At 42.0% G+C, this 144,179-nt stretch overlaps 1 protein-coding gene across 1 annotated transcript; it reads left to right on the top strand.

Annotated features, from left to right (window-relative positions):
* The first annotated feature begins 92,635 nt into the window (after positions 1–92,635).
* COL1A2 (collagen type I alpha 2 chain) lies at positions 92,636–142,067 on the top strand. Its single transcript, XM_006114489.5, has 50 exons — positions 92,636–92,747; positions 93,440–93,475; positions 95,251–95,334; positions 96,723–96,779; positions 100,160–100,204; positions 100,311–100,364; positions 100,686–100,739; positions 101,110–101,163; positions 101,756–101,809; positions 102,111–102,164; positions 103,947–103,991; positions 104,284–104,337; positions 104,456–104,500; positions 106,941–106,994; positions 109,153–109,251; positions 109,354–109,398; positions 109,505–109,603; positions 110,201–110,254; positions 110,353–110,460; positions 111,387–111,440; positions 111,573–111,671; positions 113,189–113,242; positions 114,654–114,752; positions 115,847–115,900; positions 116,620–116,673; positions 116,810–116,863; positions 117,381–117,434; positions 118,161–118,205; positions 120,311–120,409; positions 121,418–121,525; positions 123,636–123,689; positions 125,001–125,054; positions 125,723–125,776; positions 125,887–125,940; positions 126,044–126,151; positions 127,919–127,972; positions 128,067–128,120; positions 129,479–129,640; positions 132,021–132,128; positions 133,217–133,324; positions 135,951–136,004; positions 136,118–136,225; positions 136,405–136,458; positions 136,829–136,936; positions 137,601–137,654; positions 137,801–137,908; positions 138,864–139,110; positions 139,718–139,908; positions 140,671–140,913; positions 141,654–142,067. Exons 4-50 carry the CDS (start codon positions 96,777–96,779, stop codon positions 141,798–141,800), a joined length of 3,819 nt encoding a protein of 1,272 aa, XP_006114551.2. The 5' UTR covers positions 92,636–92,747; positions 93,440–93,475; positions 95,251–95,334; positions 96,723–96,776; the 3' UTR covers positions 141,801–142,067.
* Positions 142,068–144,179: the final 2,112 nt, after the last annotated feature.

Below are 144,179 nucleotides of genomic sequence, written 5' to 3'. Positions count from 1 at the left end.
TATTTTATTTAAAAATGAAGCCAGGCCAACAAGCCCCCAGTTGGGACCAAACCCCCATTTCACTGCAACATCATAACACTCCTGCACCACCTGACCCCAAATCTGAGCCTATCGTACACTGGAATCCCCTGTCCTGAGCCTCTTACATCCCCACACTCTTGCATCCCCACATCCTCAGTCTTCTGCCACAACATTCCTCCACCATCCACACATCACAAATCTGTGTCCTGAGCCCATCATACTCACAACCTTATTGCCCTGAGTCCCTCACATATCCATCCCAAACTCCTGCACCCTCACATCCACAAGCCCTGGCTTGCTCAGCACCCCAACCTTCCACCTGAACCCAACACTCCCCAGCCTAGAGCCCCCTCCCTGAGTCAAAAGCCCTTTCTCCTGCATCCAAATTCCCTCCCAGAGCTTGTACTTCTCACCCCTTTCCACACCCAAATCCCTCATTCCCACCCCACATCTCACTCACTAGGTTGAGACAAGTATAAGGGCTGGGTATAGCAAGTGATGGAGAGGAGGGAAACAGAGTGGATGAGGCCTCACAGAAAGGAGATGGGGGGGGGGGGGTCTTGGGTCATGAATTGGTGGGTCCCTCTCTCTTCCCCCCCCCCTTTTTTTGCTTGACAAACCTACAGGTTCCTTGAAATTTTGAAAAGCTGAAAAGGGTTCCTCAGCCAAATAAAATTGGGAAACACTGCTCTAATAAACAGTGTTGATGAATAAGGTGTCATTCCAAGTTACTCCCATAGGCGGTGCTGTGCTGTCAGGGGTGCCCTCCTCTGGCTGGCAGGGGTGACTGAACCCCATATCTAGCATTACCAGATGTCCCATTTTAAAAGGGACAGTCCTGGATTTAAGTCCTTTAGCCTGTGTCCCATTAAAAAAAGGCAATTTGGCCCATATTTTCTGTCTCTTTTTTTTCACCAGTACTGCTGGGTCCTATTACTGGTGAGGAGGGTCCAGTGGCTGAAGATGGAGGTTAGAGTACAAGGCTGGTGGTTGGAGAACGCTGAAAAGCGCAGGGACGGCTGCTCCCCCTGCTGATCCATCAGTGCAGTCCCTGTTGTGTGCCCTCTTTTAGGGTATGTCTACACTACAGAGTTAGTTCGAACTAAAGGACGTTAGTTCGAACTAACATTAATAGGTGCTACACTAGCGCTCCGCTAGTTCGAATTTAATTCGAATTTAATTCGAACTAGCGGAGCGCTTCGTTCGAACTAGGTAAACCTCATTTTACGAGGATTAAGCCTCGTTCGAACTAGCTAGTTCGAATTAAGGGCTTTGTAGACCCTTAATTTGAACTAGTGGGAGGCTAAGGCTTCCCAGGTTTCCCTGGTGGCCACTCTGGCCAACACCAGGGAAACTCTATGCCCCCCTCCCGGCCCCGGACCCCTTAAAGGGGCACGGGCTGGCTACAGTGCCCGTGCCAGGTGCAAGCCTGCCAGCACCCAGCCAGCAGACCCTGTACCTGGCACGGCTCGAGCCAGCCACCCGATGCCCCCCAGCCCTCCCCCTCTTCCCGGGACCAGGCTGGCGGCTCCCGGGAGCTTGCCCGGGACCGCAAGAGGTGGGCACCCGCCTGGGCTACTGAGGACATCATGGACCTCGTCCACGATCTCCGCACTAGGCACAAGAAGGGAGCCGTCTAGGGCAGGAGAGCTGCCAGCCTGGCCACCCAGGAGCAGGAGTGCATGAAAATCAAGGTGGTCCACTGAGACCCCCGACCCTGAGCCCTGAGCTTACAATGGCCGTCCTGGGTCAGACCAAAGGTCCATCTAGCCCAGTAGCCTGTCTGCCGACAGCGGCCAATCCTAGGGACCCTGGAGGGGATGGACCGGAGACAGTGACCAAGCCATTTGTCTCGTGCCATCCCTCTCCAGCCTTCCCCAAACTTTGGCCAGGGACACCACTCCTACCCCCTGGCTAATACCACTCCATGGACCCAACCTCCATCACTTGATCTCACTTCCCTTTCAACTCTGTTCTAGTTGTAGCCTTCACAGCCTCCTGCAGCAAGGAGTTCCACAGGTTGACTCTTTGCTTTGTGAAGAACAACTTTCTGTTACTAGTTTGAAGCCTGCTACCCATTCCTTTCCTTTGGTGTCCTCTAGCCCTTCTTTGTGGGAACTAATGAAGAACTTTTCTGTATGCACCCTCTCCGCCCAACTCCTGCTTTTAGAGACCTCTATCTTGTCCCCCCTCCGTCTCCTCTTTTCTAAGCTGAAAAGTCCCAGTCTCTTTAGCCTCTCTTCATATGGGACCTGTTCCCAACCCCTGATCATTGTAGTTGCCCTCCCCTCTCCCAGCCTCTCTCTTCCCCTCTCCCACCTCCTTTTCCCAGTCTCCCCCAGTTTTGTTCAATAAAGACAGATTCCATTTTTGAACACAATTGTCCTTTATTTTGTACATCAAGAAAAGGGGCTAGGGAAGGGTAAGTGGAAGGAGGTGAGGAAGGAATGGGGCACGAGCCCCCGATGGGGAGGACTGGGCTGGCTCTGCAGGCTTCTGGGGGTGGAAGCTCTCCTGCAGCCCCCCAATTGCCCCCTCTCCCCAGATGGCAGCCTGCGGCAAGTGAAGCCGGGCTGATGGCCGAGTGGTGTGATGTGCCCAGTGTGGGCACTCTGGGCACTCCAAGCCAGGACTGGTTTTCAAGCGGGGCACCCCTGAGAACTGTCTGTCCGGGGTGGGGGTCGGGACCCTTTAAGCACAGCCCTCGGCTAACCTGAGACAGCATCTCCACGCTCTAAGTCCTCCTCTGATGCCCTGCCGGCACTGCTTCCGGCCATCCTTAAGCCCTGTTCAGGGTCCACTTAATGTGGACATGCTAGTTCGAATTAGCAAAACGCTAATTCGAACTAGTTTTTAGTTCTAGACGCGTTAGTTCGAATTAGCTTAGTTAGAATTAACTAATTCGAACTAAGTTAGTTCAAATTAGTGCTGTAGTGTAGACATACCCTTAGCTAGCAGGCTCTCCCCTCCCCACCTGCCCTGTTTCCAGCCAGGATTGGCTGATAGCTGTGGTGGCTGGTAACTGTGGGCAAGTGATGGCTGTTTACATGTCACCTCTGCTATTCATGGCTCTTTATGTGCTCTTTACATGCTCTCTCTGCTTTGCCTATTCACTCTTCTCCCAACCCCACTGCTCTTCCATACCCTCCATCTCCCCACCGCCTCGGGACTAGGTGTGTCCCACTCCCAGCCTTGTGCAGAGAACCAGCCCCTGGTGAGATCTTTCAGCTCACTAACATCCTGGATGGCAGGCTCCTTCCTTCCCCCACTGCCTCTGGATGGATTGGCACCCAGGAAAAACTCAAGCCCTCTGGCCCAGGAACAGGGGCTCAGTCATCTTGAGGATAATTTGAACATTTAAATTGCATAGTTCTGATTGATTGCCGTTGAACTCACTTGAATACAAGTAATTTTACCAGTTGTTCTGTATGCAGCATAGGGAAATATGGTCACCCTATTTATTTTATAAAAATAAGTAAATGGGTAGCAATGGATTCCTTGCAAATACATTGAAATCCCAGTCTTAATTTTGGGGAATTTTTGAGCACCTACCAAATCCCACTTCATATATTTTTGTTTCCCCCCTATATAGACTAACATCCTTGAAACCTTATCCCAGAGATCTATGGTATTCATATTTAGCAGTATTTAATATTTTTATTTTAAAAGTTGTATTTCCCTTGTTTACTTAAAAATAGAAATGATTTAACCAGCAGGCTACTGTGCGTTTGCAACTTTATTACCCGGATAATAGTAATTGTGAAGAATGCACCACTGAGAACACTAGATGGTCCCTGTGATTCAGTTTTGCATTTTAGAAAGATTTATTGTAGATTTAGCCAAGCACAATTTTGGATGTCTTTACAGCGGAGGGGAAAAAAACCTATACTGGCAATTGGAAGTTACCGCCCAGAACCACATCAAGAACTGCAAAAGCAACCAGAATGTCTTTCTCAGCCTTTAAAACTGAAGATCGACGTGGCATTCTCAGTCTCTGAGGCTGAACAGTGCAGCCACTTGGAAAGTTGCTTAAAAACAATTGGCTAGAGATTCTTCTGTATTTGGAAACACCCTGTAATACAGAGTGGTTGATTTACGAAAAGAGCTTAGAAAAAAAAGAGTTAAAAATAAAATACTCAAGTTTTGAACATAATGGGGGAGTCTTATTTCCAAATTAATAAGTCTGAGCGAGTGTTTCACAAACTGTTTATTTTAAGAGGCCAGCAATAGAAAGTTCAACTCATTTTTAAGGTGAATTATGGAATTCATAAAACAATTCCCTGAGATCAATTTACTATGTAAATAAAGGTCAGTCCCACTTTTGAGGTCAAGCTCAAGCTTCAATCAAGCAGTTTGTAGGTCTCCTCAGGTTCTTACCATAAGGAGAATAAAATGTTTTTTCTTCAAAATAATAGTCCTCATAGCCTTTCAGATGCCTTTCTACATCATTTCAAAGTCACCAGTTAACTGAAAAATTTCATGCTCATGTCACTGTCACTTTAAATATCAACAAAGGGTAACCTAATTAGACCCATATTGCAGTTTTTTGTCAAAAGGAGCTTGACTGGCAAGGCCAGAACTATGGCCTCTCAAAGCTAAGTGGGTCACCATCAAAATAAGTGAGATAGAAGGCGCTAAACTAAAGGCTGATGGCTGTCTAGTGAGGAATCAAAAGTGTTCTTTCAGTGGTGAACCTAAGGCCCACATAACACACAGTGGGGAACCTAAGGCCCAGGGCCCAATGTGGCCCCTGAGTTGCCTGGATCCGACCTCTGAGGCTTAGGGCCTCCCCAGCATTGGGAAACCCACAGTGGCACTTCAGCACCCTCACCAACTCCTCCCAATCCCCAACTGATTTTTCTGTGGGTCAGCAGCCCCCGACCCAAACAAAGGTTCTCCACTCCTGACATAAAGAATCAATTGACAGTGGCCCTAAGATAATCCACCTACCAACCCATACCTTGCATGAAGTAGAGTGTGATCTGAAATAGTTCTCTTCACAGAACGATGCTAATATCTTTGCCTTTTAGCTGAGTGATTCATTCCCCACAGTCTGTCCCTCCCTTCCTTCTTCCCTGCCTGCACCTCCCTCCCCATGCAAAAATAGAAAAATGAAACCAGCTTCCACGCACCATGAAACTTGCCAGAATTCCCGTTCCTTAAAAGGGCTGTGAATTGTACACTAGCCAAAGGATCTGGCTCCAGATGTGTTCATGCGCATGTGTGGCTCTTTTTTTTTTTTTTCATTTTAGTCAACGTGGATGAGTGCTGTGCAACTCCTAGGGTTCAAAGGAAACTATGCTGGATAAATCTAGGAAAATTCTGCAGGATATTAACTCCCTAATTTTTTTTAAATGATAAATTCAAAGAATCCAATCTTGAAATATGGGCCAACCACTACTTGCAAATGTACTTTGGATTTAATGCCAGCTAACTATGTTTGGCACCTGACATGGCAGGATTGGGTCCAAAGGAGATAATTGCAAAGGCAACTTCGTTTTTTCCACATCAAACTTATGCATGCTAGTGGGACTTATGGCCAGTTTTGTGCTGTCTGTGAGTGACATTTCTCACAAAATGCCACAAGGGCAGTGAGTAAAGTTTCTAGGGAGTGCACAAGCATTTTTCATAATACAATGTTGAGACTTGCATTTTCTTTTTTAATGTGTGCCCAGACACCCTTTCCATCCCATATTTCCCCAGATCTCCCTTCCAGTCGAAGCAATGTCTTTCCAAAGCACCTCTCCTGGATTCCTCTACCATCATCTTGTCCCAGTCACTCATCATTCCACTTCCACCACATTCTTTCTTAGTGCTGTATCTCCCTCACTCCACGTGGCTGGGTCTGTGCCTTTCCTGGCACTCTTTCTTTCCTTGCCTCAATTTCTTTTCCAGGATCTGCCTTCCCTGGTCCTGATTTCTTACTGCTTTAGTTCTTCTGTTCGGCTCAGGAAGTACATGGCACATTGGAAACTAAGGCACCCTGCACAGCTGTTTCTTTTCCTCTCTGTAGGTATGTTTTCCTCTAGGTTCTCTGACGTGCGATTCATCCGAGGGCACCAGAAGAAGGTAGTAGGAATCTGAGGAGAGACTTGATAAATTGCCTATTTAATACCTACTTTTGTAGCTGCAAGTAGAGGCCAGGAGGATGAACTACAAGGGAAACGCCACATCATCCATGCAGCCTTGCTGGTACACGAGTCCAGGAGACCCAGCATCCTCATTTCCCCAACACCTTTACCCAAACCTCCTTGGTTGCCCCCTCGCCTTCCTCACCTTCCTCCCTCCACTGTCTCCAGTTACTCCAGGACACTCTCAGTGCTCTAGGACTCCCCTTACCTACCACTACACATAGTCTGAGGGAGCTGCTATTCTATCCCATGCACCTTCCACTCCATCACCACCCTCTACCCCTTCAGCAAGGGTTGCCAATGCCAACAGTTCCATCTTACAAAGGACATCCCTTATTTAAGCAGAAAAGTGCCTGTCCTGTACTAAATCAGTGCTCGATGCCTTTTATCCAGTGATTCAACAGCAGGGACCCCCATACTCATGGGTGTATCTTTTCACTCCCCTCTCACCCCTGGCCTTTCAGTGCTGCAGTGGTCACACTCAGGGAATAGGTTCAGGTGTGAGTTGAAAAAAGATGCACCACCAATGGACAGGAACCACTGCTTTTGGCCCAGCACCTGAGGCCTTGGGTTCTCTCAGCATCCAGAGCTGGAGAAAGAGAAACCCGAAGATACAAAAGACTTGCCCCCCAGAAATTCAAGTCAAGACAGAGGCATAAGATATGAGGTCTGTCCTATATTTTTTAAATTCAAATCCCGGGCTTCATTTGCAACTGCGGATGACTACATTACCCCCGCTAGTTCGAACTAGAGGGGTAGTGTAGACATACCCTCTCTCTCTTTCTCTCCTTAGTAACTTCCATTATATTTGCAATAAAGGAAGCTCAATCCTTGCCATCTAATTCAACTGCAGAAAGCAAAATGTTATCACACTATTGATAAGTCTGGTCCATTAACTAAATGCTGTGTGAGCCCCCAGAAGTGTTCTATAGTCGGACAAGGAAGCAACGAATCACAGCGAGATATACTGACTCATCATGAACTACGATGTAGTGTAGCTGATCTCTCCCAATACTGGCCTCAGCATTCTTCCAATGTTTTCCCTTCTTTTCTCTCCCTCCCCCACTCCCTCACAATTTTCCCATCTGTTATCTCTCTTACTTGCTTTTCCCCTGCATTTCCCTCAGTTATTGCTAGTGTATACCAATTGCCCAGTGACTCTTTCCATGGGCCCTATTAATGACATGGGGCTAGGTTGCCATGTGAAGAAATATGCAATAGACCCAGCTTTTGTGCATCTGACTCCCTTCTATGTGGAAAGGCGATCAGTCCAATATATAGCACTATTCCCACCAGACCTTGTGGAGAGCTCTCTGCGATGTCCAGGAGTTGCTACTGTGGAAAATAATGTGCTGGGACCCCATGCAGGGCAGGAAAGACCCATAACACACTCCAGCCCAATAGGGAATCTTCTGAGAAAGTAATACAGCCTGGGCAAGCATGCATTTTCAAGGCAAGCCCACTCCATGCCTTTAAAGACTGGCTCAAGGGATGGCAGCCAGTGGGGAAGCCATGTCAGTATGGCTGCATTTTGCTGACAAAGTGAAAAAGAGCCTGGAGATACAGGCCTGACCCTCCAGTGATTCCCAGTAGCTCTACTGGCTTTGGGGTCTGACCTTGATTCCATTCCAGTGGGTCCCCAGCAGAACAACCTGGAAAGAACTCCATTAAGAGACTGTCAGTGTGGTCCTCCCCCTTGTCTTTCTGTCTCCCAGGCCCACTGATGGGAGGGTCAAATAGGCAACTGCCCTGGGCCCCAGCAATTCAAAGGGGCCCAGAGCTCTCAGCTGCTGCTGCAGCTACTGCAGCAATGGTGGCAGCCCGAATTCCAGACCCTTTAAATTGCTACTAGGGCCCAGGTGGTGCACTCCCAGTGGTGCTAAATGGCTGGCAGGGGGTGGCTAGCCCCAGCCTCACCCCTTCGCCCAAGGCCTGCCCCTTCCTGAACCTCAGAGCATGGCCTCCCCCTACCTTGCCCAGGGCCTGGAATCATAATGACACCTCTGCTGCCGCCACAAATTTTTTACTAGAACTCGAATAATCTGAGCTCAGGGTTTCTGTGGGATTTTATTAAAGAGAGCCTAGCTTGAGTGCATCTGCTGCTCACAACTCTGGGATAATTGCATGAGGACAGAGCAAATTCATCATAACTTATGTGAACTAATCAGAGCCTTCTGAAGTATCTTTCCCTGCCTTCTGCATGATTGTGCCCCTTCTCACATGTTCCTAAAACCAGCCACAGTTGCCCTGTAGTCCTCCTTGGCTGCAAAAGGACGAAACGGAGCCAATTGGAGCCATGAGGCTCTGTGGCCACGGTGCCAGTAAATAAATAAACTGGGGTGGCCAGTTAATGTGTTTCTCAAAGTGATTTCACGGCACACTTTCAGAAATACTGCCGTAAGACATCCATTATCTCCAAATACAAACTACATGGAATCGGAGCTTCCTGCATCCCATCCTGCTTGCATTGCTCACTAGGGCATGCAACATGCACATTTTTTTGACAATAACCATCACTTGAGAGCACCAGCCTCATTAACTGCTAAAATGCTGTACAGCAACCTCCTACCACACACACACACACACACAAACACACTTAACACCTACACTCAAGTTCAACAACTCTTAAATGGTTCTGATTGGGCTGACATTCAGGCTATTTCTTATGCTAGATGAATTGATTTACTCCTTACTAGCCTGTAACCTCTAACTAATGGGCCCCATCTGCACTGCGACATGATGATCTGTGTTTCCTGAAGAGGGTAGTTTGTGGGGATGGAGACAAACCACATTTGAAACAGCTTTGAGACTAGCCAGTCAAATCAAGTCTAAACCATTTGAGTCCAAACGGGGAGGGGAGAATGCTACAGCACTCCTGTGATAAAGTTTTTATTGGGAACTTGTTTTTTGTATTTAACATCACTCTCCCTCCTCCACTCTCAGCTGCATGATGGACAGGGTGCAAAATCACAGAAGCAGTGAAAAGGGATTTATAAAGAGACACAAAAGGAATTATATGGGATGGGCTTTCCCCTACCCACTGCATGTCTCCCCAGTTCTCCTCCACACAAAATCCACGCTATCAGTGGGCCGTACAGAACAGAGGGGCCTGGTCAGGGGAAGGAGCTGCATTAAGCAGTACAGTATGTGTCTCCACCCCCTTCCCTTGGACTGTGGGAAAAAAAAGCCATGAATGCTAATACAGGGTGAAGCAGCATTCATTTGGTTGCCTGGTATGTGTTCCTCACAGAAAGATATCAAAGAACCCTAAGGTGGGCCAGCAGCCAGTGGCAGCATGGCTACTGGCCCATTTGGGCCACCTTGGCTGCTGGTGACAAGACACACTAAGAGGAAGTGCAGAGGAAGAGTCTTCCTAGCTGGCAGAGGAGTTGCAAAAGTAGGGTCCTTTCCTATCTGCAGGTCTGTGGGTTCTGCTGTCCTTGAGGCATAAGCCCAGCGACTTGCCTTTTTATTTTCCACCTCAGACTAGGAGGAAACCCACCGCTCAGGATTTGGGTTTGTTTTCCCTTCACACATTTTTGCCTAATGGGACATATTCAGCACAATAATTATTTTAATAGAAAGAGTAAACTCATGTCTCTACTGCCAGTAAATACTAAGCAAGCCCCTCTGTTGTAGGTAACAGAAATATTTGTGGAAGCAGAGTGCACACAGGTGTAAAGGCTGATTCAGTGGGATCTTGTGCTTTAACTGAGTGCCAAGTCTTGCTGTCTGAGAAGGCCAAAAAAAGTCTTTCCTAGTTCAGGCCTATAATAACAAAATCTTTAAAAGAAATCATAAGAGACAGTTTGACTGAGTTCAGCAATGGAAGGAAATTGTACTTAAGGTCTTCTCTCCTTTTCCACATCCTCGCTTCTCTCTTGACAGCTTTGTTCCAAGAAAAGTAGAATCTGTTTTTACAGGGATCTGTGCAGGGCTGTTCTCTATCTATAACAAGGTAGTCCCTGGGGAAACACTTTAACTGCTTCGAAATGAGAGTCTACTGTGACTCAAGATGGCTACGTCTCGGCTGCATCCCTGTCGACAGAGGGATGCAAATTAAGCATGTTGAAATTGCTAATGAAACAGGGATTTAAATATCCCATGCCTCATTAGCATAAACATGTCCACTGCTTCTTTTTTAAACGGAGTTTTTTTTTTTAAAAAGACAGTTTAGACGCAGATTAGAAAAAACTAATGCCTTTTTCGACAGATCCTGTCTTCCTCAAAAAATGAGGTTTACAGGATCTGTAGAAAAAGGCTTTAGTTTCGACTAGACTGCCATTTTTTTCCGAAAAAACTCTGTTTCGAAAAAAAGCGGTGGCCATGTTTATGCTAATGAGGCATGGGATATTTAAATTCCAGCTTCATTAGCAATTTTGATGTCCCTAATCTACATCTTTCTGTCGACAGAGAGGTGTAGTTTAGACACACCCTGGGAGAAGCACTTTAACTGCTTCAAAATGAGTCCACCGTGACTCAAGATGGATGAGTACATGTGGCACACTACCCTCTACAATTTGCCACAAAAGCAACCCTCATTTGCTTTGGTCTCAGGATCTTGCTAAGGAAATGGTGAAAGTGAACTAGGGATGACTATTCAAGTAAAGAGCAGCAGGAGCAACTCAGAAGGAAGACAAACCACAGATACAAAATGTAGTAAATTGTAGTAATTAGTTACAATGTGACTTGTAATTTAAAGCTTCATGTTCTAATCTGGTATGAAACATTCCCTCAGCACGAAGATGTACGGCCTATCTAATAATCTCAATTCAGCCAGTCCTGTTGTTTCAGCCTATAACACTTTATTTAGTGTCAGCTTTCTGATTTTTAAATAATCAATTCATGATTTAGTTGATAAACCTGTTCACTAGTCTTCCTATGAAAGCGTGGTGGTGATTGCTATGTAACTGTTATGTTATTTATTGCCTACATAATGCACCTTTAAGGCTCTGAGGCTACCTATACCTGGAGAGAGGCAGCCATTTTGTGTTCAGTTCAATAAAGACCCACACAAAGGACATGCATACAGACAGAGGATGCACTGTCAAAGAATAGTAGTTCATTGTGGCAGAAAGTATGTTTGTTGTTTAAGTACGAGAAAATATAAAAAAGGAAAATAATTGGACTATGTAATGAGTAGGTGAAAGTTAGTGGGTCCATGTAAGGTTCTACGTGATTATAAGGTTGATTTCTCATTCGCTTACATCTAGAGTAGGTACTTAGACCCATTTTGCACCAGTTTGAGTGTCTGCCTAACATGCAGGGCAATGGTGAGACACACTTTACAGAAGAATAAAGAAAAAGTTGAAACCCAAGCCACTCTTGGTTAGTTTATAGCTCGGCTTCAAGGTATATACCTAAGGAACGACCAACATCAGCTTGGCAGAAGCAAGAGCATGTCACAGATCCACTGTTCTTTTCTGCACCTTTTAGCGTCCTTCTGCAAGCAAAACTGAGGAGAGCATTCAGACCTTAACACTCAGCTTCTCTTACATTCAAATACTTTCTTTTTCCTCCATTGTCTTCTATCAGTTTTTTAAAATGTGTGTTGTTTTAAGTCTAGATGAAACCCTCCAACTGTTAACATTGCATGTTTAAAAGGTTATAATTTCTGTACTGAGTATGGAGAGCAATGCAGACCTGAACAGAAAACCTATTTTCTGATCTCTGATAATGAAGGGGTTAGGTTTATGTCTTCTTCCTCTATCTTCTTGAAGCAATATTTAGTAAGTTCCTGAGTCTACATCTACACTTTGGAGCTATTTCCGGATACTAGAAGTATCCGGAAATAGCTAGTCCACGTCTTTAAAGCAACCCATTATTTCTAAATAGATTTTGAAATAACAGGCATGCTATTCCAGCATCCCTGTAACCCTCCTTCCACAAGGGTTAAGGGATGTTTCAGAATAGCACTTTATTTTGAAATTACCTTGAAACAAGCTACGCAATTTGCGTAGTTTATTTCGAGGTAAGGATGCAGTGTAGATGCACCTATCAAGTTGCTCCACTGATCTTTTTGCAAATATCAAACCATAAGAACTAGTAAAAGCATTAGGCCCATGGATCGACCCTGGCACAATATAGTCTACATTCTTCTCAGGCTTAAAAAATATGAACTGACTGAGAATTTTGGGGGATAAGAGTATGACAGACTGAGACTTAGTGTTAAAATGCATGCGTTCTGTGCATATGACTTGTTCCACCTTCTGTTATGCATGCAATTACATGCATATGAACAGTTAATTGAGTAAAACAACAGCCCCTTTACTCACATATGTAACAAACTCTACAGCCAAAGGGGTTTGAACAAAAGGAAACTGACCCCTCCCATATTTTTGACCAGCCTAATTACTATGCATAGTATTGTGGTTCTAGTGAAATCAAATCTGACATGCCAGGTCTCATTTGGAACTCTAGCTATATCATTTAGAAGAACTTTATTTGGCATGCAGAATTTGAGGCATGTGCTCTTCCAGTTGATTCTAAATAACTGGTGCTACTGACAGCCACGTCACCTCCTCCACCTCACTTGGTTGGATTTTTTGATTTCAGACAATTCCCTCTCTTCTTCATCCTACAGATCATTACTGTGCTTCAGCATTATTCACATGAAATATTTTCTGTATAAATTAAACACAACTCTTGGTTTTTTAAACAGTTTTTAGTTTCATTTTGCATTTGATCTTTGTTTCCATTGAGCAGCACTAACATTAAAGAAGATCAGTTGCTCTTGAATAAACACTGTAGAAAACAATCATGTATATTTCTGATATAAAGGTACAAAGAATAGGGTAAAGCATGATAATCTAGATGAATAAAACCAAACTGATTCTTAGACGTCTGTAAAATGTGAATCAGTTGCATAGCGTTTTGTATGCTGCTCTTGCACATTCCTTTTTGTGGAAGGCTGAACGTTCCAACATAATAAAAAAAAAGTCAAATCTTGGCAGCACTCTGGTTTCTACATTTCTGCCAATGGCTGTATTCAATTACCATTGCATCTATGGAAATGCTTGTCTATCTAGAGGGGCTATGTATTCACTTGGTGAGTTTCATGTAAAATGCAAAGAGCACAGTCAAAGAATCTGGGCTGTGTAGAGAATGCTGGGAAGTTTTAAATGTAAAGACGCATGAATCAGCCTCTAGGTTTTATTTTTCCCTCTTGAGTTTGCATGAATTTCAGTATACAAAAAAAGCACAAGACTGGTAGTTGTGGAAACCAAAACTCCTCTCTCGATCTGCAACATGGGAAACAGAATTCTCCACCCCATCAATATGCTGCAACCCTTCTTCAAGATGAACTGTTTCCAAGGTTGAGAAGTCATTGAAATTTCCAGAAGTCTACATACCCTAAGCAGACCATTCCCTCAGGAGTGTGTGCTTATTTGCAAAAACTGAAACAGAGCTAATTCCAGGTTATTCAGTCAGAAAACAATTTTCCAGGTTTAAATATGGAGGCTTGAATGTCACGTCAGCTTTCTCTGAAGATTACATGCACACACACAATCACACACATAGACTTAAAAAATTGAGCTGAGGGTAAGATAGAACTGAGACAACTGTTGGACTCATTTCCTTTTGGCAGAAGTATAACTAAAAACAGAAGTCACAGTATCTGGACAAGAAAAACGTTTTAAAAATGAAGAATTAAGATGCATAAAAAATTACCTGAATTAGATTGATCTGAAGAGCCTAAATTTATTTTCAATTTGTAACTTTATTATACATATATCAATAATACTGGAATTCATCCTCAAATGTATGAAAAACAGTTGATTCTTTTTCCTCTTCGGAGTCTGATGTGTGTGACGCTCCCTAATATAAGGTTTGTATTCTCAAAAGTTTATAAACATTAACCCAATATCATTGGTTACGGCTCCCAAAATTAGTGATGAATTGAACATCGAAATGTAAAAGGCCTTTACTGTTAATAGCCATTCTACAGTTTTACTGCGAGCAAAAGTTTGACTACACCTATAGAAAAATGAAATGAAACCTGTGCATTGCATACCCTTGCCGGAGGAAGTAAGGTGGGAAAGAATAAAAACATTCACATGGGAATGGAAAAATGTACACAGTTAACTTCACAAAAACCTTTATTGTAGTTAACAGTTGGATTTAACGCAAGGCCATAAGGCAGCCTTTACTCCCATTAACTTTTGTGGAACTACACGTTTGAGTATGGATTGAAGGAATGGACTTCATCCCTGATGGTAGCATTTTGTTGTTCAGTATGTTCCCATTCTCGGAGCAAAACCGAAATGGTGGCATAGACAAGTGTTTGCTTCCCTTTTCACCATCTGTAAAACCTTGTTTTCATTTTTAAACCCAAACGTAGAGAATGAAAAACTGTTACAATTCAAATGCCCTTCATTTGAGTGTATTATTTCCTATTTAGTTGGTTTGATAGTGTGTTTTATGTCTGTTCATTCATATTTGAAATATTAATAGCCACTATCTTGGGCAGGATTCCCTAACGCAGATGTGCTACCTCAAATTAGAGCCCTTTAAGGCACTGGGGAGTAATTACTTTGAATGGTCCTGGGGAGGAGCTATTTCAAAATAGTAGCAGTGGAGCATGCACACAATTGCTATTCTGAAATAGCTAGTTCAGAATAAGCATTATTCCTCTTGGAATGAGTTTTACAGATTTCTAAATAAACCGTACATTATTTCAAAATTATTTTGAAATAACAGAATGGATGTGTAGACACTCGCATTGTTATTTTGAAATAACATCAGTTATTTCAAAATAACTGCTGTGCAGATACACCCGTACAGACTAATTTGGCCACCGCTCTCTAGCCTCCCCAAGACAGGGGTTCACCAGCAGCCCATGGCTGAAGCTATTATAGATTCATAGGGTAAAAAGGGACCACAAGGATCATCTAGTACTCTAACACCTTGCTGAGATGAAGAATTTGTTATGTCTAAGCCATCCAAGACAGATGGCTAGCCAGTCTCTTTTTGAAAACCTCAGTGAAGAAGCTTCCACAGCCTGTCTAGGCTGTCTGTTCCATTGTCCTACTGTTCTTACAGTAAGGAAATGTTTCCCAAGATTTAATCTACATCTGCTGTGCTGTTGTTTGAACCCATTGCCTCTTGTCCTGCCCTCTGTGGCAAGATAGAAAAGTTTTTCCCCATATTGTTTATGGCAGCTTTTCAAGTATTTGCAGGCTACTATCATATCCCCCCCCCCCCCTTAATCTCTTTTCCAAACTAAACATGCCTAGTTTCTTCAGCCTTTGCTCACAGGGCTTGTGTTCCATTCCTTTGATCATCTTTATCTCTCACCTCTGGATCCTGCCCAGTTTCTCTACATCCTTTCTGTACATTGGTGACCAAAACTTGGCACAGCACTCCAGCTAAACAGTACTGAGTAGAGAATACTATCATCTTCTATGCTTCTACTAATGCAACCTAAAACCGCATTTGCATTTTCTGCAACATTGCATTTCTGACTCATATTGAGGTTGTGATCCACCACAACTCACAGATCCTTCTCAGCAGTGTTGCTGCAAAATCATTTTGTATTTGTGCACTTGATTTTTCTTTCCTAAGGATATATCTGCATAGCAGTGTAATTCCGGAATAACTGATGTTATTTCGAAATAACATAGGGTATGTCTACGCTACAGTGTTATTTTGAAATATCTTATTTTGAAATAATTATTTCAAAATAGCTTATTTCCAAATAACGCATTTACACACAAAATGCATTTCGAAATAGCATTTTGCTATTTCGAAATAGTGCGTCCACACTGAGTGGACTCTGAATTGCATTGAAGGCTGGCTGGAACCAGTTCTAGCAGGGCACCAGGTCAGGACTTACTGTGTGGGGCTGCTGCCTGAGGCTATCTGAGGTCTGTGCTTAAAGGGACCCCCCTGGACAGCCAGTTCTCAGGTTTCCCTGCTTGCTTGTCTACCTCGATGAGGGACAGCAAAGCATTTTGTCTCTGCATGCTCTGGTTGCCCTCACTCGGGACACCACAGCACTCTGCAACATAGAGCCAGAGCTGCCCCTGGGCACTCTGGTGCTTCTCTTGGACGCACTGCTGCAAGCCTGGCTGCACTTTCTGCAGGCTGCCATCCAGGAGGTCCATCAGGGGGCTATCAGTATCCAGGAGGCACTATGGGAGAGCTTCCACCCTGAGGAGCACTAAGAGCCTCCCTGGTCTGCCCCACTGTGGTCTTGTGCCTCATTCCTCCCTCACATCCTTCCACTTACCTCTCCCTAGCGCCTGTTCCTGATGTCAAATAAAATACACGTATCTTCATGAACACAACCTCTCTTTATTTAACAAAACTATGGGGGTGGGGAATGAAGCTCTGGTGAGACTGGGGAAAGGAGGTGGGAGAAGAGGGAGTGGGAGAGGGGAGGGGGAAACCTGGGAGGAGGGAGCTGGAAGGGGGAAGCAAGAGGAAGAAGGGGGAGGGGAAGGTCAGGGTTGGGGGTCTCGCCGGACCAACTTGATTGTCATGCAAACCTGCTCCTGGGTTTGCATATGGCCTTTGATGGCCAGGCTGCCACATTCCTCCATCTAGTACAGAGATCATGGACATTGGGGGCATCCTCCCCAAACCTGAATAAGGTCCATGATCTCCACCCTGGACTAGGAAGGTGCCCGCCTTCTCTGGGGCCTGGCAGGCTCCTGGGAGCTGGGAGATTGCACCTGGGGAGCGGTGGAAGGCTGGCTTCCAGTGGCTTGTTGGCTCATGTTTTGGGGCCACTGGGTTAGGGGCAGTGACTGCTGGCTCTGGACTGGCAGGCTTGGAGCTGGCACAGGCACTGTGGCCAGAGTCTACCCCTTTAAGGGTTCCGGGGAGGGGGAGAGGGAGAGGAATGCTCTTGGTTGAGACTGGAGTGGCCACCAGGGCACCCTGGGAAGGCTGGAGGCCCCCTATTTTGAAATAAGTGTCTACACAGCACGTTTTTTGAAATAGCTATTTCGAATTTGGTGTTATTCCTCGTGGAATGAGGTTTACCACATTCTAAATAAGCGCTCCGCTATTTCAAATTTATTTCGAAATAGCAATTTGGCTAGGAAAGTTATTTTGAAATAAGGACTGTTATTTCGAAAAAAACTTTGCTGTGTAGACATACCCATAGTGCACATCTACACAACAAGAGAAGTCAAAAGAAGAGTATTCTTCCTTAGACTGCCTGCTGTGTAGACAGTGCCAAAAGCCAAATTAAGCTATTTTGACTTCAGCTATGCAATTGACATAGCTGAAGTTACGTATCTTAATTCGACTTTTGCCCTGCAGTGTAGATGTGTCCTAAGGGACATCTTACATTTGTTTTTGTTAATTTTCATGTTAATGTCTATAGCCCAATTCTCAGATTTATCACTCTAAATTTTAGCTCTATCCTCCAAAGTGTTGAACCCCATCCCACACCCCAGCTCTGTGCCACCTGCAAATTTGATCAGTATGCTCTCTATTCCTACAGGCTATTAATACAGATGCTAAACAACACTGAATCCATAACAAATCCATCTGGAACCCCACCTGAGACCTCCCTCCAGTCTGAAATCATTCCATTAATAGTTACTCTGTTTGCGGTTGTTTAACCAATTATGTATCCACTCAATGGTTATTCTGCCAACCCCACTTATTCCCTGAAGTGTACTCTCTCTGTTGGGTCAATCATATACTGGCAATATGGTCTACTCCAGGCATTTGGGGAAGTGTTATGTTTTACTTGGTGCTGATTGGTTGCCTACACCCAGAGCCTGAGTATTGCACTAATACATTCAAATTATTACGGACCATTCAAATTAATACGGCCCATTGTTTCTTCTGGCATTTTAGATTTGTAATAGTACATTTTCAAGTATTTTAAAAGCTGTAGCAAGTTCTGATCTCACATGTGCAACACCTGAGTTCATAAGCTATAAAAGCCCATATATGAATTTTCAGGTTGGCATCTCTTTGGTGGCCTAGTGACCATTTTCTAGTAAATTTTCACGTTTCTATTAATGATATCTGTTCCTGTCTCACTTTCTCTGTTATTGTGTGAATTATTATCATGTTAGCACTTTTCATGCTGTCTGGAGTGTCGCACAACTGACAATGTATACCTCAGGGCAAATTGTCAAAAAGCAGAGCTGACACCACAAACTGGTGGTATGTTCTATAATTAAATTTTACTAACCTAGTAAGAAGTGTGAACTCCTAAAGCACTGAAGCATTCTCATTATGGAGTCACAGACACTTCCCTTGTGTTGACTGGTCTTGCACCCATAGACAGTGACTTTACACCAAAAATCACAACAATATTCAGGTTACTCCCAGTCCCAAAGGACCATTCACTTATCCCAGGTCATTTATATCCTGATCTCATATCAAAAGCAACACATATAGCCAGTCTTGTACTAAACTAACTAAAGATGTATTAACAAAGAAAAGAAATGAAGTATTTACCAAGGTTAAAACAGGAAGCATACACACACAAATGAGTTACAGCCTTTGATTTTAAAAAGGTAATGTAAGTGTCTAGGCAAAGATTCCAAATTTCTCCTTGTCAGTGAGGTTTAACGGCTGCTTGAAGAAAGTGACTAAAGCAATTAACAAGGTCGTTGTCCTTTGATGCTACACAATGCCATATTTCCCATCAATGGGCCATGTATTGCACTTTGCCTTCATTATGCTTCTCATCCTGTTTGGTAAGTTGCAGTTACACAGATTTGCAAGACAAACACTCAATATAACTTTATACCATGGATAGGTAGTAGTGGGTTTAGAACTTTTGCAAGAAGAAAACTACAGTTCTAGAACTTTGGGAGCAGCTTGTCCTGACTCTCTAGCATAAAGACATAAACACGAAGACACCCCTGACCATCCAAAACCAGGTTGCTATAGCCATCTGAAAGCTGGCTATCCTAGACTGCTATAGCTCTGCTGCAAATCACTTTGGAATTGGCAAGTCAAGTGGTTGTGAAGGTTTCTGCAGCAATCAGTTGTGTGTTTTACCCCAAAGTGACAGGGTCCATTGATGCAGCAGAAACTGCAGTGAGCACTAGTCTATTATTATACAGGCCCTCATGGACCATGGAGAGTGATTTATGAACATCGATGTGGATTATACAGGAAAGCTTCATGATTCCAGGGTTTTCTGCTGATAAGGAGCCTACTTTCAAGGGCAGACTGCAGCACTATTCCCATCAAATAGCATTGTCATAAACGGAGTTACTATACCCACTGTTATTTTGAAGGACGCAGCTTGTGACTTGGCTTATGAAATCATACCCCGATTTCAGAGCTCTGGCAAGTGACAACTTAATTACACACTCAGGAGGTGCAAATTGGTTGTTTAAAGTGCATTTGGCATACTGAAATCCTGCTTGAGCTGTTTACAGACCCATTTGGATTCCAGTGTTACCAGTGCTCTGCGCATCACTGGGGCTTTCTGTGCTCTTCCCAATGCTTGTAAAGCCCTAGGAGAGCCATTTTCCTCTGAATGAGCCTGTGACAGGAAGAGGACCTTGAATCAGTACATGCAGCCAGAAAGGCTGACCCCAGCTGGGTCTGGATGTATCTGGGCAACAGTAATCAGGGATGCTTTGTGCTCCCACGTTATGGACTTACATGACCCAGTAAAAGGGGAAATAGCATCTTTATGAATGTGCTTGTGGGGTGCTTGGAAGGGTATGGCATTTTAGAGCCTTGCAATGTACTTACAAATGACATGACCACTTATGAAATGCGGGATGGAGTTATTCATAATATGGATTGATGTAAGGAAGCAGTTGAAGTATGAATTGCTATAGAGAACTGGAGTGAGGAATAGTCTTTGCATACTAATTCCCAATTGTCCCTGATCACATGTTTATCTTTATTATTTTGAATAACCATTCTATGGAATGAAGCAGTGATAGCAATAAACTTTCTTGATGAAATAAAAACATTCTTTATAAATAGTAATAGAAAATTATAACATTGACCCATGCCAGCTGCCATTACAATGCCAAAACACCAGTAACAACAGAACTCTATCTCTATTATCAGGACTGTGTCTGAATGCTGGACACTGGAAAGCACTGAAACTTGCTTCTGAAGTCCATGGGGCCAGAAAGAAAGACCCTTGTGCACCTTCTCAAATAGAGCTAAGGTGAAATCATCTCATACATTATTTCTCTCAAGAATGAACAAATATAAAGTTTTATGTGACTAGAGGTGGGAAAATATAGAAATGTAATAAAGCAAGGCAACATCAAATGGGGGATTATCATTACTGGTAAGCAAAAACCTAAAATAAAGACCTAAAATGGTATGGTTACCGACTGAAATAAAAGTCTGCTTTTTTGGGTCCAGACCTGTCTCTGCTCTAGTGGCATAAACCAGATGGGAACCCAGCTCAGATGGTCCACTGTGCATACACTCCAGATGGCATATAGAGCATCTATAGTGGCTCTCTACTGACACATCCACACAAATACCACAATTCCAAGCACTGGGGTATAGCTGGGAAAAAGAAAGCCTGGCCAAAGTGGCTGTGCTCTGGTGATCACTGGCTGCTGAAATGGTCCTTAGGATGCAATTTGGCCATAATTTAGCAAAGCCTTGAGGTGGCTCTGAACTATGATAAAAGCTGAGTCAGCCCACAGCCAAACTCAGGATCAGGGAACCACAAGATGATATTATGCCACATTTGCTCCTCCAAAACTCACTCTCACCTGCACTATGTTATCTCATGCAACATGAGGCTAGCCATATTTTGATAATAGTACTACCAGAGTTTTCTATAATAGAGATGGAAGAACACTACAAAAAGGTTTAGATAGTATCATTTTCTCATAAAAGTAATTCAGCTGGATGTGCACTCTTTTCTTGCTCATTTGTAGGAAATATTTGAGCAAAACAGCTTTGGTGATGGAGCATAATTTACATGAATTATTGAGGAAATTTCCTGGAAAGAGTGGTCAAATTTGTGAATCCATATTCCAAAGTAAATTCATTTCAAAACCTGATTCTAAGAGTTACAGTTATAAACTCAGGGATATGAAACATACTCTGTGATCTGTATGCCCAATAAAATTTCATCAGAGCATCGCAGAATCTAAGTTCAGTTGTCACTAGATAGATCTTGCTGCAGAATTTAGAGCCATTTTGCCATTAAATATGAAAGTTCTTCTGTTCTAAACTATTGCTAGGTTTAATCCATCTCCATCACACTATCCACTGCCATTGTCAGAGAACTATATATGCAAAGATGTAACTACAGGGTTCTGAATATGTGCACAAGTTAAGGAAAGCAAACTGACAAGCATATGCTCTACTGAATTTACAAATAGCTGTAACTGCATTGTTTCTAAGCCAAGTCTCTTTAAACAAAGAAATGAGGATAAAATATGCGCCAATTATGCCATCTTAAAATGAGCCGCATCTCAAACACAGTATTCACTTGATTGATGAAAACCTATTTTAATGCATTTCCAGGTAAATCAATGGTAAGCTGATGATCATCTCAAATTTTAGTTTATCACATCACCCTTGCATTGCAATATGACTCCTCCAAAATGTTTTAAACTGCATTACTGCTCTATCTTCTGCACTCTCTGCTTCACTTACTTTCCATGATGTTTCACCAGAGATTCAGTAGGCCTCAGTAATTCTCTCTCTAATGACACGTTCCAGGTAATTGTTGGTATCTTGAAATGCCTGTCCCTATACTTCAAGCCATAATTAAAGGAATCACATAAACCATGGAACAGTATTTGGACTCTGAAAATGGAAGTTTAATTTACCAATGCTAGGGAGGAATAGGAAGCCAAGCTAAAATCAGCAGTCTGTGGTGTTCAGTTTGAATAGTCTGAGGAAGACACCTTTCTGTGTTAGCCATCAGGACTAGACACACTTTCATGGGGCCATTTAAGTACATAGGGAAAGAGGTTAAAGAAAGTGACAGAAGGTCCTCACAGGGGAAAGCAGAGAGCACTTAGTGGCAGAGGAGGAAGACAGTGCTTAAAACTAAACAAATTATTGAGTTTTAAAGTTCAAGAATCAATGTTAGAAACACGTTGCCATAGGGAAAACCATGGTGCAAAAGAGAAAAAGACCTCTTCCCTCAGCAGCTCATCAACAGTAATCATGGGGTAGGTTCTGAAGTCTGCATTTAAGGCTTAAAACGGTCTCTGCTTTTACAAGCAAAGGCATTCTGAAGGAGGTCCAGAGGGCTATGCTGCTGCTGGAATCCAAAGCAGAAACTTTGGGTGACTCAGTCAAAATTCTGCATGGGGGCTACCAGGGAGTTGAATGGTAACTGCACCCTCCCTTATCCATTGTGCTAAGTAGCTGTCTCATGATAAGGGAAGGCTCAGAACTATGTTCTTGCCTGAATGCCAACTAGCTTTTTTTCCAAAATCTTCATTTTTGTCTCATGTTTCCGTGGCTATGCCTATGACGTAGGCCAGAAATGTTAAGTTAGCCACCAGCCAGCTTCTCTTGGAGGTGTGGTTTGCCTTCCAAAAAACCGTGTGCCTATCCCACTAACAATCCACTCTGTCCTAGAGAGCAACACCCAGGTGGCCTTTCTGGGACCTTTCTGTATCATTTTTTAGTGACTGTGACACTAATCAGTCAGTTTTCCCTTAGCTGCAAGACCTTCCATTAAGGACAATAGTCAGGTGACCCCCCCCCCCTTCCCAACCTTCAAGTGCAGTATGCAGCACACATTGTGCCTATCCTAAGTTCTAGTGGCTCAACTCATAGGCTAATTGCTCTCTTGTTCATGGCACTCCTTCCTTCAAACAAGGACTTTTTTGTCCTGTCTAGTTCCTGCTTCTTTATGAAAGGAAGAACCCCCTGCTATGGGGTTCAAAATATAGGCTGTCTGGTCTGGCTGCTCAAAGAATGCAGCAGCACTTGTGGGTGATGGTCCTGTGAAAGCACTGGGGCCTCCTACTGCAGTTCTTTGACTATATTGTGGCCATAGTTTCTCCTCTCTTTAGTGTGATACCAGCTTCAGTCCTGCTCCAGTCTCTGTATTCTCCCAGCTCTTTCCCAATCCTCTGCCCATCTCATCACTTTTCACCTGTTAATCCTTGCATCACTTCATCCACCCCCATCCCCACTTTATCACTTTGTTCCTTCATGTAGGCTATGTCTACCCAACAGAATTTTTTTCCCGGAAAAACTCTGCTGCATCCAGGGAACGCGTCTGCTCTTCTGATATTTTTTGCAGAAGAGCAGATGTGCTTCTTTGGAAGTCCTGTAAACCTCGTTTCACAAGGAAGAAGGGGTCTTCCAAAAGAGAAGGTTTTTCCAAAATTTAGCCTAGTGTACATGGGTCAAATTTCGGAAAAGCCTCTTCCGAAAAAACAATCGGAAAAAGGTACGCAAATTGCGGAGTACAATTTGCGTACCTTTTTCTGAAAAAGCAGTGTCATGTAGACATAGCCGTAGCTCCTGTTGTGCCTTCCCCTTCTCCCTACAACTGGAATGACTTCTCTCTTCCTATGTGTCAGGCAACCTTGCTCTCTAAACGTTTCCTGTCAAAACATTTACTTGGCAGAGAATTGACATTTCAGTTCAAAGACAATTTTACAAAAAACATCTACTCTTTTTTTTTTAAGAATTTTGCCAGAAAACTGACAACCCCATAGCAGAAAATGTTCCATTTTCATCAAGAGATGTTTCAGTTTTTAACCAAAAAATTTGATTTTTCAGGTCCTTGGTTTTTTGATGAAAAATTGAAACTTCTGTAGGAGAGAGAGGGAAGGGCATATTTTTTTACCCAGCTCCATATTCTCCCTCTTCAGCCCCTTCTTAAAACCCTCCTTTGCCTTGTCTCATTCCCCTTTACTGCATATGAGCATATGATTAACTTGCTAGATAATGACATGTGCTAGTAAAAATAAGTATCTTGTGCATCTTACGGCATGTCTACACTAGGAAATTATTTTGAAATAACTTATTTTGAAATAATAACTCCAGAAATAACTATTTCAAAATAGCGTGTCCATACTACAGGGACACTGGGTAGTAATTACTTTAAATGACTCTGGCGGGAGTAGTTATTTTGAAATAGCAGAACTGGAGAGTCCCTACTACTGTAATTTCAAAATAACTATTTCAAAATAAGTGTTAATCCTCGTGGAAAGCAGGAACTATTATTCCAAAATAACCAGCTACTTATTTTGAAATAACAGGCTTGGTAGTGTGGATGCTCTGCTTGTTATTTCAAAATAAGGGGAATTATTTTGAAATAACTCCCTAGTGTAGACCGGGGCTTAGAGCCAAAAGAAAATAATATATAGGGCCAGTTGTAGGACCTATGATGACAGGTATTTCTTTTTGCTGTTATACATAACTTGTATTCTGTTAGTTCCACTCCAACTCATCTGATGAAGTGGGTCTTACCCACAAAAGTTCATGATCCTATATATAATAGTTGGTCTCTAAGGTTCCACTCATTTTTGAAGTTACAGACTAACATGACTACCTTACTAAGATTTTTTTGACACTTGGTATTGTTTTTATTAACCTTTTATTAACTTTATTCTCTTTCTTTGTTTAGACTCTGGTGATATTGTTTTGCTCATTTTTTTGTATTTATAGTTGACTATATCTTTGTGATGCCCGTAAAAATGTGTGCTGTATCAATGTTGGCCACACATGTCATCTCACCTGGCTCCCAGACCTTACTCTTAATCCTCTGACCTCACATGGGGCCCCATTGATTCTCCCCAACTGCCACGCTGCCTCTCTTTGGGAATGTTACACTCAGATGCCACGGCTTAGTCTCCCTGGATCTGGAAAAAGAAAGGAAGGTCACTAGCCTGGCAACTGGACAGTTCCCAAACTCGTTCCTTTCTTCTCAGGGAAGATGGTTTAATAGACTCCCAAATGGCAACAACCACCAGGCTTTGTTAATCATATGTAATGTCTGCTTTCCTCTCTCTCTCTCTCTCTCTCAATCTCTCTCTCTTTCTCTCTCTCTCCCCCCTCATGACTAGCCAATACTGTACAGAGTTATTAAAGGGTGACCTCCAAGTTTGTTTGTTGTGAGGTAAGGAGAGAAATAGTAACCCAACAAATTTACAACATGTGGGAAACATGCCAGCTTGATGAACCCTCTACTTCTGGGTTCATCAAGTAGAGGCTGAATCCTCTACTTCTTCAAAAAAGTGGAATTGTACAAACAGTGAGAGGAAAAACTTCCCCTCGCTCTCTTGGTGTACCTCAGGAAGGCCTGACATGGAAGGATCACTTCTAGGGGACAGTGCATAGCCCAGGAGCCAATCCTACTTTCAGATTGCCAGCAAAAGTGCTTTTTGTTTGTTTTTGCATATGATGTAGATATCTGCCCACTCAAAACTGGGCTGAGACCACCAAATAGAAATCCATCTCAGATGTTGTACAATGCTTGTCTGCAAAGGTTGGAAGGAGAACACAATAATGGAGAACACACCAAGGCTGTTGCAGCAAATACAGTATTTATTCATTTTTCTTTGTGTCTTTCTGAAAGATCAGCGCACAAAGCTTAGGAGCACACATTAGCATTACATTACTGATCACTCAGTCTTCCCAGCTGTCATTCTATAGCTGTTTTCCATTTGTGTTCGCATGTCTGTTTGCCCTGCCTCCTTTGGGTCTGTTCACTGAAATATATGAGAGGCAGGAGCTCCTTTGCAGGCAGAATGCAGTGAAAGTTACAGCTCAGGGAAAGAAATGAAAAAGCGAGTTGGAAAAACAAAACACCTACAGCATATGAACCAACTGCAGTGAGCTAGGAAGGGTTTATGGCTTTCCCTTTGAGTTTTGAACAGCCCCACACCCACTTAAATCTGGAAACTCTCTTATTTCACTGTCTGGAAAACTTGGCAGTTTCATCCTCCGCATTCCAGTGGTGATGCCTGCTGCTGTTCTTGGATATTATACCACATTACTGCAAGCCCAGTATATCTAATGGTTGTTTGGAGAACTCTTTAAGACCTGTTTGACTGTCATTATGTCTGTTTACCTGTGGTAGTCAGGTTCCTTAGAAGGAACCTTCATCATTTTCTAACTTCAGCCTTAAGGTAGTTGCTTGGGTGATCAGCGATGTCAGTGACTACAAGCAGAAATCCAAAACGACAGAATGTATGTTCACAGTGGTCGTGGGGATCATTTTTTCAGCATCCATGGTGATCTCATGATCATACTACCCCAATGTACTCTTCCACAAATTAATTCCTCCTGTAGAAGGTGTGGTCCTGGTTACTGTAAGTTAATGCAGCATTGCCTGCAAAATTTCATCCTACCTTGCACCTTTCACAAAGCTCACAAAATCACAACTGCATATTATGATGGGTTGGATCACAGAGAGCCCCTTGAGACTGTCACCTGATAGGCTGATCATACCACTGTGCCCGCCTATTTTCCCTCTTGGGTGTCCCCCTCCTCTTTTCCCCTCCACCCTGCTGAGCCAGAATCTTTGGTTTCCCCAGAAAAGGCCCAGAGTTGGGCTAACCCCTTGCAGAGTAACACAGACACAGAACAGCTCAAGCTCTGGGGCTTGACATAGCATTCTGATGTACAGCCCCAATGGGATCAGAACCCCAGATGCATTTGTCTTACTCCGTATAAAAGTTTTACACAGAGAATGTGCATAAAGTTTGTTTCCTTTATCAATGTCAGAGAGATATTTGTGGATTTTGTTCCAGTGCAATTAACAAGTATTTACACTGGGTTTGATAATAAACAAAAGTGATTTTATTAAGTATAAAAGTGACATTTAAGTGATTGCTCAAATAAAGCGTATTTAAGTTATGCATATTCATATTCAAAAACACATTTCCATAAAAATATAGGAGCATAGTACCACACATATAATCCTTTTTTTTAATACAGTAGTCACATAATGAAGCTTTCTAAGTTGCCTGAAAGTTACATATAAGTTGCCTGAAAGTCTGGCCCATGTTTATTCATATTAAACCAAGAATAATCCACAAGCTCCATTGTATTATTTTTATAGCCAAAGTGTTCTCCTTGTTGGTAGATTAACCTGAGTAAGGACCAATTGCTGGCAATTAATGGCAGGATTCCCTCTGAGATCTTTTTCACTTGGCTTATCTGGAACACTTGTCCAGTTCTGGGGAAACACTTAATCCAGTTATCTGGGTTCCAAAAGAACTCAGTGTGACTCTACACTTTGCCATAGAGGTGCCTTTATTTGTCATAAAGCAAAATTACTGAGCAGATCAGGCTCAAGCATTGGGGATGGATATAGGTTGTACCACACAGATAAACCTCTTCCTTTGCATACATTTACACATTACTGTATATTGCATTTATTAGAGGTTGCATCACACAGCATAGGATTAGCTTGATTAATTTGCAGGAACAAATCCTTGAGCAACATGTCCCTGTATATGCTTGACCTATTCTTGACATATTCTTTACCTCATCTCTATATTCCTAATTTATCTTCTCCATTGCTAAAAAGAAGACTGTTCTCCCTCTTATTTCAGCTGGCTCAGACATTGTGGCTTCTTAGCCTTCTGCCCTTTGCACTTACCTTCCATAGCACAAGGGTTCTGTTTTCTTCCTAATGATTTGTTTACTTCCTTAGTGCTGTCACCCAAGAAATGGGACCTCCCTCCAGGTGTTAATTAATCATGTTAGGCCAGGACACAGCAACATTTAATAGCTCCACTGATTTCAATAAAACTATGTTTAGAACCCTAGAAGTATAAAACTGGAAGGGAACTTGAGAGGTCATCTACTCCAGTCTCCTGTATTTTATACTCTGGCCATGTATAATGACCCCAGGATCTGGCCCAACATTATCTGTGTTAGTATTCTTATGTATGCTTCCAATATTTTGTATCATATTTTTCTTGTATTACTTATATTTTAGCACTTTGACCTCACTTTGCATTCTACATCAGGAGGTTCTGAGCAACATAGCAGAGACAGAATCTTGTACACTCCTTTCATATTGTTGTTATAGATTTTTTTTGTCCTCTCTTTGCACCTGGCCTCAGACAAACTCTGTCCAGTCCCAAATGGCCAGAGTTTAATGGTGTGCAGGAAGGAAATAATGGCTTGACTGTTGCTCTAACAACTCTGTCATCACTATTGAGTAAAGCTGAGAAACGCCAAACACAAAGCTGAGAAAACATCAGGAGAGAAAAATGAGACTAAGCAACTCAGTCAGGGTATGTCTACACTGTCACCCTAGTTCGAACTAGGGTGGCTAATGTAGGCATTTGAAGTTGCAAATGAAGCCCGGGATTTAAATATCCCGGGCTTCATTTGCATCTTGCCGGGCGCCGCCATTTTTAAATCTCCGTTAGTGCGGACTCCGTGCCCGCGGCTACACGCGGCACGGAGTAGGTAGTTCGAATTAGGCTCTCTAATTCGAACTACCGTTACTCATCGTGGAACGGTGCCGCGGGCACGGAGTCCGCACTAACGGGGATTTAAAAATGGCGGCGCCCAGCAAGATGCAAATGAAGCCCGGGATATTTAAATCCCGGGCTTCATTTGCAACTTCAAATGCCTACATTAGCCACCCTAGTTTGAACTAGGGTGGCAGTGTACACATACCCTCAAAGACTAGAGAGTGGCTGTCTAGATGACAGGTGCAAAGACATTGTAGATCATCATAGGTTTTAAAAAAGTAATCTCTGAAACAGCCCTTGTGGGGGACCCAAAAGCCAAAATAACACGGGGGTCTAAATTCTGATTAGTGTTACTGGAGTGGCCTGGGCTGGGGAAGAAGTATTGGGATTACTTAGACTGTGAGCTGTTTGGGTATGGACCTTTGGTTCTATTTGTGCAGGACCTACCACAATGGGATGCTGGCTGAAGCTCCTGGCCACTATGACAATCAATAATAAGAATCAGACAGACTCTATATACAGTAGACTTCCGATAATCAGGCACCTTTTGGACCTAGGTGATGCCAGATTATCAGATTTGCCGGAGAATCAGGAGGTCCGGTACAGATGCACACTTAACAGCTGGCCAGGACACAATCTCCCTCCCTCTCTCCTCCCCTTTCCTCTTCACATCTCCTCCATGCTGTAACCTGATCCTCCTCCTCCTTGCCTCCCCTTTCCCCTTTGCTGAAGCAAAACACTCTTCTCCCTACTGTAACACGATCCCACTCCCTCCCCTCCTCCCCCAACCTTATGCTCCTTCTGGTTACAGCCAGCACCTGTGCTGAGCGGCAAGCTTTTTAATCAGCTGGTCAGGAGTGTTTGGCATTTTGATGCCGGAGTATCGGGAGTGCCGAACAGTTGGATGCCGGACCTTCGGAGTTTTACTGTATATTACTATCTGATGAGCCCATTACTATTGTACTGAGGCTGCCACTAATGCTCTTTGAGGGGGATCAGAAGAAAGCAGGTGCAACCAGTAGGATTCCAGAGCCTCAGATGACTTCATGCATTCCTAGCAATTCACCTTCTTACACACCTGCTGGCATCCTACTGCTGCCACTGGGCAGAGTACATGCTGATCATTTTGAAACAGTAAGGACTACTGAGCACACTCCCCACTGCTTGGCTGCTTCCCTCTCTAGGGCTTTCTCCTAGGACTGTGAAATGTCAGAATTTAGATTTTAGTACAAGCAGTTCCCGGGTTACGTACAAGATAGGGACTGTAGGTTTGTTCTTAAGTTGAATCTGTATGTAAGTCGGAACTGGCATCTCCAGCAGACCAGGGAGACGGGGAGCAAAGCCGCGGAGCACGCGGGCAGCGGACAGCCCAGACGCGTCACGGCTGTCCCGCTGCCGGCGTCCTCAGAGGCTTTGCTCCCCATCTCCCTGGTCTGCTGGTCTCCAGCAGACCAGGGAGACACAGAGCAAACCCCGTTCGTAACTGCAGATCCGACATAAGTCGGATCCGCGTAACTCGGGGACTGCCTGTATATGAAATACTCAACCTTACATTCAGGTATGTCATTCGATATTGTTACAAAAGTCACAGAAAAGGAATTTCAAGAGACAAGTTTCATTTGCAGAACACATAAGTTTATACCCTCTTTTAAGTGTCATAACTTTCTCCAGCCAGTTATGTTGTAGATATGTGTGATGGTCATTGTCATACTATTTTATATCTGGAAACACCATACAAACACTAACTCAATTTCACAACACCCTTGGGAGTAATGATCTTCATCCTACACAGAGGTATAGTGGGATGGGATATGGGCATATGTCACATTTTTACGCATCAACAAAACTCCCACTTGGCTGCCATCTAACCCTATAGGCTCCTAACATTGCTCTGCACCTAAGCTTTTGCAATAAACATTTTCTAGGCAGCTGTATGTCTACTTCTAAGCATGTGTCTCACTTTAGGCACCAAGGCACCTATTTCCCATTTAAGGCCCTGGGTGGTTTATGAACCAAAGGGAAGAGAGATGTTTGCTGGCTGACTGAGTCATGTGCAAGGCCCAGTCCAGTAATCACAGATCACTAAAACTGGAAGGGACCTCGAGAGGTCATGGAGTCCAGTCCCCTGCCCTCACGGCAGGACCAAGCACCGTCTAGACCATCCCCGAAGGTGTTCGTCCAACCTGCTCTCAAATATCTCCAGTGATGGAGATCCCACAACCCCCCTAGGCAATTCACTCCAGTGCTTGACCACCCTGCCAGGAAATCTTCCCCAATGACCAACCCAAACCTCCCTCGCCACAAGTTAAGCCCATTGCTTCTTGTCCTATCCACACTGGCCAAGGAGAACAATTCTTCTCCCTCCTTCTCGTGACACCCTTTTAGGAAGCATGTTCCGAGGCGACCTAATCCCACACAAAATAGCCTGAGGTGAGGCAGCCCTAATTTCTAACCTTTAGTCAACTGATTAGCATCCTCACCTGGATGTGGGAGACCCTGGATCAATTCTCCCCTATTGTCTGTTGAGGAGAAGGGGTATAACCAGGACTCTCTCATGGCTAAGGAGAAGGTGCTGGCCATCAGAGCCAACCCGTCCATAAGCTGGTTTGGGGCGGCCACCTCAGCCCCCTTTTTTGGGGAGCCCTGTGGTATTCACCTGAACCATCCTATGTATGGGGCCCAAGGTAGCTTGGGAGATCACCTGGAGTCCTAGCATGGGGAGGCAGCAAGGGTCGCCTCTTCCTGCACTCACCATGGTGGCGGGAGTCAGAGCCACTCAGCAGCCTGCTCCACCCCAACCTGTCCCACCACTTTCTCTCAGACTGCTTCACTACAGCAGCAGGAAGCCGAGCACCCTTGCCTCAGGGCACTCCAGTTCCCACCACTGCAGTGAAGTGGAGCAAAGTGGGCTGGTGCTGCACATTTGCACATGCTCTGGTGCAGATGAAATATTATTCGGTACCTGGAAGGAAAAATCCACACATGGATGGAAAATAATAGAGAGAACTTTGGTCTAGATAACTAATTTTTGTGCATCACAGAGTTGTTTCTGTGATTTTCTAGACACCTAACGTAGGCATTGTGATGGTCAGCAATGCACTGCCTAAATCCCTGTCATTGATAAGGGCCCAAGTGACTTGCAGAAATCAACACCATCAGTCAGTGATAGTAGCAGGAATAGAACTCAGTTGTTCCTTGCACCATTCTACTAACATGTCATAACAATTGCATTTACTTGGAGTTATCGTGGATAGTTCTCTGAAAACTTCCACACTGTGCAGTGGTGGTCAAAAACGCAAATAGGATGTTAGGAATTATTAAGAAAGGGATAGAAAATAAGACACAGAATATCTTATTGCCCCTGCATAAAACTATGGTACGCCCACATCTTGAATACTGTGTGCAGATGTGGTCTCCTTACCTCAAAAAAGATATTTTGGCCTTAGAAAGGGTTCAGAAAAGGGCACCTAAATTATTAAGGGTTTGGAACGGGTCCCATATGAAGAGAGGCTAAAGCAACTGGGACTTTTCAGTTTAGAAAAGAAGAGACTGAGGGGATATAATAGAGGTATATAAAATCATGAGTGGTGTGGAGAGGGTGAATAAAGAAAAGTTATTTATTAGTTCCCATAATAGAACTAGAGGACACCAAATTAAATTAATGGGTACCAGGTTTAAAACTAATAAAAGAAAGTTCTTCTTCACACAGCGAGTAGTCAACCTGTGGAACTCCTTGCCAGAGGAGGCTCTGAAGGCTACGACTATAACAAAGTTTAAAGAGAAGCTAGATAATTTCATGGAGGTTAGGTCCATAAAAGGCTATTAGCCCGGGGATAGAAATGGTGTCCCTGGCCTCTGTTTGTCAGAGGCTGGAGAAGGATGGCAGGAGACAAATCGCTTGATCATTGTCTTCGGTCCACCCCCTTTGGGGCACCTGGCACTGGCCACTGTCAGTAAACAGGCTACTGGGCTAGATGGACCATTGGTCTGACCCAGTACGGCTGTTCTTATGTTCTTATGTAGTCATTTTCCTCTACAGATCTCAAGGACCTTTAGGTAAATAACATTATCCCTACTGTAGAGATGGAGAAACTGAAGCACAAAGGTGTAGGACTGATGGTGTTTTTGAATAGTGGAACTGGATATAAGCATAGGAGTCCAGAGGAGCCATTACTGCTGTCTTCCTTCAAACCTGGTGTGTTTTGCAGGCACGGAAAATGGTTGGTGAGTTAGTTAGTCATCAGCCTTTCTGTTTAGAAGGTCTTGTGTGATGGGGATAAGGGATGAAGTGTTGGTGTCTGTGGGTAACTACATATTTATTAATAATTTCAGTTTGGAAGACTTGTAATTGTAGTCTGGACTATATCTGAATCTGACTGTGCCGCCCAGCAGACTTTCCTTTGTAGGTAGTTTGAAAAGATTTAAATAAGTTTGGGCCTCAGCAGCATAATAAAGAATCAAGCTTCCAGGTCTCAGCAGCATCAGACATGCTCTGCAGAAGGAGGACATAAGAGAGGGCTGGAGTTAGAAAAACAGAGGAAAGTGGGAGTAACCCTGCATTAATTAGCTGGCTATTACCACTGCATATATTGGCAGGTGCTATTGGAAGGTCACCGCAGCATTCTACCCCTCTTGCTGTTAGCTGCAATGGGAAAGTGATGTATCCACAGGGAATTCATCTGAAGATTGAATAGGATCCAAGAGATCAGCATTCATTTGTAAGGCAGTTCTTGCAGTTACTGTCTCTTTTTAATGCTAAGTTATAGTGCTGCATCTTACTATATCAATGTAATCACTAGCAAATGTTCTAGCTGTTGCTCTTTGAAGTGAGAGAGAAGCTAATTTTCCAGCTGTTACTGTGGAAAAATAACAGTGCAAAATAAAATAAATTTGAACTCACAAAATATGGAGGCAGGGATCTGGGGCTTCTTTTGCCATGTGGGAGAATGGAGCATTTCAGAAGAGATAATTGGAATTGCCCTTGGGAAGTAAAGGGGTGGATTATTTTCTTGCTTGCATATTCATAAGACCAACTCCAGTTTCGAAAAGCAGCACTTGATTGGCTTAGATATTGTTAAAAAAAAGCAGAAATTCCATCCTGCTTTAATCATTGTCCACTGCAAGTTTCCTTAATGGCTTCCAGATGTATTCTTTTTAGGCTATTGTTTCAGCACAGCTTCCAGACAAAATTTGGATCTGTTAACATACAAAAAAAATCCTTACTCTGCCCTCCACTCTTTTCTAACAGAAAACAGATTTCACTTTGGTTATATAAATATGTGATGAGCTGGAGAAATAAAATGTCTGCTGCTGACTTTCTCCAGTCTCCATGAACCCTTTCATTAGGGAGCAAAGGAAAACAAGGAAAGGAAAGATATGTACATGAATCCCTTTGCCAGAATAATGAAGTTTATTTTCTCTATTTAAATGGAAAGGTATTTCTAGGTATCATGATACAGTACATTTGACTTTAAAATAAACCCCTTTTGCTCTATAATTGCCACGTGCCTTTGGAAATGAAACACATTGTTTTATGATGGGAAGCACTGAATTAGAGCTCAGGCCTTGGTTCTTTTCCTGGCTCTGACAATGAATTCCTGAGTGGCCTTGGGCAAGTCACTTATTTGTGCCTCAGTTTCCCCATCTGCTATTTGTTACAATATTTTTAAAAACACTTTTTACCACTTAAAAGTCAGTGGGGCAGCAAGTTATATAGCAGTAGTATATAAATATCCATTTAAGACTGCTACATATTCCAAACCCATTGTTTGTGTAAGGTTCCACTTAAGTATTAAATCTTGAAGTAAAAATGAAGTTTGTCTTGGGGGGGAGGGGGCGAGATCTGACTCTGATGCACAATTCCATATGGGGCTGGTCTTTTCATGATGCAATTTATGCATTGCCCCTTTGGAATGCTATTCCTGTGTAAATGTCTTTGTAGTTTACTTAAAATCTGTTCTGTCATTTATCACTGAACAAAAATATAAGTAATGTTATTTAGCTGACATGGCCTCGAACATGCACCCATTCAGAGTTTTACCATTAATGTCAATGGTGCACATAAACCTCAATGTAAATTCTAACTGGCAAAGAGAAAAATTCTAATTCTGCCTACTGAAGTGATTTGAAGGGCCTAGTTGCTAAAAAGTGAGGCCTATTTCAACGTATGTAAAGCAAAACTGGTTTCAAAAGGCAGGATCCACACCTCTGAGCGATGCAGGCACACAAACCTAACAGTGCTATGCTGATGGAACTGCTCCTTTGAAAATCTCAAACTAATAAATGGAGTGTTTATAATTACATGCATTGATTAACTTTTTGCATACCTGTGACCATCAAAACATGACAGTCTATGCTTAAATAAGCATACAAACATTTCAGTATTCAAAGCAGACTCCTCTCTTTAAACATTTCATTCCTTGTCAAAAGATAATTATGAGTGCTGTGTTCATACGGTTCAGTCATGTCCACTAGCGATTGTCCAAGTAAATTACAGGTCAGTGCTCTCTGATTATATTCTATATTAGAGATTAACATTTTTTTTTCTATAGAGGCCCCAGATTTCTAGTTTTAAATCCTGGTACTAATTGTATATAAAACCCAAAGTCAGATTATATAGTGGGGCAAGGGTTACTCAAGTCAACCCTTTCTTATTATCCCACCACCACCATTATAACCTGTTGCCCTAACCACTGTATTTACTATAGAAGACCCATATTCAAATATCTGCACTGCCTGATTTGGATGAGAAATTTGAACCAGGTTGTCCAGGAACCAAGTTCCTAACCATTAAGTTACTGTGCATTCTGGTGTGGGTCTGGCTCATTCTCTTCTGTGGAACAGGTCCACTGTGATCCAGTTAATATTTAAGTTATAACTGAGGGTTTTGAGCCTGCATCACCCTCCTCCCTGCTGAGTGCTCTAACCACTGGCCCATTCAGCATTTTGGAGATATATATGCACTTTTGTCTGAAAAAAGGCCAACTTGCTCACTCCCAGCTGCCTTTTGTGTGAGCCCCAATTTGGCAGGTGGGCTTTGAGGACACCTGCTAGATTAGGTCTCACTGGGTTGATAAATGAGGAATACGGAATCTAAGAATGTCACTAGGTTTTAGTAATGAGCTAGACCTCTGAGCTGCTTGCTAGTTATGAGGTAGCATCAGGATTTAAGTGGCTTTGTGCATGCCTACAAGGAGAAATGTAGGGGGTCTACAAGATTAGGCAACTGCTGAGTAAGAAATGCTGAGTAAGGTTTTAAGAATGTCAGTAGCACTTAAATTTTGGACTTAGGAGCCTAAGGATCTTCGTTGCTCCAGCTCCTTTTGCCTCACTGGTCCTTTTCTCCTGTGGCCTCTCTACACATTGTTGGGCCCAAAAGGGCCCACAGAATCTACCCCAGTCACTGTTTTTTAATACATTCTCCAGAGCTGCTCTCCAGCCTCATTATGGACCAGATAGCGGATTCTTCTGCACATCCTGGCTCCCTGCTCATTTGCTCAGCTCCCCAGTATGGTTACTTGGGAGGGGCTTGTGCAATTGGAAACCTTAACAGAAAAGGCCAATAAAGTAAAAGGCATGGAGACTGAACTACCCCCAGGACACATCGGCAGAGCAGTGTGAGGAAACTTAACTTTAGCTGCCTGTGCCATGTGTTTCATTTACCACAAACACATTTTCTAACTAGAAAACACACTTTTGATAAATGTTCAAAACCATTTTTGGTTTTAAAAAATCAAGGCATATTTAGAAAAAAAAAGGGGGGGAGCATGGATCCGACCCAAACCTTGCAAACAGAAATAAATTTGAAATTTTGATTTTTTTGTGATATAATTTTCCTGTGTTTTGACCAGCTCTAGTCATATATCAAATCCATTTTTAAAGTCCTCTTTTACTTTAAAGTATTTAAAGACTTCTAATTATTCAAACTGGTATGTAACTGTAGCATATCAGAATAGCTCAAGTATGAAGGGTTTTTTAACAAAAGCTATTTCTGGATTTCATCCACCTTGAGCCATAGCAAGACCCCTACATACTGTATGATATGTATCTCCTTGACATGTCACAAAATGAAACAAGCAGTTTTCTCTTGGCCCAGTTCCTACATAAGATTTCTTTTATCTTAGTCTGAATAGTGCAGCCAAGTCCCTGACTCTATCATGGCTAAATCTGCATGTGTTTTCCAGATGAAAATTTTAACTGCACAGCACCAAGCTCAGATTTTAAGTTAAAAAAAAAAACCTGCCACATATAGTGTTTGTATTATGGCAAGGAGCAGGGAAACTCCCTCCCACTCCCACCCCACCCCCACCACTGCTTTTAAAAAGCCAAACATTTGCTGTTCATTAAAATTGTTCTTCCCAACCCTACTTTGGAGACAATTGCTCATGCTCTATTGCAGTTTTTCTTCTTGGAGCAAAATGCACAATTTTTCTCTAGCTGCATAGCAGTAGTGCTAAGTAGAAGTTTCTTTTTTCAGCCCAAACCCTGCAGTTGAGCAAATCTTCTTTCCTCTAGTTTAGTGTTATTTCCTTGTGAATGTTAGCAGCAACACTCCATGCAGGATAGTTGTAACCATATAGGTCCCACGATATCAGAGAGAGAGCACGATGGGGGTAACAGAAAGAACACTCAGGAGTCCTGTGGCACCTTAAAAACTAAGATTATGTCTATACTGCATGATTATTTTGAAACAACAGAGTGTGTGTCTACACAGCAAGCCCTTTATTTCAAAATAATTTAAAAACAATGTGTTTCTTACTCCAACTTATGTAACCCTCATTTCATGAGGAGTAAGGGACTTTCTTCCCTGACCACCACATGAGGGTCTGGGACGTGGACATGACTGTGTGCCTGGTGGGGGATGCAGCCTACCCACTACAGCCCTGGCTCATGAAGCCCTACATGGGACACCTCAACCCCTCCCAGCAGGCCTTTAATGTCAGGCTCAGCAGGGCCCGCATCATGGCGGAGGGGGCCTTTGGCCAGCTGATGGCCCAATTTAGAAGCCTCCTCACCTGCCTGGACCTCTCCGAGAGGAATATTCCGAACGTGGTGGCGGCGTGCTGTGTGCTGCACAATTTGTGTGAGCAGAAGGAGGAGGCTTTCCTGCCAGCCTGGATGGCAGAGGCCGACCACTTGGCTGGCCTGTACACACAGCCCCGCATGGCTGCCAGCCAGAAGGCCCATTGGGGGGCTCTCGGTATCCAAGAGGCCCTGTGGGAGAGCTTCCAGACGGAGGAGGAGTGAAGTATCCCGGGCGTGCGCCACTGGGGCCTTGTGCTTTATTCCACCTTCACATCCTTCCACTTTCCCTCCCCTAACCCCCCTTCCTGATGTAAAATAAAAACACGTGTGTTGCCAAAACCAAACTCTCTTTATTGAACATAACTGGGATGGGGGGGGGGGAAGAGGGCAGGAGAGAGGAGGCAAGAGATTGGGAGAGGGGAGGGGTAAACTTGGGAGGAGGGACCTGGAAGGGGGAGGCAAGGAGAGGAAAGGGGAGGAGAAGCTCAGGGCTCAGGGTCTTGCTAGTCCACCTGTCTCCCAGCACTGCGCATGCGGGGGCCTCGGCGTCCCCGGCGGGGAGCAGGTATGGAGGGTGGGGCGAGTGGGGGCAGGAGGAAGAGGCAGGAGGGGGAGCAGGAGTAGGAGGAGGAGTGATAGCTGGGGCAGCAGCAGGGGCTGGAGCAGCAGGAGGCACCAATCTCTGCACCAGGATCTGCAGGTGGTCGCAGATGGCACGGCCCTGGGCAAGCAGCTCCCGCCAGCTCTCCCACTGCAGCTGCAGGTCTTCATACACCCCATGCTTCAGGATGTGGACATGCCTTTGCAGGATCCCCAGGTGCTGCCACTGGTACTCCTTCTGGTTCCAGGTCAGCCCGGGTGCGGGAGGCTGTCCTGGCAGGGTGGTGCGTCCTGCACTTGCTGCGGCTGTGGAGAAACTGCTGCGGCTGTGGAGAAACAAGAGAAGTGGTCAGTTATCCCTGAGTACACAGTGGGTGAAGCCCAGCCCGCCCCTGCAAGGCGAGGACGGCAGGTCTCTGCACCATCAGAGTCGATGTGCTTGCACACAGGCCATGTATGGCATGTCCTGCCATCCCCAGGAATGTGAGCTGGCCCGGGACTGCACCCATGCCCCTGTGCTGTATATAGTGTGGGGAGGGGGGGAGATGCTCCCTGCCTCTGTGTAGAGGGGGCTTGTGGAGGGAGGGCATCATGCAGTGTCCCTCCCCAGGGTCAGGAGCATGTCAGGTGCCTTCATACATACACACGTGTGGGTAACAGGCCAGGGCCCCTGTGTGGCAGCCAGCCAGGGTCATATGCCCAGGGTGGCACAGCACATGCACAGGTTGCTGTGTGCTCCGTGGTGAACAAGGCCCACACGTGCAGTCCCTGGTCTCCCCCTCCTCCCCTCCCCGCATAAGGGGACAGTGATGGCACTCACATGTTGAGGCCTCCCCGGCCTCGGACAACACTGGTGACATGGCTGCTGTGACGCCTCAGGGGTCCTGGGTGAGTGCCATGCTCTCTCCAGGCTCTTGCGACTCCTGGCCATCGTCCTCCTCCTCTACATGCCCTGGTCAGGGCCCTTTGCCCTAGGGTTGATGACCACCTGAGGAGCACAGACCATCTGGCCCCCCAGGCTGTGGTCCAGGGCATCATAATTGGGGCAGGGGTCTGGGTTAGCCCCTGTTTGGGAGCTGCCCCCTGTGGCCCTGGCATAGGCCTGTCGCAGTTCCTATATCTTCATACGCACCTGCTCCTGGGTGTGCATGTGGCTTTTGGTGGCCAGGCTGTCAGCCAGCCGTCTGTAAGGCAGCCACATTCCTGCATCTACTGCAGAGATTGTGGACATTGGACGCCTCCCCCCAAACCTCAATCAGGTCCCTGATCTCCACACTGGAACAGGAAGGTGCCCACCTTTTGTGGCCCCTTGCAGGCTCCTGGGAGCTGCCAGCCTGCTCCTGGGGAGCGGTGGAGGTCTGGGTGTCAGTGGGTTTCTGGCTTATGCTGGGCCGGGGCAGCGACTGCTGGTTCTGTGCTGGCAGGCTTGCAATTGGCACAGGCACTGTGGCCAGAGTCTACCCCTTTAAGGGCTCCGGGGCTGGAGGGAGCAGAAGAGTTTTCCTGGTTTGGCCCAGAGTGGCTGGAGGCCCCATATTTCAAAATAAGCGTCTACACAGCGCTTATTTCGATTTAGCTATTTCGAATTTGGCATTATTCCTCATGGAATGAGGTTTACCAAATTTGAAATAAGCGCTCCATTATTTTGAATTAATTTCAAAATAGTGGTTTGGCTGTGTAGATGCTCGTAAAGTTATTTTGAAATAACAGCTGTTATTTCAAAATCACTTTGCTGTGTAGACATACCCTAAGTCTTTAAGGTTCCACAGGACTCCTTGTTGTTTTTGCAGATACAGATTAACACAGCTACCGCTCTGAGAAAGAGGCAATTATTTTTTCATAAGGTCTAAATTATTGGTCAAGGTATATTCAAGATCCAGAGAAAATAATAAAAAATTATAAGTAAATAAAAATATTTTGGAACCTATTCAGAAGTATTTCATGATCCAGATTTGGCCCACAATCTGCCTATTGATTTCCCCTGCACATCCCAGGTTACATGTTTTAACTAACGTTGACACCTGCATATCAATATGTTTTCATTTGTAAAAAGCTGAGCATTTTGGAAATATTATAACTGATCAAGAATGAAAATCCTTTTGCAACTTGAACTAAATTGGACAAAGGCATGAAAAGAAATGTAAAAATCTTCTGTTCTATTGTGAAAAAGAAAGAGAACTACCTTTCCTTGGGCTCCAGAGCAAATATTAGGAAGGAGAAATGCACTTGGAAAGAATGTTGGCAAAACATGTGCCTATGTGCTAAAGGCACATATGTTTTAACAGAGTGCAAGAAAACCTGCAAATTGAAAGCCCGAGGATTTTTCCCCCCTTCCTGAAACTCCATAACACCATTCCAGGGATTTGAGAGCTGCAGGATGACGTGGAGCAGGGGTCATAAAACCCTGTTTGAAGAAGGGTGTTCCATAGCCTGGATTTACTCGTAGCAGGACGAGACACTTAAAATTAAAAGTCCAGGGGAATGAGTCATTTTATCTTGTAGACTTCCAGTGCTCTCCCTGAAAAAAGGAGCAAGCAGACACTATGAAAGACAAGTCAAAGATTTCTCTCCTTTACACATTTTAGACCTGATCTTGCAGTCTTCATTCAGGAACAGCAACAGTTTATGCATTTGAGGGGATGAGGCAATAAATAACCTAGGGCATCAATCCTGAAATCTAGCAATTCTAAGCATTCACAGGACAGACAATATAATTCAGAAAGCTCTGAAGAAATTTTGGCAATATATATTCGGTGTCTCTTTTTACAGTGCTTTTAACTTGGAATTGCTGAATCCCTTGGCGTTGTGTTCGTCATAAGGTTTACAGCATTAATACTGTATAACTGGGATGTGACTCAGTCAGTTGCCACGTCTGTAGAGATCCAGTGCACAAAAGGGGAGGCGGAGGTAATAGAAATACCTTCTATTTGACAAACGAAAAAGAACTAACTAGGGTGGCTTGGAATAACCAGTGCCACATCAGCAAGGGTGGAATCCTTGTGCTCCAGAGTTCTTAAAACAATGCAGAATATGGAATATGAGGAATAAAGATTAGTCACAGAATAAACCAGCATTTTTGTCTCCAAAGTTCTGTGCATCGTACTCCTCTGCCTGCACTTTTCAACACAAAATGTATATATAAAAATTGAAACATCAAGCCTGATGGTAGATGTTATAATACTATATTACTTATAAAATTTTACTATAGTTTAACTTTTTTATACTTTAGAGTGTTTTGATTTTTTAAAAAAATATTATTTAGTACTTGTACTGCAGTAGCATCCAAAACATGGACGCCGTTTTCCAAATAATCCCTGTCCTACAGAGTATACAGTCCATGTATACAGTTAGCCTAATTAGGTCTTGTCTACACACAGCTTTTGCACCAGTTTAACAATAGAGGTTTAGAAACGGTTAATAAATCAATGCAACTCCCTAGTGTTGATGCAATTATCTATCTATACATTTTATAAAGTCTGTCTGTTGGTCCATCTGTGAGTCTGTTCAAGAACTCCTAAATGGAGGTAGGACCACCAAATTTGCTATATAGCTTCCTCGTGGCCTAACTTAAAAGCAAGGCCAAGGCCAAGGTACTTCAGAGTGACCACTGGGGGCAGCTGCAGAGAGTGGCCAGCAGAGCTAGGGCTCTGTCATCTTACCTGCCACCAGACCAGGTAAGTAGCCCCCTACTGCAAACTCTTCCTCCACTGTCCTCTGGCCACAGCACCAGAGGGCGGCAAAGGCCATTGCTGGCTGGGAGGGCTCAGGGGAGACAGAATACTCCTGAAGACGAGGGAGCTGGGGCGGGAGGTGGAGGAAGACAGAATGCCCCTGGTGGGAGAATCAGGCAATGCCACGTAAGTCTTTAAGTGCCTTCATAAAGGTGTTTGTTATTAGGAGCAAAGTTAGCACTGCCTAGTGTTAAGGCTGTCCAACACTTTCCAATATAAGGCCCCGTTTCAGTTAAAGTTTTGTTTCTGAAAGAAAAGATTAGGGGAAAATAATATAGTTTTGCCTCTGTTGACAAGCTGGTTGTAAGACTTTTTTAAAATAAAATATCTTTCTAGATATATATATATATATATATAAAAAGATTTTTCCTGTGGGATGACATGTCACTCTCTGTCCTGCAGCACTTCCCCCCTCACCGACCCAGCCTCCTCCTCCCTCCCTTACCGGTGTTGAAGGCCCCGGCCTCCCTGGTCCTGGGGCAGGCTGTAGTCATGTGGCCTCCTTGGAGCTCTGGGAGGTGAGACAGCAGCCATGCAGCTTCCCCAGTCTCTCTACAGCACCAAGGGGTAGGGCAGCAGCCACACAGCTTATCCAGTCTCCCGGGAGCTCCAGGGGATAGGGTGGTAGCCTCATGGCCTTCCTACTCTCCCCGGAGCTCTGGGGGGACAGGGAGGCAGCCACATGGCTTCCCCAGTGTTCTGGGGAGGGGCCAAAAGCTGCGCACCCTCCCGCCTCGTGGCAGGGGTAGAAGCCGCCCACCTTCCACCCTCGCCCGGGGGAGAGGGGTCAGGAGCCATAAGGCCTCCACCCTAGCGGGGGTGGCTGGGAGCGACACTCCCTTCACTCTCAGAGGGGGAGCCAGGAGGTGTGAGGCCTCCACCCTCATGGCTGGAGGTGTGGCCAGGCCTTGACCCCCCTCCCTGGGTGGGCATGTGCAGGTACAAAGAACCAGGAGAAGGTGGGAGCAAGGACCTGAGTGGCTTCAGCCTTGAGCAGGTGGGGATGAACTGAGACCAGTGTGGCCTCAACCACAGACCCACTCTGGTGGCCGGGGGGAGAGCTAAGACCTGCACAGTGGTGGCCCAACCCCCAGCGGCCAGAGGGAGAGAGCCAGGGCAGGCCAGGGCTGTCACGCCTTGGTCTGGCCCTCCCCAGTGGCTGGAGCAGGAGAACTGGGGCTGCCTGCCCCTAGAGAAGGGGACTGGTGAGAATACTGAGCACGGGGGCACCACCCCCTAGTGATCATGTAATTAAATACTAAATCATACTGAATATGCATGAAGGGTGGGGGGCTCATAAGCAACCTTAAGTCTAGCATTTCCTAACTTTTGAGTGCTTGACTTAGCAACCTTAACATTCCTTTAACATTATTTTTGGATGTAATAACAGTATTACTTGTGTCAGTACATTTTCTAAACGAATGCAATTAAATCAATGCAAAAACCATACGTAGACAAGAGCAATGGTTTGAGGAAATTATACAGAACTCATGCATAAAGTGATGAGGGCAATGAAGAACACTCATCTTGTTAGTTATGTACAGTTGTGTTTAGACATGCTAAATTCCCACCCTTGTATCATTCAAACCCTCCTCTTCCTCCTGCCCTAGCGATCTCCAGCCACAACTATATTGTTTCTTTTCTCTCCCTCCCAACGTTCATCTCTTTTTCTCTGCAGTACACTCAAGATAATTAACTAATTAGATGAATTAGGCAGCTGATTTCTTATAGCTATTATGGAATCAGGGGGTCACCTAGACTGACAATAACAAGGGAGAGGGTTTGAGGATCCTCTTGTGAAGGACCGTGTGGGAGAATACACTCAGAACGTTGTTGAGAAAGCCGATGTCATACATAGAACAGAGGAAAAGAAGAGCGATTTAATATGAAACAAAGTCAGATAAATAGGGAGGAACGGAGGGCAGGGTGCTGGGTGCCTTCCACCCAGGGAAGGAAGCTCCCTGCCTCAGCCACCCCAGAGGAACCACCCATCTGCCACTGCAAGCCCCAGGGAGTAGCTCTCTGCTTAGTGCAACCTCCGCCATGCCTATCCCAGGAAGGCACTGCCCAGGCAGCATGGCCCTCACTGTACCAACCCACAGGGAGCTGCCATGTGGGCAGCATTGCTGCTATCAGCTCTTTCACCCCTCACACACCTACTCCCTTGCTCGGAGCCCCTCGATTCCAAACCTCACTCCAGCCCCCACACCTCACCAACCCCGACCCACTCCTCACCCCCAAGCCCTGATTTCAGCCCCTCCACCTACCAACCCCCTGTGCCCTGAGCCCCTCCTCACCTCTCAGCCCGGATTCCTGCACCTCCCACACACACTCCCAGGTCCTGCCCTGAGCCTCTCCTCACTCCCAACCCATAACTACAGCACTCCCTCACACACACACAAATCTCATGCCCTGAGCCCCTCCTCATCTCCCAACCCTGCTTCCCACAACCCTCCCTCCCCCTTCTCCTGCCCTGAAGGACCTAAGTTATGCCAGATAAATCTAGTTTCCCTTACATTTTTATTTTATTTTATTGTAAAACAAAGCTTGTGTTAATGCCACTCCTCATTTCGGATGGGAACTGCAGGATTTAGATGCAGTGTTAAAGGAAATATTTTTCCCTCTTGCATCAACAGTTGGCTCCTTGCTGAGCTCCACAGGAGTTTGTTTCAGTGGTTTCTTGAACTCTTCTGTGGTTACAGTTTTGTGTAGCTAGTTTAAAAGGTCTAGCATGTAAACTGATTCAGGCAGCCTGGCACTGTTTTCTTTGGTTTTATTGATGCCCTGGGATTTGTGTACCTTCATGATTTTAAGGTTTAACTGAAACCTCTCCTGAAGTGTGTACTTAAAGCCGTCTGCCATTAAAGAGAAAAATGAGTTGATTTATTTTCTTAAGTTCCATACTTTTTAACATGAGGAAGCCACCATTTGATTAGTCTCTCTCATACAGTTGATGATTTTTATAGGCATTTTTGTACTTAATCATCTATATTGCATATCAAAATATGCTAAAACAGAATTAAGGGCATAAAGTCCAGCACTCAAAAGTTAACAAAGGACAGAATTAAGCTTACCTGTGCAACCTCAGCCTGCTTGTGTATATGCATTATAGTATGATCCTTAATTACATGATCACATATCACATGCCACAGGACTATGCGTTGTTTAACCACATATATTTTTCCATAGCTCTCCCCAAGTCAGGGCACAAAATGGACCTTCTCTGAGGACAAAACATGGTTATATACTGAAGCAGGCTTTTGTCGGTAGGATCCCTGCCTATTTTGCAGAAGTCAGAGAGAGTGCAGTGAATGAGGCAAGGGACTGCAGGAAAAGAAAGGGCAGTTTCTTAGTTAATGCATATGAATGCTGCTCTGGAGAACTCTCTCTTCCTATGGCATAGAGTTCTAGTATGATGCTAGACAAGTCACTCAAGCCACATTTTTCATGGGTGGTCAATGAGGGTACATCTCTGCCACAGGGGGGTGTGCCTCCCAGCCCAGGTAAACAGACACATGCTAACTGCTCAAGCTATCCTATGTAGACACTGTGGCAGGGTTGGCTAATCACCAGAGTAGAAGCCCATCCAAGCCTTTGGGTTTGTCCTTGAGTGGCTAACCCATGCCACAATGTCCACATTGCTATAATTAGCACATTGGCTCAAGTAGAGCTAGTACATGTCTGTCTACATGGGCTGGAAGGCGTCCTCCCAGCTGCTAAGGACTCTAAAAAATCAGGCCTTAGATGCCTCTAAGGGTACATCTGTACTGCACCCTTCTTCTGCAAAAACTTATGCAAATGAGGCACAGAGTAGAATATCGCTGTGCTTCATTTACATAATTAATTAGGGGCCATTTTTGGGCAAAAGCTTCATGTGTAAAAAAAGGAGCTGTGTAGACGGCTCCTTTTTGCGCAAAAAGACCCTTCCTGTGCAAGAGCCGTTCTTCCTCATTTTTTCAGGAAGAACGGCTCTTGTGCAAGAGGCGGTTTTTGCACAAAAAGAGTAGGGGATAGACTAGGACAGGCTGTGGTAGGAGACTGGAAACCAGTGAAGCAGAGGAAGTGAGGGGAAAAGGATGATAAGATACAATGATGAGCAAGAGTTGAAGAGAGCTGGGACAGGCTGGACACAGAATCTACTATAAGGAACCAGACAGGGGCAAAGTGACATTTGATGAAGAGCCCAGGCAAGAAAACTGACCATGATGAGGAACTAGGGATGGGGAAGAGGATAAAGATGAAGAGAGCAGGAGGGATGGAAGACCTCCCATATTGTGAATCTAATCCTTGACCTATGGGAAAATGCCTGAAATTGAAATGAAATTTGTTGAGTTGAGTAAAAATGAAACATTTTGTTCCAGACTCTACTGAAAAGATTAATATTTTTGTTTCAGTCTAAACTATTCAGTAAATTGACACAAATTCACAAATAGATTAGGGTGAATTTCCCAAGCTATTCCCACTTCTACTCCTATGAGTCTGGCTTTTTGCCCTTTATATTTGAATCAGGAAGCTTTCTACTACACACTGCTTGGACCAGTAGAGAGTGACTGAAAACACAGGAGGAATAATCTCCCTGCTCTCAGTTTAAGTTCCTGGATCTATTATGCCCTGCAGTAGCCAAATGCTTCTATTTTAATGAAAATCTGGCTCAGACCTTGATTGGGACACACTCAGTGCAAACTGAATCTCTGGGGAATTTAGCAGCTAAAATCAAAGTTCTACTGAACATGTGGAAGCTGTGTCTTTTCTAAGCCTGGTCTACACTAGGACTGTAGACTTTTTCTCAGGGATGGCTCAACCATTTTGTCTGAAATTAAAAAAAACACACACACATCAGACAGATACCTGCCATGGAAAATACAAACAGTTGAAGTTGAAACAGTTGAAATTCAAACAGTTGAAGTCGGGCAAAGCTATAAGTACTGATGAACACAGCATTTTAAATTGAAAAAGTTGGGCAATCTTAATAGGAGGTACTGCCAGGCCTACCTATTATTTATATATTTAACTTCTCTTTTTCAGCTATAGTATTTTGTGCACGAGCTGTCCATTACTCATGCACTCTGCAGCTATGTCTACACTGGCAGGGTCTTGCACAAGAACAGCTGTTCTTGAGCAAGAATCCACAGAGTGTCCACACTGCCCGCCCGCTCTTGCGCAAGAAGATTTACAGTACGGCGTGGTAAGAGAGGGCTTCTTGCGCAAGAGCTATTCTCTTTTCTTACAAGTGTAAGCTCTCTTGCGCAAGAGCTTACACTTGTAAGAAAAGAGCATAGCTCTTGTGCAAGGAGTGCAACTGTGGACGCTCTTTTGAGCAAGAAAGCCCTATGGCTATTTTAGTCATAGGGCCTTCTTGCGCAAGAATCTCTGCCGCATGTCCACGCTGCCATGGGCGCATTGCGCAAAAGCACATCTTGTGCAAGAAGCCGCCAGTGGAGACATAGCCCTCAAGTGCTTTAAGGTTGTCGCACTCCAGTGCAAGTTTGAGTAGTACTTCGGAGCAGGGTTGAAAGATATCAGTAGGCAATGCAGGGAAATTCAGATTCTGGCTTCGCATGCTATGCCCATTCTGAAAGCAGCAAGAACTCTTCAGCATCCTGGTCTCTAACTTGTAGCATGTAAATAATTCTTTTAAAAATACTTCTATCTCTTGTAATCAATGCTTGCTGTCAAGTCTGCCACCAAGCAACTTTAAATTTGGTTTAAACTTTAAGCTATATATATACACATGCTAGAGCATTAGCAGTTATCAGGGGCGTACTCAGATGGGGCAGCTGGAGAACTTCTTTTGCACCATGCTATGAAGCCAGACTGTCTGTTATGACATGATGGAAGCTGCTTCTCAGTTCACACTCACAATGTAACGTACACCTAACAGGCTGGAACATGCACTGCTAACTTCTGTGATCAAAAGCAGGTGTTTCTGTAAAGTCTTATCTGAAATAAACTCTCAAGTATGTATTTGGTCAAATTCTTATTGAACCTACACAGCTATTCATCTGTATATATTTTATTGGTGAGAATCAAGTTCACACAATATATTATAAATGCTCACATGGTAAAATATATATAACTAAAATATGCATTTTATACACACTACTGAAAGTATCCTTGGGTTATCAAGATTTTGATATTTTCTGTAACTTTGGACAAAATTCTCTCTTCTGCTTTGCACTGTACTGCACTATAGGGGTTCTTTTACTACCTTCAACATTATGGTATTCAAGCATTTTCTAATAGCACATTCAATTATTATGACAAAGCTACTCCTTAAACTTAGTGGATGCGTCTAGACTGGCAAGTTTTTCCTCAAAAGCGCCTGCTTTTGCGCAAAAACTTGCCAGCTGTCTACACTGGCCGCTTGATTTTGTGCAAGAGCACTGACGTTCTACTGTCTGAAATCAGTGTTTCTTGTGCAAATGCTTTGACGTTCCCATTTGGGCAAAAGCCCTTTTCCAGAAATGTTTTTGCACAAGAGGGCCACTGTAGACAACTAAAAACTGTTTTGCGCAAATGGCGATGGCGAAAATGGCGATCGGGGCTTTCTTGTGAAAAACCGCGTCTAGATTGGTACGGACGCTTTTCCGCAAAAAGTGCTTTTAACGGAAAAACTTTTCCATTAAAAGCATTTGCGGAAAATCATGCCAGTCTAGACGTAGCCAATGGGTCCTTAGTGGGAGTTAAGGGACTATGCCCACTGTTCCCCTGGATTTCAATCATTACTGGGATGGTGGAGGTAATAACAAACTTTCCCATGGACGTATGTTACCCCTGCATGTTTCACCTGGAGTAACTGACTATGCTTCACCAGTTTCCCTGAGATGAGTGTGATGGCACTACTTGAATCTATTGGTGCTGTGGTTTCTACCCCATTTACTCTTACTGGCTTAGTGTATTTGTGTGGGGTTAGTGCGACCCCCACAAGGGCTATGTCTATACTTGTGGCTTCTTGCACAAGAACATCTTGCGTAAGGGTTCTTGTGCAAGGCCTCTTGCACAAGAAAACGTCCACACTGCCATGTGCGAGCTGTGCTTTTGCGGAAGAGCATCCTTGGCAGTGTGGATGTTCTCTTGCACAAGAAAACTCTGATGGCCATTTTAGCCATGGGGCTTTCTTGCGCAAGAAATCCCTGCCAAGCGTCCACACTGCCCTTTTGTGCAAGAGCTCCTGCGCAGGAGGGCTTACATCTGTTAAAAAGAGTATAGCACCTGCTCAAGAAGCCCTCTCTTACCACACCGTACTGTAAATCTTCTTGCGCAAGAGCAGGCAGGCAGTGTGTACGCTTTCCAGATGAATGGCCATTCTTGCGCAATAACCCGCCAATGTAGACATAGCCAAGGTGGATCAGGGAGCATGAGTTTTCCCAGTCTCCTAAACTGCACTGCCTTGTCTCTTCAGTATTGGGATACTGTCCAGCTATATATCCCCATTCTCCACAAACGTAGCATCTATGCAAAGTTCTAGGCATCCCTTGGTCTCTCAGCTTGGAGAGTCTAGTGTCCAGAACTCCTTCACTCTTGGTGCTCTGAGTTTCTGTGGCCTCCAGTGGGTCCTGAACTCTCTCCTTCTTCCACCTGGACCTCACTGGAGGTTCATTTACCCATACTCTGGAGATTGGTGCTATTAGTGTAACCCATGGGTCTTCCTCCTTAACTGGATGGGTCAGTTCCCTTGTGGCCCTTCACTTTTCCACTAGTATGACTGCCTCATCATAAGGGGCTGGGATGTTCTGGCTTACCAAGATACATAAGTATCAGTACGGATATATGACCCTCATGTATCAGTCAGTGACCAGAACCTCTAGCATCTCTTCAGAACTACGAACTTCAGGTCATAACCACTTGTGTGTGAAGGGTATAAGGTCATATAATTGAGAACATGGAGGTTTGTTCTCCTTGTATTTCCACTTGTAATACAGCCGGGCCACACCATGATTGTTATTCCTTTCTGGCCAAGATTTTTGCCTTCAACTGAGGATGGTCTGCTGCTGTATCAGTTGGCAGACCATAGAAAACTTTCTGGGCTTCTCTACACAGAAAGGGGATGAGGATACTGACCTATGGTCTTTCAGCTAATCATCACGTTCTGCATCCCTTTAAAAGGTAAGCAGGTTGGCTTCTACATCATCCTCCATATTCATCTTGGGTAAAAAAAACCTCTTGGCTTTTCATCCTTTTTTCCACTCCTTCAAGGGATGAGGGACTTCAGCTGGGCCACTAGGAGAGCTGAATCCTGGGCTGCCTGATTCAGCATCATTTGATTGGTCTGCTGCAGCCTCACTGCCTCCTGTTGGGCATTCATCTGGGCTCAGGTAGCTTCTTGCTGAACTATTGTAGCTTGTACTAGTAACTAGAGCCTGTACTACTGCATCCATCGTGATGGAAAAAAAATTAATTTTCTTCCACAGCGCTGTGCATCAGTCCCACTTCTAACACCAATAGTGATAAAACTCTTCCTTAAACTTAGTGTATCTTGAATTTTAAGGTGGATTTACTTGCCTCAGAGGCTCACAGCAGACCTCAATTTAAACACCAGCTTGCTCTTTGTTGAGCTATCATCATCATGGGCTAGCAGAAGGAAAAGAGGAGAAACCAAACTACATAATATTTGCAGCCTTTCCCAGTGCTTCAGGGTAGGACAAATCCTTGTACTCGTCTCTTTCTAGTCCTAAAGTTCGGAGTTGCTGATACAGGGAACCTGGCCCCGCTATCTACTCCAGGATCCATCCCAAGGACCCTATAATAGCAGCTGTCTGTAACATTTCTAACAGCTCAAAATCATAAGGACATAATAATGGCCGTACTGGGTCAGATCAAAGGTCCAACTAGCCCAGTAGCCTGTCTCCCGACAGTGGACAGTGCCAGGTGCCCCGGAGGGGGTGGACCGAAGACAATGATCAAGCAATTTGTCTCATGCCATCTGTCTCCAGCCTCTGACAAACAGAGGCCAGGGACACCATTTCTACTCCCTGGCTAATAGCCTTTTATGGACCTAACCTCATTGAATTTATCTACCTTCTCTTTAAACTCTGTTATAGTTTTAGCCTTCACAGCCTCTTCTGGCAAGGAGTTCCACAGGTTGACTGTGCACTGTGTGAAGAAGAACTTTCTTTTATTAGTTTTAAACCTGCTACCCATTAATTTAATTTGATGTCCTCTAGTCCTTATATTATGGGAACTAATGAAGAACTTTTCTTTATTCACCTACTCCACACCACTCATGATTGTATAGACCTCTATCATATCCCCCCTCAGTCTCCTCTTTTCTAAACTGAAAACTCCCAGTTGCTTTAGCCTCTCTTCTCTAATCATTTTAGTTGCCCTTTTCTGAACCCTTTCCAAGGCCAAAATATCTTTTTTGAGGTGAGGAGACCACATCTGTACAAACTATTCAAGATATGGGCATACCATAGTTTTATATAGGGGCAGTAAGGTATTCTGGCTACGTCTACACTGGCACCCTTTTCCAGAAATGCTTAAAACGGAACAGTTTTCTGTTATAAGTATTTCCGGAAAAAGCGCATCTACATTGGCAGGATGCTTTTCTGGAAAAGCGTCTGTGCCAATGTAGACGCGCTTTCCCGCAAAAAAGCCCCGATCGTCATTTTCACGATCGGGGCTTTTTTGCGGAAAACACTACTGTGCTGTCTACACTGGCCCTTTTCCAGAACAGTTTTCCAGAAAAGGACTTTTGCCCAAATGGGAGCAGCATATTTTACATTAGATCATCAGTGCTTTTCCGGAAATTCAAGGGGCCAGTGTAGACAGCTGGCAAGTTATTCCAGAAAAACGGCTGATTTTCCAGAGTAAGTGGCCAGTGTAGACACAGCCTCTGTGTCTTATTTTATATCCCTTCTTAATAATGCCTAACATCCTATTTGCCTTTTTGACCACCACAGCACCAGCCACTTTCCCAGCATCTTCCTTACTAGAGGTTCTTCCTCTTGGCATCCATTTGCACTTTCTTCACCCAGACGCTCTACCACATTTACTCTCATCACTCCTTCCTCACACACTAAGCAAACAGACAAGAAGCCTTTTTAAACCAGTCTCAACTGGTTTTTAATTGGTCCCCAGGAGTTCTAATTAATCTGGCTCCCTTGAGTCTGGAAGCCTCCTAACTGGTGTTTTAATTGGCCTGATTGCTCTTACTGATTCTGGAAGGTTCCTGCTGGCTCAGGATCAGCCCTTGTTAGTCTATCCTAGTATCAGAGACCTATTTAATCTGGGGCTAATATATTGCTCCTCCACTACTCTCTTGTAATCTCCTAGCCTGACTGTCACACTATGTAACTAGCATTTGCTACATGTTCATACAAAAGACAGGACTATGCAGCACTTTAAAGACTAACAAGATGGTTTATTAGGTGATGAACTTTCATGGGCCAGACCCACTTCACCTAATAAACCATCTTGTTAGTCTTTAAAGTGCTGCATAGTCCTGTCTTTTGTTTCAGCAAGACCAGACTAACACAGCTACATCTCTATTAATGTTCATACATAGGTATTGATAAATAAAATATTCTCCTGCTGAATTTCTATCTTCAAATGTCTATTACTGCAACTTCTCGTAGCATTCAAAGCTCACTTGCTGCTTTGTATCTTGAAAGAAAAGAGTGAAGAACCTATTCCCACCTCACTTCTTTGGTCACACAGTCCTAGCTCTTGCACTTAGAAAGCATGCATGCTGCTCCTGACTCAGGGACTGTTGCACCAGCATTTCCAAAAGGAGCAAGGAGGAATCAAGAGAGAGCAAAGCCATGGCTACGCATAAGATGGTGAGTATCTTGTGCCCTTTCAAAGGGTACAGCTGCAGCTGTCCTCCCCAACACTCCACAATGCCTCCACAAGTCTCTTCTGGCATGGTACACTTCCATCTCATTCCTTAAAATCACAGTTTAGTTGTATAGACCAGCATGTCAGGAAATCACCCAGAGGAATTTTTAAGAAACCAGTCCCCAACATGCATAGTGCTGCTCATGGATTACTTCTGCAATCCCAAGAGACAAAGTATAAACACCTCTCCTTGTCTGTTTTAATTGTGACTCTAAATAGTTGTATCTTTGTCCTAGCAAAGTTTATAATCTCCCTGCAGACACTAAGGTGTAATGCCGACAACTGAGTCTCAACTGGGATAAAAAATTCAGAACACTAATACTAGAAGAAATGGAATCCTACTCTTTAGCTGTAGTGGACAAATGCTAGTATATAACATATGTGGACATTTCTATGCAATTTTACTTTAGATTATGGGAAACACTCCATCAAAAAATAACAAAACCCCAAAGGAATCCATAAATATATATTTCCCTTCCATCCAACACACTTGTGCTGCAATTTGCCTTCATGGAAAGAAGGCAGCACATTCCAAAAAATGACTGGGATTGGTTTAAAAAGTTCCCTATGCTCAGTCTATTCTTTTTAGAAAGGAAAAAAAAACCCAGTGTACAGCTCAAAGCTGCCTGGAGGTTTTTCTAGCCAGTGTGCTTGCTGTTTTAGTTTAAATGTGTATGTTTGCCATGGAAACTGCTGTATTACTTCCCACCCATGTAAAGACATTCAGAAAAATCTTAAGACCTTCATGCAGCAGCACTCAGACAAATCCTGAGACCCCTTACTTTGCTTTTACTCAGTTCTTACTCAGGCCAAGCTCTCTTCTTTGCCTGAGTAAAATTTGGCTATTTTTTCATGTCAGATCTGCTTCTGTTGCTGTTATTGGTTGGCTTCTTACCTGCCCCAGTTCCAGTGCACAGAGTTGGGAGAACAATCTTCCCCACCATGTGCCCTATGGAGAGGCCAGGTCATCACCTAGCCTTTATGGGCTCTGAAGAGGAGGACTACTGGAGTCCAGCACCACTGGTGGTTCCAGACTCCCTAAAGGGACTAAAAAAGGGTCATGCGTGATCCTGTGCCTTTTGTATCAGCTGCCGGAGCTGGCTCCACACTGGGAAGAGCACACACTCCACTGACTGGGTGGCTGTCATACTTTTACAGCTATCCTGGAAGCACTGTGCCTGCCTGAAGCATTGTGCAGGATCAGGTATTTGTGCCCTCCTAAGGCACCACGCCTCCAGGAGCTGCTGCCAGATGGTGGGCCTTATCCCTGTCCTTTACCACAAACTGTGGATTACTGTCACAATTCATCCTAAAACATCACTGACATTCCAAGTTAAAATAGTCTCTTTATTGAGCCTCTTAGTGTTTTTCCTTTACTGAAAAAAGAAAGGGAAAAAAAAGCACTAACTTGGGCAATTTTTTTTTTAACAGGGAGAAAATGTCTGGGTGAAGACTTTCAAAAGGAGAAAATGAAGCAGACCTTTTAGTTGCAAGGGGGAAATTAGCCTGAGACTGACTGTGATGTGGTCATTGTTTCCATATCATTTTGTTTATACATTCAAATATTTCTCTCGGACCACAGCATGTAACTGGCAGCTATTTCTATTTAATGAGAAAAATCTTACACAAATTCCAATGCTGCCATGTGACCAGCACTTACATGCATTAGAAATGGAGAGGAGGGGGATACTCATGTTGGTATTTACATTTCTCAGCCAGAGACTGTACAAGACGATTAATTATACCACTGAGCTACAGGTCATTGGAGAACCAAGCACACCATTGTATATCTTTTTCTTTCCTCATGAAGGGAAATTCACCCAGAGTTTGCTTAGAGAGGCAGATAATTTCATCACTAGAGATTCCTACTCTTTTAATTCCAAAGCTGGGGGCTCCTTGAGGTTGTCGGGGGTGAAGGAGTCCTCATTTTGGGCCAGATACTTAACAGCTGTAGATCAGTGTTGCTATAATGGCTTACATTCTTTAGGGTTTGACCCTTAATACTAATGTTGCATAATAGCTTTGCCCATTTCCTCCTGTCAGCGTGCAGCATTGCTCAGCAGTGCTGTAGCCTGGCAAGGAAATGGACCTACCCAATTTCCATTTTCTCACATTTATTTTTTTATGTCAGGTTTAGGACACGCTTTAGGCCAGCAAGACTCTTTGTTATCACCTCCCCTGCCACAAAAGGAAACTATCTCAACAATAATAAAAAAAAAACATTCTCTTCATTTGTATGCCTTTTTTCCTCCAAGCCTCTCAAAACAGTTTAGTAATTAGCAAGTTACTAATTAAGCCTAGAAACACTGCTGTGGGTAGTTAAATACACAGGACTTTCTGCATATATAACTAAAAGAGAATGCAGAAACAGTAAGTTACATGACACTTTAGGTAGAGCATATTCAACAGTGACTGACAGCAGCTGGCATGGAAATTGATTCTACAACCAGCTGAAACTACAGGGACATTCAAGTAGATGGAATTCAATTAGGTAATTGTTGGATTTCCCCAGAAGGTGGAGGGTAAAATCCCCTTCTCCCTCCCCCACTGCACAAAGTGGTATGGGACCTTTAAAGAGCACAAGTGGTCAAAAGTTCAGTTTTATATCACATCCAAAGGGTGGTACTTCAGTAATGCAGGGTTCTCCTCCCTTCTAGCTCTGCTGGGCATTGGTTATTAGGTCTCAATCTTATTCTGGAATTGCCCATTAAATCCAATTGAGAGATGCGATCCTCCATAGTAACCAATTTAAAAAAGTAAAATATTTTGAGATGATGCTTCCCAAAAGGATGAAAACCATCTGGGCTGAATGGCTTCTTTTAATAGTGTAATTGTTCTTAAAAGTAAAGAAAAAGAACTTTTGCATTTCATACATTCTTGCTGCTCTAGGGTTTGCAGTCTTCTCCCTACAATATATATTATCAATTCAAAATTTGTCTACTTTATGTTTCCTAAAAATCTCTTTGGGTGAATGGAGAACTCTCTTGAGTGGATGACATCAGATACCATTAAAACTGACTAAATGGGAAATAAAGTGATGATTTTTAAATACATATTAAGATCAAAAGACTCACTGGGGTACACTTGGGACAAAAGGTACCTTTGTTTAAAAATTCATTTAGACCCTTATTCTGTCTTGATTTAAAGGCTGGAGGAAAGCTATGACCTCAATTGATTTCTGCCAATAAAATTAGAGCACACCCTATTGATTTTTCTAAGGTAAAAGAGAAACTGGACTCTTATTAAATCCTGCCAGACTACTTAGATGAATCATAAAGCAGCAAAGCGGGGGGGGAGACAACCCCAACATTTTCCTTAGGTCACCTTACATGCTCTTCATAAAATATATGATATTTTTAAAAGTTTTATATGAATAGGATCAATGGTTACAGATAATCAAATAATTGTAATGTATTGGAAGGTTTTATGATTGGAGTAAAATAGGGCCTTTACTGATGTAGCTGATTACCAAGATGAGGTATTGACAAGTAAATAAGCAGCACTGGCTCTCCTACTTTGCTGGCTTTAATAATGGTGGCTTTGTGTGGTCCAACAAGAATCTGAAGGACAGAAGTAGCTCTGCCTTCCCACAACAAGTATCTTCATCCCATCTCTGCAACCTGGTTCAGCCTTCAGCTTATTTTCCTTTTCTCACAGCAAATACAGAGACATTTTCTTTTCATTGGCAATAAAACTTTAGAGATGAGCTGTCCTTTCTGATACAAAACCAATCTCCAGGGATTCAACAATTCTGTTAGGGTGAAATTCACCCCTGTGCAGTGAGCCAACATGAGTCTTTGGACTACATGTGTCCCATTTTGAAAGCACAAATCGGACTTAAGCTGCATGTAGGCATAAGTTTTAGGAACTAGGAATGCTGCTATACCTCCTCACTTGAAGTAGTAATAACAACCCAGATACGTGGTTTTGGCTTTTACCAACCCAACTATAAAAATAATGTCATCACTACTGCATACAGTACTTGTGCTGATCCTCTGCACCAGGTTGAATTTCAAATGTAAAAATCCACTATACAACTCTAGCCGAAGAAGATCCAAAACCAGAGCTTAGACAGCTTGGTCCCCTGAGGATTTATTTAGAAACAGTGAAGAGCAATCCTCCCTAATGTGACTAATGAACAGGTTAATAAAATGTCCCCTGAAATTCTGATAAGTAGACTGTGAAGACTTCATCAAGCTGAGAAACAATGATGAAAACATTTGCAGTGCCAAAGCTGGGCTCTGTTTCTCCACCTTCCTCTCAGCTCATGCAAATATATCACAGTAAACTCAGATTCTCCCAAGTACTTTTCTTCTTCCTGTAACTTGAAGGGGAAATGTTCATGCAAAGACAAGGTTCATGCTTTTGAAAATACATAAAGAATCTGATGTAACCTTGAGATATAGGCTGACTACCCAAAAATACAATAGCTGAGATAACCAAAAGCACAGAGTATACAGTGATTTAGCTTTCATTTTTAAATTTAAAGGATTAAGTCCCACACAAAGGCATACAATTACATCTGCTTTGGAATATCCTGTTTTCTGCACAAGCAATGAAACCCCAGCAATCCATTATTCCTGTTTTTTCCCTTAATCTCAAAACGAAGTTCTCTCTGTTGGAGGTTAGAAAAGAAAATATGGACTCTTGCTACAAACTGTTAACAGACTCTTGGTTTGCTTTGCTCACTTTAAGTATTTTGCTTAGTTTGGCCCGTTACTCTGTTTTTTCTGGAAATCTCATTTTTCTTTTGGTCTGCTTTCCAAAACCGCAGTGCACTGACAATGAATTCTTTCTTGAGAATATTGCTGCTTTAAGGACTCCTTGCTTTATACATTCATTTTATCATTTACCTGCACGTTAGAATTTAACAACTATAGTTGTACCAATGCAGGGTATTAGTACCATTTTGTTCTTAACGTTTTAAACGCGCACTGTGAAAGTATTAGCTAGTTACAAAGGAGGATCCAGCTGGCGTCTTTAATGGAAATGATTACAGCAGAAACATTTGCAATCACTTAAGAGTGGGCTCCCATAATGCTTAGCAGAAAAAGCTGAAAACAATTCAGAGTCAATGTACTGTCATTTAAACAGGGACGACAAAAATGAAAGACATTTTGGGGCAAGCAACATTCAGGGCCTTCTAGGTGCAAGATTCTTAAATATTTCTTCTTCCCTACTACATAGGTATGAGGCATAAACATATATGAAACATAAATATTTTGCAGCTTGATTATTGTCACTGACATCTGTTTCTGCTTTGAGTTTTACCTCACTTTGGCATTCATTCAAAGATCAGCAATACTCTGCAACGCAGTAGAAGTTTAAAAGTGAGTATAGGCCATATACTCCAATGGTGTAAATTTGTATTACTCCCTTGAAGACAGTGCAGTCTTTCCACATGCTCTCTGTCTATTTTTGCTTTTATAGAAAGGAATAATGAAGTCCACAATAGAGCTCCAGTCTTAAGAACATAACATAAAAATAGTTGTTCTGGGTCTGAGCAAAGGTCCATCCTGTCCAGTATCCTGTCTTCTGACAGTGGCCAATGGCAGTGTTTCAGAGGGTATGAACAGAACAGGTAATCACCAAATGACCCATCTCCTGTTGCCCATTCCCAGATTCTGACAGAGACTAGGACACTTCAGAACTTAGTTTCACATCCCTGCCCATCCAGCCATCGAAAGACCTATCCTCTGCTGACTTATCTAGGTTTTGGAGAGTTTTTTGTTTGTTTTGTTGTTTTGTTTTAATGCTGTTATAGTTTTGGCCTCCAATACATCCTCTGGCAAAGAGTTCCATAGGTTGACTGTGCACTGTGTGAAGAAATACTCCCTTTTGTTTGTTTAAACTTGCTGCCTATTATTTTCATTTGGTGACCCCTAGTATTATGAAGAGTAAATAATACTTCCTTATTTACTTTCTCCACACCAGTCATGGTTCTATAGAACTCTGTTATACTATGCCCCTTAGACATCTCTTTTTCAAGTGGAAAAGTCCCAGTCTGAATAATCTCTTCTCATATGGAAGCTGTTCCATACTCCTAATCATTTGGGTTGCCTTTTTCTGGAAAATTTCTAATGGTAAGATATCTTTTTTGATATGGGCAACCAGATCTGCACATATTATACAAGATTTAGATGTACTATGGATTTATAGAAAGACAATGTGATATTTTCTGCGTTATTATCTATCTCGTTCCTAATGATTCCTATGACTGTGGGTGCATATTGACTGGATGAATGTGCAGAGAATTATACACAATGATTCTGAGAGCTCTTTTTTCATTGGTAACAGCCAATTTAGACCCCATCATTTTATATGTTTCATTAGGGTTATGTTTTCCAATGTGCGTTACTTTGCATTTATCAACATTGAATTTCATTTGACATTTTGTTACCCAGTCACCCAGTTTTGTGAGATCCCTTTGTAACTCTTCACAGTCTGCTCTGTACTTAACTATATTGAGTAGTTTTGTATCATCTGCATATTTTGCCATCTCACCGTTTACTTAGGAATATGTTGAACACCATTGTCCCCCAGTACAGATCCCTGAGGGATACCACTATTTACCTCTCTGCAGCCTAAAAACTGACCATTTATTCCTACTCTTTGTTTCCAATCTTTTAACTGTTATCAATCCATGAGAGGACTTTCCCTCTTATCCCACACTGCTTACTCTGCTTACAAGCCTTTTGTGAGGGACCTTGTCAAAAGCTTTCAGAAAATCTAAATATACTAAGTCCACTGTATCATTCTGGTCTGTATGTTTGCTGACCCGCTCAAAGAATTCTAGTCATGGTACAGTTGCAAATAAGCTACTGTGTAATGTTTCATGGGGAATTAGTGGAGTGTTGTACCCAGAAAAAACACTGCATATTCCTAGTCATCCAAATCATTCTTGTGTTGGCCTTTAGAATGATATTATATATTATTTTAGCATTGATATTTTTCAGCCATATCCTGTAGCTCAGTGCACTTTCTTTAGCAGTGGGAGATTCATGTTCAAATACTTTTTCCTTTGGGGGTGGGAGGGAATTGAATCTATGCCACCACCTCTTGTGCACATGCCCTAACCTGTGGGATATAACTTGGTTGTTCTTGCTGATGGTGCTTCCATCTACATATATTTAAATATCCCTTTCAAAAACATATGGAAGATTTTAGTCCAAATGTATGTGTAATGAGAGTGTAGTAACTGCCCAATTGGTTCACCTTTTCTGGTTTCCTGTCTCCCACAGTCATCAACACCAGCTGCTTCAAAGAAGGGTGAAAAAAAAAACCAGCATCAGAATGGTAAACTCTCAGGCACTACATATGGATGAATCCTGATGAGATGTGCTTGAAACCTGCATAAAGATGAGAGTAATTATTGCTGATTCCTAGTGGTTCATCCTGTTATCTCCAATCTAGACATTAGGGAAAGGAGTGTGTCTCTTGGCAACAGTAGGCTGTTGGAACTGCAGACTGGGCCCGAAGAGGCCTTGCACAGAAATCCTAGGAATGGCTAGTCTTGAGAAGAAAGTGCTTATGCTAAGGTTTGTCTATATCTCTATATTCTATATTCACATTACTACAGTACCTGGCCATCGGGAATGTACTTATCCTCACAACATGCCTTCAGTGTAGATAAATATTTTAACCCCATTTTACAGATGGAGACTTGAGAGACTAGTGACTTGTCTTAGGACACAGTCTATAATAAAACAGGGAATCGACTCCAGGTCTCCCAAGTCCCAGAGTAATGCAGGGCTTCCATGCTGCTCTTTGTTCCTTGGACATTCACAAAGCCAAACAGAGGAAGGGGGGTTGTTTGGATAACATATATTCGGAATATTTCCTGTTAAGAACAGAGCCAGATCTCTGCTTGCTTACATTGCTGTAATAATCAACTATGCAACAAAAAGTTTCTGAAGAGACTTTCTTAAACCCAGTCAGTTAGGCTATGTCTAAACCCTCTTGCGCAATGCTGCTACGCTGATTATTTTCGGGAATAATGGCATTGCGCAAGAGGGTTTTTCTAGCGCAAGAAGGGGCAGTGTAGACAGCTCCTTCTTGCGCAAGAGCCTCTTCCGCAAAAATGGTGACTCGTTATATATGCAAATGAGGCTCGGCAATATTCCACACTTAGCCTCATTTGCATAGCTCTGGCGCAAGATCGCGCCAGTGTAGACATATCCTTAGTGTGTGTCATATATCCTGAAGCAAAAAACTGATATCCTGTATATATTTTTACAAATCCAATAAGATCATACGAACAGTCATATTGGGACAGGCCAAAGGTCCAACTAGCCCAGTATCCTGTCTTCCAACAGTGGCCAATCCAGATGCCCCAGAGGGAATGAACAAAACAGGTAATCATAAAATGATCTAGTGTAATGTTGGATAAATGATAAATGCTTTCCTACTAAACACTTTCCTAACACCTTGTGAAAATAAATTTGACAGTTAAATACCATGTTTAAAGGGAAAAAATCTTTCAGTTTTAAAATCCTTAGATGAATTACTAATTTTTGAATTATGAGGGATGGTAAACAAAAGTGTCTGATTTTTCTTTGTACTCTTTATTACAGTATATACCCTTCTTGTGTCACCTCCTTCTTGCTCCTTCTTGTTTCTCTACTAACCATTTCAATTTCTTACCAAACTGGAGTTGTTCCATGCTTCTAGTAGCTTGCATTGCTCCCATTTTATTTCTGCTATCTTGTTTTTGAAATTGGGTGACCAAAACTGAATACACAGTTAAAGGTGATGATTTATAATTTGGGAAAAAATGCTCATAGTAGAAGGAAATTAAAATTCCTCACTACTGTAACAAGCAGAAAAGAACAGGAAGTGAATTCCTGAAATGGGATATTTTGTTCAGAATGTGTATGGTTTTAAAATGTTTAATGAAATAACTCACTAGTATGTTAAAGAGTAATGAAAATATAGAGAGCTTTAGTTTATCTGCTTAGTCTGGGGTCTTTCTGTAATTGTCTCATAGAATTCCTAGTCACAATGGCATTGTATGTGGTGTCAATATGGTGTTTGGACTGTACACTATCTCTCGGAGAATGAAACATGGGAAAGAATGTATATATTACAGAAGAGATGGGTACGGATTATGTTCCACACTTGTAATATGGGTGCAGTTCAATATTCATACTCCATTATTTTACTGTCCCATAACAATGTTCCAATGAACCTAACAGTGGTTGAACAACTGCTGTAAACAACTGCTGAGGCACAATGGGAAAGCAATGTCAAGTCCCTAAGCATTGTGGGCCAAATCATTCTAGGGACCTCAATTTAACCCAAATGCTGTGCTTGTAATTTTATATTGCCAGCCAACAATGACAGAGCAAATGATGGAATTTAATCCAGGAAACACATGATTTGGCACCACTTGGCATCTCTCATTTTGAGCCTAAATGAGCTGACCATTTTTTTGCTGCTTGATTTTTTGAGGGAAGAGGTGGAAGAAACATTCCCAATAACAAGAATTTTAGATAGACCATAAAATAGATTGGGAGATGTTAAAAATGGGAAACTAACAGGAAAGGAAAATGTGTTAGTAATACTGGATTTCTGCACGGAGAGATGGCTTATGGGAATTCAATTATGTTTAACATGCTGAAAAAGTGGGGAGAGCCAGTGAAGAGATTAAAGCAGTTAAGGTGAGAAATCAGCAGAACATGATCTAGCCTTTGGGCAGAACAATTTTTTCAAGCACAAATTAGGCAGCCTATTAAGTATGCAGTATCTGGTCCTGAAAATATTAATCTCACATTAATATTAACCAAATTTCACCTCCTGCTCCCTCCTAAAATGTGCACTATGGGATATCATTGGTCTGAAACACGACTGAGCTCACATAAAAAGTAATTAGCTAGACCAGGATGTGCAGAAGTATAAAGGGTATGGCAAGGTGGTAGGGTTCTTGTTTTATCTCAGAGGTTTTTGACTTATCAGAGCTGGTTCACCCATCACCAGATCAGTGATATCCAAGAGAAACCTGGATGTTTCAATAAGAGTAATAAATTACTTATTGACATTTAACCACATTATAGTCATTCAGAGGTGAAAGCATTTACCTACTGTGCTAAATAATACTATTGCTCATTTGTAGACCAAAATCAGCATTGTGGAATGACCACAAGACTTAGTAGCTGAACTGAACAAGCTACAGTACTTAGCTAGCTCTAAAACTTTCTTTGGACCTCTGCTTAAACAACTGGGGCACCACTGTGTGTCAAGAGTGGGTTTTTTATTACTTGAGAAAGGTTACTGGCATGTAAGAGTGGATAAGTACAAGCCATCTGTCACTCCACTTAAAAGCTATCTGGTTATTAATTTGTTAACTCTGAAGTATGCATTGACAGGGACAAGCAGGTTTTCTTTTTAAGACAGCCTTACTAATAGCAGGGATGCCAGAAAATACATTTTTTTCTTTTGCTGTTCTTTATTAAACACAACTATTATCAGTGGACAATTAGGAATCGGAACAGGTCACTGCTATATGACAAAAAAGCTCCTACTCAATATTAGTCTCTTTTTTTTTCAAAATGTGGTAACTCTTAGGTTAGTTATTTAAATGTTTGAATTTTTTAAGTAAATCTTGGTGTTTCTTTTTTTTAATAATATTTCTGATGTTAATTTTGCCTCACATTTTACAAACTTTCAAAATATGGCCTGTTTGTGTTCATGAAATTCTGCAGGCTATTGGATACATTGAGCTAGGTCTCTCTCAATATCTCTTGTTGAAGCTATTCTACTTTATATGAATAATTAAATATTCATTGGGCTAGACAGTAAAACTGATTGTATAGGCTGGTAGTTATAGCATTTACCACTGCTATGGGAGACATCCTACAGGAATGCCATTTTGGGTGGAGGGTTTTGTGTCCACCATTTTGTTTATCTCTCTCTCTGAGATGTTGGTTAGCCTTCCTGTCATCGTCCCCTGCCTGAAAAAGGGCAGGAAAAAGCAAAAGGCAAGAAAAGTGAGATTACCTGATCCTAATCTGCCCAATTACAAGAGGGCTTATAAACGGTGTTCACCCAACCCTCAGGGCTCTCTGCATGTACTCTCTGCATAACTGTGGTGCTGGAGTGACAGCTTATTTATAAACTCCTTCAGGCAGCTGGGGCAGGCTGTTGGCTTGATAGGCCATGAGAGGCAGAAGTCTACCACCATGAAGACTGGGAATCTCCCACCAGAGAGTGTGTCTGGGACAGTCTTCTGTGATGGGGCAGCCCTGTGTCCGACATTTTTAGTGGTTGCTGGCACAGAGTATATTTGGTTTAAGTTAAGGTGATTGTGGTAAGACCAGGCAGACATCTCTCTCTCTCTCACTCTCACACACACACACACTTCCATCATTTGGCTTTGCATATGCATACCACACACAGGAAAATAAGTCAAAAAAAGAAGAAAGAAAACAGAGAAGACCCTCCCCCTGCCTAATCCTTTGCATCCCTTTCTCTATCCTGAGACATTTACCTATATTTGTCACTGACCATCATGATGGTGGTATGATTCCTTATAATTTGAATTGCCTCCCACCCCCATTTTGTTTCCTTACATTGTGGGTTCTGGCTTCATACCATTATTTTGTGTTTTGTTCTTTAAATTTTGTGTTGTGTTAAATAAAGTAGCTTTTGTTTCAGCCACCTTGTGTTTCAGCCACCTGGTGACTGATATATGTCAAGAGTGGAGAGCCTGTGCTTATACTGACAAAATTAAGTCCTTGTCTAACACCATAATCATTGGGCTATTGTTTATCAAGAGGAGGGACTCTCTTCCTTGCACTGACCAGAAATTCCATCCTAGATCCAAGAAACTTGTCAAAGCTTTGATGTGTTATTGATATTTTCCATAAAAAGTATATTGGTTTCAACTAATGGTATTTCCCATTAAAAACAATTTCATCACAAAATTCCTGACTGATTCTACTACATCATTTATATACAGTCCCATATAGGGGAAGGTATGGAGCAGAATGAATCTTAGGGGTGCAGCCTGTCCTAGAGTTTCCAGGGAATGAATTGTTTTCTCTCTCCCACCCCTCACTCTCTCTCTCTCTCTTTAGAGCTGATCCTGACAAATCATAGACAATTAGGATTGGAAGACACCTCAGGAAGTCAGCTAGTCCAACTTCCTGATCAAAGCAGGACCAACCGCAACTAAATCATCAAGATAAACTTAAAATACAACAAATGGTCTGGTAGCACTTTATAGACCAACAAAACATATAGGTGGTATCATGAGCTTTTGTGGGCACAGCCCCCTTCTTCAGATGACCGGAGTTTTGTGTTTAGAATGTGCAGACCCAAAAGCCTGGCCTTCAAAACCTTTTAGGATGTAGATTCCACCACCTTCTTAGGTATCCCATTCCAGTGCTTCACTACCCTTCCCCTAAAGTAATCTTTCCTAATTTCCAACCTAGACCTCCCATTCTGCAACTTGAGACCACTGCTCCAAATTCAGTCACCTACCAGACTGAGAACAGTCTAACTCCATCCTCTTTGGAAAACCCCCTTGTCAAGTACTTGAAGGCTTATATCAGATCCACCTTCACTCTGCTCTTCTTCAGACTAAATAAGCCCAGGTCCCTCCGCCTATCCTCATAAGTCATGTGTCCCATTCCCCTAATCATTTTTGTTGCCCTCTGCTGAACTCTCTCCAATTTGTCCACATTCTTTTTGTAGTGACACAATACTCTAGACATGGCCTCACCAGTGCTGAATAGAGGAGAATAGATGATCACGTCCTTCAATCTGCTATAAAAATCATTCTAACACTAGTGGACTTTGTTGGCTTCAGTGGGAGTGGAGTCATTCAAAACATCTCAAGGGAATCAAAAGGGCAGATGGGAAGGAAGGAATTTTACATTGCTGTATTGAATCTTACATTTTAAAATCACAGATATGAAAGTTAACTGATTCTTAATTCCAGCAGAACAGGTAGATAAACTCTTGCTGTATTTGAAATGACCAAACTTGTCTCCACTGGAAGATTGGACCAAAGCTATTTGGTTGGGTTTTTTTCTTTCATAATCATAATCTTCATAAATTAATTGATTTGTTACATTCCTCCTGCTTAGGAAATCCACTCCGTATGTGTGAGAGAAATGTAATTCTAAGAAGGCATTTAGATTGCTCTTTGTTTAATTAATTTGCCAGTCTCTCACCTGCTTTGTTGGGATCATGTGCATGCTGCAAATATTCAGACCCTGAGGGGGAGAAAATGCTTTTCTTTTTCTTTTCCTTTTTTTTTGAGCTCATAAATATGAATAGCAGATTCTAGAGCTGAACAATCCATGGAACTCAAGGGGATGGGCGTAATAATAGGAAAATCCTATTGCAGTGATTGCTGCAGTGCCACATAGCTGACTCGCTGGCACAAAGCCAGACTGTAGTTCTTCATAAAAGATACATGCAAACGTGGCTCAGCAGTAAATTCTCCAAACCAGAGCGCATGCTCCCAAACAAAGGAATTTCAAGGCGACCTCGCCACGCTCTCCTCATAGGTCTGGCATACTTTCTCTTTAACGCATTTCCTATCCTCCATTTCTCCTGCTTCTGTATATTTCCAAAGCCACTTTCTAGCAGTTCTTGCCAAAACAGATGGATTGGGTTGAGAGGCAGCCCAGTCTTTTCTGAACTTGTATCTATTAAACCCCACACAATGAGGTGCAGTCTCTAAACAGGTATTTTTGAGCATTAGCAAGCACTCTGCTGCGTATAGTCATTAGAAAGAGAAGAAAGAGAAAAGCATGTTATTCAGTGTGTCCAATTGCAATTACAGCTTAACGTTTTTCTGCATAACCTTCTCCACACAGCAACTGCCAGCAGACACTTCAGTATGAACCATATGCAGCAACAATAGTTATAGAGAGTAATGAAGAATAAGACAGTAATTCCACGTTTGACACAAACTACAACAAAGGGATTAACCAGAGGTCTTCCTGAGACAGGTGATTACATGAGCATCTCTGCTTTCCTTTAAGAAAACTAGTCTCACCTTCATGGTTGAAAAGAAAATTTTGAAAATATGACCCAAATGTGCCCTTAAACACTGAGGATAAATGAAAACCACAAATACATTTATTTTGTAAAACGTCATGATTTTGGGGGGGAGGGGTCTGACTCACAGTTTTTGCACATTTGGAGTTGACAATACTGAACATCTAGATGATCAGTCCCCTATCACATCATCAGGTCCTAGTCCACCACTTCAGGGAGAATCCTGTAATCAGAGGGGTCTGTGTAGAGCCTTTTTAATGTATTTTAAGGAAGCAGGAATTGTTAGCCCCAAGCTCCCTCTCTGACTGTGGAGTTTCTGGCATGTGACTGTACCTACATGGCACTGTGACTTTTGGCCTTCAATGGGGTTTCTTCACTTAGCTTAGAAATGGATAGATAATGTAGTCCAAAACATACAATGTATACAATGCAATTACAGTGAATGAATCACTATTAAACTCTAAAATGGGAGCTTTGTTGATCATTTTTCTTTAAATAAAAGAGTACTGCTAGATGTACTTGCCAGAGAGAGACCATAGTTCCAACCTATCCTTCCCAACTGTCTTTCATATCTTAAAGTAATGTATAAATTTAGTTCTTTAATGTGTCTGCTTGAAAAAAAACATGAGTCATGTGGATTTGGTTCCTAGCTAAATAGCTATTATACTGACCAAAGGGTGTGCCCTTCCATGGGCTTTTCATTTTGGGGCTCATGTTTATATGCAGCAAACTCACTGCTTGCGAAATGCTGCATAGCACTGATTAGGGGCCAATAAGAACAGAAAATGTTATTATCTAAAATGGGTTCTAACAAAGCAGCTCAATAGTGGTTGTATATTTGAACACCTATTATTTCAGGATATACCACAGTTTTTGTATTCATATAAAACAACAACCCACCATTCCCATCCTCCCCTTCCCCCCCCCCCCCCCAAAAAAACATAACTTAAACTTTACCCAGGTCTAACACTCCTTTCCCCATGAATTTCTGTATTAAATAAATGACTTTAATTTAGAGAATTTGCAGCCATCCAGCTTTCTCTTTAAATGTTGCTGTAACTGCCAGGGTTTTTTTTACTGTACTTTATAGTCAGAAGCGTAATCTAAATGATCTGTCTTTGTCTAGTGAAATGAAGGAGTTGCAAACAGTTTGTAATAACTGGAAGAAGGAAAAAATGGCTGCAGCTCTAAAGTGTATTTGGAGCTGAGATACTGTATTTCCCAGACAGCTGTAATGCATCAAGGCAGACCTCAAAATGGCTTTGTAGCAGTTCCTCAGAGCACACTGGAAAGACAAACCAGCTGAAACTTTTGACTTTTTTGTTCACTGCAAGGGGGGTCAGAGAAAAACAATTGTGCTCCAATAGGGTATTATAAACATATATATTTAATAACAAATCATATAGAAAACATTATATCTTTGGTTTGACTTATATATTGATATACAATTAGGCCACTATACTGTTAATAAAAATGAATGCCTAAAATATGGCTAGTTTTGATCAGATTCTGTGCTTATATATACTGGTGTAAGTCTGGAATCATTTCATTAAGTTAATGGAGTTACTTCATCTTTACATAGTGTAACCAGTAGCCACTATTTTTTTTCCTCAGGAAACAAATGCCAGTCCTCTGATGTTGAGTAGGCTACATTTTTACTTTCTTCCTCTTACATGTAGAAAAAATATAGCCCTCGTTGCTGTAAAGGGGGAGTGAATTGTCTGGCTGCAGTACTGTCTGCGTCTATCTGACATAAAAGTTGCAATGATCACAGGGCTAAGGAAAGATAGTTACCTCCCCTCGCCTTTGGAGAAGTTAAGCTGAAATTGCAAGAATGTCTGAGCTGAGTCCTGTCTACTCCCCACCCCCATACTGCATTTAACTTCAATAAACTATTTGGGACGGAAACCACTGGAGAGGTCTAGTCTGAGTCATGTAACCCTCTCTGCTCTGCTCTACAATCTCTTTGAAACATAGGCCAGGCTTCTTTAAAAGTTCTATTTTATTTGGTGGAAAAAAATATATGCAAGCAAATTTTCAGTCCCTTAAGTATATTGAGCTCAATCTGGCCAGCCTTTACCTCAGTGGCACATAGCACAGATTACAGTTTTCTGCCTCTTTTTCCTAAAAGAAAATAGCAGAATTTCTGAGAGTCTTCCTTGCACAAAATGATGATGTGGATATTTTTTATTCCACACTCCCAGGCCACACATTATCCCCTGGTCCCTCTGAATACAAAGGAAAAACTCCCTAATGTCAGGGGAGCCAGGATTTCTCATTATAACTTATTCATTCCAAACTTTTACTAATTTAGGGACCAGTCTAACAAAACAAGAAACTTTATACCAGAGACAGAATAGCCCAGAACTAATAGCTATATTAATTATACTCAGTAAGGCCCCACTCCTACTAATACTGACTGGTCCTGAACCAGGGAATTTGCCAGACCAGAGGAGGTCAATCTTGGTGGCAGCAGAGAGGCCAAGATTGACAGAGCAGGGACTGGGGTTGCTCAGGGGAAGATGTGGAGCAGCTGCAGAGTCAGTGTAGTCCTGAGTCCAGGGCAGCTAGTGGTATAGTCCTGCCTCCAGCAGTAGGACTGCAGTTTCATCTCTGGTCAGTAGGCTCTGCAGCTGACCTGCCTCTTCCCCTGAGTGCCCCCCATTCTTGTTCCTCCTGCTCCATCACTGAGCTTGAACACTGCAGATCAGCTATTTGTGGCACTTTGGAAGCTCTGAGAGGGCAGGGGAGGAGTTGCTGAGTGCAGGGGCCCCAGCTTTTCCCGGTGAGTGCTCCAATCCCAGAACACCCATGAATGCCAGACCATAGATGTTGCCAGATGAGGGACATCTGGATTATAGAGCTTCGATTTGTACTTGCTTAATTTTATACATGGGAGTAGTCTCTCTTAAGTTATTAGATTCTCGCCCTCATTTGCATAAAGAAACACAATGCATCTCTCCAGTCATGCCATTCTATACAAAACTGTGATGAAAACCTTGTGTATAACTGTAGCTGGTGACCAGTTTATATTATGAAATGTGATGACAGATAGCCCTTTGTGATCTTAGTTAGCATAACTGTAGCTGCTATTCAAAGTAATATTTTTGAAACTTGCTAAGAATAATATAGAGCATTTCATCCTGAAGCATTCCACAGACAACAAACCTATACACATTTAGAGCTTCTGCAGTTTGGGGTTTTAATCATCTCTTTTTTTCAGGCTTTATATTTAGCAATGTTTGAATTTTATATAGATGTCCAAAACTGGGCTTTTCTCTCTGGGTGCATCTAGACTGGCAAGATTTTGTGCAAAAGCGGTTGCTTTAAAAGTATTTAACGTTTCCATTAAAAGTATTTTCGCAAAATCATGCCAGTCCAGACGCAGCCTCTGTGTGTATTGTAATGCAGTGGTCACCAACCAGTAGATCGTGATCTACTTGTAGATCTTGGAGCCTCTGACAGGTGATCCTGACTGGTTTGACCAGGAGGCTATCAAGCGCTGACACTTTAGCTGCCCCCTCCTCACTGCTGTGCTACTCCTGCCCTCTGCCTTGGAACTTCTCCCAGAAGCCTCCTGCTTGCTATGCAGGGTGGGGGAGGCAGAAGTGGAGGGGCACTGATGTAAGAGTGTCCCCATCCCCCACTGCTGTACTCCATCTCCACAGAGCGAGCAGGGTGTGGCCTTGGAGAAGAGGCGGGGCAGGACAGAGCCTCAGAGAAGGGGCAGGGAAGGAGCTAGGCCAGTGTATTTGGGTTGAGGTAAATCCTGGATTGACTTAAATTCAAAAGGTGATCTTGTGCTTAAAAAGTTGGAGGCTGCTACTGGAATGAGTAATGCTATGTATTATATATTATGAGTAATCTCTTTGTAATTTACCTAGTGAACTTTAACATACTACTGTTTCAAACAGCACTATGCTAGAGCTTACTAATAAGGAATCTTGGTGCTAACAGTAGGGCCTATGTGAACCTATTAATGCAGAACACATTAATGCACTTTTATCAATCACATCCCTCTGCGTGCATATTACCACTCCAGGTATACAAGCATTAGATATAAGTAATCATTTCTGATAGTTTTCTTGTGTTTATCAAATAAACACTGGCTTCTTTCTTTTGTTTGTGTGTGCATTGTGCATGTTTATCAGTGTTTATCAGTTAAAATCTAAAATCAGAAGCCCTGTAACCCATTTCATGCTGTACACAGCTCATTTCCTGCATGACTGAAATGCAATCACCTCTGGGCTGAAACAAAGCTACAGTATACAGTAACAGAAGGCTTTTTAGGAAAGAAAGTGAAAACTATGGACATGACCAGATTACTCCAATGAACACCCATAAACCCTAAACTATTGTGTGGCATAGTCAGAAATCAAAGTACTTCCCTGCAGTGTTAAGGCAACTTATCTTCTCTGATTTTGCAGTAAGTTAGGGTACGTCTACAGCGTTAATTTGAATTAACTTAATTTAAAAATAGTTAATTCTCATTAAGCTAATTCGAATTAATGCATCTGCACACAAAAGGCGCCGAGACAGGGAGACCCGCAGCCCCAAGGGAGACTGCAGGGCTTGCGATTCGAGATACAGAATGACCTCCTATATCAACTGGCCCAGGACCCTCAAACCCGGGTTGAGATCTGCCAGCTGCACGTACCCCAGCGCTTCCGGCTGGCAATGTTGCAGCTGGCCCACGCCATGCCCTGGACTGGGCATCTGGGCTGTGAAAAGACATTATATAGACTAGCCCAATGGTTCTTTTGGCCGGGGATACACTACGCCCTGAAAGAGTATTGTGAGTTGTGTCCCAAATGCCAATGTACTAACCCAGGCGGGGTGCCCTGAGCTCTGTTGTTCCCCCTACCAGTTGAGGGGACACCATTTGAACGACTAGGGCTAGACCTGGTGGGACCCTTGGTCCTGAAATGGATTGCCAGCGGGAATAAATATATTTTAGTCATTGTGGACTATGCCAACTAGTATCCAGAGGTGATTCCCCTACGGGTCACAACTACCCAAGACATCGCAGATGAACTCTTAAAGGTATTCACCAGGGTGGGCATCCCTAAGGCAATCCTAACGAACCAGGTGACTAATGTAACATCTAAACTGATAATTGAGTCAGCTATTGAATATTCATTCCCTGAGAACATCTGTGTACCATTCCCAGACAGATGGACTGGTGGAGCAATTCAACAGAATGCTGAAGTCTATGCTGCGCAAATTCATCGAGGATAACCCCTGGCAGTGGGATAAGTGGCTACCAGCTCTTCTCTTCGCGGTACGGGAGGTCCCCCAGGCCTCCACTGGTTTCTCCCCTTTTGAATTATTACACGGGTGCCGGCCGCGGGGAATTTTGGACCTAGTGAGAGAGACTTGGGAGGGGCAAGAAAGACGCATCCAGGGGTCCATCCACTACTTCCTACAACTGAGAGAGCGACTGGAGGAATTAGGCTGGCTAGCTTGGGAGAACTTATAGAAGGCGCAGGAAGCCCAGGCACGACACTATAACCAGAAGGAGAAGGTGTGGACCTTTCAACCCGGGGACCGGGTGTTGCTCTTGTTGCCCTCCACCAAGTCCAAGCTACTGGCGAAATGGCAAGGGCTGTTTGAGATCATTCGGAAGGTGGGTTTGTTGGACCATGAGGTGCGGTTGCCGGGGTGGCAGAAAGAATCATGGGTATACCATATAAACCTCTTAAAGTCCTGGAAGGACTGGGAAGCAATGATGATCACACCATTCCCACCTGGGGAAGAGTTGGGGCCACAAGTCGGCGTCTCACCAGAACGCCCGCAGGTGGATCTTGGGCAAGACCTAGAAGGGGGACAACAGCAGCAGCTTCAGGATCTCATCGCACGATTCCCACATGTATTGACAGATAAACCAGGGAAAACCTTGTTAACCAGTCATCACATCGCCACATTGCCAGGTAAGAAAGTATGGGATAACTACCAACCCCTGTCCCGGAAAATGTGGGACACTGTGTGCAAGGAACTGAAAGAAATGCTGGCCCTAGGGGTAGTGGAGGAGTCCAGGAGTGAACGGTGAAGCCCCATCATGCTGGTCCCCAAACCTAATGGCTCAGTGAGGTTTTGCGTTGACTTCCACAAAGTGAACACCATCTCCCGGTTTGATGCGTACCCCATGCTAGAAGTGCTACTTGAACTCCTAGGGAGGGCCAAGTATGTTTTGACACTGGATCTCACAAAGGGATACTGGCAGATCCCATTGACCCCGGCAGCCAAGGCAAAAACAGCATTCCCAACCCCTTTTGGGATATACCAATTCACAATGATGCCTTTCAGACTACATGGGGCCGCCACCACATTCCAGCATCTTATGAATCAGGTCTTGGCGCCTCATGAAGAGTACGCCGCGGCATACATCGACATTATCGTGTATAGTTAGGGTTGGGAGGATCACCTAAACCACTTGAAGGTATTAAGGGCCTTGGGAGAGGCCCCATTAACAGCAAATCCAGCCAAGTGTCACTTAGAGAAAAAAGAGGTGACGTACTTGGGGAATGTGATAGGGAATGGACAGGTGAAACCCTTGATTGACAAGGTGCAGGCCCTCCGGGAATACCCCATCCCCACTACAAAATGGCAGATGAGACAATTCTTAGGGTTGGCGGGGTATTATCGGCGATTTATTCCCAATTTTTCAGCCATAGCAGCCCCCCGATGGACCTTACCTAAAAGCAACATCCCCAGCGGATGGAATAGTCACTAGAATGCAAGAATGTGTTTCGGGCCTTACGAGACCAGCTTACCTGGGGACCGGTACTGGCCCAGAAGGATTTTTCCAAGCCATTTGTCCTACAAATGGATGCGTCCGAGGTAGGCCTCGGTGCCGTGTTAGCTCAGGAGGTTAAGGGAGCAGAACACCCTATATCTTAGCCGAAAGCTGTACCCCCAAGAGACCAAGTACTCCACCATAGAAAGAGAGGGGCTGGCAGTGAAATGGGCCATTGGGGCCCTTAGGTATTATTTGCTGGGCAGCCCCTTCTCGTTAGTGACGGACCATGCCCCACTGAGGTGGCTGCACTCTATGAAAGACACCAGCACCCAAATTATGCACTGGTATTTGTCCCTACAGCCATATTCGTGTCAGGTAGTGCATAGGCCAGGGAAAGCCCATGCAAATGCGGATTTCTTTTCCTGCATAGATCTCAAAAAGGAAGATGAGAAGCTCACCCAAGGGACCCTCTTCAGGGTGAGGGGGTGAGATGGGGCAGGCCAGCCCCCCCCACTGAACAAGGGGAAGTAGAGCACGCGTATAGGGGGGAATACGACCCTCCCACGCGACCCTGCTGGGCATGCTCCCAGTTCAGCCCAGGTATAAAAGCCTGCAGCGCAGCTCAGTTGGGGCTGACCTCAGGAAGGGAAGGAGCTCCTGCCAGAGCACCAGAGCCACAGCTACTGCCGCCAGCGCTGCTGACACCGCCGACACCGCCCTCGAGACGATCTCTACCACCTCGCCAGCCACGCCTTGCAGCTAATCTCGCTGCCCTCACTGCATGCGCAATGGCCATAGGACCAACCAACCCAGCCACTGATGTGGGATCTGGACATGATGGTAGAGTCCACAGTAGCCAGGGGGAAGGGGTAAGAAGCAGCCCAGGGCAGAGCACAGGAAGTGACCTGGCGGGCTCGGTGCATTTCGGGGAGAGCTCACCGCCGAGCCAGTGGTGGGAACTGCCCACCACTGATAGGGCCCTGGTCTGGGGCCCAGAGGAGAGGGAGGGCCCGTGTCCCGCTACCCAACCCCTTACTACAGAACTGTGATTCATCCTCAGGGCCTGCGGAACAGTGATTAAGCCACTGGGCCTGCGGAATGGTGATTAGGCCGCTGGGCCTGCAGAGTCGGGTCAGGGAGAGACCCGGGGTAAGGCAACCTGGTACATTCTCTCATACATACATGTCTATACCATGCTCAAACTACCTGACAGGCCTGCACGAATCCCTGATTTGCAGTGGCATATAGCTAAAGAGTTGTCTGCTGAGCCCTTTGTGAGGGCATAGCAGAGATTTACATGTGTATAGCTTGTGCAAATTAGGCTTAGAGAACCAGATACCCTAGTGTCTTCTGGCCCCTTCATGTCACTCTAGCTCAAAGGGCCAGCATAGTAGCTCACCAGTGTTTAGAGCCAACCTAGCTGTAGGCCACTTTCCTAAACAACCCACTCCCATTCCCAGTGTAGCAAGTAGAGGTGATTGGGATTTGTTTGACACAACTTATTTTCGTGGCTCTCTTCCAAGGTTCAAGTGCCTGACCCCAATCAGTCTCTCTAGTCCAAGGATTACTTATTATACAGAGTTGAACAGCTCCCACAGGAGAGTGAGGTAGAAGGAAAGACTGCTCTGTGTCCTAGTGGTTAGAGCTCTCACCTGCTTCCAAAGAGACACAAGTGTAAGTTATCAGAAGACCCAGGCACTAGAAAGTGGGTTCCCACAGCTTATGTAAACGCTCTGGGCTATTTCCTGCTCTGGCGAGGCATGCATGTGTTCTCTCTTTCTCTCTCCCTCCTCTTTTCCTTTTGTGACAAATCTCCAGAGACCTTGCTTTCATTCTAATGCAGAATGAAAACAAATTCTGATGTGTGGCTGTTGGGCCACTTCAAATTCCACCCTACCTTCCCCCGTCACGTGTCCGTTAAGAAGGCAGTGCAAGAAAGGTGTGGGGGTAGTCAAAGCTGGGTAGGGATCAATGAGAGAGATCTCCACTCACTCACACAGTCACAGCAATGCTGTTAGCTTTCTGCCAAGCTGCTGTTGGCTGGCAAATAACGCCCACGCTGCAGGCACTCAGGGAAATCCTAGAGTGCATAAAAATGGGTTAGTGCTGATTTAGGAAGCACCAGCTGAACTTAAGTGTAATATGAAAGGGAACTTGCAGTTTGAAGGGCTGGCTCCTCAGCCAACATGTCTGCCTGCGGGCTGCTCTGAAAGGATATCAGGGCTATGTGCTGGAAGGGAAACATTCTTCCTAACCCTCATTCCCATCCATGTGAATTGTCTATAGCTAAACTTCTCTCATATCATGCTGATAAGCAGAAAATGAAGGTCTATGATCCTATATCTTATGATGTGAGTTCTTTCTTAGCAATTGTACGATGAAAGGGTCAATTTAACCTACTTCTATAGTGTGGTTCTGCGATAAGGTAGTGTTTATAGATTACACACTGCTAATCTCTTTGCAGATGTGCCTCACTTAAATTTTTGCTCAGGTTCATGTTGTTACAGATCCAGTATGTCTCAGTGACTACATGCCTGCTTTCCTTTCTACAGACAGGCCTAGAAAACATTTGACTCAGTGTTTATTCTGTTCTTCTGAAAAAATTGATGTGTGCTTTCAGCTATTTAGAAGATAGCATCAAAGGCACAATAGTTAGAAATATTCAGGATAAATATTCTGTTTTATTTTAAAATTACATGGGGTATAGCACTGGTGCTTAAAATCATTTCAACCAGAGGTAGAAGAAACCTAACTAATTAGGTTTAATAAGAAACCTTAATTTCGTCCAACCTGACTTCCATGCGGGACTATTCTCTATAACAGGGCTACTCAACTTTGGAAGCCCCATCTATTTACATGGACCAATATTGTTTAATTTTACTCCCTGATTTGTCTGTATCATAATCACATATTGTCTTGTTTTATATCAGGGATTCTCAACTTTGGAAGCCCAGGGGCCAAAATGATACTCACACCACATGCTGAGGGCCGCAAATTAAGTGTAGTTGAATACATATGCAAATATATATGCAAATAGCTTCTTTCACACTGACTGGCATGAATATAAAGATTAAGGCAAGACTACACAACATGCAGGCTCCATTTAAGTCAGTTCTGCTAATATTAATAAAATGCAATATTTACCCAATTTTCACCCATATGACAGTACTTTCAATGAGCAATAACAGTCCAGGAAATAACCCTTATTCCTCATAAAATGAGGTTTAACAGTTATTTAGGAAGAAGGGTGTTCTCCTGAAATAACCGCATCTACACCGCATTTTGTATTTTGAAATAGCGCTATTTCGAAATAGCGCAATAACTTGATTATGCAAATGAGGTGCGGGTTATTTAAATTCCTGCTTCATTTGCAATTTCCAATGTCTTTATTGCATCCCTCTATTGAAAAAGGGTGTAAGTGTAGACATACCCGATGAAACTAAGCATTGTAGAAAATTTCACAGTCTAGTCCTATGATTCCAGCCACCTCACTGGTAACCCATGACATGAAAAGTACAATAGAATATTTATTCTAAATGTCTTTTACTTCTGTGCCTTTGACAGTGTTTTGTAAACAACTGAAAACTTATTGTGCATATTACAAAAGAGCAGAGCAAACAGTGGCTCGAACCTTTACTAGAAATCCTACAGCCTTCAGATACTTATGGGTTTTAATAATCTCGATCTACTATATGTTCTCTGTAGTGGTGGAAGGCAGAATATACTCCTAAAAGAGAAAACAACCAAATAACTCCTACAGTAGATGGACAGATTGATGTTTTAGATATCAGAGAATAAATTTTAAAAATCTATTTCCCAGTACAAACCTTACATACATAATTCTTTACATAAAGAAACAGCCTAAAAGTTGTGGGGATTTTTTAAAAGGCAAGTTATTCCTTTTTCAGTTCAGCTGCTGATTTCTACATTCCTTTACACATTTACTAGCTGATTCACAATATGAATCATAAGAACCTCACTAAGTGCAAATTAGCCTTTGTTACCAGCCAATATCTAAGTTAAAATTTGCCTAGTCAAGAGTTCCTGTATCCAGTTATGTCTGAGTAGTGGGATAGGGCAGTACTGATTTTCTATGTCTGTTTAATTCATTATTCCTTATCAACAAATAAATATTAGCTTCCATATTAGCCAGTCAGAAAATGTCTTTAATATTACAGGCAAGGATTACATGTACAATCTTGCATCTTCCAGAGGGAGACTACAGCTAGCAGCTACTACTGCTAGTCAGTCAATCAGGCATTGATCCTGTCTCCACTGAATACAATAAAAAAACTCTCATTGATTTTAATGGGATCAAGTTCAGGTCTTCACTGTTACCATTCAACAAAATACCACATTGCTAGATATATCATAACAAAACACAGAGTTCATCTGAACTCAATATAATCTCAACAGCTGGAGATGCATAAGTATCAAGAGGTGTAATTCCTTTAATCTCTAAATCATTTTACTGCATGCATAACCTGTATGGTAGTATGTTTTATTACATCTAGCATTTTGGGTAGCAGTCTGATTTTTGCTTCTAGCAAAAAGAAGGAACCGAGAAACCTGAGAGTCTGGAAACTTTGCCAATAAAAGTACAGCTGAGCTAATGCAGTCTAAAAATCATCTGGAATGTGACACCCTCAAGTGCTTTCCAATATAAGTTATGGATTTGGAAGCAGCTGTGGAAAATGTAATTTACCCTTACTCAGAGCAAAGGAAAAAAGTGAACTTCCTTGCAAGCTAAGACATGCATGCCCTCCTCTAGCTCACTTTTCTCTTCACTATATCCCAGACTCTTCTGGCATCCTGCATATCAAGTCTTTGTGCACTGTAGCAGGAGTTTCGGAAATTCTGTGTGATTAATCTAGCCCTACATTTCTCAAGTTTAAACAAACAGTAAAGCCCAAATTTTAGATGCAAGTTTGTCTAAAGAGATAATGCAAAATGCACACATGCAAATTGAGGCTTCATGTGTTCTTGCACAAATCCTTAAGTTACACAAGCACATCAGGTATTTCAGGTGCACTAGGGTGTGTGCAAAAACTATGGACACATTTCTGTGTAGTCACTTTTCAAAAAAGTAGACCTGTTTGTTATAAAAACATTAATTAAGGAATATAACTGTCTCATATTCTCCTCCAAGTGTGAAATAATAACTTGAAGCAATATTTCACAAGAGATCTAAATCCTGAGTTGAATTTTATAAATGGGTGTTTAAAGGAGCATTCACAAAAATTAAAATGGGACCAGGTATCCCCTAAACTATAGAGTAATGCGTAACAGAACTGAAAGCCTTGCATATTTGGCTTTTCTCCAGTTTCATGGAGAGGCTAAAAGGAGAGAGCCAGCTTTCATTTGCAGCTAGTGTGTTTATTTATTTTTTAGATATAAGCAGTGCATCATCATGATGAATTCGTAAGGGAGTTCAACTCCAGTTGGCTGCATCACTCAACATGCATTTCGAATTTACTTAGAGGGCAGGAAATAGAGGAAGTTACACTCTCCTTCATGAATGGTGAGCTTTTCACAAGAGAGTGGCAGAGAGAAACTGAAAAAAACAAAATCGCTAAAACTCATCACAGGGATATTGCTTTAACCCATAGTCATGATTCCTGAAACATTGATTCTGATAAATATGAATTACAGAATCCGATCATTTAGTTATGCCTAGTTTAATACTTCATTGAAGTTCACTTTACTTTCTGTAATGACTACAAGAAGCACAAATAAAATAAATAAAAGCTTGATTTTTGTAAGAAATCTCGTAACTGCTATTTCACCACACCTAAAGTGACAGCTACCAACAATAGTCCCTGTTGTGCTACCACAGCAAAACAAAACCTAAATGTGCCCCACATAGGCACCAAAAGAGTCTCTTGGCTTGGGAGAATGGGCAGCCAGCAATTCCGCTTGCATAACGGTTCCTAAGAGGCCATAACATGTTGGCACAATTTAGGACAGTCTCCCAGTTATGCCCTCTGGATCTGGGAGTTGAAAGTTGTCGTTGCTGCCTGGTCCTGCTCAGATGTTCCAAGCACTGGCTCAAGACACATGTATAGAGCTGACTGGAATGTTTTGAATTCTGAAAATTCCAATTTAAAAAAACAGGGGAAATGCGAATAATTTTCCCTTTTCTGAGAGCTCATAAGAACTTAGTCCATGGTTGACAGTTGCACGTTCGTTTCTTGTTAGATATGTTCTAAAACAAGAATCTTACCCTAAACGACTCTTTTTAAAAGTAGTTTAGATCTAATAATACATAATTGTAAATAGAAAAGATTCTGCTCAAACAACAATATGATTAAAAACATTTTCACAGAATTCTTTTCTATTTCAATAATCCCCAAAAGGATGGGAACCCAAACCCAAATATTATGACAATATATGAGAACCAAAAAGTGAAACAGATTATTATACAATGTGCAGATAGACACATCAAGAGTTTATGTTGCAATATATTTGCATTTTTACTCTGAATGTGTGCTTTGTGAATGACAATGATGGCTCAGTGTTGAATTTTGGGGCATAACTACCCTCTTACTTGCCTAATTCCTATTGTGAATCTAGTCTGAAGTGCATAAAAAACAGCAGCTAGATAATCATAGTTGAGCACCTGGGGCCTTCTGAGTGAGTCAGATATTCTAACACTAAAGCCAAATGACTTAATAGCCTCATCTCTGTGTTTCTCCTCCACTTTACAGCGTGAAAATGTTTCAGATTACAATAATGCAACAAACCTCAGTTTCACATTACAACTAATGGGGGGCACAACAAATTCCATGAATGGCAAAAGGAGAGACAACCCGAAAAGTTTGCATTCCACTGGTCTAATAGAAACTGCTTATTATTTCATATACTTGCCTGCTTTCTAGAGGATAATTTGGACCAGCAATTTATGTGGGTTTTCAGTGGAGAGGACCAGGAAGACTGTGGAGAGCTTTCACTTTCATGGTGTCTAGACTGGCCACTTTTTCCAGAAAATCAGCTGCTTTTCCGGAAAAACTTGCCAGCTGTCTACACTGGCCGCTTGAATTTCCACAAAAGCATTGACTTCCTACTGTAAGAAATCAGTGCTTTTTGTGGAAATACTATGCTGCTCCCATTCGGGCAAAAGTCCCTTTTGCACAAAACTTTTGCGCAAAAGGGCCAGTGTAGACAGCTCAGATTTGTTTTGCGCAAAAAAGCCCCGATCGCGAAAACGACGATCGGCGCTTTTTTGCACAAAAGTGCTTTTGCGGAAAAGTGTCTGTGCCAATCTAGACATTCTTTTCCGAAAATGCTTTTAACGGAAAACTTTTCCGTTAAAAGCATTTCCGGAAAATCATGCCAGTGTAGACGTAGTCACTCTGTGTGAAAAGGCCAGGCACAGTTACATTTCGGCTACGTCTAGACTGGCCCCTATTCCGAAATAGCCATGCTAATTTCAGACTTTGGAATAGGGAAATCCACGGTGAATTTAAATATCCCCCACGGGATTTAAATAAACATGTCCGCCGCTTTTTTTCCAGCTTGGGGAAAAGCCGGAAAAAAGCATCTAGACTGGCACGATCCTCCGGAATAAAGCCCTTTTCCTGAAGGTAGGAATAAGAGATCCTCCGGAAAAGGGCTTTATTCCGGAGGATCGCGCCAGTCTAGACGCTTTTTTCCGGCTTTTCCCCAAGCCGGAAAAAAAGCGACAGACATGTTTATTTAAATCCCGCGGGGGATATTTAAATCCCCCGCGGATTTCCCTATTCCAAAGTCTGAAATTAGCATGGCTATTTCGGAATAGCGGCCAGTCTAGACGTAGCCTTCCTGTCTCCAAGACAGCACACAGGCACTAGCCCTACCAGAGTCCCAAAGGGGTGGAGAGGAGATGTGGTCATGGCCCACACACACCAGTGCACAGAGCATAACCAGTGCACATGGAGAGAGTCTGCTGCAAAAGGACACTCCTGCTCACTGCTGTAGTCTACATCCTGCTGTTGAGATGGGTGTTCCTCTGGGGCTAAAGTAGCTCTGCACCAACCACATCACAAAAGGCATAGCTGAGCCTTAAACAAGGGTGGTCTTCATTTCAGTAACCTGCCTATTAAAATGTGCACCAAGCAGACTTCACCAAAACATCCTGTAATATTAGAGACTTGTCAGTGTCATTAAAGTTCACATGCAGTCTTCATCACTGCGTTGTCCTGCTATTTCATAAGTATGTAGGCGAGGAATCACCTGTCAGGATTGCTTGTGAGGTGTAACACATAACCACTTTTCTTTCATAAAAGGACCTGTATAAAACTACAGTAGTAAAGGTGCAAAGTATTTTAATAGAGCCACTACCAAACTACTAAATGAAATCTGAAGAAGCATATTCTTCTCTAGTGTAACTCTATTGGCTTCTGACTTATTATTTAACCTGTTGGGTTATTTTCATCCAATTTTTATTATTGTGGTTGTTTTCTTTTGTTTTTCTTGAGGTTGAGTACCAGTTTATGTCCTTTTTGCTACTACTATAGAACATAATCCTGTCAACACATCCTGGTAAATAGAATGAGCCAACAAAATCTAATTTTATGTGGTGCTTAAAGTAGACATAGAAGTAACTATAAATTCTGTCATGTGGCTTTTTCAAAAGAACTCTACATCAGCCTGTTTCTGCAGATGGGATGGGAGCAGACTCAGACCAATGGTGAGAACTCTTTTTTAATTCTAGTTAATAGTTTATAACACTAAAATAGGCTAGAGGTGAGGAGCATGGGGTGCCAAGAATAACTTATTTTACTAATTTGTTGTTACAAAAGTGGACCTTCAAAAACTGCCATCTAAAAATTGTCTGTCTCTGTATTAAAGTATGACCATTGCCCTAGACGATAAACCTTGGTTGATAGGGATCTTAAAAGTACATGTTGGAACTGGTGCATCTAGCAAAGGAATGGCAAATTGGTTTGGCTAAAATAAGAACCAGTCTAAGACATTAATCAGGATTGAACCAAACCTTGATTTATTGGAATCCTAGGAAGCTTCTCGGCCCCCACACAATGTATAGCGTGTGAAGTGTTAAGAGAAGATTGGAAATACTGAACAGTACATATAACTAACTAACAGCTGCTACCATCCAGAAACCTGTTGATTGGATATCATGTTAGAATTTGTGTCATTTCAGTAGGATGCCAGTTTAGCGGGCAGTCCTCAATGAATTCACGGAAACTAAGATTTTGTCCTCACTTCAGTATAATAATGGGAAGTTCTCTTTTTGTCTGTTCCTCTTGTCCATGCAATGCTATTTCTTCCTGGACTACAAGGCCTCAGCTATCCCCAGCTTCCATACTTTGTCATTAACCTCCTTTCAGATCTTCTCACAGGAATCAGCAGGCATAGTTGCTCCCACTGAAAAAAATGAATTAAGCATATTTATTTATTTATGTATTGTTAAGTGCTAACAGCACATGATACTAGAGAAATGGGAGCTTATGACAGCAATATTGTAGCTCTGTTGTTTGTGTTTGGGGAGACCTGTTGGGCTTATTCTCATTTGCCACGTCTACACTACTGGACAAAGTCAAATTAAGATATGCAACTTCAGCTACATTAATTGCGTAGTTGAAGTCAAAGAAGCTTATCTAGACTTCAGGTGCTGTCCACACTGCAAGAAGTCAAAGGGAAAACACTCTTCCTTCAACTTCCCTTACTTCTCATGAAATGATGGTTACAGGGAGTCGAAGTAAGAAGTCCTCCATCTCAACATTATTTCAAAAGAACAACTTGATGTGTAGATGCGCACTATATTATTTCAAAATAATGTCAGTTATTCTGAAATAATGCTGCTATGTAGATGTAGCCTTCATGTTAAGAAGAACCTCAGTGGATAACTTCTTCAAAGAAATTTGGGAGAGAGATGCACTCACTAAAAAAGGATCATAAATATCCATTGTTGTTTCTAATCTAGTGAGAACATCAGACTAATTGGTCTTTTGTCCTCTTTTACTACTACCGGTTTTGTTAAAGTTCTTCTCAGATTATCTTCCAGGAAATGAAATAAGATCCAGCAATAAGAAGTGCAAGAAACAATACACAAGGTTGAGTGGGAAAAAGAAACAGACAGCACTGAATTCTTTCATTTTAAAAAAAGTCCTGAGCCACACCTTGGTTTCACTGGCATGTGTTTTAGTTGCGAAAGGTATAAACATAGGATAATGTAGGCATTTCCATCCCAATTGTACAAGACACAATAAATGCAGCAACCAAATTTATACAGACAACGTTCTAAGGATTGATCAAACTGTTTGTGCTTTTCCTTAAAATTAATTATAAAAAAATTGACTGCCTGGTTTAAAATCAGTTCTGATTATTAGTAAAGGGCCAACCAACAATTTCTGTGCTAAAATTCATACCGCCATCTCAATCCTAAATTATTAATCTATTAACAATTGCAGTTTTCCATATATCTGTACAAAATCCTCTTTGCAAACACACAACAATTTCTAGTCAGAATAAAGAGAAAAGAACCGTCTCTTTAGAAAAAAAAATCTTCCCTATGTAATGTTATATAGTGAACACCTTCCCTTCAATCTGAATTATTCATATTTGAGTCCTATTTAGTTTGTGCATCTACAGACTAACATAGTCATCTGTACAGATAAATATATGTTGCATACTATACAGTACATGTCATATACAAACTAAAATGAATTTAGCTTTTGAAGTGACTAAATTCCTGCAGGCAATAGGAAAAATCTTCAAAAGTGCTTAAGTTTCATATTTGAAAGAGACTTAGGATCCTACATTACTTTGATAATACTGAAAATTTTATCCAATGAGAAAGTTCTTTTCTTCTGGGGCTGCTTTAATAACAAGTCCATGGCAACTCAATGAATAAGGCATTTCTTCACCGAGACACTATTAGATGGAGATGTCTGTTATTAATATTTTCACTTTTGCAAACCCTGAATAATAGAAAAAATTGAGAAAATTGAATTACAAAGTAAACAGAAAATTATGTAAGAAAGCTGAAATATAGCACTTAGATGACTTGTCAGTAACAATCCCATCATGTAGTGGGCCAAGTTGCTCTCTGATGTAACATCACTGAAGTTATACCAAACATGAATTGGACCTGATCTCCCTGGAGAAACATGAAGTGTTTATAAAGGATGAAGGTATCTGAAGAGGTATCTGAGCTTTTAGCTATTATCTTTGAAAAGGCAAGGAAGTCAGGAGAGATTCCAGAAGACTGGGAAGGGAAAATACGGTGCCCATCTATACAAACGGAAATAAGAACAACCCAAGAAACTACACACCAGTCAGTTTAACTTCTGTGGAGGGAAGATAATGGAGCAAGTAATTAAGAAATTCATCTGCAAACAACTGGGAGATAATTAGGTGATAGGTGACAGCCAGCATGGATTTGTAAAGAACAAAATCATGTCAAACCAAACTGATCGCTTTCTTTGATAGGATAATAAGTCTTTGGGGAGGGGGGAATCAGATTTTCTGTTAGGGAGAATAAGTTATTATTCTTTGGAATACACCCCAAAATGAATGAATTTTGCTTAACTTATAATGTGTGTATGGTTGAACAGAAGAAGGGGTCTCTTTAACTCTTCTTCCCTATTGCCAGACCAGGAAGGACAGATGCACAAGAAAGGAAGGATACCAGAAGTCTTAGCCCTGTCCCCTACTCTGTCTGTGCAGGTCAGTCTCTGTCCAAAAAGAAGCAGAAGGACTAATTCCACCTAATCACAGAGGAGGGCTGCAAGTCACACTAACTGGGGTAGAAAAGAAGCAAGTTCTTTGTCCTGCATTCACAAATTAGCCAGCAGAATAGGCTAGGTACAAAAGGCCCAATTGTGAGTAGCCACAGCATGGCTGCAGTGAGAGGAGAATAAAATGTTTTCTCTCCTTCGCACACACAGGCGAATTTTTTACCTTACACTGGGCTTCAATGGAATCACTTCAGATTTACTTTGGTGTAATAAAGAGCTTCCTTATAGATAGTGGTCTTTCCCAATATGCTATGAATCTGCAGGAGAAACCCACCAATCAGTAGGAAAAGCTTATGTTGATTAGTTGCCCCCCTCTTAGAGAAGGACAGCCATTCAGGCTATTACACTTGCTGAAGGACCACTTACTTCCTCAGCACATGTAAGATGTCTCTTCATTTCTCTCTCTTTGAATCATGCAAAGAGCTGGAGCACACCTGTCTCAGAGCCTGGAAGTTGTCACTCCCTGCTGACTTCACAGCTCCAATATAGTAATTTAGTCCTGGTAATGGTGTCATTTTCCTCTTAGACCTCCTATTTCCACCCCGGTTTGAAAGGGTGGGTGGGGAAAAATCCTTTTCACTGAAGTGGGGGCAGGCTGATGTGCACATTTGTTGCATTGCTGTGGGGATGGGCAGTGAACCTTCTCCCACACCAAGGAAGGGACCTGCAAATCAGCCAATAATTTATGCAAATATAGATTGTGCTTTTTTTTAATCCAAAAGAGGCTGGGCTGTTCCATGTGACTGGATTTCTGCCCTAGCACAGAACCCTGTGATCTCGTTTCCTATACCTTTAATAAACTAGACATCCCAACTTTTATCTGAAATAATTCAGAAGGATTATACATATCCAGCTCCCCTATTTGGTGTGTGGCAATTTATGTTCCTCAGGTCATTTAGAGTCAAAATTATGTATTTAACACAGCAAAGAGATACTGCCAGGTCACATTGCCAGATGACTGATTTCAGTGGGACTATCCCATTCATAAAGTTCTGTTTATTGTGACTAATAGTGTCAGGAATACCCTATTATTTTCTTTCTAGCCATAAGCCTAACTGAATGAGTCTGACACCCCTAAAGAAAAATGTTTCTTTCACACCTTCCCTTGCAATTTCTTTGGAGCCAGCAGAGTCACTTTGGATTTAGTCTGGTGGTATGTGAGAGTAACATTTAAATCTAATGGAATGAAATGTTTGCTACGTTCTCTTTTATATCATACTGTATGTATTTCAAATACTGTCTCATCCATGGAATATGTAAGATAATCATGGTGCAGATAGCATTTAAGGTTTTATGTTGTGTTATTATTGTATTCTATGTGTCTGTTGTGTTTTGTCAAACCAACACATGATTTACAAAGCTTTCTTTTAGCCAGAATAGGCATGGTGTTGATGTGTAAGCTAAGAGTAAGAAGATGGGCTCCTGCTGCATGCTTTTAGTGGCAGTGGTCTTGTTCATGATTGATTAACAGACTAAGAAGCAGTATTGGTCTGGGTATAAACAGACTTCCATTGCAAATGGTCGAGAGGGGTCATTCATTTCTTCTTTGGTCGGTTCTAGCAGTGGTACTGGCATGAATCATGTAAAATAAAACAACGTGGCACTCGCTGCTGAGTCAGTGTGGTGTGCCTGTTATACTTCAGAAGCAGATGTCTCCACTGCAGTTGGGTGCTTTCTGCCAAGGTGCAGTGCCTGCAGCAGCTCCCACCTTCCCACTCCGCAGCCTCTGGCCGTGCTCAGGGGCACTTGAACAGACCCCTACAATCTGACGGAAACATTTTGGCAAAGGAAGAAAAACAAGCGCTCAAAGCGCATCTCCAGGGCGCAGAGGAGCCTTTCCAAAGAGACGGGCGCTTTCCTTTGCCCCTGGCTCCTTGGAGCTGCCTACAGCGGCCGCCCTACCCCGTGCACTTCGGAAAAGCGGGGACCTGTTGCTGCTAGTCCGGGTGTCTGAGCAGGAATGTCTCTGCCTTGCAACAGCAAGAAAGTCTCTGTGTGTGAGAGGAGAGGGGGGAGTTGTGCGGAGCAACTGCAGCCTCAGGCCCCTTGCTCGCCCCTTCCGCTTCTGAGAGCTGGGACTGGCTGGGCTCCCAGCCCCCCGAGCCTGTTTGCATTTAACCGCGGCTCTTTTGCTCTTGGCTCTTTTTAATGCAGCGCCAGGTTTGGGGGAAGGGAAGCTGCTGGAGGGGTGGGGGCTGGGAACTGCTCCGCGGGAGGCGGACCGGGCTGCACCTGGGATACCCGCCACTGTCTAGCGCGGGCGGGCAGCCCTGACTGAGCGGCTGGAAACTCAGTCTTGGCCCTTGGGGATGCCCACGTCAGCTTCCCTTTCAGCGGGCCGGGCCGGGGGGGGGGGAGAGCCAAGTGAGCGGTGGGCTGCTGCTGCTGCTGCTGCTGGAGGCGGCTTTCACCCCGAGTGCCTCTGGCTCAGCCCGCGGCGTAGGAAATCTGGCCCTGAGAGCTCGGGCAAAGCGTTGCGGAAACTCTCCCCCTCACGTCCCGCACCCTGCTTGCGTGTCGCACGGGGAGCCCGAGCCCATAGACCGCGGGCGTGGAAAGGAATTGCGGGTGGGGGGGGGGGGGGGAGGGAGGCGAGCCCGGACAGAGACTCAGGGCGTCAGTACAGGGCACCTTTGACCAGTGGGATCTCTGTTCCGCGGGTGCGCGCGGGGTGGGCAGGAAGGGGAGTCCAGGCAGCACAGACAGGCGCGGTGGAGCAGTATGCGTGTGTGGTCTGGTAATGGCATTAACGTCTATACAGCCCGCAGCAGACCACGGCCAAAGAGCTGCATTTTGCGAGGCCGTTGCTCTGTGTGTGTGTTTCTGTGGTGACCGCTCAGACTGAGCATCCCCCCACACTTCCCAGGTGGGGCTCCGCCTCATCTCTGGGCGCTCCGTGGGGCACCCACCTTGTCCGAGGGGTGGGAATTCAGCAGGGCCCGATACTGCCCCCCAGCACCCCCGCCTGTCCCGCGGCCAAAGCAGCCGCAAAACCCAAGAGAGAAGAACCCACTGCACGCTGGCACCAACGCGGGCGCATCTGGAAATGGGTTCTGCTTGGACCCGCTGCGGGGCTGAGGCGCAGCCTGCGCCAAGCCGTCAGGAAGCAGGGTGGGCACCTAGACCCCTGGGTAATTTAGGAAGGGTAGGGCCCACCGTTTCCCGGCTGCAGATCAGGGGGTTGCGGTGCAGCAGTGCGGGGATCCTGGGGTTCCGGCTGGAGGGGGTCGGTGGAAGCGGCTGGCTGTGGGAGCTTGCGGACCCCTGCAGGCCGATGCCGCTTTCCTCTCTTGCCCTGGCGGCTGCCCCCTCCCCACACACCTTGAGCCGGGCAGGGCGGGAGGTAGGGCAGGACCTGGACAGCTCCTGCTTTGAACGAGCCCGGAGCAGCGTCCCGGCAGCCGCCACAAAGCCCCGGAGCCGGCTGGCAGCGCAGCCCCCATCCCTCCACCCCGCACTTCACCCCAGCGGGGAAGCCAAACCAGAGCACGAGTCAGATTTTCCTTTTTAAAGCCTCGAAGTGGCCACGTCCTCAGGAAGAATGGAACCAATTTGCCCTCCCCCCCCCCTCCGCCTCTGCGCGCCCTGCCCCGCCCTCGCGCCAGCCCCCAGCTGCTGCCCAAGCGGCCGGGGCAAGTCGGCAAGAAGGAGCACGTGACCGCCTGGGAGCCTCGCGGGGCCCCCGGGGCTGCCGCGCTGCCATTGGCTGCGAGGCGTTCGGGGACCCGCCAGCCCAGGGAACCTCCTGCCGTATAAATACGGCCGAGCGGGGCTTTATTATTTTAGCATCCCGGGCAGCAGGTTTCTGCTAAGTTTGGAGTTACTCGCCACGACTGTATGCCTGCGTCCCATAGGTAATACCTAACCACCGACCAGGGGCTCTGCAACACAAGGAGTCTGCATGTCTAGCGACTAGACATGCTCAGCTTTGTGGATACACGGATTTTGTTGCTGCTCGCAGTAACTTCATACCTAGCAACATGTCAATGTAAGTGCTTTCGGCTTGTTTGAGGGGTGGGGAGGTCTCTTTTGGGGGTGCCCTGCACTCCCCGCTCTCCCACAGTCTTCGTGTCCTTTGAGGGGCAGCAGAAGTGGGGGGGGGGGCTGTCAGTGGGGAGCGATACAGCCAGCATCTCATGAGGACTGGCCTCCCAGCTCGGATTTGCTTAAGTTCCCCCTTCAAAAGCTCCTCTCTTTCTGGCTGTGGGTGGCAGGAGGCCAAGGAGTCCCCAGGTGCCCCTTTTTCTTTAAAGATGGGCTGTTTTCCAAAGGAGAATAGAAAGTCTTAAATTTGTAAGCAGCTGCGTTAGATCCTAGCAGGGGGCAGAGCAATGCCCCTAACTGCTCTAAAACTACCCTTGTGGGGCACTTCAAACTACCCATGGTGGGGCTTGGAAAGCAACAGCTTACCCCCTCCTTGCCAGAACAGGGAGGTTAGGGCGTTGTACAGCTTTGTCTGGGCTGCTGCTGGCTTCGGCCCAATGGGCGCCCTCTGGAGGAAAGAAACGAGTAGTGCAGGGGTCCCCGTTCAGCCTGTGGAGTCCGGATGGATTTACTCCCTGGAAAAGGACGGGGTGTGTCTTCGTGTGTTAGGAGACGTTCTTAAGGTTCAAAACGCTTGGAGGCTGATTGGTTGTTTTCTAGAAAAGTTAAAATCAGAAACGTTTTTTTAAAAATTGAAAAAAAGCCTCTAGTTAGAAAAAAAATCTGACACTAAGGGAAAAAAAATTTTTCTTGAGCCATTGCCTAAAAAGTGAACTAATATCCCTAGCATTGCCTTAGGGAGACGCTGAGCTCTTCTCACACTTAATTCATAACTAGTGTCACTTTCTGGGAAACTTTCAGATCAGACAATAGAGGTCTTAATAAGTCTTCTTGCCACTTAACTGCATGAGAACTTCAAGAGTCCCTTTGCTTTAAAGCAACATTTGAATTTCAAAGGAACACCTAACACTTGTTCCTTTAAATGGCTATCTATACAAATGAGATTTGGATAGAGCCCATGTGGAAGCATCTCTAGACAACTGATCTAACTGGCTAAATACATCTGTGCCAGCTGTATTCCTCCAAATGGCCCAAAGATGCTGTATGTAAGCTTCAGAACATAATATCCCTATAAATTTTTCCTAAAATGTCCAGTATGTTACACACAAGCAAACTCTGTTCTACAGAAGTCGCTTTCACTCAATGACATCCTCTCTGACAGATGGTTGGTCTGTCAAAAAGCATTAAAAGCTTCAGAGGGGTAGCCAAGTTAGTCTGTAACAGAAAAAAACTTGAAAAACAACAAATAGTCTGGTAGCACTTTAAAGACAAGCAAATCATGAAGATGGTATCATGAGCTTTCATGGGCACAGCCCACTTCTTCTGAAGAAGTGCGTCATCTGAAGAAGTGGGCTATGCCCACGAAAGCTCATGATACCATCTACATGTTTTGTTAATAGTTAAAAAGCATTAAATCAGCATTGACTTTGCAATGGTTATAGTGTTGAATAACTGATTGGCCAGAGTACAGAGAAGGTCATGGAGATGTAAAAGGCTATCATTGTAGTGTCTTTATGATCATACTGGCTTCCTCTCTTCCACTATACACTTTTTAAATCATTTTGGCCATTGCAACTTCCGGGCTGAAGCTAAACATAGACATTTTTCTCCCTCTGGTGGCAAGAAGAAATAGTAACACATTTTGCAAATCCAATAACATTCTGAAAGAGAAAAAGACCTTCCAAAACTGAAGGGGATTCATAAGGGAATCCATATGTCAGTCAATCTTAGTTGACTGATTTGTTGGGATTGGCCCTACTTTGAGCAGGGGGTTGGACTAGATGACGTCCTGAGGTTTCTTCCAACCCCAATCTTCTATGATTCTATGAACCCTAAACTTAAGAACACATGACCTTTTCCAAAAAGGTAATATGGAGATAATTTAGCATGAAATAACAATCATTTAACACCCCAAATTTTACATTTTTAAATGATTAAATTCAGTTTAGTATTTAGAAACACAACCAACAGATGTTTTATTAATACATTTTACATCTAAATATTCTGTATACTGGATCACACCAGTCATCTTGTTGCTATACTATATCAACCACTGGCATTGGTATTCATCAGAATAAATTCCCAAACTAAAAATGTAAAATATGCAAACTCAGTTTTTAAATATATTAATGCAGTATGGTCAAAATATAGTGCAAAGTATAGTTTAACATAGTGAATAGACACTTTTGGGCTAAATTGCTTGCAGTTTGCAGAAATTAAATCAAATGATAACATAATTTAATAGATTTTTCATTTGGAGAATTTAAAGCATTAAAAAGCAGTGAGAACCCCTTGAACAATTTGCGATATAGTACTACATTTTCAAAAGTGTCCATAAAGTTATTTGTCATTTAATGGCTAATCTAATGACTGTCCTAAAAAATGTATCTGTAGTCATTGTGCTGAGAATTCTCATATCAGAAATAGTTATGAGTTAAAATAAACCATTCCTTGCACTTCATAAAAATGAGCTTGGAAGCATCTACAAGAAAATGGAAATTATTTCTTTCAATCAAGATGTCAGTATTCCTGGATTTGTCCCTCTGTATGTCTCAATGTCTCTCTCTCACACACACTCTCTCTACCCAGTAGGCCCAGTTATTTTGATGGGAGATTTTCCTGAGAAAGGTTTGCAAGATCAGGTCCACATAGTACATCCAATTATTATAATGTAAATCTATATCTCTGGAATTAATTTCCTGAGTCAATCTGTTTCTCCACATAAAATCTCAGTAAACACTACTGTAAACTAACATTTTAATAATATTTATTAAATGTTGGGGTATTACAAGCATTGAAATGTCAGCTTTTTAAAATTGTTGTAACTTATCTTTTTTTTCTTCTTTTCCCTTCTTTTTCCAGCAAATGAGGTCAGTATAATTTCATTCAATATACAATATTCACCTTAACTAACAAGCTAGGCATCTTTTTCCTTCAGAATTAACATTCACTCACCTTAATTCCCAAGATGATCATGGAAAAGCTAGTGGTTATTAAGTGCTAGAGGAACTGTCTACAAATGTGCCCACCCCAATTTCCAAATGGGCAGGGCTTTTTTGAAGAGACTGCCTTCATAGGTGAAAATAATATAAAGAGGAAATAACACAGCAGTGACATTTGGATATTATACATCACCCCTTGGGTTGGAGATTATCATACTTTAAAGCTTAAATATCTCCATACATGTCATTTTTCCCAAGGATTATGAATGAATTCAGGTGTGTTTTATCTATACCTAGTTTGCATGCTGTGATAAATATAAACTAGTCAATTTTATACATACAACAGATAGTTGTGTGAATTAATAATCTAAAATATTGTATACTATACATAATTCCTCCTAGATTTTAGAGTAATTTAAAAATATAGTCAATATTTTAAAATATGTATTTCTTTATAAAATATGGACTGATTCTAGGGGCTGAATCTCTGTGTTTGTACATTATAGTAATTTAATAGGGTTTGAGATGCAACTGTTATTAATTTCAGTTTTGTTATAATTCATTCTTTTTTAGGCAACTGCAGGAAGGAGGGTAAGCATCATTGTTATTTATTATTGTTTGTTTAAGAATTTTGATTACATGAAATTTTCACTTGGCAACCTATCATTTTGGTGGATATAGATTGAAAAGAAAAGTATTTAACCTATTTTTCAGACAGTTGACCAATTTAGAACTTGCATTATTATAAAATAAAAAGAAGAAAACAGCTGTTGGGCCATGTTTATATCAGTATAAACATAGATTCTGGGTTTACATTGGTTTACTTGAGAGTAAAATTGTATACCCAGAGAACTAAGTTATACTGAGAAAGCATTCTTGAGAACATATCAAAAAGCAGTTGATGAGAATTACCCATTTTACCCAACAGTGACAGTTTTTCAGATCTATAATGACAGAGAAAATACATGTTGTTTTTAGAAAAATATTAGTGCTAATTATTCAGTGTGGAGTGAAACAAAAATCAACTTTATATAAATGTGTTTCCACAGACTATTCTGTGCTTATCCAGCTAAAATATTGTTACAGTCTACTCCTCCTCCTCAGTAAGTTATAGGAAAAAGATCAATTACAGCTATCAAAATAACTATGTGACATATATAATATAGTAGTTCTATCACACTTTCATAAATTGATTATTCTAAACAATACAATTTGTTTACGTGTCTTCATATTTTTCTGGAAGACTACATAGCAGTTTACATTGTTTTCTTTTTTTACGGCAGGGTCCCAGAGGAGACAAAGGGCCACCAGGAGAAAGGGTAAGGGAACCACTATTATTGTTCAGCTGTTTATATTAGAACAATTGTCTTTGGAGGAACAATGGGAAAGAGCTAACCACATTTAAGCACATGTAATAAAATTCACTTATGAGAGTTTGGTGTACATACTTTTAGAAAAGGGAAATTATTCTTTAGACTACTACATCGCAGACCTAATTCTGCCCTGAGTGACACATGTGCAGCCTGATTAAGAACTTGGCCTAATACCTTGGGTCAATAGTCTAAAGAATAATTTTCATCTGTGCACAGTGTAGACAGGTAACACGAAGTGATGAAAGTGGAGAAGAGAAACTGATATGGAAAGGTGCAGGCTCAGAGCTAGTTCAAAGCACTGGGTAAAGATAAAACTATGTAAAACATGAAGCTGCACAGACAAAGGGAGTTTTCGTTGATTTGAAAAAGCTTTTGTTGGCAGATGTGTGCGGTATATTCTGTTCTTCAATGAGAGAGGTGTTCATTAATGGATTTTGCTTAGGTAACTGTAAATGAAGATAGTTACATATCTAATTCCTTCACATACTCATATTATTTACATCCATTTTCTTTTTCTGGTTTGCTTTGGTAACACAGCATACTTTTTTGTGACGTGTATTTTTTATCATCACAAGGTGCAATAATGGTGCTTGTGGTTTTGCATCACTTTTTTATAATGGAAGTGCTATAGTGTGATGGATATTTTGGGTAATAATCACTTACAGTCTTTCAAATACACACTGCAAACCATCAAGAAGAATGCATATACCTGGGGCTGTACATTTGCTAAACTCTACTTACTTTTACCTAAATTCATTTAAGAATTATTATTACTATTGTATCATCATATAGATTGTGTGTGGTGGTGGTAGGGGGGTGGACTTTTACCACTGTTTTTGTTTGGAGAAAGGTTTGAGTCCAAAATACAGAATAAGCTAAATGCTGTGCTCAATGATTCCTGTAACGGAGGGTTGCACAGTTGTAAACGAGGACAAATTTGACACACAATTTGGTTTGTATATCTAGTTTAAAGCTATTATTGAAAATGAAAAGTATCTTCAGTTCTGGTAGGGCGACAGAATAGAAAATCTTTAGAATATTCTCTTTTGTTTCTTGTATCAGATCTGTAACTATGTTGGTCCAGATCCAGCGCCCAGTAAATTGGTCTTTTTGCATTGAGTGTAATGGAACTCTGCTGATTTATACCAGTGGATGGTTCTGCGCACTGCAACTCAGCTGACTCCCTCCCCTCCCCCGCCCTTTGAGTTTGCAGGGGCAGTTATGTACACCCAGTTGTTTGTGCCCAATGTTCTTAAATGCACAATTATTTGTGCCCGCATAAGACTTAATTTGTGACAGACTCTGCTGCTTGTGGGCATGAATCACTAGGCTAGTATCTGCTACCCATACTCACTTTGAAAATGCTCTTATTGCTTAGTATGAATAAGGATGGCAGAATCTGGCCTAGTGTGTGCAAATTGTGAATACCAAATTTGATGGTGCTTCAAAATTATACTCCCCAATGTAGCAGCCATTTTTGAAAGGATGAGAGCCTCTAATGCACTAAAATGTAGTAAATATATAGTAATGGTGAAGCAGCATGGCCGTGGAAGTTTAGACTTGTGCTAACATTTTCAAAGTCAACAGTCAGTGTTTGAAGATGTATATATGGGGATGTTGGCGAGTATGTCCTAGCTTCTTTCTTTCTTATGATGTCACAAGTTCAAAGTTTTCTTCAACTACTCTTAACATTCGCTTCATTTTCCTCTTTTTGACTCTAGGGTCTACCAGGTGTACCAGGCAGAGATGGTGAAGATGGTCCACCAGGGCCCCCTGGCCCCCCTGGTCCTCCAGGTCTTGGCGGAGTAAGACATTCACATTTTCATTACTGAAACTGATCATCCTTGCATTATAGCATCTAAACATTTAATATATATCTGTCAGAAAATAAAAGCATTTCCCTTTAGAATAAGAGACAACATTATTTTGGGCTTGGAACGCGTGAGAGTCTTCATTCCATTTCACTGACATGTCCTTCGAGGGATATATCTCCTATGCTGAATTTGATACCCATCTAAATGTCAGTAGGAATCCCTAGCACATACATGAAAAGGAGGATTAACTCCTTGATTTCCTAATGCTTATTACTTTTTTCTTGTTTGAACATCTTAGATATGACATATTTTTGTCATTCGGGAATTAATTAAATTAAATCCATACCAATTAAGTAGATGAGAAAACAAAACAGCACTTGCGGGAAAGTTAATATTAAAACCAAGGGCAAAAGCCTTAAGCTTATAAACAACATCTTTCTTTCCTCTGAGTTTTTCAATATGAACAATATTCGTGTCTCAGAGCTTAAATAGATTGTGTCTCCTCTGCCCTTCTTGCAGAAACAATGTGTGCTTCACTTTTTCTGAGGTCTTGATATCTCTGTTTAACCCTGTGGGTACCCTACAGTAACTTTAAAGTCATAGAGATGACATTTTAATGGGCTGGCACTGCAAATCCATGGGGCACCCTAGGAAGTAGCCCACTTTCATCTTCACTGGGAAGAGCAAAGGCCTGTTTATTGGTTTTTGTTTGTTTGTTTCCCTGTTAGTAGATATGAAACTGAATTAAAACAAATAAGTGAAAATAGTAGGAATTTCAAAGGAACCGAAACATGAAAGAAATATTTTCTGTTTCAACTTGGATTAAGAGTTGTACAGAGCATTTTCTCTATAAATATGCAAGGCTCATGTTGATGGAAACTCATAAAGTCTACTATAGTCTTCTTGAGAATATAGGCACCTCAAGCTTCCGAAAAGCTGCAGAGCCCTACCTCACTTGCAGGTTAAAAGGGGTGAGGTGTTAAGTTCAGTTGGTATAATGATAAGTGCACATAGGTTCTCAAACTGGAACATGTCCAAAATGATTTAGGTGATCTATGAATATTTACCTCATCTAAATGAGCATAAGTTTTATGTTCTGAATTTTCAATTCACATTATCAGTCTCAGCTACTGTTGAATAAATGTTTCTGAGAGAGTTGTGTGAAATGGCATATTTATTACTGAAGAAAATTTAAACACAAATGCACCTAATAAATGTTGCCATTATTATACATTTTAAGGAAATTAAAATAAACTCTTATCCAGCAAATATTACAAAAAAATCAGCTAATCTAAGTATATAAAATAGATCTAAAAGTCTGACACTATTCGTGAAGTTCCTATGTATAATATAAATTTCAAACATTTTCTCTTATACAGAATTTCGCTGCTCAATATGATCCATCTAAAGCAGGTGATTACGGCCAAGGACCCATGGTAGGCAAACATTCTCCTTCATTCAACAGCTTACACAGATATGTTTATTAAAAGTTTGGATCCTTACTACATATTTTACCTGTATCATAACTGATGGCATACTTCAAAATGGATATGATGATCCTGTCACAGTCTGTGTCAATGTAAAGTTCTTTGATGTAAGGCAGTTGATGTAAATGCATTGTTAGGGCTAGACCCTTTGCTGGTGTATTTCATGGCAGCATCTTTGCCATCAGTGGAGCTATGCTGATATAGAACATAAGTATCCTTGCCCTTATTTTATCAGGGAAGCTCATGATCTGATCTCAGGTAGTAATCTGGTTTTATTTACTCTCCATTTTCTCCATAATGAGACATAAGAAAATTGTGTTTTGAGAATAAAAAATATTGACAGTGAAGTTTATGTCAGTCATATCAAGAAAGATCTGCAAAGGACTACCTCAGCTAATTCTCTCAGCACCACTAATATGGTGAACTTGTGGGAGCAAGTACTCTACGAGTCCATTGACTCTGTTTTGAGTCATCTACTCCCAAGGTGTATGAATAATTGGGCAAAACAGACATTACAAAATTTCTCTCACAATTCAAAGTGAATAAAGATCAAATTTTATTTGATAAAAAAACACATAGGCAAGAGGGAGAGCCTTCTGCTAAATCTGTAAAAATTGACCTTTTTAGAAGTATGTTTGCTTCTCCCTGTGGATCATGTTGCATATATATGTGGATAGTAGCATATGGGCTAAATTCTGCCTTCTGTTACAACTGTGTAACCCTATTATAGTCAGAGGTGCAAATGAAGATGGGATTTATCTCTGTGTCTCCATGAACGGTGACTATGCATAATATCAGTGATGTTAGTGTACCTAAAATGTAATCAGCTGTTTTACAGCTGTGCAACCCCACATTGAAGTTACTAGTGGGTGTATGGTTGTAATCCAGTGCAGAATTTGTCCCTAGCTTGTTCAGCTACACTGTTCTATATTGGGGCTGATCAAATGTTTCCATTCTACAGCTATGTGCCTTAGCATTAATTTCACTCATTTCCTCCATAACCTTGGCTACCTATTAATTCTGTTAACAGATCAAAACAATACTTTGGCAATGAATAGAGAAGTAAATAGCACTGTGTTGTGTAATGCTTCAGTAGCAATTCTGGGGAGATATGAAACAATTTAGAACTGAACATAGAGATGGAAGCTGTCCCTGGCAGGAAGGATTGGACAGAATGAAATTGATACATATTCATAATGAATCTGAGCTATGCCCACATTTACTGTGCTATTACGTCCCACACACACCAATAATACATATAACCAATCATGTGAGAGTATATACCTGTTGTGATCATCATGCCAAAGCCCAGATTAAGATATCATTGTGAGGCAACCATGGCTAAAGATGATTTTTTTATTAAAAACCATTTTATCTACAGGTATTGCATGAGTAAATTCAGTCAACAGGAATGTGAATAATGCACCCACAAGAAGAGAAGAATGCACTCCTTTATCATTTCCATGAATTGTGTTGCTTCATAGTGAATTTCATAGTGAGGAATCTTGAATTTTAGCAAAATCAGCTTGTAGGAAATATTTTATTCTTTATTTCTAAATGTCATAGAAACATAGAATATATCACTACAGGACAAAGTCAAATTAAGATATGGAACTTCAGCTACGTTAATTGCATAGCTGAAGTCAAAGTAGCTTAATTCAGCTTTTGGTGCTATCTACACTGCAGGAGAGCTCAGTGGTTTGAGTATTGGCCTGTGAAACCCAGGGTTGTGAATTCAATCCTTGTGGAGACCATTTAGGAATTTGGGGCAAAAATTTGTCAGGGATGGTACTTGGTCCTGCTGTGAAGGCAGGGGACTGGACTCGATGACCTTTCAAGGTCCCTTCCAGTTCTAGGAGATAGGCAATCTCTATTAATTTATTTATTTTAATTTTATATAATTTAAGTCGAAGGAAGAACACTCGTCCTTCAACTTTTCTTACTTCTCATGAAAGCAGGGTTACCAGCATCCACCAGAATGCCCCTCTCACTTAGAATTGGCCACTAATTTGAACCCTGAAAGATCGACAGCAGCAGCTTTGATCTTCCTCCGTAGTATAGATGTATCCATAGGGAAAAACTGGGTGTGAAGTTCACCTTCATATAGAGCACCAGTGCTAGGCCTGTGTATCACTCCAGTCCCACTTAGACCATATTTTGGGGGTTTAAATAAGACAAGAAGTTCACAGGCCTCATGCAGAATCCACAAAGCAGTATTTTTTCCCAAGGATCTTTGCATATTTTGAGGACCATATCACATATGGGATAATACAGTTTGTGCAGTCTTGCCACTCATTAAGATTGCTCTCAGTACCATAGGGAACTGTTCTTCTTTAATAGGCATATGATATTTTTATTAGGACAGTTCACATTTTTAAGAGGCTCTAATGTTAAATAGTTTAATGTATTAAAAAGCAGTTATATACTCTTTCAGTTTGCTCTCAGAATATCTAAAAATGTTCCCAAATTTTATTATTGTAACCCATTAATATTTAATTATTTCAGTTATAGCATAAAGCACTCTAGATCCCATAAAATACAAATGTGTATGATGGAAGTTTAAATAGATGAGTTTGGGTAGCTTGTTTGTTGCTCTGTTTGCTCTGTAAAATATAAAACAATTGCCAACAGATTGTATGCTAGTCTGTTAGCAATCCTTTTTAAGGGCATAGTTTGAATAATATCCGGTTAGTGGAAAAAATTAGTAATACTTTACAGATTGCCCTACAAAGGCAAAAACAGAATGCAAAATGGAGAATTTAAATGAAAATAATTTCTTTATATCTGGCAAAGTACACAGAGTCACTTCCCAAAGTAGTATACCGGCAGGGATTTGGGAGTGTATAAAAATGTAATACTAGTGTAAATAACTATTCATTTTCTAGATTTTTTCCCCTCTTAGTCCCATGCCATGATATCAATTTTCATATTTCAATATTCCTTCTGTTCATTTGACGAGCCACTGACAAGGTGGATAGACCCTAACATATCACCTTCTTTAATTGTGGGGCTTTTGTTGTGGGGACGTGCATTATTGTGGCACCGTCCTTTCATTCTTCCTGGTTGCTCACAAGAGTAGGGCTGATAAGCCAAAAGACGCAATGGCTGGGTGCAAGGGCACTTGAATCATGTCCTTACTTACCAGCCAAAAAGGAAATAGGAAGTCTAATGATTTTTGAACAATGGCTGTATGCCTTTAATAGCTTCATTATCTTACATGTATAGTGGGATGGCAAGGTGGTAAGCTAGCAGGCAAAGCAATCAGGACTCCTAGCTTCTATTCCCAGCTCTGGATAATGGCTAAAAGGTTTTTATATACTTTTTTCTAGGGTATAATGGGACCCAGAGGCCCACCTGGAACAAGTGGATCCCCTGTAAGTATATTCAGATTACAGTCATTGGGGTGGAGAGAAAATTGTATGCATATAGAATATGAAGAAATTATTCCATAAAATGATACTAAGAAAACATTTCTTCTAGGGTGCTCAAGGTTTTCAAGGACCTGCTGGTGAACCTGGTGAACCAGGTCAAACTGTAAGTAGACTTTTTTTCTCCCTTACTGTTAATTGGAAGTGAATCTGAATACTGAAATTTTTCTGTGTGTGAATGTCCAGGGGTATTTTAATTCAGTGTTTCTGTTTGGTCCTATCACAGAGGTAGGCCAGCACTCAGACTTCCACAACTCTAAAGTCCATGAACCACAAAATTAGTTGGCTTCCACAAAACCTGTCATGGAAGAGTTCAGAACCTGGGGCCCATTTCAGGCCTTTCTCAAATTCAAATTTAACATCAAAGCAACTGAGCAGTCTTACTTCAATTATCCTACTTCACATAATCCTTGTGCCTTTTTAATAGGGTCCTGTTGGTGCCCGTGGTCCACCTGGTCCTCCTGGAAAGGCTGGTGAAGATGTAAGTAGTTATTAAAAACCATTCATCTTCATTAGGGTCAATATGTTCACAATTACAATCTCTAAATTTAAAGGATCTTATTTTAATGATGCCCTTACTGTTCTGATGACATGTACTTGAAAGTGTAAAACTCACACCAAATAAACCCAGAACAAAACTCAGCCACTTAACATGATTTCTATAAAATCAGTAGTTTACATTTTGCAAACATAATGTAAAACAGACTATCTTCCCAAATGTGACTATCAAAAATACAGGAAAATTTAAATTAAAGTGAATGTAGCATCCGTGTTCTGAAGATAAGCTCTATCAATTTTTAAAAAGTGGTTTCATTTTCTTAGTTACACAACTGTTTTCTGTCACTTTTTAGGGTCACCCTGGAAAATCTGGAAGATCTGGCGAGAGAGGCGTTCCTGGTACTCAGGTGAGAAATTAAAGCCATTATTCTGTTTAATAAATGATAGGACACAGTTGATAAAACCTGGGGATGCTTAGGGAAAGGAACATATTAGCAGACTAGTAATACTGGCCTGAGTGGACTACTCTGCTACCATTCCATGCTCTGAAGGATTCTTATGTATTCATATTCTTATTTATGAAGCTAAAAGATTCTGTGCATCAGAAATGTTTGAAGCTCACATTAATTTTTTGCGGGGTGGGAAATTATACAGGAAGAAGAAAGTGGATGCTTTAGGAGAGAAGACTACACTAGTATATAGAATATATTTGTGTTCTAACAACTGCTATGATCCATATCTTTATATCCCATCAATGAACTTGGCAATCTGACTGCTTATTGTTAATATTTTGCTCAGTAGTTAAGGGCCTGACCTTATATAGGATGGGAATTGACAATGCTGACAGGTTCAGGCTCCCAGCCTATAGCTAAAAGCTTTTACCAAATGAATGAATCTGGTCAGTACCTGAGTATATATTACATAAGCTATCTTTTTTCCCTTTAGCTATAATTGCTAATGTGTAAGACATTTCTTCACGTTCCCTCTGTTTCCTTTAAGGGTGCTCGTGGTTTCCCTGGAACTCCTGGTCTTCCCGGCTTTAAAGGAATAAGGGTAAGAATATTTCTTATCTATGTGGTCAAGTCTGAAAATATCTCAGGATATTGAAGTCCCATAAATCTTTCACATATTGATGAATGTGAGAGATGTTGTAATTGTATGGACCAGCAAAATGAGTCTTGTTAAAACTATGAATGTGTCCATGTTATAACAAACTAGAAGAGAAAACAACCATATGATTAAGATTGAGTACTACTGGAAAGATGGACATTCCACATATAAATGACAGTTTGTAGGCATGAATAAAGATTGGCAAGAAGATGCAGTTTTAGCTATTATTTTTTATCCATTACAGGGACACAATGGTCTGGATGGTCAAAGAGGAGCAGCTGGTGCCCCAGGTGTCAAGGTAAAAACCAAAAAACACTTCTATTCAAATCAGAACAATGGAGTTTAAACAAAGGTAACATGCCACTTCTTTCAGCAAAATATCCATGCTTTCATCTCTAATTATTGTCCTGCATTGTCACCTAAACATTTCTCAGGATGAAATAATTCCCACATCAACTGGCCCGTGTAAGAGAAACATGTCATCTTCTTATCGAGAGACGATGCCTGGGGCCTTGATTTGTTACCCATGAGAATAGTTCTACTGAGTCAGAGCTGCAGGATTGGGCCCCTAACAATTAGGTTCCAGGAGTAATAAAAATCATGATTCTCCTGCCCCTGCGCATGTATAGCATTTTTAATTTCTGAGTCCATTACAATGAAAATCTCTCCCCTTTCTGAAAAAAATTACCACCTTAGCCATGTGCTATAGTGATACCTTCTACTAGAACACTGATGATTGATGATGTTGCTTTAATCTAGATTGAGTTCATCTTTTTTGGATTATTTCTTCATAACTCAACACATTAGCAAGAGATTTAGAGATCAGCCTTGTAAAACTGAATTTAAACATGGCAGAGAAATGCAGAACCACACAAACCCAGACATTTTTTACATCTTCTTAGGTTCCCCAACTTTTAATTCTTTCTTTCCTTTATACTTTTCCTTCCTTTTCATTTCTGTCCTTCATAGCAATGTTCATAGAAACTAGCTATGGGAAGCTGAGATGCTTCTGCTTATTTAACACCAGAAGTTGGATTCTGACTGTTACTAAATCAGCAACACACAAATTTCACACACAGTTCCCTTTGTCACTTTTTTCTGGGGGCCTAGTAATGAATGCTGTTGATTATAGGACAGAATTATCATATCACTATGTCGCTTGCTATCTGATTGCTGGCCTCTTTAATGACAAGCTATAGGCTATCCAATTTTCTGTTAAATACTTTTAAGTGAAAATCAGACAAATGGTGTATCTATGCTGATTACCGGGTAGTTACTCCTGAGTTAAATCTGACCTTGTCACTTCTGTGCTGGGAGAACAGATATATTCACATGAACTCATTTACTTGAATCTATGACTTACAGAATGCAAATTACAACACTGATTCACAGGGCTCAATGAGCCATTATTTGGGAATTTTAGCTCTGCTACATGTTATTTTATACCTTTCTATTGGTACAAACCAAATGCATTGTATGGTACCACATTATACAAATATAGGTTATACTGTCAACCAGCAAAATGTATTTGTTCTCAGGTTACATTGCAATAATTCTTGCAAAACCATATTGTAGCTTCAAAGTACTTCTGCAGAACAAAATATTAGTGTTCTAGCACAGTGATATATTGACCTGAGGGCCAGCATCAAGTGGGCAAAGGACAGAAAAAGGTGTATTTAGTAGGATGACTCCCTTACATATCTCTGATCACTGGCTTCAAGGTACAGGACATTTGAATAACAGCTTACTTCTGACCATTACACTGAGTGGGCTGTCCCAACATTTGTAATCTTAGCCTTGGGCAAGAAAGAGGAGATGCTAATTTTGCTCTGGCCAAAAAACCTAATGAAAATACTGATCAAATCTGGTCTTTTACTCACTATACATACCTTGTGTATGTTCTACATGTTTGATATGTAAAATTAAGGACTTTGGTGGCAATATGTTCTTACTGAGGAAAATGATATGATTCCCATCAAGATCAATGAAAGTAAGATCAGGCCCATAAAATTTCTGTAGGGCCATTAGAAATGTAATGTATGTAGGCCTAACTGATTAACAATTGTTTTATTGTTAATAGGGTGAACCTGGCGCTCATGGTGAAAATGGTAGTCCTGGACAAGCTGTGAGTATTTGCTATTGTTCATAATTTAGAAAAGTGTTAATTCTATAAGATAGTTCTCAACTAACTCTTCTAATGCTTGCCAGTCACTATCAGTTTTGTTAAAGTCAGTCATCGTAATATAACACTGCATGTTTCACTGAAATGGCATTTTTTGCCTGATCAGAATTACAGTCTGAAACCTGTTTCTCTGAGGACGTTAATACAGTGCTGGAGGTAAAACTGAGGCCGTGTCTTGCTCACGGAATATTTTGCCATACTTGTACAAAATAAACACTTAACTGTATTCTTCCAGGGTGCTCGTGGCCTCCCCGGTGAAAGAGGAAGAGTAGGCCCTCCTGGATCTGCTGTAAGTTATTTCATAGCTCTATATTTTACTTACCTCAAACTCATATTTACTGTTCTTTTCTAGTAAGCATTTTTTGAATTCAGTATAAGAAGTTAATCCTCATACTTTTCTCTTGTAGGGTGCTCGTGGAAGTGATGGCAGTGCTGGTCCCACTGGTCCTGCTGTAAGTCCCATCTTTAGTCTTGTTGGTGCAGGGTGGTGTTACTTTAGATCTTGTAGTCATCTCCTAAATTATACAGAAAGCCTTTTGTTGACAGATTCCTAATGCCTCCTGCAAGGTTTACAGGATCTGTTGAAAAAGGCTTTCTTTCTTGACAGATCCCCCTCTAGACTAGCTCTTTTTGCCAACGAAGTGCTGAGTCGGCAAAAATGGTGGCCATTTTTATGCAAATTAAGCACGGAATATTTAAATCCCTTCTTCATTTGCAATGTCGACCTGCCTAATCTGCATCCCTCTGCCGACAGAGGGATGCAGTCTAGACATACCCTTAGAGACTAATTGAAAAATATATAAATAGTATCAAGAGCTTTCGTGGGCACAACCCACTTCATCAGATGATATTTGTCATCTGAAGAAGTGAGTTGTTCCCATGAAAGCTCATGATACTATTTATATATTTTTCAGTTAGTCTCTAAGGTGCTAGGGGACCATTGCTGTTTTTTAATTTTTTTGTAGTTACGGGCTATTGCAGCTACCCCTCCGAGACTTCTACTTTATTCATTTATATACCAAATAAACCATTCAACTGGGATTTTATTTTAATTTTCAAGCGAAAAACCAGACCATTTAAATTGTTTCAAAGGCAATTATTTCACATTGAAACAGATTCAGATAAGTTACTACTGATGTAAAATCCTTAGTTGCTGACTTTCATGAAATCACTCTGGATTTACACTGTTGTGAGATCTGAATTAGACCTGCGTGTAAAGAATTGCTAACTTTGGCATACCAAATTTCAATATATAGATGATTTAATGTCTAATCCTGCAATTCTATTGTATTACATTTCTCAAGACTTACTTTTAAAAAATCCCAGGTGCTTTTGCCCTTCCAGTCTCCATTCTCATAATTATAAACATTCCAAACACAAAGATAATTGAAATTCAGCAAATGGCTACTTTTCATGCATATTATTTCTGAAACAGATTTTTAGCATAAATTTATTTTATGTTTGTGGATTTTTTTAATGTTAGCAGAGAAAGACATTGTGTTTATTACCTTTGGGTTGAAAATCCTAGAGAAGTGGGGTCACAGTGGTTCCTTCAAATTCTCCTCTCAGTTACACTGGGAAGCCCCATTGACTTTGTTTGGCTCTCTCATTACCAGTCTGAGTAATCCCAGTGTAACTCAGAATAGATATTAGCACAATGGAAACAATGAGGTGATGACAGCACCAATAATCAGTGAGTCATAGTTATGCTTTCCCTTAATAATTTAAAAACAAACAACACACCTTTTTGTGTAAGAATAGCAAAATAAAATGAAAGCTATAAGTGCACAAAAACAGAGATTTGGTGTTGTCCCTAACTCATTCTGTTGTGTCTAAGTAACAGCGTGCCAGAATCTTTATCCCATAATAATTACAAGCATCAAGTCTCACACTCATACCTCGATATGACAGGCCCAGTGGAACAACAGGTTAATGCTAAAATTTGTTTTTGCCATTTTAAAAAACGACCAGTTTAAAAGATGTTTATATTACTATCACCATGAGATTGTATGTCATAAATATAATACAGTTGGCCGGTTCCAACCTCACCCCAGTCCTGACCTCTACTCAGTGGAGCAGAGATTGAAACAATTGAATGGTTAAAGTGCTGCATAACTGCTTAAATATGACGACCCACAGGGAGTGCTCATTGTGGATTGCCATAGTGAAAAAGCGTAAGTTGTCCCTTATTCGTCACAATGGGAGTGAAGTTACACATTGTCTCATATACCCACGAGTCCTGGTTTTCTTTTGGAGGTAACCATAGCAGCTATTACAATCCTTTCACATCTTAGGACCAAATCCTGGCTGCTACTGCCCTATGGCCAGATCCATCATCCATTGAAGTCAATGGAAGAATTCACATTGACTTCAGTGTGGGTGTTGCTTCTGGCACTAGAGTGCAAGGTAATGCAAAGAGCTGAAGGAAACTTTCCCTCTCCCATGCAGGCAGCTGCCCAGTTGGCCTACACAACACACATACCTACTACACTGGGGGGTACAGTTGCTAAGCATCAGTAGCAAGGAGTAGCTGGTGCACTGCTCCTTGTCAGAATAACATGCTCCCCTTTTGTTCCTTGTGGCCATTTTCTGTGAGGCATCCTGCCTGGCACTAGGCTCATCCTGCCGTGTACTTTCCTGGCCTGCTCACATGTTTGGTTCTAAGACAGATGTCTTCCCTCGTATATAAAGACTTAAACCACTCTGCAAATGTTATTCAGCATCAATCTTAGTCTAATTGTTTATAGAAAGCTGAATTTGTCACTTCTGATCAGAAACATTGATGAGTGATTGGTCAGATACATTTGTATTTTGCCATATATTTATTTCAGCGACTAAGGTACCTGTGTTTTCAGTAATCTCTCTGAACACTTTGTCTCTTTCATTGTATAGGGCCCCCTCGGTGCTGCTGGTCCTCCAGGTTTCCCAGGTGCTCCTGGTGCAAAGGTATGAATATCTTCTTTTAGAGGAAGGTGAAATGTATCACCCAATTCTTGTGCACAGTAGACTATGCACTCACATCTGACACTGATGTACTTTTAACCAAAGCTTATTCATGCAGAACAGAATAAGGAAAAGCCCTTACAGTTTTTTGAAAATATTATAACAAATATGCATAAGTAACTATTTTGAAATATGGCAGCTTTTCCACACTACTAGACAGTTTTAAATTATTTTTCCTAAACAATAAATACTTGCCCCAAATGATCATAGAAAGCATGTGCCCAAAAGGATTATATAAAATATAGCATACAGGAGTGTAATGTCCACCTATTGGCTGTTTATTAAACATCTGTTCCATATTCTATACCCAAAAATGGATTGCCGGATTGGCATTGTTGTATACTGAACTTCTAAGTGCTGAATGAATGCAAAATAATCAATAGAGGAAATTTCGGTAAGAGACTCACACTGGCCCACAGAGCAAGATTCCCTTTCTAGTTCATAATAGATTAGATGAAATTTGAATCTAGGAAGTGAAGAGAGAAAGATCCTTATGGAGATACTGAGCCTGGCTCAGCACTGTTTCATACCTTGTGCAGTTATGTATACCTGTGACAAGTGGAGGTGAAACGTGGCAAATCAGCATGGCAGCATTTTACACCCATTTTATACAGGTGTCAGGAGCTATGCAAGATACAGGTTGGCAGAGACTCAGGCTCCTTATTTCCTGAATTCCAAAACTTACTACAGAGAATCTTCAATTAAAAATAATTATAGCTTCACTTTAACCCTCAGGTAAATAACTTGTCACTATTGCAGACTATAGATTAGATAATCCATTTGCTGTAGGTCAGATCTTGGAGTTCTTATCGCATTAAAACTCCCATTAAATTGAATGGGATTTTTGATGGAGAAAGAATGGCGGGGTTTGGCCAGTGAGATGAGTTATGCCCCATTTGGGAGCTGTATTCACAACTTGCCAAGAGGCCAAGGGCTACACTGGTTTTGAATAAGCTAAAGAAGGTTGCTGGTACAACCCCCATCCTTAATACAGATATGCTTCCCATAACCACTATCCATTCCAGCAGACAAATCTCTCTTGATTTACATGTAGATCATAGAATTATGGAGAATTGTTTGTTGTGATCCTTAGTCTTAACAAATTTTGTATAGGAGATGAGGACAAATACATGTCACATTCTTGATTGAAGGCAATAGCTTTAGAAACCAAAGAGAACCTTATCCATGGTATGTTCAGTAGCAGCAGAGTTTCTGCAGTTTGCTTAGGAATCCATAAGAACAATCTTGAGAGTGAGGGCTATTTGAAAACATTTGTCTCAGCTAAGATAGTTAAGATAATTTTACTGTACCATTGGGGGAAAAAGAAAAAGGTAAGATCCCATAAAAAGATTTAATTGATACCTTACCAGTAGCTTACTGCAAATTCAGATGCAAAAAATTAAACTGAACATCCCTTGCCTGCTGGCACTTTGAGACTGACTCATGGTTACCCTGCATCTTGTGTCATTATTTGCAGCCATGCAAACTGGTTCTGCAATTGACTTGCTGTGGCAACTTAGGTAATAATATACAGTCTGATTTTTCAGAGGTGCTGGGGACCCACAGCTCCCATGAAAGCCACTGACTTTCCTGGGAACTATGCAAGCTTCAGTGCCTCTGAATATGGGTGAAAAGGCTATATATATACTGTTATGTCTGTACTGTGAGCTAGAGTTGTCATTCCACAGATTTTGTTCTCACTGAGCTAGCACAAGTGTAACAGCAATGTAGCTGCGGTAGAGGTATTGGAGGCACACTGAGCTGTGCTGAGTACACGCCCACCTGACACCAAAGGGTCTGTATTTAGAATGCCTCAGCCATGGCTCTGTTACCACTTCTCATACTGCCATGGCTTCACTGCTAGTTATACTCATGTTAGCTTTCATTAAGTACATGTCCCTAAGCTGGAGAATCACAATCCAGCTCATAGTGTAGACATAGCTTCAATTTCTTCATATTTCACACAGCAATAACAAATGCTAGCCTTATTATTAATCTCAGATTGCAGCAGTCTGAATAATGTATGCTGAAAAACACCATGCTGAGGTAAATCCACAGCACTTGGCTTGTATATGACAGGTATGATCATTTTCTCAAATAGGGTGACATTGGAGCTGCTGGTGCTGTTGGTCCCAGTGGTCCTGCTGGTCCAAGAGGAGAGAATGGACTTCCTGGTGCTTCTGGCCCCGTTGGCCCTCCAGTAAGTTAGCGTCCATCTTACTAACAGCACATGTGAATTCTTGGATCTTGGGGAATTAAGCAGAACATCATATTAATTGATACCTTTTGTCTTTATTATTAGGGCAACCCTGGTGCTAATGGCATTGCTGGTGCTAAGGGTGCAGCTGTAAGTACCTCTAAATTCAAGCTGAGTTGCTTCAGAATGCACATTTCAATGTAAGTGACAAAGACAATAATGAGATTATGTGTTTGCTTTCTTTTTTGCTTAACAGGGTCTTCCTGGCGTTGCTGGTGCTCCTGGTTTGCCTGGTCCTCGTGGAATTCCTGGACCTTCTGGCCAAGCTGGTCCAGCTGGTGCTAGAGGACTTGCTGTAAGTTTCTTTGTCTATAATAAATCTCTATTTTAAACTGGCCAACATATCCACACCTGTAAAACCGGGTGGATATATTTTATCTTTAATGCAAACATTTTAGTTTTTCTTTCCAAGGCATTTCAAATTGCACATAGCAGCTCACTTCCATGTTTGATAAGCTCTTGGCTTGTTCTGACTTAAGAATTCATAAGTTGCACACCCATGGGGTGTGATGACCATCAAGTTCGATAGTCCTTGCACACTAATGGTGTCCAAACATGTATAAAGCAGAGAGATGCAGCAACACTTGTAAGGCCAGGCCCCAGGCTGTTAGAATGCCAACTGGGGAGACCCTGAATGCATTAGGTCATTTGATGCTATTTTAAATAGTCTTTTAAACATATTGTTTTCAATGAATGTTCCATGTGTGTTAAACCAAAAAAAAAGTCCATCAGATACATACCGGGAATGGTCCCTGATTGTCTATTAAAACAGAACAATGTAGGACACCCCCACGGATTATCGAATAATTCTTTGCTGCTTAGAAAAATTGCACAGATGAAAGACAGTACCTTGTAGGGTGTTTAATTTTGTGTCCTCTTTCCTTTATTCTAGGGTGAGCCTGGCCCCGCTGGAACCAAAGGAGAATCTGGTAACAAGGGTGAACCTGTGAGTATGGTGGCACATGAAACATATTTTGATTAATGAAATTTATGGTAGTCTGTTTCATAAGATTCTGACCATTTTCTTTATTCACATTAAAATAGGGTTCTGCTGGTCCACAAGGTCCCTCTGGTCCAAGTGGTGAGGAAGGCAAGAGAGGCCCTACTGGTGAAGCTGGTTCTACCGGCGCCCCTGGTCCAGCAGGTCTAAGAGTAGGTTATATCCTTGTGCATTTCAGACATAAGCGAAAATGAAGGGAAGTGACCTAGCAAAGCTAGACCAACAAATACAAATAAAGTAATTAAGAGTCATTAACAATGCTGTCAGAACTATTCCAGCTAAGTCGAGCCCACTTGAAACGTGTCTGAGCCATTTACACTTTCTACATATGAACACTATGAATTACGCTTGGCCCCAAAGTCTAAGTTTATGGTTTGGCTTCAGTTATTGTTTGTTAAATATTTACTGTTTTTAGAACCCCACAAATGCATGGAGCCCTTTAAAAACACACTGATACACATTAATGTAATCGAAAGTTTACTCGAAAGTTTACTCAAAAGGGCTCGATCCTGCCAGAGTTCTTCTGACACAGTGCTGACAGCATCTCCAGCTGGAGAGGAGCAAGGCCAGCTCCCTGCAGAAGGCAATCAGCCCTGCACACGATCAGGTGCTAACTTGGAAAGAAAAGAAAAGGGAAAACTTCTCACATGTGTTGAAGATGAAGATTAGTGATTGGATGTAGACACAAAGACCCTGATATTGCAATATGAGCTGATGGGCAGTTCTTTGTACTCATGTGAAACCTTGCAGGAGCCAGTCAGGTGGGTGCAAGAGCCCACCTGCATGGATCAGATTAGAGGATCATAGCGGAAGTCTGGTCCCAGATCCAGAGCTGAATTTTACCAAAGACTGAGGGTGCTCAGACTTAAAGTTCTGGTTCAACTCATTAGAGCTCTGGAAAGTCACAAATTTGGATCTCTCTCGGGATCCAGATTTCACCACAATTGAGGGTTCTCAAATTCCAGCTCCTTTGAGATAGCAGCATTTCTGGTTTGTAGTTTGAGCTTTAGCAAACTCTGCCTTAACATGTGACTGGCGCTTTTCCGTTCATAATCTGATTTGTGTTTGTTATTCCTAGGGCGTTCCTGGGTCTCGTGGTCTCCCTGGATCTGATGGCAGAGCTGGTGTCATGGTAAGGTTTTGTACAATTTGTTTCCAGTCAAATAGTATAATGCAGTATTTTTTGTATTTATACAAACAGATTATATTTATGGCTAATTATCTCTGCCTTAGTTTTAATATCTTTTGAAATATTTTTTTGTAGGGACCTGCTGGAAGCCGTGGGGCTACTGGTCCCTCTGGTGCTAAGGGTCCTAATGGTGATGCTGGTCGCCCTGGTGAGCCTGGCCTCCTTGGTCCAAGAGTAAGTCTGAACTCAGTCACTTTTCTGGAGAATTGCAAAAAGGGGAACAACTTGCATTTTATGGGATAAAACTATTCACAAATTAGAGGATCTATTTGTCCATTGCCACAGAGGATAATGGGTCAAGTTCTATCAACCTGTCATTATACAGATTTCTTTTGTATTATGAGTCCTCTCTTCAAAAAAAATGATTAAACAATATCAATTGATATTAATTATTATTATATAGTACTATCATAGTAGCAGCTAAGGGTCCCAGTGATGGACCAGGGCCCCATTGTGCTAGGCACCGCACAAACACAGAACAAAGAACTGGTTCTTGCCCCAAAGGCATTACTTATACACTGTGGTAATTATGATCATAATTCATATCTGTGTGTCTGTAACAGTGCTTTGTAAACCACATTGGCCATGTTGTTGTTTACGTTAACTGAAAGAACAATACATCTGTCCATAAATTTACATGGATTAGTTAGAAAAACTTAAAAAACAACAAGTGGTCCTCTAGTTCCTTAGGGTATGTCTACACTACCCTCCTAGTTCGAACTAGGAGGGTAATGTAGGCATACCGCACTTGCAAATGAAGCCCGGGATTTGAATTTCCCGGGCTTCATTTGCATAAGCGGGGAGCCGCCATTTTTAAAACCCCGCTGGTTCGAACTAGGCTTCCTAGTTCGAACTACCGTTACTCCTCATTTCACGAGGAGTAACGGTAGTTCGAACTAGGAAGCCTAGTTCGAACTACCTAGTTCGTGCCCCGTGTAGCCGTGCTGCACGGGGTTCGAACCAGCGGGGTTTTAAAAATGGCGGCTCCTGCTTATGCAAATGAAGCCCGGGAAATTCAAATCCCGGGCTTCATTTGCAAGTGCGGTATGCCTACATTACCTTGCGAGTTCGAACTAGCGGGGTAATGTAGACATACCCTTAGAGACTAACAAAAAATACATATAGAATCATGAGCTTTTGTGGACACAGCCCACTTTTTCAGATGAGTGGAGATTAGTGGAGCAAGAGGCATAGATAGGCACAGAGGTTATGTAGAGTCCAGTCCTGCTCCTGTTAAAGTCAGCAGCAAAACTCCCATTGACTTCAGGGAGAAGTGCAGGATCTGACCCTAGTCTGGCACTGCCTTCATGGCATTGGTGCTATTCTCTCTAATTCATCCTCTGTAAAACTTGCATCCATCAGCTTTCTAATGAATGTATAAACGATTAGCCCCCATTTCTGCAAATACCTATGCACATACTTTGTATGTTTGCAAGATTAGGACCTAAATTACTTTAACCAGTCACACACGTCTTATAAAATATAGTATGTGGAATTTTTTCAGACTGTGTGGGAATGTATTACTGAATTCTGCCTTAATGTGGTTTTGATACAAACATAATAAGAACTAAAAACTTATTTACTGCCACTTATTTAGAAAGGAAAATCTGCATGGTAGCCCTTTTGAGGGGAGTTATTTGTTTAATTTTGATCTGAATGAACTTCATGACAATACAACTTTTCTGGTTTAGGGTCTCCCAGGTCAGCCTGGTAACTCTGGCCCTGCTGGCAAGGAAGGTCCCGTTGTAAGTATTCTTTTCTTTTTGTTATATTCTATAAATATATAGTAAAACACTGCTAAATAGTTATATATTAAGGAAGCTGAAATCTCATTGCTCAGCTTTAGCACACCTGTGTTTAAAATCAGTGATATCTATTTCAAAGTATCCATCACAGTTATGTTTTATTGCTTAAGGGACTGATCCAAAATTTATGGAGATCAGTGAGGGTACATCTACACAGCAAAGTTATTCCAAGATAGCTACCCCACATCTTTTGAATGCATCCGCTATTTCAAAATATAGCAGAAGCACTATTTCTCCATACCTGTAAACCTCATTCTACGAGGAGTAAGGGATGGCTCGAAATAGTGCTTTTTTGAAATTTAGCGCTATGTAGACAGTGCCAAATGATGTGTTGTGCAAATTGTGTGTCTTATTTCAAGTTTTAGGTGCTGTGTAGATGAACCCCAAGAGTCTTTCCATGCATTTCCATAGGTGTTGGATCATGTCCATAATCCTGTAAAGGGAAATACAGTAAAACTCCAATTGTCCGGCGTCCAGTGGTCCGGCACTCCCGATAGTCCAGCACCAACTGGAATCTGGAAATGCTCCAGCCAGCCAGACAATTGGAGCTGCTCCGCGTTGCTTCCCCAAGTCCGCTGCTGCCGCTGCTGAAACTGACCAGAGGCACACCTGGGGAAGCTGCAGAGCAGCTAGGGTGCTGCCGGGTGCCGAGCAGGGGGGTAAGAGGCGGAACTGCAGGACCAACCGGGCAGCACTCCAGCTGCTCTGCCCACTGCTTCCCCAACAAGTCTGTCGCTGCTGAAACTGACAAGCAGAAGACTTGGGAAAGCCACGGGCAGAGCAGCTGGAGTGCTGCCGGGTTGGTCCTGCAGTTCCGCCTCTTGCTCAGGTGAGGGGCAGCGCTGCGGGACCAACCTGGAAGCAACCCAGCTACTCTGTCCCGCTGTTTCCCCAAGTTGCCGCTGCCACTTGCAGCCCCAGCTGGCCTGTTGCCGGTGGCTGCGCGGGGTTTCCCCCGCCTCCCTGCAAAACAGGGAAGGGTTTGCCCCACACCGTGCCATTCCCCCCGACCTCCTCCCCCGAGACCCATTACAGCCTCCCTGCCGGAGTACCTCCTGATACTCCGGCATATCCAATAATCCGGAACCCCCTGGGGCCCAAAGGTGCCGGATTTTCGGAAGTCTACTGTAACAATAAAAATGATTACTATTGTCACAGAAAGGAGAAAATGTGTAGTGAGAGTTATTGTATATTCAGGTATGCTCTCCAAGATTTAAAGAAAGCCATATGCATTAGATGTTTGTGGCTTCCCCATATAGGAAGCCTTTTTTTTTTTAACATCACAGAAAGGAACTGAACCCTGGGCCAGTGAGTAAAAACAGGCATTCAAAAGTATGATTGATTTTCCTAGGGTTTCCCTGGTGCTGATGGTAGAGTTGGCCCAACTGGTCCTGCTGGTGCAAGAGGTGAGCCTGGCAACATCGGATTCCCTGGACCAAAAGGTCCCAATGTAAGTACAATAGAGCAGAACTTTATATCACTGTGAGCCTATTTCTTGGTAGAGATTTATGTCCATACTGCACCTGAATCGGCTTGCATGTCATTTGCATCATTATTGATTGAGTATACTTCCTGCTTTCAGGACATTTTTGTCCCAGTAACCCAAAACAGAAGCAATATTTTTTTAATAAAGCAGTAAAAAATGTTTAAGGCTGTGATCAGGTTATATGTACATTACAATATAACTTCATTTTAGCACTACTCTCTATATTTAATTGTTCTACAAACATTGGTCCCCTGTATGCATTTCAACTATAGAGGAATTGTAGGGTTGGCCCTTCAAAAGTTTTCTGAATATGCCTGAAGGATTGGCTCTAAAGACCATTGAAGCCAGTGAAGTACTCCTATTGATTTTAGTAAGCTTTGGATCAGTCCCAAAGTTGCGATAGATCATTTTTACACTTATCCCTCTGGATTTAGGGTGTTGCCTAGTGAAAGCCACCCACCATTTACAGGAGAGGTAAGGAACCTTTTTTGGGTCGGGGTCTGCCCACCCACAGAAAAATCAGTAGAGGGCCGCACATACGTGAGAAGCAAAAAACCAAAACCAAACCCTCAATGATGTGGTCCATGACTGAGGAGAAAGACACTCCCCATATTCCCCTCATACACTAGAGCCTCGTGGGGCCTGGCCTAGTAGAATTTGGGTACTCCAGCCCCATGGTGATGTAGCAGGGGCCTGGAGCACCAGTGTGCTCTCCCCAGTGCTGGAGGGGAGCCCTAAGCTTCGGGGGCCAGATCCAGGCAAGGAGGGGGCTCCATCTGGTCCCCAGGCCAGAGGTTCCCCACCCTTTATTTACAGCATCTCAGAGAGCTGAACAGAGCCCTGCCAATATAGATGAATGGGGATTTGAAAAAAAGATGAGGTAATTAGTTCTATTTTAAAGATATTTCTCTTACCTCTTCAAATATCTAGTGAAAAGGTTTGAAAATAGAGGGATAAAGGAACATTATATTAAATTATTTGGCTTGAAATTCTTTAATTGTCACATTGTTTCCAAAATGATGGCTTGCTTAATGTTGCGGGTTTTCCATTAACATTAGGGTGAACCTGGCAAACCTGGTGAAAGAGGCAATGCTGGTCTTGCTGGCCCACGGGTATGTATATAATTTTATCTAGTAGTGTATAGGTAGGAGCGCAGTAAGAGAGATTAACAAGGCCCCCACAAAGAGAAGATAGCATTAGTTTGTGCAAGAAAAACAAAGAATAACAGATGAAATAGAGAACACTCTGTACACATGTCTCTAATCTTCTATCAGTACATGTTGGACGAATATTAAATATAAATTACTCTGTTTGGTTCAGCACATACATCAGAACCCTTCCCATGTAAATAGATTCTGAACAAGAAAGCTTATTAGTTTCCAGTTTATCCCTCAAATCTTATTTTCTTTATATTATTTATGAGAATTATTAAATCTCCAGTGGAAGGGATTGCTTATCATGCACATCCTGCCACCAAGAACTCTTTTCTTTTTTCTATGGCTGGTGGACCAAATTCATTCATGTAATTTCACTGAAAGAAGTTTCACCACGAATGAATTTGGCCCCCATGACTTCAAATTAGTTCTAGAAAGAACCACAGCCATCCTTCAATACATTTGTGAGCACTTCTGCTATCTTCTTACAATTCAGCTATTAAAAGCAAATGGATGCACATCTAAGCAGGCTAAAGATTCTTATCTACTAGACCAGTTATGTATACAAATGAAGCTGCAGTGTCACTACACTTTCAGAACAAGTGTGCAATTCAGAAAGATAGGAAAGCCTGTATTTATAAACTAGTCACCAGATCTTTCTCCAATACTATGTTTAGGGTGCCCCTGGTCCTGATGGCAACAATGGCGCTCAAGGTCCCCCTGGTGTTGCGGTAAGTAACAGCTTCTGCATCATAAACCTCACTGAAGAAAATTCTTGGTTTAATTTTAAACTACAGCATTTCCAATATGAGAAACTTTATGTTTCCAGGTTCTAGTTTAAACACTTTTCTTTTTAATTCCACCTAGGGCAATCCTGGTTCAAAAGGTGAACAAGGTCCAGCTGGTCCTCCTGGCTTCCAAGTAAGTAAATACTCACTTGCCAGATATTATCCCATATATTTTAGCATTCTTAGTGGCAAACACTACCATTAATGTTTAACTCTCCCATTCTGTATAAACTCACCTTTGTTCAGAACTTTCTTGGTAGAGCTCTAAATAGCCAGCTGAAATCTCAGATATTTAGACTCCTTCAATTTAACTGTGTCAAAGCACTCAATTTATGAATAAATGTCCAAAGTATTTGGGCCCCAATTTCCCCTTTTAGTCCAATGCAGTCATATTGAAATCAGAGGCGCTCTACAGAATTACTCTTATGACTTAGGACCTGATCAAAAGCCCATTTAAATCATTTAGAGAATTTCAGTGGGCTTTAAATCAGGCCCTAAAAGCAAAATGTGTCCCCTGTTCCTTTACATTCTAAAGTGGGCCCCATACTTCTGTTTTGCTATAAGATGTGCAGGCTCTTTGGTAACTATTTGAAATACATCCAGTATTTCAGGTAATAGCTTTATTCATATGTGTATTTCTTTTCTTTTAGGGTCTCCCAGGCCCCTCAGGCCCTGCTGGTGAAGCTGGTAAACCAGGCGATAGGGTGAGTAACACAAGTAGCAGTTTGCAAGTAGTGACAGTTGAGTCACATAAGTGCTGTGATTAAACTCATACATAAGGTGAAGAAAAGCTAAGTCTAGCTTAGATCCTTCTCTTACTAAAATGAAAAGTGTTCCATATTGCATGCAGAGTTTCTATCTAATTTGTTATTAAATGAAGACTTAGCAATTGAGATGTGTTTCTTATTTCAAAGTTCTGGTATAAACAAAACAAAGCCAAACCCTGATATGACTTTTCAAGCCCAATCTGATTTATACTATGTATTCCAGATTGAATATCTTTAAAAATAGATTGACAGTAATTGGAAATTATTTGACAATAAATTTCCCTTCCAAAATTTCAGTATCTGCTCCTGCATTATGCCAGTTTTATGTGTCTGTAATTCTATTGAAATCAAATGAATTACCTGGGCATAAAATTGGGGTGACTCAGTGGAGAAGAAGGACCCCAGAGTCTGCATAAATTTGAAAGCTAGACCCTGGGATACGGTCTGGTTATAGGTTTGGGAAGGACAGGGTCTCTGTGCTCTTTCATCCTCACCTACCTTTGTGCACTAAAGGCCACGTTGTGGTGCGCCATATTTGTCATATGTTATTGCACTAAAAAGTATTTCTAAATAGTATTTTTTAAAAAACAAATGTAAGATGGCAACAATGATGACAAGCTTGCTTTAGGAGTCTGCTTAAACCTATGTTTCTCTTTTGTCTAGGGTATTCCAGGTGAATTTGGTCTTACTGGTCCTGCTGGCCCAAGAGTAAGTCACTGTTTGTAGTATAGTTTCAAACACTGTCTTGATAAAGTTCTTTTTGTTTACGTACATTTCTAATAAGGCTTGATTAAACTCTGGAGGAATGAGAAATGTCAGCTACAGGGCAGGCTTCAGGGCTTCTTAACCCTCCCAGGGTATGTCTACACTACCCCCCTAGTTCGAACTAGGGGGGGTAATGTAGTCATACAGAGTTGCAAATGAAGCCCGGGATTTGAATTTCCCGGGCTTCATTTGCATAAAGCTGGCCAGCGCCATTTTTAAATGCCGGCTAGTTCGGACCCCATGCCGCGCGGCTACACGCGGCACGGACTAGCTGGTTCAGATTAGGCTTCCTAATCCAAACTAGCTGTATGCCTCATGGAACGAGGTGTACAGCTAGTTTGGATTAGGAAGCCTAATCCGAACTAGCTAGTCCATGCCGCGTGTAGCCGCGCGGCACGGGGTCCGAACTAGCCGGCATTTAAAAATGGCGCCGGCCGGCTTTATGCAAATGAAGCCCGGGAAATTCAAATCTCAGGCTTCATTTGCAACTCCGTATGACTACATTACCCCCCCCTAGTTCGAACTAGCGGGGTAGTGTAGACATACCCCCACAGAGTGGGAAAATAATGGAGGTAGCCTTCTGCTCCCTTCCATGTAATGTCTAACGTCAGCACACAGAAGACAATAGATTTCTATGTGCTATGGATCAGGTACACTGTGCACTAAACTACTGGCTATGATCCCAACACACCTAGTCACTTCTGATCCTATTGTGCCCCCAACCTTAGCTTTCTGTTATAAAGGGGCTTCTCTGCTTTGCACAAAGTGATGCACAATCCCCTTGTTCTGGCTCAGAATAGCCAAAATATTATACTTCTGCTATGATGGGCATAGAAAGCTGCTACAGACTGGGACATTGGTTCTTTGAAATGCCTGTTTAACTAGTTGCTTTTCAAAATGTGACCATATGGCTACTTGAAAAACAAAGAGCAACAAGTTCATGGCAGTAGTGTTCTCCTGTCACACAGGAAAAGTTCAGTTCAAGAGAGCTTATTTATGCTATTCCAGAACTGTTCATCCAAAAACTGGCTTCAAAACACTTAGAATAGGGCTACTCAACTTTGGAAGCCCCGGGGGCCACAATGATATCCACAGTACATGCCGAGGGCTGCAATTCAAGTGCAGTTGCAAATATATATGCAAATAGCTTATTTCACACTGATGGGCATGAATACAAAGATTAAGGCAAGACTACACAACACACAGGCCCCATTTAAGTCAGCTCCTTTATGTCAGATCAATAAAATGCAATATTTACCCATTTCCACCCATATGACAGTACTTTTAATGAGCAATGACAGTTCAGCAATTTAACTACTAAAACGCATGTCAACAGAAGGCCATTATATTGATTACTACCCAAATCCCAGCCCCAGCACAGACCTTTCTCACCCTGGCCTCGCTACTCGGCTCTGCCACTGCCTCACTGCCCAGCTCTGCCACTGCCTTGCCACGTGCCTCTTGCCACCCCCAGCAGCTCCTGCGCATGCACCAGCGTGGCCTGGCTCAGGGAGGTACTGACGTGCTCTGCCATGCCTTTTGCCACTACTTCCCTCTCTCCCCCGCCCCCCCCCCCCCAGTTGGCTGGCAGCTCCCATGCATGCGCAGATGTGGCTTGTCAGTGCCACACCGCGCGGCTCTGCTTGTGGGGAGGCGCTGCCATTGTCGCAGATGCAGCAGGTGTGCTCTGCCTCCGCCTCTTGCCACGCCCACCCCCTCGCCGGTCTGCAGCTCCTGCACATGCGGCCTGGCTCAAAGCCACATGGCTCAGCGCTCGGCTCGGTGCTGCCACTGGAGTCCCAGCAATGAGGCAGGCAGGCAGCCCGGGAAGCAGTTCAAGGTGCCATGGGTCACATGCAAAGGGCCCGTGTGTTGAGTAGCCCTCACTTAGAAGCTGCATACATGGAATATATTTTGCACAATATGAATGCTAATGTGATTCTTTTAGTTTGCACAACTCGCATCAAATCAAGAGTGTTTTGCAATCAATCAACCTTGTAATGCCTCTGAGTTATAAAGAACAATTCAAACCAACCTGTCTCTTGCAGGGTGAACGTGGCCCTCCAGGTGAAAGTGGTGCAGTCGGTCCTGTAGGTTCCATTGGAAGCCGTGGTCCAACTGGCCCACCAGGCACTGACGGTAACAAGGTGAGCAAGCTGCTACTGTCATGACTGCTGAAACCTTGAGAACTGTACTTGATGCTGATTACAACTACCTACATATATCCCTTAGAAAATGGGCCATATCCTCTGATGGTGCCAAATGGCAAAGCTCCATTGAAGCCTAGTTTGTTATGCACTGAAAATTTTCCTTTTACAGAGGATGGGAGTGGGATTCCAGCTAGGAATCGCTGATACAATTTATCTTAGCTAAGTGTTCCATTTGCCTCATTTGAATTGGATTAATACTCTGCCTGACTCTTTGTGCCAAACTTTCATAATTGCAAACATTAGCGCTTATATTTCTATACCTTAATTTACAGACATCTATGGGAAAGTGTGCACCCAATAATGAGCCAACACAAATTGTCCCCCACAAAAACAGAAGCCTGGTTGAAACCTGGTTGAATCTGGTACTTAAGTGTCACGTGACCCACAGATCAAATCACAAAAACTAGAAGTGAGAGCATCTTTTAATATGTGAGGATCACAAGTAAAGTTACAGAAAAACAAGGAAAGCCAGGCATTACGTTATCTTTGCAATATCTCATCAATAAAGTTGAGTTGGGAATCCAAGCTCCATTCTGTCAACGCCTCCAGATGCCAAAGAGTCTACGAAATGGTTCTGATTTGGGCCTTTTCTCTAGTAGAAAATTGGGGTGGTACAGGGTGAAGTTCCTGGAGAAAATGGAAGATTAATGCTGTTTTGGAAGATCAGGCTGTTCACCTGAGGCCAAATTCAGCCATGGAGTGAACAAGCACTACTCCACTGCCTTCAGAGAACTCTGCTGAAAGCAATGAAGTTACATCCATTTACTACAGGGATAAATATAAACAAATCTTCTAAAATTCAAGGCAGACTATTTGAAGATAAGAACGGTTGATTCAGTCAGTCCTTTCAAAGATTAAAAAAAATTGGGACTTCAATGCTAAGATAATTTTGCTAAGACTTTTGCAGAACAAATAATTTCTTACATGTTCCCTTGTTACTGCTAGGGTGAACCTGGCGTTGCTGGTGCTCCTGGTGGTCCAGGTCCCTCTGGTTCTGGTGGAATCCCAGGCGAGAGAGGTATTGCTGGTGGCCCAGGAGGCAAAGGTGAAAAGGTAAGTCACCAGTTTCGACCAGTTTCATTGCAACTGAAACACATGTGCACAGATTGATGGAATAGAGTTGTTTGTGGTTTTAATCAATTGAACATAAGGTCACCTAAATATAACTTTCCCCAAAGCTGATAATGTTACATGAAACTGCATTGCACAGAGACCCCCCACTAGCACATAAGTAAATTGGCTATTTGCTCAACAAATACATGATCCTGTGAGGTGCTGAACATCTCCCCTCTGATGCCAGCACCCTTGACAACTCTTGGAAATCAGCAGGAGTAGTGGTACGTCATCATTTTTCAGGACTGGGGCCCATGAGTTTACCGAAAGGTCTATTAAACTTGTCTTCAGTGAGTACTGATTGCAGTAAGAATGGAGCTATGTAAAAAGGGCTCCACCTGCTTTTGCTACCATTAGTTGAGGTCTGTGCACTAGTTACAGGACCTGTAATATCTATGACATGTACTTAGCAAATATAGATTGAATACACGTTGGCAATTTCGTGTTTATGGCACAGTATTTTCCTTCATCTGGCTGATCCAGTCACAATTTTATTCTGGGGAAATGGATTAAGAAAACCCTGATTTTAATTTTGGAATTAGGAATGTCCTTCAGTTTGCCGGAGCAACTCTCCTCCATTCATATTTACTACTGTGTATAAAACAAAGCGATGAACTGCAAAAACTAGTATCCTTTTGTCGGATACTCCAAATGTGAAGTGTCTTAATTGGAGTTTTACTAATGCAGGTGTCCAAGGGGAATCAGTGAAATATCTCAGCAACTAAAAACTTTATCGGGGTGAGAGTATGAAATCTAATGGATGACTCTAAGCCTGAGGTTGGCATTATTGCTCCCTTTGTTTTGAGTAAAGGAATCAAAAGGCATTCAGTTAAAGATGCAACCAAAAGTGATTAGGCCTGGAATTGCCTGACACTCTTTATAAGATACCCATGTGGCTGCCATGTGGATCAATGCCAAGCAATTACATTGTCAACAACAATTAGAGTTAAGTTGTATTCTGATTCTTTGAGGCTATAGTGATGGCGGATCCTTCTTGTGACCCTAATTCACTGTCTAACCATTTATGTGCTCCCATTATCGTCAACAATTATTCTTTCAGCTTTAAGCATAAAGTATAATGCCCAATAGAATTTGTATATATTGCTTTTATGGGCCAAAGGAAAAGGGGGAGGGCTCGATTTATACTCAAGGCATGTCTACACAGCAGGGCTAAAGCCAAAATAAGCTACACAACTTCAGCGACGTCAATTATGTAGCTCAAGTCAAAATAGCTTATTTCAGCTTTTGGCACTATCTACACAGAGGGAAGTCCGAGAAAGAGCCACTGTTCCTCCAACTTACCTTACTCTTTGTAAAATGAGGGTTACAGAAGTTGGAGTAAAAAGTCCTCCAGCTCGACATTATTTTGACACTATGTCGAAATAACTGCTTATAGTGTAGATGCGGACTGTGCTATTTCAGAATAACGTCAGTTTAGTTGCGGACTGACGTTATTCCAAAATAACACTGATGTGCAGACATAGCCTCAGTGGCCAGATTCATATCTCCAATTGGTAAAAGCCAGATGGAGAACAGTATCAAGCCACTCAGCTTTTTCACAGATTGTAATTTGTAATTGAATCTTTAACCATATTCAAACACGCTGGGAGGGAGTTCTGTGGGTATGAGCAGGATTTCCGTGTTCGGAAGAAGGGAACTGAGCTTGCAATTCTTTTAACTTTTATGGGTTTGGCAGTGGACCTGCATCATTCCCCTTCCTCTGCCACTTCACAATTCACGCTTAGCACAAGCAATGGCACATTGAGTAAAGCATTTGCTAATAAGGAGCATTTGCTCATACAGGAGAGTCAGGTTTTGGTCGGCATGTTAAAAGGAGAATGTGCCCAAAATGAAGATTTCCTTTTGCACTAAGGATACACATAGAATAACTGCACAAAAAGAAGGAAGGAATTATGTCTCCATGTATGAATAAGACTTGAATGAGCATTGTGACGATACCAATAGAACTGATAATTTATATCTCTTGTTGTCTCAACTCTGGCCTTCATTAGCAATGTAACATGGTGGGTTTTTTCTTTCCTGTTTTCAGGGTTTACCAGGTGCCAGAGGTGAACCTGGAGCAACAGGAAGAGATGGTTCACGTGTGAGTACACCAAGTCATTCTATTATCACTTAATTTAGCTTCAAATACTTCAGAAATGCCTCTGTAGAAGGAGAATGAATAAGATTCACAGAAACACATTCAAGCTTTTCACAGGATCCAAAATCTGTTCAGGTCTTTTGAACAGTCAACAGCAATATAATGGCTAGACTTCAGCTCTCCAGTTTTTAAAGTAAAGCTTTAAAACACACTAGCAAAGTAAAATAGTAACTCAACTGAATAGCTAAATTGATACCGAGAGGGATTAATCCACAATCCCAGATTTGCATTAATGAACTTGAGAATCTCTCACTTCATTACTTCCATAGGCTAAGCTCATTGCATACCACAGAGACTCCTTTCATCCCTCCTTGTTCACCCTCCACAAACCTCTTGTGTATCACCCTCCCATCCCTCTATTTCTGGACTCCCTGAAACTCTAGCACTCCTTTCCTCCAAGAATGGGCTCTGTGTATCTTCCTCCATACCAGAGCCCTTCAGTCTATCCCTATGCCAGGAGTTCTGAGTGCCCCACATTCAGGCCTTCCCCCATTATCGCTGCCATTATAATTTTTTTCTGACCTGTGGTAAGGCATTCAGGGTGTTTACACTGTATTGGAAAGATGGACAAGGCTGAGATGGAGTTGGAAGGTGTTGATGACTGCCATCACTTGGTGTTTTGTTGCTTTTTTTGATGAATGGTCCTGACTGAGGTGGATAGTTCTGTTAACCAGATGCCAGGGGCTTTTTGTGCCTCTCATTTCCCCTTTCTGCTTTTCTGATTTTCAGCAAAATCAGTAGGGTTCTGCCCATTGATGTCTAGACCATTCTCCGAAATTTAGACACAGCCTAGGTAAGGTGGAAAAGGGTTAAACAATAGACATAAGCACATTAAGAACTCGGACCTGTAATTGTTCTGTGCATGAGCGCCAATGGAAGTCAATTAGAGATACGAGTGCAGATCAATGGCAGAAACAGGGAGGTAACAATGAGCCCTTTTTTATTTGTCTAACTGATGATCTTTGTACTGCAAAAGCACAGTAGGTTTTTAAAGAAGGTGCTCCTTTTAATGTAAATGCTCAAAGAGGCCATGGGATATTCAGCCTGCTCGGGAACTTGTATGTTGGGAGGAAGAGAGTAATGAATCATTTGATTCTCCCAAATTTTGCACAAGTTCATAGCTAATAAAACAACACGCTCACATTGCCCTCTCCAGAAGGAAGCACAGAAAAGAAGGGGAGTGGAGCAGAGAGAATGGCTTCTCATGAACATCCGCAACCAGAAATCATGCCCTGTTTTTGTCTTACTCTTTAGGGTATTCCTGGTGCTATTGGATCCCCTGGCCCTGCTGGTGGCCCTGGTGACCGGGTATGTCTCTTTTTGCTTTTTTGTTACCAGTGTCACTTTTGCATGAATATTTAAAGACTGTAGGGGAAAAGGTAACCAGTCTCTATTTGAATAAAAAGACATCCCATCCTAGTTAACACTGTAAATAGGCCTTCTAAATTTTTCATATTCTGGGGAGAGTTACCAGAAGCTATAAAGTCTCCCTAGCCAATGAAAGGGATTGCCACTGCACTGCTTAGTCCCAAGCGTCTGGGTCAGGCTGGCAGGAGAGTTGTGGGAATATCGTGGGACCGCATTGGAGAGGATTCTAGGTTGGGACCTGCCTCTCACATAGAGCTTAGTTCTGATTGCACTCTTAGCATTCTGGAGGGGAGGGGAGCAGGCAGAGGTGATGGAGGAACACATATCAATCAGCTAATCATTGTTTTGAAATACCCCTGCATTTAATCCTTGAGGACCATTTCAGGAATCATAAAAAAAATGCAACTCAATAGCATTAAGTAGGTGAAAACTAGAGTATTTCTGATCATATGTAGTGGCAGTCTCTTCCCACATGCATGCCTAAGGAAGATGTGGATGTAATTCCCCCATTGATCCAAGGGAAGAACATTTTACCTAGAATACATCTTGGCTCTGATTGCACTCAGAGTGATTACATCATGATGAAAGTAATCTATGGTATATTTTAGGGTGAAGCTGGTCCTGCTGGCCCTGCTGGCCCTGCCGGTGCTCGTGGAACTCCTGTAAGTAGCAACATAGAAAACATTTCCAGGTGCAAAAATGCTACATTCAGAAAATAGCTACTCTAGGGTTGTGACAGCTTTAGTCCTGAGTATTTCTTATCTCCCTCTAGGGTGAACGTGGTGAAGCTGGTCCTGCTGGCTCTGCTGGATTCGCTGGACCTCCTGTAAGTACCAAGTGTATGTTTCACTGTCAAACGCTGCAACATTTTCTTGTTATTTTCCTTTAAAATACATTTTGAACTTTTTTTTTCCTCACTGTATTTTTAGGGTGCCGCTGGCCAAGCTGGTGCTAAAGGCGAACGGGGTCAGAAAGGACCTAAGGGTGAAGTTGGTCCACAGGGTGCTATTGGCCCAGCTGGTTCCAGTGGCCCAGCAGTAAGTAAATTGAATTTACTATTAAAATACACTGATTAAACCAGTGTTTCTCAAGCAGCGGTATGAGTACCCTTAAGAGTACTCGAGAGAAGTCTGGGGGGTACATCAACACAACTGAAATTTGGAGAAAACCGAATTTTTGTTTTAAGTTATACAGCGCTTTATTATTTTTGTACTTTTTACACCCAAAAATTTCATCACCCGCCAGGCTGCCATTAAGTTGTTTAAACAACTGTGTTGCAATGGTAGAAAAAAAATTGCGTGTCTGAAAACTGCAGATACTGGGGGTACTTATAATTTTTTTTAAAGGGCTATTTCATAAAAAAAAAGGTTGAGAAAGAAAGGTTGGATTAAACTATGCATCCTGCACAGCTGGCAATGAGGCTTTGAAATTTGAACTGTTTTGTATTGTTGGCTTCTCTCTGAGATTGATCATTTCAAAACTAAAGTGTTAAACATGGAGGAAAGTGGTGGTTGTAGTTTGCAAGATTTTGTGAGAACTTTGTAATCAGTTTATTTGGGCTCAGATCCTGAATCTGAAACTCAAATGAACTTCCCTCCAATGACTCTGATGTTGCTCCAAAACACTGAAAAATTGAGTTAAAAGCAAAACCGCAAAGAAGTCCAGGTTTCTTAGAAAACTTGAGATCATCAATACACCTGAAGTCAAGTTTCTTGTGCCTTCAGATGATAACTTTTAATAGTCATGATGCAGATTTGTATTAATTTCCCATAACAAAAGCTGTGATAATTCATACAATCTATTTATTTTCCATTTAAAAAATGCACCTATCCAAGACTTTGGGCTGAAGTGTACAGTTTAATTTTTTAACGTACATAGAACAAATTCAGATTTAGCCAGGATCAGTATTAAATTCCTCCTAATATAAGAACTGAAAACCCTACCACAGACACCTCACTTGATCATGCCCACTCGACTGATTCCTTCCAATAGAAGTTAATAAAATAAATAATTTTTGCAACAGGCCCTGAAGGTCAATACATTAAGGCTTTATTGGATTAAGGAAGGAGATGTCTGTGGGTAAGATCTAGAGTTGAGGATCCCTTACAAATCACATCATAGACAAAATATGTCCTTTAGGGGTTGGACTTTCAGGCTACCTCCCTGTACGTGCTTTTGATGGAACTGTCTTTATGTCCAAGTGACATAATCTCAAATGTCGAAAAGATGCTGAAAATCAGGACCTAGTTTTTTTACTATCCCCATTTTGAAACTTTATGAGAGAAAATTTCTTTATCGGAATATTTAAAGCTTTACCCCTCTGTTTAGAGCAGTATCCTGCCTTGGTCTTACTCATTCTGTACAGAGCTATTGTAATATCCATAAAATACATATATAAGTGCATTCTTCATGCCCTTTGCCAACTAAGCCGCTGCCTTTTTCTTTGGTTTTGGAGCTGGTGGCTGTGCATGTAACATTCAGAAGACAGTCTACATTAAAAAATCTTTCATTTAAATCCTGAAGCTGTTACTCATTTTGAACCCAGTCCTTGCTATGTTGACTTCCATAAACTTACCTGCCTAAGGTATGAGTGAAAGCTAGGCCAGGAACACAGGATTTTTCCCCAGTGTGAGGATATGTACTCTGGTACTGGAGGTGGCAGGACAATCCTGCTTCCATTAAAGTAGATGACAAAACTCCCCTTAACTTCAGTCAGAGCAGGATTGGGACCTTATTCTTTATCTGGAACTTTGAAGGTATTTTGGTCTGGTTCATCATTTTCCCTTTCTTCTCCTCACTTGTAGGGTCCCATTGGTGCTGCAGGCCCCGCTGGTTCTCGCGGTGACGGTGGTCCTCCAGTAAGTCTTTAAGTTTCTGACACTGCCATTTTTCCTTGACATTGAATTGTTGTTCTTTGTGAACTCTCACCTTGACCTTGAGCTTTATTTCTAGGGTGCCACTGGTTTCCCTGGAGCTGCTGGCAGAACTGGTCCTCCCGGCCCTGCTGTAAGTAATTGCTGAAAATACTTTATCAGATGACAGACAGATTGAACCACTTTGGGGCTAATCCTAATCTCAGTCCCATTAATATAAATCCTTGACGTCAGAAGAGTTTCTCCTGAATTGTACAGATGTATCTGATATCAGAGACAGGCCCTTAATTGCTTAGCACCAGGTGTTTAAATATGCTTAGGTTCACATCGTTGCAAATGGATGCCTAGTGGGAATTTCAAAAACTCCCTCATTGGGAGTTAGGTGTCTAGGCCCTTTTGAAAATCCCACTAGGAATCTGTCTACATTTCTACGTGCCCAAACATCTTTGTAAATTGTGCCTTTTGCGCTAGTTTCTGCCGCTTGTATTCACACAGAGTAGCAAATTACTCTGGGAGAACATAAGAATGGCCATACTGGGTCAGACAAATAGTCCATCCAGCCCAGTATCCTGTCTGCTGACAGTGGCCAATGCCAAAAACCCCAGAGGGAAGGAACAAAACAGGTAATCCTCACGTGATCCCTCCCCTTTCACCCATTTCCAGAGAAATAGAGGCTAGGGGCACCATTTCTACCCATCCTGGCTAATAGCCATGGATTGACCTAACTCCATGAATCTATTAGTTCCATTAAGGGAGCAGTTCCATTAACTTCAGTGGGAGTGTTCCTAGGGTAAGGAAGGCCTCAGCTTGGGAAAATGTGGCAGAAAATCACTTTTGGCCCACATTTTCAAAACTGAAATTCTGCCCTCTTGAAGTGCCCTCAGTTGAGCACCAAAAAATGAAGGGACCCAAAATCATTATTTCCTTTTGAAAATTTGGACCCTTATTTTTTCCTCATCCAAAGCTTTTTTTTAGGATTCAGTATGTCATCAAATGTCACATACAGAGGTTGGCAGTCTCATCATGAAGGTGCTTCCAAGACCTCTCCCCTCCTTGTCTGGCATTCCTGTATTTAATTATGCTGGATAGGACAGAGTTAAGTGCAGCTCAAAGGTGTCCAGCCAGACTAGAAGACAAAAATACCCCGTTATTAACATTATTGTAATCCAATTTATAATCACAGACACTAAGCTCAGAACCAAGACTGTAGTTTATTCTAGGCCAAATTGTACCACTCTTATTCATGCTGCTGCTGGGTTCTGTTCCACTGATTTCAGACATGCATGGCAAGCAAGGGAGGGAAAAGGAAGAACTTCTTCCTTTTCTAATAAAAGTGAGATCCCTTTAAGTGTCTTTGAGGATCTGGGCCTAAATCACTAATAAACTATTGCTGAGTGCCTTTTTTGTTCCACTGAGTTTGGTTTCATTGAGATATGATGAATAATCTCTGTCTCGGCAAGATCATGAACTAATGTTTGTATTTAATCCTAGGGTATCACCGGTCCTCCTGGTCCTCCTGGCCCATCTGGCAAAGATGGTCCTAGAGGCCCACGTGGTGACACTGGTCCAGTTGGTCGTCCTGGTGAACAAGGTATTGTTGGCCCACCTGGTTTCTCAGGTGAGAAAGGTCCATCTGGAGAGCCTGGTACTGCCGTAAGTGACATAACATCTCTTCTCATTGCTAAATGCTGTTTGTAATGTATATATTACACATTCCAGCATAGGTACTGTGCTTTAGCAGTTTTCTCTTGTAGCCTCTACCTGTCAAAGTGCATGTTTCTGTTTGACTATGTCCCTAAATCCCACAGAAGTCAATGAGATTTAAGCACACACTTTAAAGGAAGTGCATGCTTAAGTGCCTAGTTGAATAGAAGCTGTGGAAGGCAAAGTGCATTGTAAGCTCTCTGAGTCAGCTTCTGCTATATTTACTCCTGCTGAGTAGCATATTAGTCTGAGAACAGCCTTCTGAGGCCAGTGGCAATATTTGCAGAGGAATGTACTAGTCAGTATGGGTGTGTCTAGACTACATGCCTCCGTCGACGGAGGCATGTAGATTAGACAGATCGGCATAGGGAAATGAAGCCATGATTTAAATGATCGCGGCTTCATTTAAATTTAAATGGCTGCCCCGCTCTGCCTGCGCCGATCAACAAAGGCTTCCTTGTGACCGCGGCACATCCAGACTGCCCCGATCTGCTGACAAACAGCTGATCAGCTGTTTGTCAGCAGAGCGGGGCAGCCATTTAAATTTAACTGAAGCCGCGATTATTTAAGCCGCAGCTTCATTTCCCTTTTTCGAATAAACTAATCTACATGCCTCCATCGACGGAGGCATGTAGTTTAGACGTGCCCTCTGAGTAAAAATGGCAGAATTTGGTCTTCTGCCATTAAGCTGTGGGGCAAGCATATTGCTTTTCCACAAAATAAAAGACCAAAGATGATACTAAGGAAGGCATTGTGATTGTTTGACAATTTCAGGTCACTTATGCATCAGAATCCCTAATAAGTGGAAGAGGTCTAAGTAATCTAAACTATAGGTTTAAAATAGTATAAAAACAACACAGGGTCACCAACAGAGTGAGAGGCTAAAGGGGCAACTGACCTGGGGCCCAGCAATTTAAAAGGGCCCTGGGATCTACCACTATCGTAGCAGCAGCTGGAGCTCCAGGCCCTTTAAATCGCCAATGGATCCTGGGGTGGTACACATCAGACAGCACTGAGGAACTGGCTGAGGATGCTAATCCCAGCCCTGTCCCTTCCAGCCAAGGCCCTGCCCCTTCCAGAGGTCTGGACACACCAATTGCCCACCTTGCCCAGAGCCCAGTGAAGTCTGTCAGCAACTCAACGGCGCCGTTTTGGGACAGTACTTGCATTTTGTGCATGCCTCTCATACCTAGCTGGTGAGCTCCCTTCACCAGCTAGGTGTGAGAGGCATGCACGGAATGCAAGCATCTTCCCCTCACTCCCTGATAGTCTGCGGAATGGGATGAAAAGCAAACTGTGTCCCAGAGCACATGGCTGCCGTCCCCCGTACCCTACCAAAATGGTAGCCTTGAAGCAGCCCTGCAACAACAAAATTGATCAGCACTCTTCCATTTTCACTCTCAGATTACTAGTATTGCAAAGGCCAAAATGATATTTTGCAGTTCTAGAGCACAAGCTACAGGGTTTCCCCCCCCATGATCTATTTAATTTATAGCAAATGGTTTGTGCATATGTCTGAAAATAAAGCTAATGAAAATGGGGTAGCTAATCTTTATGCATCACACTTTAAAATGTCCCCCTTATTTATTCAGATTAAATATTTGTAGAACATTTCTGACAAAGAACATCTAATTAAAAATATTGAATAAATGTCATTCATAGGCCTGATTCCCCACTACATTACACCTAGCATTATCATTTGCACCTGATTTAATAACATTTTAAACTTACATTGCATAGGCATAAATGAACAGAGGCCCTAGGTGGCTATTGTTGGATCAGACTAGTTCACCACTTCACAGTTTCAGCAACGTAAAAGAGTACAGCAAAGGACTCTCAACAGCAGAGTATACGTTCACATTGGTATCTTTAAACCTTTTCAAAGATTAGAAGATCAGTTTTTATACTATAGTGTCTCATAAAATAGATGTATACTTTCACTGTACTGAAAAAAATCATGTCTTTGCAAATACATGAGATATTACAAGGGCTCAGCAGAAACATAGAGAAAAATTAATTTTTTACCAGCAGAACTTTTCATTGACCAATATTTTGTTGGAAAAGTTTTGAACAGTTGTATATACTAGAGACCTTAATTTTGAAAGTTAATGCACAATACAGGCTATCCAACTTCTCTTGTTTAGAAACTATTGCTGAGAGCTATGTGGTGTGATTCCTCCAAAAGCATTTTGGTACAAATATGGGATCATATCAAATTGCAAAAAATTAATGTTGGTAAAAATCCATTCAGATTTGCAATGATAATGCAAAGCACCTTTTTTCGTAGACAAGGACTATAACATTTAATGTGATCTTCCTCCTTCCTCAGGGTCCTCCTGGTACCCCAGGACCTCAGGGTATTCTTGGTCCTGTTGGTATCCTTGGTCTGCCTGGCTCTCGGGGAGAACGTGGTCTTCCAGGCATTTCTGGAGCAACAGTGAGTCTGTGACATCAGTTATATTTTTTTATCAGACAACTTCAGGGATAAAATTGACATTTGCTTTAATCCAGGACATATAGCACCAGATTCTGATTAGTTACCCAGTTGCAGACCAAGAATAATTACATTGATATCAATGGAGTCACAACAATGTAAAATTGGTATGAGATTAAAAAGTGGCTCACTATGTTTAGTGCTTGCTTCAAAGAAATAGCAAGATTGATTTTGAGATTTAGGATTTAAAGTATAGTAGAACCTCACTAATTCTGACTACTATGCTAATTTGTAAATCCCTTCCCTTAATTTGTATCCCCCCAAAAATTCCTTCTTACATTTAATATACATTATCCTCCATTCTTTTTCATCTGAGTGTTTATTTTCCCATTAATTGCATTGCACAGTAATTGGAAATTGATTTCTCCATCTTTAATGTCTATTAATGAGGTTCTCTTCTACTTTGTATCCCATGAGCTAAACCAAGTCAGTTGCACACTTATGAATTAAAATGTTCTTTAGATGACACACAGATGCTCATGTCACACATCTGCCTTCGTCAAGATCTTAGAGAGACAAGGTGGGTGAGGTAATATCTTTTATCGGACCAGTTTCTGTTTTGGGGAGAGAGAGTTTTTCAAGCACATGCCAAGATTTTCCAAGTGGCAACAGTCTAGGTCCACATTCAGAAATCCAGCTGCAAAGTTGTGTCTCTCTTGCATGTTAGACACACACACAGAGACACACACACACACAATATTGTGGTTTGGAAATCAGGAACTAATTTATACCTAACCTCAGTGCTTCTCCTTGTGAAAACCTGTCCCAATATTTGTAATATTAATTTTTCACTATAAAGTTTTTGTTTCCCACAGTGGCTGGGGAAAGGAGAAGGCCCAAAGCATGAAGTAAAGACTGTTTTGGGTTTTGTTTTGGTTTTTTTTTAGTCAGATGGGCATACTAGTTCTTCCTAATTCTGCTTTTAAAGAGATAGTTTTATATGGATGCAGTAGAAATAAATATTTAGTTGCTCTGAAGTTGGTATGTGAAATGCAATACAGTGCAGTGTACTATTCTTGTTCCCTTACTAGGGTGAGCCAGGCCCAGTAGGTATGTTTGGTCCTGCTGGTTCACGTGGTCCCTCTGGTTCTGCTGGTGCTCCTGGTCAGAATGGTCCCGCTGGTGAAGCTGGCCGTGATGTAAGCTACATTTTGTATTGTTTGTGGGGGGTTTTGCGGGGGGGGGGAGGGGAGGAGGAGGGTAGTTCAGAATAATGGAAAACATATGTGGGAAAACAGGACATTGCTGGGGAAAATTCTGCTAACAAGATTACATTGTAGAGTTTTAGGGGCAGATTAAAGAAGATCCTTGGGAATCCAGGCCCCACACCAGAAGGGTCCTAGATGAGTCCTAATCAAAATGGGACAGCAGCCACCTTCCTTCATTTCCTATGCTGCAAGCTCTTCCAGGCAGAGATTGTGTCAGAGTAGGGCCTTGATCCTGACTGGCACTTCTGAGTACTATGACAATATAAGTCAAATGAAGTAGTCACAAGTGGGAGGAAATAAGAGTCCATTAGAAAAGTTGAGAAGTATAATCTGTTCTGCGGATAGAGGACTGGGATAGAAGGAAGAATTTATCTGGGAGGCTGGATAATTTTTTAAGTACTCAGACCCAAATATCATTTAGATTGAATTCACCTCTGCTACATTTGTATCTCTTGTAGTGAAATGTAAAAACACCATTTATTGGAAAATGCAATACTCAGAATCCTAAAAACAAAGGCTTACTTTTAAATTGAAAGCCAGTTTGAAAGGCCTTAAATTAAGCACATAATTCAAGATTTCAGAATGTAAGCTGTTCATAATCATACCACATGTGGATGTTTTCAGCACTACCACATTAAAAATAATAATGAAAACAATAGGAGTTAACTGCATGATGTCTCCCAATGTGCTTGAATTGATGGGGAAAGAGCCCATAACAGGTTTGGATCTCAAAATCTAAAAAGACATGTGCAGTCTAAAAACATTAAGGAGCAAACTGTGGCAGCTTCTTCTTGCACAATACTACGGGGTGTGCAGGGGAGGCATCTGTTCTAGCCATTAGGCTAGAGCTAACTGCTCCCCCAATGTTCTGGCCCCGCTCTGCAGGCTGGAAGGAAGGGCAGTGGTTCCACCCCCTCTGTCCTCTTCCCTGGGAAGGAAACCCTTTGTCCAATGATGCTGTGAGCAAGGCATCTTGCCCAGCCATACAGCAGCCATGCACAACTTTGCTCTATGTGTAGGACCCTACCAAGTTCACAGCAATGCAAAATGCTTCATGGACTGTGAAACCTGGCGTCCTTCTGTGAAATTTGGCCTTTTGTGTGCTTTTACCCTATGCTACACAGATTTTATGGGGGAGATCAGCGTTTCTTAAATTGGGGGTGTTTACCCAAATGGGGGATCACAAGGTTCTCTTGGGAGGGTCACGGTATTGCCACCCTTACTTCTGCACTACCTTCAGAGTTGGGCAACCGGAGAGCAGTGGTTACTAGATTCGCCAGGTGCCCGGCTCTGAATGCTGCACCTACCCAGCAGCAGTGCAGAAGTAAAGGTGGCAATACCATACCCATGTCACCCTTATTGCTGTGCTACTGCTGGTGGTAGCTCTGCCTTCAGAGCTGATCTCCCAGCCAACAGCCGGTGCTCTCCAGCTGCCCAGCTCTGAAGACAGCGTTGCTGCCAACAGCATCATAGAACTAATGGTAGCAGTGCTGCAACTCCCCCTACCTTAAAATAATCTGCTGACCCTCACACAACTCCTTTTTGGGCTAGGACCTACAATTATAACACTGAACTTTCAGATTTAAATATTTGAAATCATGAAATTTATCATTTTTTAAATCCTATGACCATGACATTAACCAAAATGGACCATGAATTTGGTAAAGCCCTACCTATGGAGGAGTAAAAATAAAGTATAAATAAGTTATTTGAACCCCTATAATTGTAGAATAAAACCTTCAATTGGTACACACTGGTGAAATGTAATGGATAAGTTTAAGCAATGCCTTGGGTTATTGGATGCTCACAGGAACACAATTAATTAAGAAATCATTCACTTTATTTCATTAATTTCTGTAAACATAAATAACGTCTGTGCCCTGTGATATTCATATTAAGAGGAGAGTCACTGGTTAAGCATCCATAACATCAGGAAAGCAGCTGAAATCAACCAAAAGATCACAGAGAAAGAAATTTATACTTGCTAATACAAGTTGGTACCGATGGTGTTCCACAAATAGAATAATTGGGCCATGAATCTATTTATTGTATCCAGTGTAATGCATAATATTAATTTTTCTCCCACCACTGCCTACCTACGCTGCACCACTGGAACTTTTTTCAAATAAGCAGTGTGCCCTTTGCTAGAGTATCTATTAAGTGAACATTACTGTTATTATTACTGATAATATTAAATTATCATTTAAAAGATAATTTTAAAGGATGGTGGTGATAAACAATTTTCTTCTGCTACTGAATCTGGCCCCTGCCTTCTGAAATATTTGAAATCCATCCCATCTTTCCTATGACTTGAGCAAATTTTAAGTATTTGAGAATGACCTTTATACGACAGGTAAAATTGTAAAATTTGTCAGTATTGAGACAGAAAATAGTTAGCAAATATTATATGTGAGGTTTCCTTGTAGGGTTGTTTGTCAAGGTTTGTGCGGTCTTTTTTTAAAATGCCTGATTAGTTTGAAATTCACAAGGGCCTGCAAATGAATGCACAGCTCTCTGTTGATATTAGAGCAACTGGTTTCTTATGCTGTTTTAACAGGGCAATCCCGGTCATGATGGCCCTCCAGGTCGTGATGGCGCTCCTGGTTTCAAGGTAAGCTTTTTCTTTCCTTTGTTTCATACTTGTGACAGAAATGTGTCCATCCTTATAGGAAGCTAGTATTAATACATTGTCTGCTTCTTCCTCTCTTCTTCCCTTGTTGTTAGGGTGAGCGCGGTTATCCTGGTAGCACTGGTCCCGCTGGTGCTGCTGGTGCTCCTGGTCCTCAGGGTTCAGTTGGTCCTTCTGGCAAGCCTGGAAATCGTGGTGAAACCGTAAGATAAAACTTTAAATTCTCATGTTACTTCAAACTCTTGCTAATACATAACATAGCTATTAACCATGGGACACTTACTGCTCATTTGTCCTGGCAACAAATAGATGCACAGGGCACTGGGCATTTCCATTAATACAATGTGTAATAGCTTATACATACTCTGTATGTATGTTTCAGGGTCCTGTTGGTGTTACTGGTTCCGTTGGTCCTGCTGGTGCAAGAGGTCTTGCTGTACGTATATTTTTTTATAACTCCCTGGGGAAAAGTTTAAGTAAGAAATGAAAATGTATGCTTCCTTGCTAATTAAGGACCCAATCTTAGACCACACAGAGAGCACTGAGAGGCATGTTATGGATTTTAAAATATTTACATATCTAGAATTGTTAAAATCTACCTCTAGCTCTCCCTCCTATGGGACTGACACACTCTCCCCTTGAGTGGATTCCACATGTATTAACAGAGTCTATGTGCACGTTTCAAGAGGAGAATATGACATACTGTAGGCTACTCGTGATTCATTTTCTTGTTGTCTAGAAAATGTTTTAAAATATTCAATTTTGTATTTCTGTTTTTCTTCATTTGATGCGTTTTTCTTCTCCAGGGCCCACAAGGTCCACGTGGTGAGAAGGGTGTGCCAGGTGATAAAGGACCTAGAGGCATGCCTGGTTTTAAGGGACACAATGGACTGCAGGGTCTGCCCGGTATTGCTGTGAGTAAACATATACAGTATAATCATTTAGAATGCAGAGCACAAAGGAAATAAATAAATTACCACAACATGTAAAAATTAATATGTGCAAGTCTGTAGAATGACTCTGCCCCACAAACCTTTCAAAGGTGATGATACAGGACTAGATAGGTTAGTGATTGTTGCCATCCAGATAGAATGTCAAATTCTTAAAAGTTTACTAAAACTATTTCTATGAATGTCATAATGCACATCTGAACATAGACACAATTTTAGAGATTGGTATTGAAATTTGGACAACATTATATGGAAAAGCATTTTCATTGCTATAATTCAGTGTTTACTCATTTCTGTTATATTATAATACAGTAGAACAGACAAAGGGAAAATCATCATATAGATTACATTTGCTTTAAAAATGCAACATTCCATGTTTATGTATATAGAGGAATGTTATTGTCCTAATACATCTTCCTTAGATTCCAGTTGACTTTATGGTGCCTTTCCCACTCCATGCCCCCAAGAACTATTTTAACTCTGATTGTACAGTACTTCACTAAGGAGACAGGGTTAAACACCAGCTCCAATTTTCAGAAGCTTTGTGGCGTAGATAACTAGTATTATATTAATATAATTCTGTATAAGTATTTTTAATCCTGGTGGGTTTTTTTCTTTTTTCCAATAGGGCCACCACGGAGAACAAGGTCCTTCTGGTTCCACTGGCCCTGCTGGTCCAAGGGTATGGGATTTTAAGTGAATACTCTCTATTAATTTGGAATATAGACAGGGCAAATAGCCCTCTCCAATGCCTGTGATTTTTTTAAAATATATTCCCATTTCTCTTGGATTATTTACCTCCATTAAGAAGTTATTGTTCTGTTGTAGGGTCCTGCTGGTCCTTCTGGTCCCCATGGTAAAGATGGTCGCAATGGACTTCCTGGTCCTATTGGACCTGCTGGTGTGCGTGGTTCTCAGGGCAGCCAAGGTCCTTCTGTAAGTTTGACTTTTTTTTTTTTTGATAAATTAAGGGCACGGGATGAAAGCATCACTTAATAGCCCAAGCAGTTTGGAGGGAAGGGTTAAGAAGAGGAAATGAAATTTCTAAGTTTCATTTTTCTTTAACAGGAGCAAACATTTTTATTTCACATTCTAACATACTTCCCTAACAATTAACATTTGTTACAGGATAGCATTAAAGTCAAAACAGTGCAACTGCCTATGGGGTACTAGGGACAAAAACACAGAAATAGGATTCTGGAGTGCTGAATTTTAGTGTGGTTCTGTCATTGACATGTTTTTTAAACTTGGGTTCATCACTTAATCTTTCATGCCACTGTTTCCCCAGTTGTAAAATAAAGATAACTATATTGGTCTTAATTTGGAAAGCACTTTGAAAGCCTCAGATTAAAATTGCTGTGAATATATTAATAAATAATACTAATTAATTATAATTATGATTTATATTATATTATATATAATAATTATTAGTTATTTATTATTACTTCATGGTCCGACTATATGACAGTCCTCATATTTCTGGTGTGTCATTCAACCATTCAAATTAAATAGTCATGTAAATTAAATATAGAGCTAAGATGAGAAAACAATCTGTTTTTCATTTAAATTCTCTCTTTAAATGAGAATATGTACTTTACAGCTAATTACAGACTCCTTATTCAAGTTGATGAGTGCTTACTGCTTTTAGCCAGTAGTACATACACACAGAAGATGCAATGGCCCTAAATCTTGCATCTGTTACCCATTTACTATGCAGTATCCCTCACAAAGCAGTTTGCTAACAGCTATTTGAAACTGGAGCTGAGGATCCTATGCCTTAGGATAGGGCTATTCACACAAGTAAGTAATTGGGTATAGCATGCACATCAGTGCAGTTCCCAGACTTTTATGTAATGGAATGCTCTGTTCTTCTGACTTTGAAACTCTCTAGGGTCCACCTGGTCCACCTGGTCACCCTGGCCCCCCTGGTCCCAATGGTGGTGGATACGAAATTGGCTATGATGCTGAATACTACCGGGCTGATCAACCATCTCTCAGACCTAAGGACTACGAAGTTGATGCCACTCTGAAATCACTGAACAACCAAATTGAGACCCTCCTGACTCCAGAAGGCTCCCGGAAGAACCCAGCCCGCACCTGCCGTGACTTAAGACTCAGCCATCCAGAATGGACAAGTGGTATGTTAATGCTAGATAGGTGCCTTTTCTGTTTCACTGGCTGTATTCAGCTTAACATCTTTCTTTCCATGTCCTGATTGGCTATTGCCTGGTAGCAGCAGTTTTATTCTTTAAAGAGACATTTACCCCTACGGTGTGGGCCACCACAAGGCATATACACCCCTTCAAGTCTTTCTCAAGCCCAGTTACTGGTATTGAAGTGGTGTATAGTGCTTGTGCTGGCCTTTGGGCTGACCTCTGGATAGGAAGTAGATATTAATTAATAAATCACCAATGAAGCAACAGCTCATACCTCTACTAACAGTACAATTATACAAGCTTATCCTGAAGAGTTTCTCTTCATTTTCACTGTGCTGCAATCCCCAACACAAAATCAATATGATAATTATATATGCTCAGCTTTTGAAAATAATGCACTGTTACCTATTAGCAGTGTTTAAATTCAAATAACTTGTGGGTTGCAAGCTATCACCATGATACTCTATCCAATATATGTTGTAAATACTGTCTCTTTGGGGACTTCTGCCATGGTCATTACCATAGTAACTGAGTGCCAGGATGAGGCTGATTGCATTGTTACTCACCAGTTTGGGTTTTTCAATGACAGGTTTCTACTGGATTGATCCCAACCAAGGATGTATCATGGATGCCATCAGAGTGTATTGTGACTTCTCCACCAGTGAGACTTGCATCCACGCTACTCCAGAAAGCATCCCCACTAAGAACTGGTATGTCAGCAGGCACCCCAGAGACAAGAAGCACGTGTGGTTTGGTGAAACTATCAATGGTGGCACACAGGTAAGTAGCCAAACAGTGCAAACTTCAGTTAGTTTGTCTCTATAGTGCTGTCTAAAGAGGTGCCTGCACAGTGACCCTTTTCAAGATTAATAAATACTAATAAGAACTCTCTCTTAATAGGGGGAGAGGAGGCAATACACTGGCCTTTCATTTTTAGAGAGCAGAATTCAAATTTTGGTTTTGGTCACAAGTGCAAAATGGGTTTGTTGTAATTGTCCTAGCTTCCCTTTAGGAACATCACACAATCACAACACAGTTTATCACAACTTAACAAGTTCACTAGTTACTACTCAGGGGAAGCCTGGGATTGGCATATCAGGAATGTTGTAAGTCAGAATGGGGAATACAGGCTCTGAATAGGAATACATATCAAAAATCCATGCAGGTCTTTTCTTCCTTTTTTGAAAACTTCATAATTTACTGTCCATTTACCTTTAACGTGTTGTTCTCACTTATATTGGACACCATAACTCTTTGCTTTGCCATAATCAAAAGAGGAGACATGCACACCAGAGCAGATACATAAGCCCCAACTATAAATCATTCAATCTGTCCAGTTACATAGATCTAATTAGGTTATTTTTCCAACAGAATTGTTTGGTCTTGTGAAATCTCAAAGTAGCCATGCTAATGATCCCCTGTATTCCATTATTTGATTTTCCTGTAGCTTCCCCTGTTCACTTCAGACTTCCCCATACTGTGAGGATATCCTGTTCTAGACTAACAGATATCTGATTTCGCGCTCTTGCCTCCTGTTTTTAGTTTGAATACAATGAGGAAGGTGTGACCTCCAAGGACATGGCCACCCAACTTGCCTTCATGCGTCTGCTGGCCAACCATGCCTCCCAGAACATCACCTACCACTGCAAGAACAGCATCGCATACATGGATGAGGAAACTGGCAACCTTAAGAAGGCTGTTATACTGCAGGGATCCAATGATGTTGAACTACGAGCAGAGGGCAACAGCAGGTTCACTTTCAGTGTTCTTGAGGATGGCTGCTCTGTAAGTACTACTACTGCACCGTTTACTGTTTAATGTAGTGGCAGAGTGGGATATTAATATGGAGCTAAATTACCAGTTTCCTCTGCAGAACATTAGTCATTAATGTTCATATTGTGTCAAATATAGATAGCAACTAGTGCTGAATCCTACTGCATCTCAACATGTGTGTGCAGGCCAAAGCAGAGAAATATCACTCTTTCACTGTACAGGGTTAGGCAGAAGGTAGAAAGCACATTCTAGGCATTTTGCATCTCTAAATACCAGAAAAAGCTGCATGCATCTGACTAAGCCAGAACAGAGAAAATGAAGTGCAAACTGGTGAAGTGGCAAAAGTCCAACAGGCAGCAGATCCAGTAGTCCAAAATCCTATGTCTGCTATTCCTCCATAGCCTGCCTAGCTGCTTGACAACAACTCCATACTCTCTGCTTCAGGCAAGAGCTGAGAATCCTGTTCTTCACCCCTATGACTGTGGTAGTGTACTCTGTCTGAGGATTTCATCCCTAGTGCATATATTATTGTATTAAAGACACAACACAAAATCTGCTACTCTTGCTGGTCAGATAGCTGTTATTTTAAGTAAAAAAGATTAAAATGAATATGTTTCTTATGAGAAAGTTCTGAATAGTTAGGCATCTAATAGAAGATCTGTGCTAGTAAAATTAGTTACAACAGTTTGAAATGTGGGTACCATAAATAGCACAATAGCACTCTTCTCACTATCACTATTATTATCTTACAGAGAAAGACCAATGAATGGGGCAAAACAATAATTGAATACAGAACGAATAAGCCATCTCGCTTGCCCATCCTTGACATTGCACCTTTGGACATTGGTGGCGTTGACCAAGAATTCGGTGTGGACATTGGCCCAGTCTGTTTCAAATAAATGAACTCAAACTAACTTAAAACCAAAAAAAAAAATCTCTCTTTGCCATTTCTTTTTTTATACTGAAAGCTGACTCCTTCCATTTCTTCTGTACATCTACTTGCTTAAACTCTGGGCAAAAGAGAAGGAGAAGGATTGATTGGAGCGTTGTGCAATGCAATTTAATACAGCCCCAAAAGGACTCAGAAGTCTTTCAAGATTTTAACACCTTGTTTTGGGAAATGTCAGCCTTTGTAAAAAAACAAAATAAAAAATCATGAAAGTTTGCACCACTTGTGGCCTTTGAATATCTTCCACAGAGGAAGTTTAAAACCACAACTTCCAAAGGTTTAAACTACCTCATACACTTAAAGCCAAGTGTGATCCACATCCAGAGTAGGTACTTCTGCATATGACCTGAGGTGCTTTTAGTTCCATTCATAATCCAAAAGGTGCTAATTTCAGTATGATTGAAGATCTTTCCAATACTTGAACTTTGATGGTGCTAGCAGCATTTGAAATACCACTTTTCTGTATTAAGTTGTATTGTTTCTTTGAAATCTGTCTCAAAGCTTTAGTCAGAATGTCCCATCTTACCCCCAGATTAAGCACGTGGATCATTTCTCCTCCATTCCCCATCTTCGTCCTCTTCCTCCAAATTCAGGTGCTCATGCTTTTAAACTTCATTTTCATCCTCCACGATGGGTAAAAAGACATCATTTCTCAAAAAAATGTACCTATTTTGTATATGTGAGATGTTTAAATAAATTGTGAAAAAATTGAAATAAAGCATGTCCAGTGTTCCAAAAGAAAATATTGAATGAGTAAAGTTCCTTGCTTAAATGCATCAGTATATATATATGTACCCAGTGCATGCATTATTAACAACCTGACTTCTATAAGCAAATAATAAAAATAAAAAAAGAGCAAGATACAACACTTCTGCTAAAATATCTGGCTATATCGAGTCCCATATTTGGTTGCTCTGACTTACTTGTTTGCTAAATACATAGAAACAGTCATTGAAAGCCTGCCTGAGTACAGTTAATAGTGTAGCAATAATACAATGTAATGCATTAAGCACCAATTAGTACTCATCTTTTTCTATAAACTTGATATAGCCCAGGTCCTTTGCTAAATCTTGGATTAAATTAGTTATACAAGAATGGAAATATACAATCAAATCAAACATTAAATCTAAAAAAATACTATATTTTCTTTATTCCAGATAGCAAATACCTAACTGTGGGATCATTCGTACCTGATAACATCCCCATTCAACTGTGAATTGTCATTTTAAATTCACTTCTCTTTAATCTCTCTGCGCACACACACACACACACACACTTTTTTCTGCTCTTTCTGGCATTTAAACTAATCAGTGAGGAAGTTGCCTTTCCCTTTCTGAACTAAGCATGCAATATTCTTGCATAGTTTCATTTGTCTTCTTGTTTATTGCAATGAAATATTTGTTTTCTGTATTCCAAGACCATATGGAAATAGTTTGTCTACTCAGTTTTTTAGTTCAGTATCTCTGCTTTGTAAAATCTACAGACAATTCAGCCGCACAAAGTTGCATACTGTTACACTGTTGACAACAGAAATGCTGGATTATTTCTTTTTGTTAAAATATTACAGAGATTGTGGCCAACTGCCACCTGATGTAGAATGGGTGTACAAAAGCAGGGAGGGAGCCTAGCCTCTTGCCCACCCTCTACATCCAATAGCAGCATCAAGATAGGACTCTTGCTAAGCACTGATCAGGGAAAAAGACAGAGACCCAATTACCCTGATTCCAGAGGGCCAGTGTGTCCTGGCTGGGGACAAGCTGTTGAATCTGCTAATAGTAGCAGCTATGTCCTTGAATACATATGTAGAAATCTAACCAGGAAACTATTAAAAAAGTGTCCTTGATTACTAGAAGGGTGTTTTGATAAGCACTAACAGAACCCTCAGCACTATACAAAGCATGGGAGATGCTACAGTCCCTAACCAAAGAATTTACTATCTTAAGCAGACAGAACAAACCTGCAGGGAGATCCAGAGAAAGGTCCCATCTGAGAGCTCTTTAAATTATTATTATTATTATGTAGGTAATAGGTATGTGGTACTTTTGTGACATAGCTGGACTGAAATTCTGACTGGATTAGCATTTCTGGGTGTCTGAAATTAGGATGGAGTTCTAGAGACAGCAGTACGGAGCACATAAAGACAGCCAGAGAAGACAAAGCAAGTGGTACGACGGGCTTTGCTAATAGATATCTTATGAAGATTTGCAGAAGGTTTACAAAACAAAACTCTGTATAATCAGAGTAGAAGGACCATCAGCGAAGTGAGATGCCACTCCAAACAATGTCAAGTCTAAAGAGAGCTCAAACTAGAGCCAGAGGGTGGAGGGCG

This window comes from Pelodiscus sinensis, chromosome 2 (assembly GCF_052426305.1).
Source record: "Pelodiscus sinensis isolate ZL-2025 chromosome 2, ASM5242630v1, whole genome shotgun sequence".
In the NCBI taxonomy this organism is placed as follows: domain Eukaryota; kingdom Metazoa; phylum Chordata; order Testudines; family Trionychidae; genus Pelodiscus; species Pelodiscus sinensis.
The sequence above is the reverse complement of the archived record's forward strand: the minus strand, read 5'-3'. Positions and strand labels throughout refer to the sequence as shown.

Bases quoted from the DNA above. Each gene is read 5' to 3' on its own strand.
- COL1A2 (XM_006114489.5), top strand. The intron at 106,995-109,152 runs GTATGAATATCT...TTTCTCAAATAG, and splicing joins CAGGTGCTCCTGGTGCAAAG to GGTGACATTGGAGCTGCTGG. The intron at 125,941-126,043 runs GTAAGTACCAAG...CTGTATTTTTAG, and splicing joins CTGGATTCGCTGGACCTCCT to GGTGCCGCTGGCCAAGCTGG.